Source organism: Rhinoderma darwinii, chromosome 3 (genome assembly GCF_050947455.1).
Source record: "Rhinoderma darwinii isolate aRhiDar2 chromosome 3, aRhiDar2.hap1, whole genome shotgun sequence".
Classification (NCBI taxonomy): Eukaryota; Metazoa; Chordata; class Amphibia; order Anura; family Rhinodermatidae; genus Rhinoderma; species Rhinoderma darwinii.
Window position 1 is genome coordinate 397,363,022 of NC_134689.1, and position 144,179 is coordinate 397,507,200.

The following is a 144,179-nucleotide window of genomic DNA, read 5'->3' on the forward strand; positions in this document are numbered from 1 at the left end:
TATGAGATGATAGATAGATAGATAGATAGATAGATAGATAGATAGATAGATAGATAGATAGATAGATAGATAGATAGATAGATAGATAGATAGATAGATAGATAGATATAGATATTGGGTATCCCCAACTGTAACAATCTGTACAATAAATGTATAACCTAATTTATAATGATCGGTGAACAGTATAAAAATAATAATAAAAACTGTAAGAATTGCTGTTTTTCCTCTTTTTTCCCCAAATAAAAAGGAATATAAATTAAACACTCATGTAAATCTACCAAAAAATGACACCTACTACATAAAGTGCAACTCATCCCGCAAAAAGCAAGATCTCAAAAAATACCACCAAAAAATAAAAAAGTTACGAGGGGCGGAAAGCAATGAGGCAAAAGAAAAACATTGTTTATGTCTTCAAGGGTTAATAAAGTAATATATTGTATGTAGGATTTATCAGATAAATGTGCTGCGGCTCCGCATGGCTGACCAAGTGTTCCCAGAGATTCACACACAAGTATTGGTTGAGGTTTCGGTTCTGACTTCCTGTGCTTTATCAGCATTGACGATAGTATGTGCCCCTCCACCTACACACTTACATTTTCAATGTAAAGCAGTATGGCCTCCGTTGACGTATATTTCAAAATAGGGAACGGGAGAATTATCAAAACCAGTGCAGAAGAAAAGTGGAGCATAGCAACCAATCAGATTGCTTCTTTCATTTTCAAAAGGACATCTGAAAAATGAGAGCTTGAATCTGATTGGTTGCTATGGGCAACTACTCCACTTTTAATTTGCACTAGCTTTGATAAACCTGACACTATGCACCATTGGTCTAGAACCTGTGGCTCTCCAGCTGTTGTGAAACCAAAACTCCCAGCATGCCCTGACAGCCGCAGGCTAGGAGTTGTAGTTTCACAACAGATGGAGAGCCACAGGAAAGAGACCACTGCTAAACACATGCAGGGGAATCATCTGGGCCTGCCAATATATCCATTATAGGCTACAGATGTAGCAGAGCTGAGCTTGATCAGATAAAGCAGAGCTGAGTTTAAGGCCTCATTTACACGAGCGTGTGCGTTTTGCGCGCGCAAAAAACGCAGCGTTTTGCGTGCGCAAAAGGCACTTGACAGCTGCGTGTGTCATCCCTGTATGATGCGCGGCTGCGTGATTTTCGCGCAGCCGCCATCATAGAGATGAGGCTAGTCGACGTCAGTCACTGTCCATGGTGCTGAAAGAGTTAACTGATCGGCAGTAACTCTTTCAGCACCCTCGACAGTGCATTCCGATCACCATATCGAGTAACCTGTTTAAAAAAAAAAGAGGTTCGTACTTACCGAGAACTTCCCGGCCGTTGCCTTGGTGACGCGTCCTTGGTGACGCGCCTCTCTTGACATCTGGCCCCACCTCCCTGGATGACGCGGCAGTCCATGTGACCGCTGCAGCCTGTGCTTGGCTTGTGATTGGCTGCAGCTGTCACTTGGACTGAATTGTCATCCCGGGAGGTCAGACTGGAGGAAGAAGCCGGGAGTTATCGGTAAGTCAGAACTTTTTTTTTTTTTACACGTTCACGTATATTGGAATCGGAAGTCACTGTCCAGGGTGCTGAACCAGTTTAACTCTTTCAGCACCCTGCACAGTGACTGTCTCCTGCCGGGTTCGGTCAAAACGAGTTCGGCCGAACCCGGTAAAGGTCGGTTCGCTCATGTGTAAGACACTCCGTTCGGATGTTTGTAAACAGAAAAGCACATGGTGCTTTTCTGTTTACATTCAGTTTGACAGCTCTTGCGCGAATCACGCAGTTCGCACGGAAGTTATTCCGTGCGACCTTCGTGGTTTTCACGCACCCATTGACTTCAATGGGTGCGTGATGCGCGAAAAACTCCGAATTTTAGAACATGTCGTGAGTTTTACGCAACGCACTCGCGCTGCGCAAAATTCACGCATCGTCTGCACTGCCCCATAGAGTAATATAGGTGTGTACGACACGCGTGAAAAGCATGCGCGTCGCACGCGCGTATATTACGCTCGTGTAAATGAGGCCTAAGGCTGGATTTAGGGTATGTTCACACGCTTAACAAAAAATAAAAGAGCTGTAAAATAAAGAGCTGTTCTTCAAGGGAAAACAGCCTCTGATTTTCAGCCGTTTTTTAAGCATCAAGCTGTTTTTTTACAAACATTTTTGGAGCTGTTTCTCTATTGAGACAATGAAAAACAGCTCCAAAAACGGCTCAATAAGTGACATGCACTTTTTATGGGGCGTTTTTAAAACGCCCCGTGGAAACGGAATACCGTTTTTCTCACTGAAATCAATGGGCAGCTGTTTGGAGGCAGTCCAGCCCCCGTATTTTCAGCCATATTTCGGGGTGTTTACGGCCCAAAAAACGGCTGAAAATAGGCCGTGTGAACATACCCTTAGGGTATGTTCACACGGCCAAATTTCAGACGTATACGAGGCGTATTATGCCTCGTTTTACGTCTGAAAATACGGCTCCAATACGTCGGCAAACATCTGCCCATTCATTTGAATGGGTTTGCCGACGTACTGTGCCGACGACCTGTCATTTACACGTCGTCGTTTGACAGCTGTCAAACGACGACGCGTAAAAATACAGCCTCGTCAAAAGAAGTGCAGGACACTTCTTTGGACGTTTTTGGAGCTGTTTTCTCATAGGCTATGTTCACACGGGGTATTTTGCCGAGTTTTTTGACGCGGAAACCGCGTTGCAAAACTCGGCAGAAATGGGAGGCGTCGGCGTCTTTTTCCCGCGAGCAGTAAAACTGCCTCGCGGAAAAAAGAAGCGACATGCCCTATCTTCGGGCGCTTCCGCCTCCGACCTCCCATTGACTTCAATGGGAGGCAGGAGAAAGCGTATATCTCGCTGTTTTATGCCCGCGGCGCTCAATGGCCGCGGGCGAAAAACAGCGCGATAATTGCCGCGAAAATCGGCGTGCAGGGAGAGGAATATCTGCCTCAAAGTTCCAAACGGAATTTTGAGGCAGATATTCCTCCCCCAAAATACTCCGTGTGAACATAGCCATAGACTCCAATGAAAACAGCTCCAAAAACGGACGTAGAAAACGGCGCGAAAAACGCCGCGAAAAATGCGAGTTGGTAAAAAAACATCTGAAAAGCAGGGTCTGTTTTCCCTTGAAAACAGCTCTGGATTTTCAGACGTTTTTGTTGACTACGTGTGAACATACTCTTACACTCAGCGTTTTGCTGTTGTTTTTTTATTTTCCGTGATTCTTTTTGTGGCGCTTTTGTAGCGTTTTTTTTTAGTGTGGCCAGATGTTACATTAAAGTCTTGGTAAAATATAAAATGCGCTACTCACAACTAAGTTTCGGTTTGTGGCATTTTTGAGGCAATTTTGCGGTCAGTGGCATTTGCTCTGTGTTTTTTTCCATCCGGTTTCCCTATAGGCTTCTCTATAGGACTTCAAAAATGACAGAAAAAAACATTATCAAAATGGCACCCAAAAACGCCTTAAAAAATGCATGTTACATTTTATTAACATTAGTATTTTTAGAAGTGTTTTTGGATGCAGTTTAAATTGACAGAAAAATGTTGTGTGTGATGGAGGCCTAAGAGATATAGCTGAGCTCAGTTGGTCAGATGTAGATGAGGTCACTGTATCAGATGTAACTGAGCATAGTTTGTCATTAGACACAATTTATAGTGGATTTTCAGAGGACTGCAGGTAAATCTACTAAATTATCTCAAATTGAGTTGTCCAAAGAGTTCAATGACAAATTCAGCTCTGCTACATCTGTATGAAGCGCCAGGAGATAAATTGAAATAGTATTGTTCTATTGTATTTTTTTTTACCTATGGGCCATATTCGGTTGAATAAAGCCTCTGCCCTGTGCACGTGGCATTAGATCTGTATGGGTTATCCAGCCTCTGAATGTAAACAATAATTTTTTCCACTCATTGACAGCAAGCAGAGTCAGTGGAAATGGTAACTAATTGATACACAAAGTATATTAGAAAGTTGCAAAATGTAGCATTATATAATGAGTTAAAGTATACACCTTGGGCACAAGGGAACATCAGACAAGAGGCGCTGGAGTAAATGTCGGTCCCTAAAACATCAGGTGTCATTTGAAGGAATATGGTTTGAACCATCAGTAGGTGCGATGTTTTTGAACCACACTGCTATCCGTACCAGCGACAGTTCTGATTCATACATGTTTTGGACCGGGCATCGCAACTACCAAGGGGGCCGTAGACTCAATGGGGCCCGGCATTATCATATGGGTTTGATCCAACAGAAAATGGCCAGTATGATTTACTGCTCCTCGCTCCCTGGTCCTCGTCACCTCCGGACGCGCCACACACAGGATCCTACGCCGGCCAATATCAGGACCTTGTGTCTAGTGGCGACTGCATGCGAAGAGAACCTGGGAGTGGTAAGAAAATGTTGATCTGGTCTGGGGTGTAAATTGATTTTGGGATCTGGTTCCTAGTCTGGATTAATTTTGTGGTTTGGATTAATTTTGGGCCTGGTCACGAGTTTGGATTCATTTTTGGGTCTAGTCGGGGGTCTGGATTAATGTTGGAATCTGGAATGATTTTTGGGCCTGGTCGCGGGTTTGGATTAATTTTTTGGTCTGGATTAATTTTTGGATCTGGGTTGTTTTGGGTCTGGTTGAGATTAATTTTTGGGTCTGGTCAGGGGTTTGGATACATTTTGGTTCTGGTCAGGGCTTTGGATACACTTTTTGGTCTGGTCCCCCCGACTTTTTGGCCTGGATTCATTTTTGGGTCTGGTCGGTGGTCTGGATTCATTTTTGGGTCTGGTCGGTGGTCTGGATTCATTTTTGGGTCTGGTCGGTGGTCTGGATTCATTTTTGGGTCAGGATTCATTTTTGGGTCTGGTCGGTGGTCTGGATTCATTTTTGGGTCTGGTCGGTGGTCTGGATTCATTTTTGGGTCTGGTCGGTGGTCTGGATTCATTTTTGGGTCTGGTCAGGGCTTTGGATACACTTTTTGGTCTGGTCGGGGGTCTGGATTCATTTTTGGGTCTAGTCGGTGGTCTGGATTCATTTTTGGGTCAGGATTCATTTTTGGGTCTGGTCGGTGGTCTGGATTCATTTTTGGGTCTGGTCGGTGGTCTGGATTCATTTTTGGGTCTGGTCAGGGCTTTGGATACACTTTTTGGTCTGGTCGGGGGTCTGGATTCATTTTTGGGTCTAGTCGGTGGTCTGGATTCATTTTTGGGTCTGGATTCATTTTTGGGTCTGGTCAGGGCTTTGGATACACTCTTTGGTCTGGTTGGGGGTCTGGATTCATTTTTGGGTCTGGTTGGGGGTCTGGATTCATTTTTGGGTCTAGTCGGTGGTCTGGATTAATTTTTGGGTCAGGATTCATTTTTGGGTCTGGTCGGTGGTCTGGATTCATTTTTGGGTCTGGTCGGTGGTCTGGATTCATTTTTGGGTCTGGTCAGGGCTTTGGATACACTTTTTGGTCTGGTCGGGGGTCTGGATTCATTTTTGGGTCTGGTCGGGGGTCTGGATTCATTTTTGGGTCTAGTCGGTGGTCTGGATTCATTTTTGGGTCTGGTCAGGGCTTTGGATACACTCTTTGGTCTGGTTGGGGGTCTGGATTCATTTTTGGGTCTGGTTGGGGGTCTGGATTCATTTTTGGGTCTAGTCGGTGGTCTGGATTAATTTTTGGGTCAGGATTCATTTTTGGGTCTGGTCGGTGGTCTGGATTCATTTTTGGGTCTGGTCGGTGGTCTGGATTCATTTTTGGGTCTGGTCAGGGCTTTGGATACACTTTTTGGTCTGGTCGGGGGTCTGGATTCATTTTTGGGTCTGGTCGGGGGTCTGGATTCATTTTTGGGTCTAGTCGGTGGTCTGGATTCATTTTTGGGTCTGGTCAGGGCTTTGGATACACTCTTTGGTCTGGTTGGGGGTCTGGATTCATTTTTGGGTCTGGATTCATTTTTGGGTCTGGTCAGGTCTTTGGATACACTTTTTGGTCTGGTCGGGGGTTTGGATACATTTTAGGGTCTGGATTAATGCTGGGGTCTTCTCTGCACAGTATATTGCCACATATGGCAACATCGTATATCTCTGGGATACAGTGGTCTAATGATGATCGGTTATCAGACCGTGAATGAAAGTTGTACTTTTTTTTTTTTTTCTTTACTGCGTCTTGTCTGGTAAATTTGTACGCCCCGATACCAGGCGTCACAAGACAAGACACCTGCTATATAATAAACCTTATAACATACATATGTGTTTAGGTGTAAAATACATGCAGGCTGCATGGACATTGAGGGGAGTGTCGGCCATTGCTGGGTGGACTATACAATAATCACATTGATAATTAGAAGTCTCATAGAGCTCTAGCTATTCAATTATGTTAATTCCAAGGCTACCAGGCCACACCCACAGCCGGAAAAGATCACGTGCTACGCTTCTCCCTTGCCCTGCACCATGTGACCTATCCCGCAGCCTTCCTCCATTTGCACACACCCTCATCCAACCATCAGACGACTAGTAGGAGGCCCCTGCGTGGTGCTATCTCATTGGCCAACTTCGCATCCAATCAAAAATAGCCATCTGGGTACCTTGAATGGCAGAATACGTTATCCAATGAAAAGCGGACACCGGTACTGGAGCAGCCAATACGGACGCTTCCGAAGGGAGGGAGCTCTGAGGGCATATAAGAGCAGCGTCCGGCGAGGTCCGGGTGCTCAGTGGTTCTTAGACGCGTCTAGTGACAGATCTTTCAGGGCATCAACATGGCCCGAATTTCCCTCCTCGTCCTCACGGTGCTGGCGGCTCTGTGTGCAGCTGACCCCGCTGTCTACTTTAATGAAGAGTTCGGTGACGGAGGTAAAACACTACATTGACTTTATACTAGAGCTGACTCATGGAACTACTATTCCCATCGTGCTCTGCCGTGTATCTGTATGGCAGGGAATTCTGGGGCTTGTAGTGCCTTTTCAATAGAAGTGTTATGGTTAATGACAGGGTGACGCACAGTACTGTGTCCCATGAGGCCGGGGGAGGGCATTGTGGGTAATTAGCAATGTGTAATTTACGGCCAATACTCATTTGCATTGTGTGCTCTTTAGGGATTTATCCAGAGCCTGACTGTCCATGCGCAGGTGGGCCCATGTCTGATCACTGTCACATAGATACCGGTTGTCAGACCTCCGATATACTTGGCCTATTGCTTGGTTGACAACTATTTTCCCATGGCTGATTCCAATTGAATGTTTGCATTTACTTTAAAGGTCAAATTTTAGTTGGGTGTTAGCTGTGATCTATATTCAAATCTATGAGCATAATCCCCTGTTCTGGGAGCTTCCATCTTTTATCTGCATGTTTTCCTGTTATCTGATCCCTATATATTACGGTACATATAGAATATATCCGATCTGCCTGCCTAGGCTATCCTTGTAGCTTGGCATGACTGGTCATGGTTGGCATCACATTGTAGTGAGTCTGGATGGTCTTGCTTTGCTGCTTTGTAGGGTGCTATAGATGTGACGTCTAAAATTCTGTCCATCCATACTATGGTAGATGTGCCCGTACTATCCTATATCCTATATAGCCCACGTATCCCCCTCTGCATCATGATGTGAGCCTAAAACTCTCAGAATATTCTTTCCCACCTAAGTATTTTTGGGGACCCCTGGATGTAGGTGCTCTTGGCTCCCTTGGTTTGTCTTGTCCGGGGTTGTCTCATCCTCGCGCTCCTTCCTTCCTGAGCCATGCAGATGTATGGAGTAGTATTGAATCTTCTGGAAGCAGGAGGGGGAGGGAGGGAGCTGCTGCTGCTCCACCCTCCTCCCCGCCTCGCTCCTGTAGTCATATGGAAAGAAAAAGCATTACCCGGCTAGGACGCGGACGTTTCTAATGCGTAAACCGGGGCGGCCGCTCACCGTGTAATTACTGTAATATGGGAGCAAATGGGCAGTGATGAGTGGGGGGGGGGGTGTGTGGAAGAAACCTTGGCTGGTATCAGAATGGGTGCGACACCCCCAGTTTGTATGTCACCAATCACAGGGGGTGGGCACTTCTTTCATATGTCTGACATGCTTACATGGCGCTCCCCCCTCCACTGTTGCAGAGTTGGGGTTGGTTGTGTATTAGGATGTTGCACCTCAACCGGTTTCTACTCTTTGGGTTAATTTAAAGGGGCAGTCCACATCAGATAACTTTCCAGAGGAAGTTTTACAGTGATGGTCTGTAGTCAGAATTATTCCTTCACTGCACTCATTAGTCAATGGGCGTACATGTAATAAATGCAGCGTGCCCGGTGATGCCCATAAGGCTTGGGCTATACGAAATGATAGCGGAGCTCCCAATGGTCTGCAATCTGAAGTTATTAAACTACAACTCCCAGCATTCCCTGCAGCCTGTGGTATTCGCATACCTAAGCCACAGTACCGTTTTATTGCATCACATGTCTGCATAGGTTTTGTGCCGCTCTCTAGGATCTAGTTATGATTGTTGTCGGCGTGGTTTATGAGCGCTTCTAATACCTCGTGTCTTTCAGATGGCTGGAAACAACGCTGGGTAGAGTCTAAGCACAAATCCGACTACGGCCAGTTCAAGATTAGTGCCGGGAAATTCTACGGAGATGCTGAAAAAGACCAAGGTGAGTGGTGACGCTGTAAAACGTCTATAGATTGATAATGGTGTGACACTACAACTCCCAGCATGCCTTGACAGCTGCAGGCTGTCATGGCATGCTGGGAGTTGTAGTTTCCCCCCTGGTTGGAGTGGTACAACTTGTGGCTTGGAGATTAAATTGGCCCCTGTGAAGCTCCACCTGTCCAATCAGATCACCTTCTCCTGGACCAATCAGAACCTGCCTTGTTCTACTACTTGCTGGATGTGGCTCGTCTTAATGTTACTTTGTGCTTGTTCTATTCAGGTCTGCAGACCAGTCAGGATGCCCGCTTCTATGCCCAGTCTGCCCGCTTCAACTCTTTCTCCAGTAAAGACAAAACGTTGGTAGTCCAGTTTACCGTCAAGCACGAGCAGAACATTGACTGTGGAGGTGGCTACGTGAAGCTCTTCCCTGGCACCCTGGACCAGACAGACATGCATGGAGACTCCAAGTATAACATCATGTTCGGTAGGTAACACACAGGGTGGGAGTATACCAGGCCCTGCCAGCAGGGGGAGCTGTTAATATCGGGCTGTTTTACAGTAGAAACATTGGTGGCATATCTAGGATGTTAAGGTCTTATCCTGAGGGGCACAGCTGTTTGTACCCCACCTTCTGTAAAGTGATGGTTTCTCCTAGAAATGTGCCAGTATTTGAATGGCCTTATTTTCCTCCTGAAAATTTTGTGAACGCCAATTTAATCAGCTGACAGTCCTACATGATTAAATCTTCCTTAGGCCTTATGCACACTAGTTTTTTGTCTGTGTACTATCCGCGATTTTCTGCAGAGCACACGGACCCATTCATTTCTATGGAGCCTTGTACACGACCATAGACTCATAAATCCATGTGGGGGCTGCGAATCCGGGCCGCAAAAACATGACGTTGGTTTACGGTCCAGATTTGCGACCTGACAAACTGGTGATATCCGTGAATACTGATGACGTACGGATGCACTGCAGAAGGTTTTTGCCGACAAAGGTACCGCAATGGGCATGTCCATTAGGCCTTAAAGGGGCACTCCAATTTTAGGTGTTTATTGCACTGACCTGCTCCCATCTCCGGGTCATGATGATGGCACCTTCATAGACACCTGGTGTCACTAAATCCTACAGCTCAGGGACAGGGCATGACTGACTATTTCCGCACGGCGATCCTATAGTGTTTTTGGTAACCCGTCATGATCTGCCCCCTCAGTCCTTACACTAGGCATAATCGTGTATCCCTTTTGACAGGGCTGTTCCTTTAATTCTTTCCCTTTTTGGGATCTATTTAGAATATCCAAATTGTCTTCCAGGTCCTGATATTTGTGGTCCTCCTACAAAGAAGGTGCACGTGATCTTCAACTACAAGGACAAGAACCTGCAGATCAACAAGGACATCCGCTGTAAGGTGAGATGACGTAGTCTCTACTTGTGGCCCTGTGGGCTGACATATGTAAATGTGTCTGGACCAGCACACCCATCATCCCTATCCCTAATTTTATGGTTGTCAACGGGCTTGACATGCCCACATTGACCGTCGAAGTGCCAACCTCTGGTTCTCTCCCCCAGGATGACGTCTACAGTCATCTGTACACATTGATCGTGCGTCCTGATAACTCCTACGAGGTGAAGATTGACAACAGCAAGGTGGAATCTGGCAGCTTGGAGGACGACTGGGACTTCCTTCCCCCCAAGAAGATCAAAGACCCCGAGGCCAAGAAGCCCGATGAGTGGGATGAGCGCCCAAAGATTGATGACCCAGAGGATACGAAACCAGAGGTGAGTGCATAGCGCCACCTATAGGAAGATCGCAGGTGCTATTCAGATTTCCTATGTCTGGACTCTGGTATAGAGTTTACTTCTTCTTTTCCAAACTTTATTGTAGGACTGGGAGAAACCAGAGCATGTTCCTGACCCAGACGCAGTGAAACCAGAAGATTGGGATGAGGAGATGGACGGAGAGTGGGAGCCGCCTGTTATCCAGAACCCGGAGTACAAGGTGAGCTGAAGGGTGACCATCGGCAAGTCACACACTTACACTGGGCATCTCCGGTATCATTCCTGGTGCATAACTGGCATGATCTGGAGTTCTAGTAAATGTTGACATGGGCATGTTGAATGATTGGCTTCCTATACTCACTGCCCAGAAGTTAATCCGCTCTGATCTTTGCAGGCCCTTGAACTTGTATTAAATGCCCTCATGACTAGTGCAACCCTACAGTCATCAGCTTGCGGAAAGTGGGCAACCTACACCCTCTCCGCCAAAAAGTGCTTAGAGGGTTTACTTGAAGGCACCTCTAGGCAGTCATTTCACTTTATAAAGCATGGCTTTGGCTGTGAACAGAGAAGAATAATTGAATGGTGCCTAGTGTTAGAATTAGGAGCTTGCAAGCTTGGCCAGAGCCATAAACAATAGTTGAATGTCACTATGAACGTGAGATATTTGACCTGACAGCCAGCGTTTGTTTTGGCACATGTTCCTACTAAAATATGATCCTTGTCTCAATAGGGAGAATGGAAACCCCGTCAGATCGATAACCCTGACTTCAAAGGAAAGTGGGTACACCCCGAGATCGATAACCCAGAATACACCCCAGATACAGACCTGTATGCCTACGATGACTTTGGTGTGCTCGGCTTTGATCTGTGGCAGGTAAGGACATAAATATGGCCGCCTCGCTTGACTGTTACCGAACCTCTTATCTCTTGATTCATTCGATCGGCTCTTGCAGGTGAAATCTGGAACCATCTTTGACGACATCTTGATTACGGACGACGAGAAATACGCAGAAGACTATGCCACCAAGACATGGGCTGTTAGAAAGGTAGGCTCTTCTAGTGTTAACGTGGCAATCGTGGCATGTTGCGCCATTTTGGTGCCATAGTGCGTTCATCTCAAGTCCACCCAATATATAGCTGCTAAAATGTTTTGAAATGCCAAACGGGCAGGGTGCTTCGTTTGTTATCCCCATGTTTTAGAACACCGACCTTGACCGCAGGTAGCCTACGTGGGATCAGCGTCTTAGAGGGGTTCAGTGGTGTCACTTTGACCTGATAATCAGACATGAGATTCAATACAATTGTTCCCCCCTCAATCCTCAGGATGCCGAGAAAAAGATGAAGGAACAGCAAGATGAGGAAGAACGCAAAAACCAGGAGGAAGAGGATAAGAAGAGGAAAGAGGAAGAGCCCCAAGCGGAAGCGGAGGATGACGACGACGATGAGGATGACGACGATGAGGAAGAAAAGGAGGAAGAGAAGGAAGAAGATGAAGATGAGGAAGAATCGCCTCAGAAAGATGAGCTTTAAAGATGGTTTCTTTCTGTCCTCCCTACCAGCGCTCCCCTACCCTGGGCGTCATGTCTTAGATAGGAGAGGGGGAATGGGATCGTTCTGTCTCTATGAGACTCTAAATTTATATATATTTTTTACAGTTTTTGTTTTAACCCCTTATTTGGACGACGGTCTGTCAATCTCCCCCCCCCCCCCTTCCCCCATCTCCTCTGACCCTCTCGTCTTCAGTTCTTTCACCACCTCCCATTGCCGTAAATCTGTGTCCCTACTGCAGTACTTGGTGGAAGCACTGACTTGTGGTCCATAGGAACCACAACCCCCTCTTTCCTTTTTTTTTTTTTTTTTAACCGTCTGACGGGCTTGTGAGGTGCAGAGACGTCACGTGCGCTCTGCCAAATTCTATGATCATTCCGTAACCCCCCTCCCCCGACCAGAGTCATTCATTGCAGTATCAAGATTATTCAGTGTTCTGCCCTATTTGCTGAATGCTTTATAGGGTTTTAAAGAATTTCAGGCTGAACCAGCACCCGGGAAGCCATTTTATGCCACTGTGATGCCAGTCTATTGACTCACACCTGTTGCACTGGTACCCAAGAAGAGGGACTGGTTTTGGTTTTGGCCACCAGAATAGCTCTGCCCACTAAGGTGACAGATTGGCTCTAATGTTCCTCCTCACCTGCTGCCATCAGTCTGACTGTTTAGGTAAATATCTTGCCCATCCTTGTCTGTATGCCAACACAGCTTGGCATTTGGGTTACCTTCGAATGCCAGTCTGGCCGTAGGGCTTGTACTCTAATCAGCAATGTCGAGTTCTGGCGTTTCGATCTAGACCTACCGCCGTGATATCTGACCACAAGTGTTTAAATTGACTTGCCAACACATGCCCCTCAGTGTCCTGTGGTGTGGTGAAATGGGCCTTGCAGTCCGTCGGAGAAGCCACCCTGCTTCAAGCTGTATGCTTCTAATTTATATTGACGCAGGGCTCTTCGCCAGAATGTATGAATGGGTTATGTTTTGGAATGTACAGATGTCAGGTAAAAATTTCTAATTAAATACATTGTGTCCAAACAGCGTTCTTGTGGTGGTTCTGGTTTTGTTTTAAATAAAGTTTTTTATAAATTCAAACTATGCATTTAAACGAATGAAGTGCAGCAGTTGTGGGCACTAAAACTCCATGGCTGGAGTTGCTACAGCTAACAGATCACAGCAGCCGTAATGTGAGATTACTCTGTTGCTGCTCTTGGCCAGTATTGCGCCCTCTGGTGGCTGATGTGCTAACTTTTAAAAACTTTGACACTGAAATTGTGTTTATAGAAGTGAATGTTTAAAGGGGTTGTCCAGAATTAGAAAAACAAGGCTGCTTTTTTCCAATAACCTGTCCATGGATCGTCTGGTATTGCAGCTCTGTGCAGACCTGCACTACCAGACACAATCCATCTACGGATTAGGAGCTATTTCTAAAAGAAGGCAGCCAGGTTTTCCAAATCCTGTATAACACGCTTCAATGTGGACAAGCTGCTTCACGCAGGTATGTCTCCAGGTAGTTGGACATCCAGAATCTAGATTTGGATTTACTCAGGCGCACCATGCCCCTCGCACCACTTTCAGGAGATCAGCCCCGGGCATTAACACTGACTTGTTGTAATCCTGAGGAATTGGTCCCAGATCCCCATGAGACTATTTAGTCCCGGATTTCAGTAGCGACAGTTGTGAGATCAGACAACGCTGCATATTGTTAAGCATGCTGGATACCATCCCCTACCGTCTTGTCCTCCTGTGCCTAGAAAGGGCCCCTGGTATGCGGGTGGGACATTTTGAAGCAGTGACTGAGATACTCAACAGTGGGGTCTGGGCTGTCATGCCCTCATCTGCAGTTCCTGCCACCCACCAGCATGGCACTGCTTCAGTTGCTTGTATTGGTAGAGAAATGGCATATCTGCGCTTCTACAATTCTCGGCCTGATGAAGAGCAGAAAGCAGTTTTCTGCTGTAGTAAAATAATTGCTTCTCTTGGACGAAAGAAATAAGATGTGCTGATATGGAAGAAAGGGGCTTTTGTCTGCAACTTCTCTTCAAGATGCTGGTTGGAGTGCTAGACCCTCAACAGCTATTACCACTGATGTAATATGTGGAGCAGGCGCCATCTCTGCCAACGTACTTCCTCCGCCTGTATCCTAGTACTGAGGGGCTAGTAGTGCTGTTAGCCATACTGGTACAGCCAGGTCCATATTCACATAAAAATGCTCCCCCCCACCAGCAAACCCATATGGTCCTGCCTTCAGTCCACATGTGACCCTTTCAACACCTCTGTGCTGCTGTGACTCACTGTAGGAAGTTCATATGGCTTGAATCCTTTGAACATCGCATCATACAGTTGGCATGAGATTGCATGGACAAAGTTGCCGTCTGTCAGCATTTTGTTCCCCCGAGTGATTTTTAGTGGTAATGGAGTGGTATTTCACTGTCACACGGGTAGGGTATTCTACGGTCATTAGGTGAAACTAACTTCATGTATAATTTTACTTATGCCCGTATCCAATTTGTATATTTCCCCCAACACACCCAGCGTTGCTAGTAACAGACGCAGAATCTTGCGTTACCACGTCGGGAAAGTCGTCCCGTTCTTCATATGGCGAATTATAAGCACGATTTTAAGAAATGCTAAAATTAACCCTTTAGGCTTGCTTCATACAAAGCGTTTTGCAGCCTATTTTGCAGTGTTTTTTAATGGTGTCGTTTTGCTTTGTCTACTGTGTGCAGCTAAATGTTATATTAACCCTTTCCCAACATATGATGTAACGGTGCCATGGCTTGGAAGGAGGAGTATGGAGCAGCCAGGACCAGAACGTACATTACAGCCATGTAATCATTGTGATGCTGTGGTTAATAGTGACTGTGGCATCTAACCTATTAAAGAGAGGGGGCGATGTGATCCTAATATGGCAATGGTTTCCTGTGGGCCTAATGATGGCCTTTAAGGTCTGCCATTCTGTATGTCTATTAAGCACTGCCAGAGGCATTACTGATAGGAGTCAGGTACCATACAATGAAATACATATAGTTTGCTTGTAGGTGTGTGTGTGTGTGTGTGTATATATATATATTTATATATATATTATATATTATATATATATACATACATATGTAGTCCTTCTCCATGAACTAGAATATCATCAAAAAGTTTAATTTATCTCAGTAATTCAGTTCAAAAAGTGTCTTGTATATTCTATAGATTCATTACACACAGAGTGATCTATTTCCAGCATTTTTTTCTTTTATTGTTGATGATTACGGTAACAGTTAATGAAAACCCAAAATGTAGTCCCTCAGAAAATTAGAATATTATATAATCCCAATTTAAGAAATGATTATTTTTTCTTTTTTCCATATTCAAAGTTTTTATTAAGTTTCAAAACAGACAAAAAGCAAAACACAGAGGACGTACATTCTTCCTTAGGGCAGTTGACTACGCTAGTAATTCAGTCGAAAAAACGGAAACCATTAGCAATGTTTCTGTCACCGTTGATATCAATGGTGATGCAAACGGGAGCTAAGGTTTCCGCTTGACTTTCCGTTGAGGGGTTCCACGACGGAAACCTCGGACGGAATCTCTGAACAGAAAGCCAATGCTGATGTGAACCGGCCCTAAGAAGAAGGAAACCACAATAGGGGCAGAACCCCAACGGGTAGGTGAGAATTACATCCTTTTACAAGTTACAAGGCATAAAACACCACCTAAAAGGGAAGGAAAACAAGAGGGAGATAAAACAAGGGTGGAAAAGGGTACCTGGTGGGTGGGCTTCGTGGTGAGCCTGGACTCCAGAACCAGAATATTATAATGAAGAAAGAAAAAAAATCAAGAGCAGCAATTCACATGGCATTAATATATGAAAATGGGTGAATCTCCCTATCGGCATGTCGGCTACCCCTAAAGGGAAACTACGTGTCACGTCACCAGGTTAAGGTATGTAGGTGACGAGAGGAACGTGATCCAAGGGGACCAGGTGGATATGTATCGTACGGAGGCAGTTAGAAATTGTGCCAACAAGTTTTCCATTCTCTAAATTAAAGCAATTTCTTGGAACCACTCGTCAAGAGTCGGAGGATCTGTTGATTTCCATTCACGTGGGATGACTGTTGGCAGCCTGAAGGAGATGCCTAATTAGGGAGCGTTTATATGTGGAGAACGGCATAGAGAACATACATAGTAGTGTCACCTCAGGAGAGTCTGGGATTAAGACTCCAGTGACCTCTGTTATAGTTTGAATTACTGCTTTCCAAAAAGTCCGTAAGGAGGGACAACTCCACCAAATATGAGACATAGACCCACCTGCGGCGCCAGAGCGACAGCAGTTATCTGGCACAGAGGGATACTATTTATGTAGAAAAGTAGGGACTCTATACCACCTAGATATAATTTTATAACTAGTTTCTTGTGGTGGTAATTATTGTGAGCATTGGGAAAGGAGCAGTTTGTATAATATAGGGACGGTGTGTGTGGGAGGGACACACAAGCGCTCAAAATCCGATGCAGTGCGGTGAAGATGTGCTTGGCGTTTTATCGTATTATAGAAATGTTTCAATTGGTGATATACATAAAGGCTACGTGCAGGAGGAGGGTCAGAAGAAAAAATTGTGGTTCGTGGATGTAAGCCCTAATGCACACGGCCGTGCCTGTAATCATGGCCCGACACCCGCGGGCCGTATTTCTGTGCCATGCTCCCATACAAGTATGGGAGCACAGCCCGCAAAAAACGAAAAGTAGGACATGCTCCATATTTCCCGGCACGGACGCCCTTTCGTAGCGATAAGGAAAGGTGTTCGCGGCTAATAGAACCGAGTGGGTCCGTAATAGCGGACCGTGTTGCGGTCCGCAATTACAGAGCTTTTTTACGGTTGTGTGCATGGGGCCTAAGGAAGAGTCAGAAAGAACATGGGGTTACGGGATGATCTACCGAGGAAGGAGAGGCGAGCCTGGCAGGGCCGGGAAGGCCGGTTTCTCCGTAATGGGAGTTAGGGGACCCAGCAGATCTATCAAAGAGCCCCCCCCCCCCCCCGTCCCTGATGAGCGTAAAGCCAGGAGGGTTTAAGACACAACGAAAGAGACTTGTGTTGGGTTATTTTTGGGGGAGGTCCATGTCCACGGAAGGGTGGACAATACGCGTGTGCTTAGTTGTTGAGCTAGGCGAACCCAAATCTTGTATTGGTTGTTATGGAAAAAGTCAAGGACACGTGTGTGGGTAGCTGCAAGGTAGTAAAGACGACAATCCGGCAGACCAACCCCACCTGCATCCTTGGGTCGAGCAAGAATCTCCCTACTTATCCGAGGATGGCCTGAGCGCCAGATGAAGGATCCAAGGCATTTTTGGATGCGCAGCCAAAAGGAGGATGGAATGGAGATCGTCTGCAGGAGGTACAATAGTCCGGGGAGAAGTGTCATTTTTATAATATTTATATGGCCGAACCATGAGAAGTCTTTATTGTTCCAGGACGCGAGATCTGTACGAAATTTAGATAATAGGGGGACAAAATAATTCGTGAACAGTAGGGAAAGGTCAGTAGTTATTCTAATTCCGAGATAAGTTACGGGCCATGAGAAGGGGAAGTTTATTTTAAGAAGATATACTGTGGAGGGCGGAAGAGACACATTTAGGGCTTCCGATTTAGAGAGATTGATCTTAAAATTGGATCAGGCACCAAAACGGGACAGCTCGGACATCAGCGAAGGGAGGGATATGTGCCGATCTGTGAGGTAAACCAATAAATCATTCGCAAATGCAGAGCATTTATATTCCACTCTGCCAATGCGAATGCCCTTAATATCCGGACTGTTCTGAATGGAGGCCATAAGATGCTCCGCATATAATAGTGGAGACAGGGGGCAGTCTTGTCTGGTACCATTATTAATAGTGAAGGGAGCCATTGATTTTCAGTTGTGCAGAGGGGGATTGGTAAAGGGCTAAGATTTTATTGATAAGGGATGGACCTAGCCCTATGTGTTGAAGGGTAGTGCGGAGTGTGGGCCATGAGATTCTATCAAAAGCCTTCTCGGCATCTAGAGATAAAATCATGAGAGGAATATGCCGAGTTTGGTCATGGTGAATAATATCCAAGGTTTTGAGCGTGTTATCGCGTGCCTCCCGGCCAGGCATGAACCCCACTTGATCTAAACGTACTAGGTCAGGTAAGTGCCTGTTTAGTCTATTGGCTAGTAATTTGGCGCAGACTTTAAGGTCTACGTTAAGTAAAGAGATATGTCAATAACTGGAGCAGAGTTGGGCATCCCTGCCTGGCTTGGGGAGGACAACAACATGTGCTAAGGTGGAACTAGATGGAAATGTGGTGTCAGGTGTAATAGAATTAAATGATAACAGCATAAGGGGCGCTAGATGATCAACTAATATTTTATAGAACTTGGCGGTATAGCCGTCCGGTCCAGGACTCTTTCCCCCATGGGAGATCAGCCATGACTGCAAGAAGTTCTGAAATAGTAAAGTCCTCTTCGAGGTCATCAGAGGCCTCCCTGGATAGACAAGTAAATGGGAACGGGAAAGAGTCCCAAACTTCAGACGGTGGGCGGGCAGGAGGCCCAAGGTTGTAGAGGTCAGAATAATAGATGTGAAAGCACTCCGCTATTTCGGGTGTACTGTGAATTATAGGGTCAGAACGGGATTTAACTCATGGTATATGCGATTGTGCAATCTGGCTTTTCAGGGCTCTGGCTAGCATTTGTCCGCTTTTGTTCCCAAATTCGTAGAATTTACTATGACAGATCTGTAAGGTACGTTTATGTGCCGAGTTCAGAAGACATCTAGCGTCATGACAGGCATTCTGCAGTTCCCGCAGTATTGGGATAGTAAGCACATGTATATGCTATACCGGAGCGTCCAGTAGAATTATCCACGGTCGGATCCAGAGTAAGGTTAAAGTTTCCACACAATACCATAGTACCCGGCACTACATGTAAAGCAGTGTCAATGAGTTTAAGAAGAAAGGGAACTTGGCCTTGGTTGGGGGCAGTATACCGTGCTTCTGGGTCTGCTAAGAAGTTTATAACTTGAGTTAGGGACTTGTGAAGCGCTATGGCAACTCCACAGGTTCTGGAATGTGGTATATTATTAAGGTGCCACTGTGTGTAAAATGTTAAAATGTATGTTTGATAGTGGGGGCATGGCCCTCCTTGAAGTGTGTCTCTTGAAAACAGGCAATGTGTACCTTCCGTTTATGAAGGTGATGTAGAACTTGTGCCCGCTTTTCTGGGGTATTCAGCCCCTTCGCATTGAAAGAGGCTATAGTGATGTCAGCCATGAAGATAGAGAAAACTGTTCGCTGAGGCCTTCCGGTAGAAAGAACAGGAGTCCAAGGTCACCACGGATGGAAGGGGAAAGGGTAGGGATCTAGGTATAGAAAATTCAAATACAGTAACAAAAAAGGCAGTGCAGAAAACCTGCCGTGTAGACTAAACACAAAAGTGTTAGGGACCAAAAGGCATCTAGGATGCCTGCAAGAGGTCCAGTACCTATGGGGGGGGGGGGAGTACATAATTACAGCATCAGAATCAAGCTCAGTACATATTTACAGCATCAGAACTAAGCTCAGTAGATATATACAGCATCATAACAAAGCCCAGTACATATATACAACAACAGAACCAACTTCAGTACATAAATACAGCACTAGAACAAAGCTCAGTACATAAATACAGTACCAGAAGCAACCTCAGTACATAAATACAGCTCTAGAACCAAGCTCAGTGCATATATACAGCACCAGAACAAAGCTCAGTACATATATACAGCTCCAGAACAAAGCTCAGTACATATATACAACACCAGTACCAACTTCAGTACATAAATACAGCACTAGAACCGAGCTCAATACATATATACAGCACCAGAACAAAGCTCAGTACATAAATACAGCTCTAGAACCAAGCTCAGTGCATATATACAGCACCAAAACAAAGCTCAGTACATATATATACAATACCAGAACCAAGCTCAGTACATATATACAATACCAGAACCAAGCTCAGTACATATATACAGCACCAGAACAAAGCTCAGTATATAAATTCAACACCAGAACAAAGCTCAATACATAAATACAACACCAGACCCAAGTTCAGTACATAAATACAGCCCCATAACCAAGCTCAGTACATATATACAACACCAGAACAAAGCTCAGTACATATATACAGCACCAGTACAAACACAGCTCAATTTAGTGCAACCCCTGCCGTATAGGTTTGTACGGCGTAAAACTACAGCTCCCAGCATGACCTGAACAATGGTGAGGATATGCTGGGAGATGCTGTTTCACAAAAAAAAAATCATACCACCCATCATCTCACTGCAGATCATACAGTGACTACATTACTGATTAGAAGCAGAATAAACATTTACATTAAGTGACTCACCGCTGACGTCTCAGATTCTAGTTCTTTTTCTCTTTTCCTCTCCATCTGGTCCAGACCTCTACGATGACTTCTCCTGGCCACAACCCATTTCTGCAGTTTTCCGCTCAGATGTCTTCAGCTTCTCAGTTTTAAAACATTTCTGCACCTATAAATGAAGATAAAATTCTCAACACCTTTATATATAATAGCGCCATACACTGCACCTCTAATTATAATAGCCCCATGCACTGTGTCCCTGATTATAATAGTACCATACACTGTCAAACACACCCCATGCCCCCATAGCCCCCTGTAGATAGTGACCCCCATAGAGCCTCTGTGGATAGTGCCATACATAGAAGCCCCTGTAGATAGTGCCCCACATACATCCCCCTGTAGATAGTGCCCACATATGGACTCTAGAGCTGCAAGATAATAGTGCTAACCACTGAGCTACCGTGCTGACCTACATATAGCTCCCCCTATAGATAGTGCTCCACGTGTAGCCCACCTCTGTAGATAGTGCATCACATATATCACCCCCTCTATATAGTGTCCCACATATAGCTCACCCCTGTAGACAGTGTCCTACATATAGCCCCCCTGTAGATAGTGCCCCACAGGTAACCCACCCCTGTATATAGTGTCCCACATATAGCCCATCCCTGTAGACAATGTCCTATATAAAGCCCCCCTGTAGATAGTGCCCCACACGTAACCCACCCCTGTATATAGTGCCCCACATATAGCCCACCCCTGTAGCTAGTGCCCTACAAATAGCTCCCCCTATAGATAGTGCTTCACGTATAGTCCACCCCTGTATATAGTGTCCCACATATAGCCCACCCCTGTAGTTAGTGCCCTAGATATAGCTCCCCCTCTATATAGTGCTCCACATCCCCACATACAGACCCCCCCTGTAGATAGAGCCTCCCCTGTAGATAATGCCACTCACGGTTTTATTAGAAAAAAACCCAAAACTTTACATACTCATATGATCCCGTTCCCGCGCCGTCCGGTCGAAATGCAGACCTACCCTCTCCTGAGCAAGTCTGCTGGGGCTGAACGACGCAAGCGGCGTGATGACATCATCGCTCCGCTAGTATTACCATGAGGGCAATCTTGGCAAGTGCCTGAGGCTGGAAGGGGGCCCAGTTCGCCCCAGTTCTCCCGTACCGGTTGTTAAAATCACAGCCAGTTCAGAGAAACGGGGTGAAGCGGGACCTCTCACCCAATTGTATGATTACTGTTGCGCTGGCGAAACGAGAACTATCAGTTCCCACCTCGCCATTCGGCGCTTTAACAATGACGCGGTCGGCGTGATGACATCATCATGCCGACTGCGCCGTTACCCCTGGATGATGCTGCCTGGTTACTGACCAGTGTATTGTCGCTGTGGGCAGCGTTGGGGGCTATATCTACAGGGGGCACTATCTGCACTGGGCAAAATCTACAGGGGGCATTGTGACTGGCATTCTCTACAGAGGGAATTGTGACTGGCGCTATATAAATTGGGCAGTGTGACTGTCACTAGCTACAGAGGGCATTGTGACTGGCATTATCTACAGAGGGCATTGTGACTGGCGCGCATTATCTACAGAGGGCATTGTGACTGCCGCTATCTACAGGGGGCAGTGTGACTGGCATTATCTACAAATAGCAGTGTGACTGGCATTATCTACAGAGGGCATTGTGACTGGCGGTATCTACAGGTGGCATTGTGACTGGTGCTATCTACAGGGGGCAGTGAGACTGGCGCTATGTACAGGGGGCAGTGTGAATGGCATTATCTACAGCTGCCATTGTTAGTGTATGTGGTGTTTTACTTTACAGCGTTTGACACAATTTAGTTCATAGGGACAGAGTATGGTGCTATTTTATTCAGGAGCACAGTGTCAGATACTATTATATTCAGGGGCATAGAGTGTGGCACCATGAGAATTTTATCTTCGTTTATAGGTGCAGAAATGTTGGAAAAGTGAGGAGCCGAAGACATCTGAGCAGCAAACTGCAGAAACGGGCTATGGCCGGGAGAAGTCATCATAGAGGGCTGGACCGGATGGAGAAAAAAATATAAAAATAATGAAAAAGAATCTGAGGCGTCACCTGTGAGTCACTCAATGTAAATGTTTATTCCCCTGTGACTGATCAGCACTATAGTAACTGTATGCTCTTCAGCGAGATGATGGGTGTATTGTTTTTTTTTTTTTTTTGAAACAACAACTCCCAGCACATCCTAATCATTGTTCTGGCTATACTGGGAGCTGTCGTTTTATGTCGTACAAACTTATATGGCAGGGGTTAAACTAAATTTGCAAATGATCTCTGTACGGAGCTGTATTTATGTACTGAGTTTGGTTCTGGCGCTGTGTATATATATATATATATATATTTATAATATTCAAAAAATAGGCAGCACTCCGCAATAAATGTGAAAAAAGTGTACTTTTATTGCCCCCTGTGCAACGTTTCAGCTCTGTCCTCTAGAGCCTTTCTCAAGCCTATATATATATACACACCGTGTTCCAAATTATTATGCACATTGGATTCAAGCGTCATAAACATTTAATTATTCGTTTTTCAATTAAACTCATGGATGGTATTGTGTCTTAGGGTATGTTCACACGGCCTATTTACGGACGTAATTCGGGCGTTTTGGCCCCGAATTACGTCTGAAAATAGCGCCTCAATAGCGCTGACAAACATCTGCCCATTGAAAGCAATGGGCAGACGTTTGTCTGTTCACACGAGGCGTATATTTACGCGCCGCTGTCAAATGACGGCGCGTAACTAGACGCCCGCGTCAAAGAAGTGACCTGTCACTTCTTTGGCCGTAATTGGAGCCGCTATTCATTGACTCCAATGAATAGCAGCGCTAATTACGGCCGTAATTGACGCGGCGTTCAAGCGCCTGCACATGCCGGTACGGCTGAATTTACGGGGATGTTTTCAGGCTGAAACATCCCCGTAATTTCAGCCGTTACGGACCCCCGCCGTGTGAACATACCCTTAGGGCTCTTTGGATCATTGTAATCAATCTCAGACACCTGTGATAAATAGTTTGCCAGGTGTGCCCAATCAAAGGAAAACTACTTAAGAAGGACGTTCCACATTATTAAGCAGGCCACAGGTTTCAAGCAATATGGGAAAGAAAAAGGATCTCTCTGCTGCCGAAAAGCGTGAAATAGTGCAATACCTTGGACAAGGTATGAAAACATTGGATATTTCAAGAAAACGTAAGCGTGATCATCGTACTGTGAAAAGATTTGTGGCTGATTCAGAGCACAGACGGGTTCGTTCAGATAAAGGCATAATGAGGAAGGTTTCTGCCAGACAAATTAATAGGATTAGGAGAGCAGCGGCTAAAATGCCATTGCAAAGCAGCAAACAGGTATTTGAAGCCGCTGGTGCCGCTGGTGCCTCTGGAGTCCTGCGAACCTTAAAGAGGCTCTGTCACCAGATTTTGCATCCCCTATCTGCTATTGCAGCAGATCGGCGCTGCAATGTAGATAAGAGTAACGTTTTTATTTTTAAAAAATGAGCATTTTTGGCCAAGTTATGACCATTTTTGTATTTATGCAAATGAGGCTTGCTAAAGTCCAACTGGGCGTGTTTAAAGTAAAAGTAAAACTGGGCGTGTATTATGTGCGTACATCGGGGAGTTTTTACTTCTTTTACTAGCTGGGCGTTGTGTATAGAAGTATCATCCACTTCTCTTCAGAACGCCCAGCTTCTGGCAGTGCAGACACAGCGTGTTCTCGAGAGATCACGCTGTGACGTCACTCACTTCCTGCCCCAGGTCCTGCATCGTGTCGGACGAGCGAGGACACATCGGCACCAGAGGCTACAGTTGATTCTGCAGCAGCATCGGCGTTTGCAGGTAAGTCGATGTAGCTACTTACCTGCAAACGCTGATGCTGCTGCAGAATCAACTGTAGCCTCTGGTGCCGATGTGGCCGACACGATGCAGGACCTGGGGCAGGAAGTGAGTGACGTCACAGCGTGATCTCTCGAGAACACGCTGTGTCTGCACTGCCAGAAGCTGGGCGTTCTGAAGAGAAGTGGATGATACTTCTTGTCAGAACGCCCAGCTAGTAAAAGTAGTAAACACGCCCCGATGTACGCACATAATACACGCCCAGTTGGACTTTTACTGTAAACACGCCCAGTTGTACTTTTGCAAGCCTCATTTGCATAAATACAAAAATGGTCATAACTTGGCCAAAAATGCTCGTTTTTTAAAAATAAAAACGTTACTGTAATCTACATTGCAGCGCCGAACCTGCTGCAATAGCAGATAGGGGTTGCAAAATCTGGTGACAGAGCCTCTTTAAGGTGTAGGATCCTCCATAGGTTTGCAAGTTTGCATAAAGCTATTATTCAGCCACCCCTAAACAATGCTCACAAGCAGAAACGGTTGCAGTGGGCTCAGAAATACATGAAGACTAATTTTCAAACCGTGTTGTTTACTGATGAGTGCCGTGCAACCCTGGATGGTCCAGATGGATGGAGTAGTGGATGGTTGGTGAATGGCCACCATGTCCCAACAAGGCTGTGACGTCAGCAAAGAGGTGGCCGAGTCATGTTTTGGGCTGGAATAATGGGGAGAGAGCTGGTAGGCCCCTTTAGGGTCCCTGACGGTGTGAAAATGACCTCTGCAAAGTACGTAGAGTTTATGACTGACCACTTTCTTCCATTGTACAAAAAGAAGAACCGTGCCTTCCGTAGCAAAATTATCTTCATGCATGACAATGCACCATCTCATGCTGCAAAAAATACCTCTATGTCATTAGCTGCTATGGGCATAAAAGGAGAGAGACTCATGGTGTGGCCCCCATGTTCCCCTGACCTCAACCCTATTGAGAACCTTTGGAGCATCCTCAAGCAAAATATCTATGAGGGTGGGAGGCAGTTCACATCAAAACAGAAGCTCTGGGAGGCTATTCTGACATCCTGCAAAGCAGAAACTGTCCAAATACTCACAAATTCAATGGATGCAAGAATTTTGAAGGTGATATCAGAGAAGGGGTCCTATGTTAACATGTAAATTGGCCTGGTAAGTTTTTTTTGATTGAAAGAGCTTTTGATTTCTGTAAATATGTCCTCCTGATGCTGCAAATTCAACAAATTACCATTTTACTTCTCTTTACAACCTTTAAAATGTTTTGATCTCTGTTGTGCATAATAATGTGAAACAGAGCATTTTGAGTTTTTTACTTCTAAAAAAAAATCTGTTATCATTAGGAGATTTGTTCAATAAAATTTGCATTATACTCCAACGGTTGATGGCTTGAAGATTATACTGACTGTCATTTGCATCGACTAGGAAAATCAGCGAAAAATAACATTTGCATAATAATTTGGAACGCGGTGTATATGAGCTTTGTTCTGGTGCTGTATATTTGTACTGAGCTTTGTTCTGGTGCTGTATATTTGTACTGGGATCTGTTCTGGTGCTGTATATATATATATACACTGAGCTTTGTTCTGGTGCTGTATATTTGTACTGAGCTTTGTTCTGGTGCTGTATATATGTACTGACATTTGTTCTGGTGCTGTATATATGTACTGACATTGTTCTGGTGCTATATATTTATACTGAGCTTGGATCTGCGGCTGTAAATATGTACTGAGCTTCGTTCTGATACTTTATATATGTACTGAGCTTGGTTCTGGGGCTGTATATGTGTACTGAGCTTTGTTCTGGAGCTGTATATGTGTACTGAGCTTGGTTCTGATGCTGTATTTATGTACTGAGCTTGGTTCTGGTGTTGTATTTATGTACTCAGTGGTGGAATAAGTAGACCATAGGCCCTGGGCTGTTCCACAAACTTGGGTCCCCCTTCCCCACCGCCGCTCTGCCGTGTCTATAGTGAACACCACCTTTCTGTGCGAGCATTGACAAATGGTTGTTACGATTCCCCTTGTCAAAGGGCTGTGTCCCTACATACTGACAGTCTCCAACCATCGCTGACAGTATCACACTGTGTAGGGACACTTCCTCTTGACAATGGAAATGGTAACACGCATTTGTCTATTAGTCCTGGGTACATAGAGATATGTAGAATACAAAGATTTCCTACAACAGAGATGTCAGGAGAGGTGACAGATCCCCTATAGATACAGTGACTCACAAATGACGTCTTCTCTGATGGGAGTTGGTTTTTTTTCTTCTCCATCTGACGCAGACCGTTATGGCAACTTCTCCTGATGGGACATCTTTGCCATTCACTTCTGCAGCCATTTTCAGCCTCTATAGAAATACACAAATTTAGACACTAAAGCCCAGACCCATACATTAAAGGAGTTGTCTGGGCACAGTCCGTTTTTTTATACTGATGACCTATCGATGTGCCCAGACAACCCCTTTTACTCAGACTAATAAATCTGGACCCCAGACTAGATCATAGAATACATACAGACCCAGACTTTATAAACTATTGCAGTCCGCAGACCAGACCTCTCTAAACAAATACAGACCCCAGAACAAGCACCCTAAATAAATACAACCCTCAGACCTGACCCCTAAATACAGACCCCAGACCTGACCCCCTAAACTAATAATGACCCCGACCTGACTCCCTTAATACAGACCCCAGACTAGACCCCCTAAACTAATGCAGACCCCTAAATACAGAACCCATAAACTAATACAGACCCCAGACCAGACCCCCTAAATACAGACACCAGACCTCAAACTAATACAGACCCCAGACCTGACCCCTACACTAATGATGACCCCAAACCTGACTCCCTTACGTAATACAGTCCCCAGACCAGACCACCTATTTTAATACAGACCCCAGACCCCTGAATAAAGACCCCTAAACTAATACAGACCCTAGAACAGGCCCCCTAAATAAACCCTATAAACTAATACAGACCCCAGACCAGACTCCCTAAATACAGATCCCGGACCTCAAACTAATACAGACCCCCTAAATACCGACCCCAGACCCCTTAAACTAACACAGACCCCTAAATATACAGACCCTAAACCCCTTAAACTGATACAGACCCCAGACCAGACCCACTAAATACAGGCCCCTTAAACTAATACAGACACCAAACCAGGCCCCCTAAATACAGACCCCCACACGAGACCCCCTAAATACAGTCCCCCTAAATACAGACCCCTTAAAGAGGCTCTGTTACCACATTATAAGTGCCCTATCTCCTATATAAGGAGATCGGCGCTGTAATGTAGGTGACAGTAATGCTTTTTATTTAGAAAAACAATCTATTTTAAACCACTTTATTAGCGATTTTTAGCTTTATGCTAATGAGTTTCTTAATGCCCAAGTGGGCGTGTTTTTACTTTCGACCAAGTGGGCATTGTACAGAGTGTATGATGCTGACCAATCAGTGACCACTCAGCGTCATGCACTCCTCTCCATTCATTTACACAGCAGCATCGCGTTCTTACTAGAACACGATCTGCAGCCACATCAGACATTAACGTTAATCAAGTGTCCTGATAATGAATATACATTACCTCCAGCCTGGACGTCATGTGTATTCAGAATCCTGACACTTCTGAATCTTTTCTGTGAGATTCCAGCAAGCCACGCGTAATCTCGCGAGATTACGAGGTAAAAAAGATTTCGTTTCCCTTGCTGGAAATCTCACAGAAAAGATTCAGAAGTGTCAGGATTCTGAATACACATGACGTCCAGGCTGGAGGTAATGTATATTCATTATCAGGACACTTGATTAACGTTAAGGTCTGTGTATGTGGCTGCACATCGCGTTCTAGTAAGAACGCGATGCTGCTGTGTAAATGAATGGAGAGGAGTGCATGACGCTGATTGGTCAGCGTCATACACTCCTGTACAACGCCCACTTGGTCGAAAGTAAAAACACGCCCACTTGGGGGCAGTAAGAAACTCATTAGCATAAACCAAGTGGTAAAGTGGTAAAAATAGATGTTTTTTTTTAAATAAAAAGCATTACTGTCACCTACATTATAGCGCCCATCTCCTTATGTAGGAGATAGAGCACTTATAATGTGGTGACAGAGCCTCTTTAAATAAATCCATCCCCTTATACTTACATAGCAGCTCTCCTCAGTCTTCTCTGTGGAATTTTGCTGCTGCTGCTCAAGGTCCTGCGGTCATGTGACCAGCAGGTCTCTAAGCGGTAGTAAGTACTTCAGAGATAAGGTCATGTGACGTTATGTCTAAAGGTCCTTTTGCAGGACACACACAATGCAGTTTCGTTGCGGTTTTTGCCACGGTTCGTGGCAAAATCAAGACAAAACTACAATGTACTTTGGGTGGCCATGGGCCCCCCCGGAGCCCCGGGCGGCCGCCCAAAACGCCCTATGATAATCCGCCATTGTATGTACTGAGCTTTGTCCTGGCACTGTATATATGTATGAGCTTGGTTCTGGGGCCGGATATATGTACTGTGCTTTGTTCTGGCACTGTATATATGTACTGAGCTTGGTTCTGGTGCTGTATATTTGTACTGAGCTTGGATCTGGGGCTGTATATATTTACCTTATCTTAAGGTAAAAGTAGATGTTAAATATATACAGTAAAAACTAAACCCAAAAAAACATGGAGGAATCTCACTTTTTCCCAATTCAACCATTTTATGGTACTTTAAATGGTGGCAACAAAAACTACAACTCCTCCCGCAAAAAATAATGCTTCACACACCACTCCATTGGCGGAAAAACAAAAAATTGTTATAGCCCTAGGAAGGTGGCAAGTGAAAAATGGCTTGGACTTTAAGGGGTTAAACAATAGAGACTGTTTCTTTAAGGATATATTCATGCACAGCAGAATATTTTTTCCCGGAAACTATAAACAATTTAAAGCTCCTGACCTCTTTAGGATCTCAAAGTATTCTGCTTTGTCTCTTCTGTATGGCTCTTTCTGCTTTTACATCAAAACCGTGCCATATCTGTGGCATCTGCCCATTGATTTCAATGGGAAAAATGGCGTTCTGTTCCGAGAGGCCGTTTTTTTACGTAAAAAAAACGGCCACGAAAAAGAAGTGCAAGTCACTTCTTCAGCCGTTTATGTCTGAAATAGACAATTAGGTAGTGATAAAGATAAAAACAATGGTAGGACCATTGTTTTTATCTTTATCACTACCTAATTGTCTATTTCAGACATACATTTCATAGTATTGTTTTTCAATTTGTCCACATGAAATGTTCCCCTTTTTTAACCCCTTCCCGACATTTGCCGTACGGGTACGTCATGGAAAGCCATGACTTCCCGCATTTTGCCGTACCCATACGCCAAATGTTTGGCACCGGTTCAGAAGCTGAGCCGGTGCCATCATCGTCGGATCTCAGCTGTATCTTACAGCTGACATCCGACTGTAACGGCGGGGACCGAAATTAGCTTCGATCCCCGCAGTTAACCCCTTAAGTGCAGCGCTCAAACGCGAGTGCTGCACTTAAGGTGTTTGCAGCTCATCGGTACCCCAGGAATGAAATTGCCGGGGTTCCGGTGGCTGCAATGGCAACCGGAGGCCTAGTACTGGCCTCCCGGACTGCCTAGCACGGAAACCGGTCAAGATCCGCCCGGCGGCGGAGCCTGATCGGCTTCTGTAGCAGCCGGCAAGATGGCGCCGGGTCAGGAGCTGATCCGGCATCATCAGCGGTGGAAGTCAGCTGTATGTTACAGCTGACATCCACCTGTAACGGCAGGAACCGGAGCTAGCTCCGATCCCTGCCATTAACCCCTTCGATGCAGCAATCGAAAGCGATTGCTGCATCGTCGCGGTTACTAGCAGATCGCCAGCACTGACAGGCAATCAGGACTGGCGACTGCTACTATGGCAACAGGAGACACAATGGTCTCCTGCTCTGCCATTACGGAAGCCGATCAGGCCCCGCCGGGAGGCGAAGCCTAATCGGCTTGCTGTCAGTGAATAACTGACAGATCTAATACATTGCACTACGTAGGTAGTGCAATGTATTAGAAAAAAATAAATCTGACAGCTGGACCTTCAAGTCCCCTAGGGGGACTTGAGAAAAAGTGTAAAAAAAGTGTAAAAAAAAGTGAAAACAATAAAAGTTTGAAAACAATAAAAGTTTCAAGTAATAAAATAAAACACAATCCCCCTTTTACTCTTATCAAGTCCTTTATTATTGAAAAAAAATAATAAACCATACGTATTTGGTATCGCCTCGACCGTAACGACCTGAGGTATCAAAATATTATATTATTTATTGCACACGGTGAACAGCGTAAAAAAAAAGCGTAAAAAACTATACCGGAGTTTGATTTTTGGTCACTTTGCCCTATGAATATAGGAATAAAAAGTGATCAAAAAGTCGCACGTATTCCAAAAATGGTACCTATAAAAACTATAGCTCATCTCGCAAAAAACAAGCCCTCATATAGCTCCATCGACAAAAAAATTAAAAAGTTATGGTTCTCACAACTTGACAACGCGACAGAAAAAATACATTATTTTTACAAAAGTAGTTTTATTGTGCAAAAAGTTGTAAAACATAAAAAAGTCCTATAAAATAGGTATCGCCGGAATTGTACTGACCCGCAGAATAAAGGTAGCATGGTGAACGCTGTATAAAAAAACCTAAATAAAACTATGCCAGAATTGCGTTTTTTTGTTTACCTGGCCTCCCAAAAAATAGGATAAAAGGTGATCAAAAGTCACATGTACCCCAAAACGGTACCAATAATAACTACAGCTCGTCCCGCAACAAAAAGCCCTCATACCACTACGTTTATGAAAAAATAAAATTACTTATGGCTCCAATAAGTCAGAAAATAAAAAATATGCAGTTGTGCTGCCCGAGGGGAACATTTCTTCTGTTTCAAGAGGCGATTTATCAAGGATCTAAAATTAGGGAACCAGGAAGGGGAGGGCCCAAACATATCTGCTGGAAGCGACGGTGCCCGTATTATATCAGGACAACACTTTCCCAGCAAAATTCCCCAAACTGCAAAGGTGCGGAGTGTGGACCAAAAGGGGGATAAGAAATGACGCCATATATCAGTGCAACACCTGCCTGTGCAGAAAGGATTGCTTCACAGCGTAACACACATCTATGGATTATTTTATTGTTTTTTTACCCCATTATTATACCACCTGACTATGCCCCTTATATACTCCGCCCAGCTTACATGTACCCCCACATTATAAACGGAAACACCAGCAATACTCAAACAAATCTACTACCAAGCAAAATCCGCTCTCCAAAAGCCAAATGGCGCTCCATCCCATCTGAACCCTACAGCGTGCCCAAACAGCAGTTTCCTTCCACATATATGGCACCGCCATACCCGGGAGAACCCTTTTACCAATTTTTGTGATGTGTGTCTTCAGCGTCATAAGCTGGGCATGACATATTTGCCACTGAAATGGCATATCTAGGGAAAAATATAAATTTTTTATTTGCACCATCCGCAGTGCATTCATTTATGGAAAAGAACTGTGGAGTGAAATACTCACTACACCCCTTAACAAATGCCTTGAGGGGTGTAGCTTCGAAATGGGGTCACTTCTCAGGGGTTTCTTTTTATTATTTCACATCTGAGCCTCTGCAGTTGTGAACCAATACTTTGTAAATCGACAAATTAGGCCTCAATTTTACATGGTGCTCTTTCACTCCTGAGCCTGGTCAAATGTCCAGGCAAAAGATTAGTGCCCCATGTAGGGTGTTTCTAAAACCAGGAAACCCAGCATAATAATTGGAGAGCTGTCTTGTTATGGTGGCACAAGCCGGGCACCACATATTGGCATATCTATGGAAAAAAAATCCCATTTTCACTCTGCAACATCGAGTTCACACTAATTTCTACAAAACACCTGCAGGGTTAAAATGCTTACTACACCCCTAGGAAAATGCATTGAGGGGTGTAGTTTCCAAAATTGGGTCACTTCTGAGGGGTTTCCACTGTTTTGGGCCCACAGGCACCCAGAAACCAATCCAGCAACATCTTCACTCCAAATGGCGGTCCTTCCCTTCTGAGCCCTGCCGTTTGCCCAAACAGCAGTTTATGACCACATATGGGGTATTGCCGTACTCGGGAGAAATTGGTTTACAAATGTTGGGTTCTTTTTTTCCTTTATTTGTTGAGAAAATGAAAAAATTTGCGCTAAAGCTACGTCTTATTGAAGAAAAAGGACTGTTTTTATTTTCACTGCCTAATTCTAATAAATTCTATGAAACATCTGTGGGGTCAAAATGCTTACTACACCCCTAGATAAATTCCTCAAGAGGTGTAGTTTCCTAAATGGAGTCCCTTTTTGGGCGTTTTCATTGTTTTATCCCCTCAGGGGCTTTGCAAATGTGACCTGGCCTCCGCAAACCATTCCTGCTAAATGTGATCTCAAAAAGCCAAATAGTGCTCTTTCTCTTCTAAGCCCTGCCGTGTGTCCAAACAGCCGTTTATTACCACATGTGGGGTATTGTTTTACTCGGGAGAAATTGCTTTACAAATTTTGTGGTGCTTTTTCTCCTTCAGTCCTTCTGGAAAAGAGAAAAAATTAGCTAAACCGAAATTTTCTTTGAAAAAATGTAGATTTTTATTTTCAGGGCCTACTTCCAATAATTTCTGCAAAAAACTGTGGGGTCAAATCGCTCACTATACCCCTAGATAATTTCCTCAATGGGTGTAGTCTCCAAAATGGGGTCACTTGTGGGGGGGTTTCCACTGTTTTGTCCCCTCAGGGGCTTCGTAAATGTGACATGGCCTCCGCAAACCATTCCTGCTAAATGTGGACTCCAAAAGCCAAATGGCACTCCATCCCTTCTAAGCCCTGCCGTGTGTCCAAACATCAGTTTATTACCACATGTGGGGCATTGTTTTACTCGGGAGAAATTGCTTTACAAATTTTACGGGGCTTTTTCTCCTTCAGTCCTTGTGGAAATGAGAAAAAATTAGCTAAACCTACATTTTCTTTGAAAAAATTTAGATTGTCATTTTCAGGGCCTACTGCCAATAATTTATGCAAAAAACCTGTGGAGTCAAAACACTCACAATACCCCTAGATCATTTCCTCAATGGGTGTAGTTTCCAAAATGCGGTCACTTGTGGGGGGTTTCCACTGTTTTGTCCCCTCAGGGGCTTTGTAAATGTGACATGGCCTCTCAAAAGATTCCTGCTAAATGTGAACTCTAAAAGCCAAATGGCACTCTTTCACTTCTAAGCCCTGCCGTGTGTCCAAACATCCGTTTATTACCAGATGTGGGGTATTGTTTTACTCGGGAGAAATTGCTTTTCAAATTTGATGGTGCTTTTTCTCCTTCAGTTCTTGTGGAAATGAGAAAAAATTTGCTAAACCTACATTTTCTTTGAAAAATTTTAGATTTTCATTTTCACAGCCTACTTCCAATAATTTCTGTAAAAAACATGTGGGGTCAAAACGATCACTATACCCCTAGATAATTTCCTCAATGGGTGTAGTTTCCGAAATGGGGTCACTTGTGGGGGGTTTCTACTGTTTTGTCCCCTCAGGGGCTTTGTAAATGTGACATGGCCTCCGCAAACCATTCCTGCTAAATTTGAGCTCCAAAAGCCAAATGGCGCTCTTTCCGTTCTAAGCCCTGCCGTGTGTCCAAATATCCATTTATTACCACATGTGGGGTATTGTTTTACTCGGGAGAAATTGCTTTACAAATTTTGCGGTGCTTTTTCTCCTTTAGTCCTTGTGGAAATTAGAAAAAAAAATCGCTAAACCTACATTTTCTTTGAAGAAATGTCGATTTTAATTTTCACGACCTACTTCCAATAATTTCTGTAAAAAACCTGTGCGGTCAAAATGCTCACTACACCCCTAGATAATTTCCTTGAGGTGTCTAGTTTCCCAGATGGGGTCACTTTTGGGGGATTTTTACTGTTTTGGCACTGCAAGAGCCCTTCAAACCTGACATGGTGCCTAAAATATATTGTAATCAAAATAAGGCCCCAAAATCCACTAGGTGCTCCTTTGCTTAATCATGTTTACAGTACGGGACAGTTGTCCTGCAGCGAGGCAGGGACTTCTAGCATCGTACATAAGTATGATGCTATGAGCCCGGCTCCCTGCACTGTGTTCGGTCCGGGACTTGCGGCCGAAATACGTCCGCCAATTACGGACGTAATTAGTGTGTGTGCACATACCCTTAGGGGTTAAGACATTTTCTAAATGCTGTTTTGAATACTTTGAGGGGTGAAGTTTTTAAAATGGGGTGACTTTTTGGCGGTTTCTAATATATAACTCCCTCAAAGCCACTTCACATCTGAACTGGTCCCTGTAAAAATAGCCTTTTGACATTTTCTTGAAAATGTGAGAAATTGCTGCTAAAGTTCTAAGCCTTGTGATGTCATAGAAAAATAAAAGGATGTTCAAAAAACGATGCCAATCTAAAGTAGACATATGGGGGATGTTAATTAGCAACAATTTTGTGTGTTATAACTGCCTGTCTTACAAGCAGATACATTTAAATTGAGAAAAATGCTAATTTTTGCAATTTTTCGCTAATTTTTGGTGTTTTTCACAATTAAATACTGAACATATCGAGCAAATTTTGCCAGTAACTTAAAGTGCAATGTGTCACGAGAAAACAATCTCAGAATCGCTTGGATAGGTGAAAGCATTCCGAAGTTATTACCACATAAAGTGACACATGTCAGATTTGAAAAATGAGGCTCTGTCAGGAAGGTCAAAAGTGGCTAAAGTGGGAAGGGGTTAAGGGCATGTAATTTCACTATTTTACTCTATTGACTTTGTTGTCTTGATTCATGTATCTTGATTCTGAATCTTTTCTGTGAGATTTTCAGCAAGGCAAACTTAATCTCGTTTTAAATGACAGTTTACATCGTAATCTCGCGAGATTACGTTTGCCCTGCTGGAAATCTCACAGAAAAGATTCAGACGTGTCAGGATTCTGAATACACATCACGTCCTGGCTGGAGGTATTGTATATTCACTGTCAGGACACTGCAGTAATGTTATAGTGTGTTTATGTGGCTGCACACAGCGATACAGCTGTATCGCTAGTGCTGTGTAAATGAACGGAGAGAAGGGCATGACACCTCTTTTTTCCCTGCGAGCATTTTTTTTCCCGCTCATGGGGAAAAAACGCCTCCACCACCCATTGCAATCAATAGGAGGCGTTTTTAGCCGCGGTTTCCACATCAAAAAACGCACCAATAAACTCTGTGTGAACAAGGCCTTAGACTCTTTTAGAACCTGCTTCTAGGACCGCAAAAATGGTGTATCCAATATTAAACTTAGGATTCAAGGTCAACTGTGAGTTATCAATTGTTGAAGCCGAGACGCTACATAGTATATGGATTTGTATAATCTGGAAGAGAGTCCACCTCATTTCAGATGCACCCCTAATAATTCCAATTTTATGCATGGTCTTTTCCCACGCCAAAGGATATCTCTGGTAATTGAATCCAACGTATCGAGTATTACATCAGGAAGCATGATTGGACAATTCTGCAAAACATATAAGATCTGAGGCAAGCAGACCATCTTGATCGGGTGAGCGCTGTGCCGCTTCGTTTCTGCTCGGCTTTCCTCGGAAAGCCGAGCGAGCGGTGTATGGGCTTAATAGGAAGTCTATGAGCCTGTACATCACTCACTCGGCTTTCCTAGGAAGAGACAATCAAAAACTAAGCGGCACAGCACTCATTGTCTGACGTCGAACTCCCGGGTAAGAAACCTGCCTGGTCTCTATGGATCAACGTGCGATCCCATACCCCATTACACCTTATAGGCTGTATAGATATAGGTCCATAAGATGCCGGATCTGTTGCTTTCCTATCCTGTTTTAATATAAGTGTAAGGCTACATTCACACGAGTGTGACAGATTTACGCGCGTATTTGTAGCTTCCAATTTTGTGAGAACAGTTTGGGGTTCGGCCCTTTTCTGCTCCAGCATGACTGTGCCCCAGTGCACAAGGTCCATAAAGACATCGCTGGTTGGTTGGTTGGTTGGTTGGCTGGTTGGTTGAGTTTATTCTGGAAGAACTCGACTGGTCGAACAGAGTCCTGACCTCAACCCTATCCCAACCTTTGGGATGAACTAGAACAGAGATTATGATCCAGACCCCGTCCCCCAACGTCAGTGTCTGGCCTCACAAATAATCTTCTGGATGAATGGGCAGATATTGCCACGGACGCTCCAAAATCTTGTAGAAAGTCTTCTCAGAAAAGTGGAAGATGTTTTATCTGCAAAGGGGGAACCAACTCCATATTAATGTCTATGAATTTAGAATGTTTTAGAATATGTCATAAAATCTCCAGTAGGGGTAATGTGTACATGTCCCAATACTTTTCTCCATATAGTGTAAGTATTGCAGTGTATTGTACCAACCGTCTAACGATCGCTTGTTCAAGTCTCCTACGGGAACTAAAAAAATATTTTTGTAAAAAACAGTTGAATCATTTTTTTTTTAGAAAATTAAATAACGTATATGGGAGTTAGGAAAAAAAAGGAGCACGAAGAGCTACACTATTTGGGGAAATTAGGAGCTACAGAAACAGCATTGCTAAGTGAGATAGGCTGTTTCCGTACTCCTGACCACCCCTTCCGTCAGTGGCCGGGGTGCAGCAGGACAAGGTAGGTCGGAGGTCAGGGGGTCATCGTTAAAGATATAGGTGTGGGTCCCAGAGCTGGCACCTGCATCTGTAGGACATTTATGGAATATCCTGTAAATATGTCAGAAATGTCCAAGATGGAAAAACCCCTCTGAAAGGGTGAGATACTGGATACAAATGGCGGCACTGGCAATAATTCCGCCTAGAACTGATGTATAGAATGTATGTGACTGAGTACAACAGTGAGGATGTAAGGAGCGTGAAAAAATTAATGCAGTGAACGGTCTGTCTGGGCCTTGAATCCTGGACAATCCGGTTTGGGAAGTTTTCTGAAAATACAATGATGAGGAGTCGATCAATGTAAGGAGCGCAGCGCGGTGTTTATCACAACATACTCACTATCGCTACACAGCGCAGCGGGTACATATATATCTATAGTCTTCAATCCTCTATCAATAAGACCCCTGACATATGGGAGAGAGGCCTCACATGAGAGGACAACTCCTTTAAGGGCTGGCACTACTGTCTGGCGCTGTCTATAGGGAGGCAGATGTCTGGCAGATGAGGCAGTGTGGCACCACTGTTGGGCATTGGTAAGGTGAGGTTTTGTAAATATGGGACCTCCTTAAATGCAAAATGTTTCACAAATCTCGTTTTCTTGCATATTAGGGTATGTGCACACACACTAATTACGTCCGTAATTGACGGACGTATTTCGGCCGCAAGTCCCGGACCGAACACAGTGCAGGGAGCCGGGCTCCTAGCATCATATTTATGTACGATGCTAGGAGTCCCTGCCTCGCTGCAGGACAACTGTCCCGTACTGTAATCATGTTTTCAGTACGGGACAGCAGTTCCATGGAGTAGCAGGGACTCCTAGCGTCGTACATAAGTATGATGCTAGGAGCCCGGCTCCCTGCACTGTGTTCGGTCCGGGACTTGCGGCCGAAATACGTCCGTACATTACGGACGTAATTAGTGTGTGTGCACATACCCTAATATGCAAGAAAACGAGATTTGTGAAACATTTTGCATTTAAGGAGGTCCCATATTTACAAATACTATACTGGTGCTGCGCAGCCTCAGATTTTAGTAGTATAACACCTGGTAACTTTTTTACCAACTTTTACAGAAATCCATGGAGTCAGCTGTGGCACACCGGGCATGGCCTATAGATACAGAGAGGCCTCAGCGACAGGTACAATGGGGGCATCAGTGACAGATACTAGTGTGGCTTGAGTAGGGCTACATTATGGGGGCACCAGTAGCAGGCACTATGAAGGCATCTGTGGCAGGACATATGGAGGCATCAGTGAAAGACACTAGGTGGGCATCAGTAGCAGGCATTAGGGGGAATCACTGACAGGTACTATAGGGGGTCTTAGTATCAGGCACTATGAGGGGCATCAGTGGCAGGCACTATGGGGGCATCAGTATCAGGCACTACAGGGCATGAGTAGCAAGCACGGTGATTGCATCAGTGGCAGGTACTACAGGGCATCAGGAGCAGGCACTATGGTGGCATCAGGAGCAGGCACTACAGGGCATCAGGAGCAGGCACTATGGGGGCATCAGGAGCAGGCACTACAGGGCATGAGTAGCAAGCACGGTGATTGCATCAGTGGCAGGTACTATGGTGGCATCAGGAGCAGGCACTACAGGGCATCAGTAGCGGGCACTATGGTGGCATCAGAAGCAGGCACTACAGGGCATCAGTAGCAGGCACTATGGTGGCATCAGTAGCAGGCACTATGGGGGGCATCAGGAGCAGGCACTATGGGGGCATTAGGAGCAGGCACTATGGTGGCATCAGGAGCAGGCACTATGGGGGCATTAGGAGCAGGCACTATGGGGGCATCAGGAGCAGGCACTATGGAGGCATTAGGAGCAGGCACTATGGGGGCATTAGGAGCAGGCACTATGGTGGCATCAGGAGCAGGCACTATGGGGGGCATCAGGAGCAGGCACTATGGGGGCATTAGGAGCAGGCACTATGGTGGCATCAGGAGCAGGCACTATGGGGGGCATCAGGAGCAGGCACTATGGGGGCATCAGGAGCAGGCACTATGGGGGGCATCAGGAGCAGGCACTATGGGGGCATTAGGAGCAGGCACTATGGTGGCATCAGGAGCAGGCACTATGGGGGCATTAGGAGCAGGCACTATGGGGGCATCAGGAGCAGGCACTATGGAGGCATTAGGAGCAGGCACTATGGGGGCATTAGGAGCAGGCACTATGGTGGCATCAGGAGCAGGCACTATGGGGGGCATCAGGAGCAGGCACTATGGGGGCATTAGGAGCAGGCACTATGGTGGCATCAGGAGCAGGCACTATGGGGGGCATCAGGAGCAGGCACTATGGGGGCATCAGGAGCAGGCACTATGGGGGGCATCAGGAGCAGGCACTATGGGGGCATTAGGAGCAGGCACTATGGTGGCATCAGGAGCAGGCACTATGGGGGCATTAGGAGCAGGCACTATGGGGGCATCAGGAGCAGGCACTATGGAGGCATTAGGAGCAGGCACTATGGGGGCATTAGGAGCAGGCACTATGGTGGCATCAGGAGCAGGCACTATGGGGGGCATCAGGAGCAGGCACTATGGGGGCATTAGGAGCAGGCACTATGGTGGCATCAGGAGCAGGCACTATGGGGGGCATCAGGAGCAGGCACTATGGGGGCATCAGGAGCAGGCACTATGGGGGCATTAGGAGCAGGCACTATGGTGGCATCAGGAGCAGGCACTATGGGGGCATTAGGAGCAGGCACTAGGGGGGCATTAGGAGCAGGCACTATGGGGGGGCATCAGGAGCAGGCACTATGGAGGCATTAGGAACAGGCACTGGGGTATCAGTAGCAGGCACTATGGGGCATCAGTGGAAGACACTAGGGGGTATTAGTTCTCGAGAGGTGCTGTCGGGGACATCAGTGACTGGCACAATGGAGGCATCTGAAGCATTGATGGTGGCACACTAGTGGCTGGCACATATTGGAATTAATAAAGACGTAACATTTATATATTAACATTTGCCGCGTGTATATCGTCCTCCACTTTGTCCCCAGACCAGATTGGTAGTTACATATTAGTTATAGTAATACACGGCCACTACATACATATTACATACATTCCTGTTTCCTAGCAACACTCGGGTGGGCGTGGCCAGCTCTTACCTGTGCCTTCCACGTGTCAGTGGGCGTGGTTTTCGGGACGCTTCCCGTAGGATGGGCGCGGCAGAGAGTAGTTCCTCCTCCCGGACAGGTGTCAGTGGGCGGAGTCTTGTAATCAGAGCAAAAGCAGCAGCATGAGCAGGGAGCAGGTTCCTCCGGGCAGGTAGTGTATGATATATGTAATGTATGGCACGGCTCTGTATCACTACCTGGGCACGATTACTGCTGGGCAGTGTCAGCATGGTATTCAGCTGTGCCACCCGGTAGTCACTCACTTGGAGCCACTGACTCTTCAGAGGCATCGGGGGCCCCGTAGAATTTCTTAGGTTAGGACTATACCATGACTTGTGTGGCTGAGAAATAATATTGTTCATTTTTTCCATCTGTGACATGGTTGTCATCATTAAATTGTGCTTACATTACAGAATCGACAGAACTCATTGGTGTTTTTTGTTACTTTTAGTCATCTGCTTTCTATGACACTCTGTTAATTTGCAACATTTGTTCTTAAAGGGGTCGTTTACTGTGGATATTAGCCCAGTCCCCCAGTGATTAGCTGTTAGCAGGGGGTCCTGCGGCTTGCACGTCTGGTAACGATCGGCCATTGGCAGGATACTGCTGGGTAAATGCCCACCAACACCAGTGGTCCTCCAGAGTACCAGTAAGGTCACAACTGGCAGATCCGACCCTATTACTCCATATGCCCTTATACCCACATGAACGCTTTAGATATACAGAACCAGTTTTCAGGTGTCCTGTAGAGTAATTATTGGGGTTCTAGATATTTCTGTTCCTTATATACGGGGGAGAGTCCTGTACATCTGGATGAATATGGATTTATGTCGCCAGCAGCTGTGATCACCATTACATCCTGCCACTCCTGTTATTCCTGATAAATCTCATCTACACAACCCGTCCTCACAAAAGTATACACGCCCTGCGCTGTTATTTACACAAGGGTCACACATTGCGGGGAAGTCTTCCATTCACAGACCAGTAATAATGTGCAAAATCTGGTGTTAACATCTCATGTCTTATAATAACCCGACTCCTGAGCCTCTTATTACCCTGTAACATCTTATTACAGTAACCCGGCTCCTGATCCTCTTATTACCCCTGTAACATCTTATTACAGTAACCCGGCTCCTCATCCTCTTATTACCCCTGTAACATCTTATTACAGTAACCCGGCTCCTGATCCTCTTATTACCCTGTAACATCTTATTACAGTAACCCGGCTCCTGATCCTCTTATTACCCTGTAACATCTTATTACAGTAACCCGGCTCCTGAGCCTCTTATTACCCTGTAACATCTTATTACAGTAACCTGACTCCTGATCCTCTTATTACCCTGTAACATCTTATTACAGTAACCCGGCTCCTGAGCCTCTTATTACCCTGTAACATCTTATTACAGTAACCCGGCTCCTGATCCTCTTATTACCCCTGTAACATCTTATTACAGTAACCCGGCTCCTGATCCTCTTATTACCCTGTAACATCTTATTACAGTAACCCGGCTCCTGAGCCTCTTATTACCCTGTAACATCTTATTACAGTAACCCGGCTCCTGAGCCTCTTATTACCCTGTAACATCTTATTACAGTAACCCGGCTCCTGAGCCTCTTATTACCCCTGTAACATCTTATTACAGTAACCCGGCTCCTGATCCTCTTATTACCGTGTAACATCTTATTACAGTAACCCGGCTCCTGATCCTCTTATTACCCTGTAACATCTTATTACTGTAACCCGGCTCCTGATCCTCTTATTACCCTGTAACATCTTATTACAGTAACCCGGCTCCTGATCCTCTTATTACCCCTGTAACATCTTATTACAGTAACCCGGCTCCTGATCCTCTTATTACCCTGTAACATCTTATTACAGTAACCCGGCTCCTGATCCTCTTACTACCCTGTAACATCTTATTACAGTAACCCGGCTCCTGATCCTCTTATTATCCTGTAACATCTTATTACAGTAACCCGGCTCCTGATCCTCTTATTACCCTGTAACATCTTATTACAGTAACCCGGCTCCTGATCATCTTATTACCCTGTAACATCTTATTACAGTAACCCGGCTCCCGATCCTCTTATTACCCTGTAACATCTTATTACAGTAACCCGGCTCCTGATCCTCTTATTACCCCTGTAACATCTTATTACAGTAACCCGGCTCCTGATCCTCTTATTACCCCTGTAACATCTTATTACAGTAACCCGGCTCCTGAGCCTCTTATTACCCTGTAACATCTTATTACAGTAACCCGGCTCCTGATCCTCTTATTACCCTGTAACATCTTATTACAGTAACCCGGCTCCTGAGCCTCTTATTACCCTGTAACATCTTATTACAGTAACCCGACTCCTGATCCCCTTATTACCCTGTAACATCTTATTACAGTAACCCGGCTCCTGATCCTCTTATTACCCTGTAACATCTTATTACAGTAACCCGGCTCCTGATCCCCTTATTACCCTGTAACATCTTATTACAGTAACCCGGCTCCTGATCCTCTTATTACCCTGTAACATCTTATTACAGTAACCCGGCTCCTGATCCTCTTATTACCCTGTAAAATCTTATTACAGTAACCCGGCTCCTGATCCTCTTATTACCCTGTAACATCTTATTACAGTAACCCGGCTCCTGATCCTCTTATTACCATGTAACATCTTATTACAGTAACCCGGCTCCTGATCCTCTTATTACCCCTGTAAAACCTTATTACAGTAACCCGGCTCCTGATCCTCTTATTACCCCTGTAACATCTTATTACAGTAACCCGGCCCCTGCTCCTCTTATTACCATGTAACATCTTATTACAGTAACCCGGCTCCTGATCCTCTTATTACCCTGTAACATCTTATTACAGTAACCCGGCTCCTGATCCTCTTATTACCCTGTAACATCTTATTACAGTAACCCGGCTCCTGAGCCTCTTATTACCCTGTAACATCTTATTACAGTAACCCGGCTACTGATCCTCTTATTACCATGTAACATCTTATTACAGTAACCCGGCTCCTGATCCTCTTATTACAGTAACCCGGCTCCTGAGCCTCTTATTACCATGTAACATCTTATTACAGTAACCCGGCTCCTGATCCTCTTATTACCCTGTAACATCTTATTACAGTAACCCGGCTCCTGATCCTCTTATTACCCTGTAACATCTTATTACAGTAACTCGGCTCCTGATCCTCTTATTACCCTGTAACATCTTATTACAGTAACCCGGCTCCTGATCCTCTTATTAACCTGTAACATCTTATTATAGTAACTCGGCTCCTGATCCTCTTATTACCCTGTAACATCTTATTACAGTAACCCGGCCCCTGATCCTCTTATTACCATGTAACATCTTATTACAGTAACCCGGCTCCTCATCCTCTTATTACCCCTGTAACATCTTATTACAGTAACCCGGCTCCTGAGCCTCTTATTACCTCTGTAACATCTTATTACAGTAACCCGGCTCCTGATCCTCTTATTACCCTGTAACATCTTATTACAGTAACCCGACTCCTGATCCTCTTATTACCCTGTAACATCTTATTACAGTAACCCGGCTCCTGATCTTCTTATTACCCTGTAACATCTTATTACAGTAACCCGGCTCCTGATCCTCTTATTGCCCCTGTAACATCTTATTACAGTAACCCGGCTCCTGATCCTCTTATTATACCTGTAACATCTTATTACAGTAACCCGGCTCCTGATCCTCTTATTACCCTGTAACATCTTATTACAGTCACCCGGCTCCTGATCCTCTTATTACCCTGTAACATCTTATTACAGTAACCCGGCTCCTGATCCTCTTATTACCCCTGTAACACCTTATTACAGTAACCCGACACCTGATCCTCTTATTACCCTGTAACATCTTATTACAGTAACCCGACTCCTGATCCTCTTATTACCCTGTAACATCTTATTACAGTAACCCGGCTCCTGATCCTCTTATTACCCTGTAACATCTTATTACAGTAACCCGGCTCCTGAGCCTCTTATTACCCTGTAACATCTTATTACAGTAACCCGGCTCCTGATCCTCTTATTACCCATGTAACATCTTATTACAGTAACCCGGCTCCTGATCCTCTTATTACCCTGTAACATCTTATTACAGTAACCCGGCTCCTGAGCCACTTATAACATCTTATTACAGTAACCCGGCTCCTGATCCTCTTATTACCCTGTAACATCTTATTACAGTAACCCGGCTCCTGATCCTCTTATTACCCCTGTAACATCTTATTACAGTAACCCGGCTCCTGATCCTCTTATTACCCCTGTAACATCTTATTACAGTAACCCGGCTCCTGATCCTCTTATTACCCTGTAACATCTTATTACAGTAACCCGGCTCCTGATCCTCTTATTACAGTAACCCGGCTCCTGATCCTCTTATTACCCCTGTAGCATCTTATTACAGTAACCCGGCTCCTGATCCTCTTATTACCCCTGTAACATCTTACTACAGTAACCCGGCTCCTGAGCCTCTTATTACCCTGTAACATCTTATTACAGTAACCCGGCTCCTGATCTTCTTATTACCCTGTAACATCTTATTACAGTAACCCCGCTCCTCATCCTCTTATTACCCTGTAACATCTTATTACAGTAACCCGGCTCCTGATCCTCTTATTACCCTGTAACATCTTATTACAGTAACCCGGCTCCTGATCCTCTTATTACCATGTAACATCTTATTACAGTAACCCGGCTCCAGATCCTCTTATTACCCCTGTAACATCTTATTACAGTAACCCGGCTCCTGAGCCTCCTGTAACATCTTATTACAGTAACCCGGCTCCTGATCCTCTTATTACCCTGTAACATCTTATTACAGTAACCCGGCTCCTGATCCTCTTATTACCATGTAACATCTTATTACAGTAACCCGGCTCCTGATCCTCTTATTACCCCTGTAACATCTTATTACAGTAACCCGGCTCCTGATCCTCTTATTACCCCTGTAACATCTTATTACAGTAACCTGGCTCCTGATCCTCTTATTACCCTGTAACATCTTATTACAGTAACCCGGCTCCTGATCCTCTTATTACCCTGTAACATCTTATTACAGTAACCCGGCTCCTGATCTTCTTATTACCCAGTAACATCTTATTACAGTAACCCGGCTCCTGATCCTCTTATTACCCTGTAACATCTTATTACAGTAACCCGGCTCCTGATCCTCTTATTACCCTGTAACATCTTATTACAGTAACCCGGCTCCTGATCCTCTTATTACCCTGTAACATCTTATTACAGTGACCTGGCCCCTGATCCTCTTATTACCCTGTAACATCTTATTACAGTAACCCGGCTCCTGATGTTCTTATTACCCTGTAACATCTTATTACAGTAACCCGGCTCCTGATCCTCTTATTACCCTGTAACATCTTATTACAGTAACCCGGCTCCTGATGTTCTTATTACCCTGTAACATCTTATTACAGTAACCCGGCTCCTGATCCTCTTATTACCCTGTAACATCTTATTACAGTAACCCGGCTCCTGATCCTCTTATTACCCCTGTAACATCTTATTACAGTAACCCGGCTCCTGATCCTCTTATTACCCTGTAACATCTTATTACAGTAACCCGGCTCCTGATCCTCTTATTACCCTGTAACATCTTATTACGGTTACCCGGCTCCTGATCCTCTTATTACCCTGTAACATCTTATTACAGTAACCCGGCTCCTGATCCTCTTATTACCCTGTAACATCTTATTACAGTAACCCGGCTCCTGATCCTCTTATTACCCTGTAACCTCTTATTACAGTAACCCGGCTCCTGAGCCTCTTATTACCCAGTAACATCTTATTACAGTAACCCGGCTCCTGAGCCTCTTATTACCCAGTAACATCTTATTACAGTAACCCGGCTCCTGATCCTCTTATTACCCTGTAACATCTTATTACAGTAACCCGGCTCCTGAGCCTCTTATTACCCCTGTAACATCTTATTACAGTAACCCGGCTCCTGATCCTCTTATTACCCAGTAACATCTTATTACAGTAACCCGGCTCCTGATCATCTTATTACCCTGTAACATCTTATTACAGTAACCCGGCTCCTGATCCTCTTATTACCCTGTAACACCTTATTACAGTAACCCGGCTCCTGATCCTCTTATTACCCCTGTAACATCTTATTACAGTAACCCGGCTCCTGATCCTCTTATTACCCTGTAACATCTTATTACAGTAACCCGGCTCCTGATCCTCTTATTACCCCTGTAACATCTTATTACAGTAACCCGGCTCCTCATCCTCTTATTACCCTGTAATATCTTATTACAGTAACCCGGCTCCTGATCCTCTTATTACCCTGTAACATCTTATTACAGTAACCCGGCTCCTGATCCTCTTATTACAGTAACCCGGCTCCTGATCCTCTTATTACCCTGTAACATCTTATTACAGTAACCCGGCTCCTGATCCTCTTATTACCCTGTAACATCTTATTACAGTAACCCGGCTCCTGATCCTCTTATTACCCTGTAACATCTTATTACAGTAACCCGGCTCCTGATCTTCTTATTACCCTGTAACATCTTATTACAGTAACCCGGCTCCTGATCCTCTTATTACCCTGTAACATCTTATTACAGTAACCCGGCTCCTGATCCTCTTATTACCCTGTAACATCTTATTACAGTAACCCGGCTCCTGATCCTCTTATTACCCTGTAACATCTTATTACAGTAACCCGGCTCCTGATCCTCTTATTACCCTGTAACATCTTATTACAGTAACCCGGCTCCTGATCCTCTTATTACCCTGTAACATCTTATTACAGTAACCCGGCTCCTGATCCTCTTATTACAGTAACCCGGCTCCTGATCCTCTTATTACCCTGTAACATCTTATTACAGTAACCCGGCTCCTGATCCTCTTATTACCCTGTAACATCTTATTACAGTAACCCGGCTCCTGATCCTCTTATGACCCTGTAACATCTTATTACAGTAACCCGGCTCCTGATCCTCTTATTACCCTGTAACATCTTATTACAGTAACCCGGCTCCTGAACATCTTATTACAGTAACCCGGCTCCTGATCCTCTTATTACCCTGTAACATCTTATTATAGTAACCCGGATCCTGAGCCTGTTATTACCCTGTAACATCTTATTACAGTAACCCGGCTCCTGATCCTCTTATTACCCTGTAACATCTTATTACAGTAACCCGGCTCCTGATCCTCTTATTACCCTGTAACATCTTATTACAGTAACCCGGCTCCTGATCCTCTTATTACCCTGTAACATCTTATTACAGTAACCCGGATCCTGAGCCTGTTATTACCCTGTAACATCTTATTACAGTAACCCGGCTCCTGATCCTCTTATTACCCTGTAACATCTTATTACAGTAACCCGGCTCCTGATCCTCTTATTACCCTGTAACATCTTATAACAGTAACCCGGCCCCTGATCCTCTTATTACCCTGTAACATCTTATTACAGTATCCCGGCTCCTGATCCTCTTATTACCCTGTAACATCTTATTACAGTAACCCGGCTCCTGAGCCTCTTATTACAGTAACCCGGCTCCTGATCCTCTTATTACCCTGTAACATCTTATTACAGTAACCCGGCTCCTGATCCTCTTATTACCCTGTAACATCTTATTACAGTAACCCGGCTCCTGATCCTCTTATTACCCTGTAACATCTTATTACAGTAACCCGGCTCCTGATCCTCTTATTACCCTGTAACATCTTATTACAGTAACCCGGCTCCTGATCCTCTTATTACCCCTGTAACATCTTATTATAGTAACCCGGCTCCTGATCCTCTTATTACCGTGTAACCTCTTATTACAGTAACCCGGCTCCTGATCCTCTTATTACCCTGTAACATCTTATTACAGTAACCCGGCTCCTCATCCTCTTATTACCTCTGTAACATCTTATTACAGTAACCCGACTCCTAATCCTCTTATTACCCTGTAACATCTTATTACAGTAACCCGGCTCCTGATCCTCTTATTACCCCTGTAACATCTTATTACAGTAACCCGGCTCCTGATCCTCTTATTACCCAGTAACATCTTATTACAGTAACCCGGCTCCTGATCCTCTAATTACCCTGTAACATCTTATTACAGTAACCCGGCTCCTGATCCTCTTATTACCCTGTAACATCTTATTACAGTAACCCGGCTCCTGAGCCTCTTATTACCCCTGTAACATCTTATTACAGTAACCCGGCTCCTGATCCTCTTATTACCCAGTAACATCTTATTACAGTAACCCGGCTCCTGATCATCTTATTACCCTGTAACATCTTATTACAGTAACCCGGCTCCTGATCCTCTTATTACCCTGTAACATCTTATTACAGTAACCCGGCTCCTGATCCTCTAATTACCCTGTAACATCTTATTACAGTAACCCGGCTCCTGATCCTCTTATTACCCTGTAACATCTTATTACAGTAACCCGGCTCCTGAGCCTCTTATTACCCCTGTAACATCTTATTACAGTAACCCGGCTCCTGATCCTCTTATTACCCAGTAACATCTTATTACAGTAACCCGGCTCCTGATCATCTTATTACCCTGTAACATCTTATTACAGTAACCCGGCTCCTGATCCTCTTATTACCCTGTAACATCTTATTACAGTAACCCGGCTCCTGATCCTCTTATTACCCCTGTAACATCTTATTATAGTAACCCGGCTCCTGATCCTCTTATTACCGTGTAACCTCTTATTACAGTAACCCGTCTCCTGATCCTCTTATTACCCCTGTAACATCTTATTACAGTAACCCGGCTCCTGATCCTCTTATTACCCTGTAACATCTTATTACAGTAACCCGGCTCCTGATCCTCTTATTACCCCTGTAACATCTTATTACAGTAACCCGGCTCCTCATCCTCTTATTACCCTGTAACATCTTATTACAGTAACCCGACTCCTGATCCTCTTATTACCCTGTAACATCTTATTACAGTAACCCGGCTCCTGATCCTCTTATTACCCTGTAACATCTTATTACAGTAACCCGGCCCCTGATCCTCTTATTACCCTGTAACATCTTATTACAGTAACCCGGCTCCTGATCCTCTTATTACCCTGTAACATCTTATTACAGTAACCTGGCTCCTGATCTTCTTATTACCCTGTAACATCTTATTACAGTAACCCGGCTCCTGATCCTCTTATTACCCTGTAACATCTTATTACAGTAACCCGGCTCCTGATCTTCTTATTACCCTGTAACATCTTATTACAGTAACCCGGCTCCTGATCCTCTTATTACCCTGTAACATCTTATTACAGTAACCCGGCTCCTGATCCTCTTATTACCCTGTAACATCTTATTACAGTAACCCGGCTCCTGTTCCTCTTATTACCCTGTAACATCTTATTACAGTAACCCGGCTCCTGATCCTCTTATTACCCTGTAACATCTTATTACAGTAACCCGGCTCCTGATCCTCTTATTACAGTAACCCGGCTCCTGATCCTCTTATTACCCTGTAACATCTTATTACAGTAACCCGGCTCCTGATCCTCTTATTACCCTGTAACATCTTATTACAGTAACCCGGCTCCTGATCCTCTTATTACCCTGTAACATCTTATTACAGTAACCCGGCTCCTGATCCTCTTATTACCCTGTAACATCTTATTACAGTAACCCGGCTCCTGATCCTCTTATTACCCTGTAACATCTTATTACAGTAACCCGGCTCCTGAACATCTTATTACAGTAACCCGGCTCCTGAGCCTCTTATTACACTGTAACATCTTATTACAGTAACCCGGCTCCTGATCCTCTTATTACCCTGTAACATCTTATTACAGTAACCCGGCTCCTGAGCCTCTTATTACCCCTGTAACATCTTATTACAGTAACCCGGCTCCTGATCCTCTTATTACCCAGTAACATCTTATTACAGTAACCCGGCTCCTGATCATCTTATTACCCTGTAACATCTTATTACAGTAACCCGGCTCCTGATCCTCTTATTACCCTGTAACATCTTATTACAGTAACCCGGCTCCTGATCCTCTTATTACCCCTGTAACATCTTATTATAGTAACCCGGCTCCTGATCCTCTTATTACCGTGTAACCTCTTATTACAGTAACCCGGCTCCTGATCCTCTTATTACCCCTGTAACATCTTATTACAGTAACCCGGCTCCTGATCCTCTTATTACCCTGTAACATCTTATTACAGTAACCCGGCTCCTCATCCTCTTATTACCCCTGTAACATCTTATTACAGTAACCCGGCTCCTCATCCTCTTATTACCCTGTAACATCTTATTACAGTAACCCGACTCCTGATCCTCTTATTACCCTGTAACATCTTATTACAGTAACCCGGCTCCTGATCCTCTTATTACCCTGTAACATCTTATTACAGTAACCCGGCCCCTGATCCTCTTATTACCCTGTAACATCTTATTACAGTAACCCGGCTCCTGATCCTCTTATTACCCTGTAACATCTTATTACAGTAACCTGGCTCCTGATCTTCTTATTACCCTGTAACATCTTATTACAGTAACCCGGCTCCTGATCCTCTTATTACCCTGTAACATCTTATTACAGTAACCCGGCTCCTGATCTTCTTATTACCCTGTAACATCTTATTACAGTAACCCGGCTCCTGATCCTCTTATTACCCTGTAACATCTTATTACAGTAACCCGGCTCCTGATCCTCTTATTACCCTGTAACATCTTATTACAGTAACCCGGCTCCTGATCCTCTTATTACCCTGTAACATCTTATTACAGTAACCCGGCTCCTGATCCTCTTATTACCCTGTAACATCTTATTACAGTAACCCGGCTCCTGATCCTCTTATTACAGTAACCCGGCTCCTGATCCTCTTATTACCCTGTAACATCTTATTACAGTAACCCGGCTCCTGATCCTCTTATTACCCTGTAACATCTTATTACAGTAACCCGGCTCCTGATCCTCTTATTACCCTGTAACATCTTATTACAGTAACCCGGCTCCTGATCCTCTTATTACCCTGTAACATCTTATTACAGTAACCCGGCTCCTGAACATCTTATTACAGTAACCCGGCTCCTGATCCTCTTATTACCCTGTAACATCTTATTACAGTAACCCGGCTCCTGAGCCTATTATTACCCCTGTAACATCTTATTACAGTAACCCGGCTCCTGATCCTCTTATTACCCTGTAACATCTTATTAGATTAACCCGGCTCCTGATCCTCTTATTACCATGTAACATCTTATTACAGTAACCCGGCTCCTGATCCTCTTATTACCATGTAACATCTTATTACAGTAACCCGGCTCCTGATCCTCTTATTACCCTGTAACATCTTATTACAGTAACCCGGCTCCTGATCTTCTTATTACCCTGTAACATCTTATTACAGTAACCCGGCTCCTGATCCTCTTATTACCCTGTAACATCTTATTACAGTAACCCGGCTCCTGAGCCTCTTATTACCCAGTAACATCTTATTACAGTAACCCGGCTCCTGATCCTCTTATTACCCTGTAACATCTTATTACAGTAACCCGGCTCCTGATCCTCTTATTACCCCTGTAACATCTTATTACAGTAACCCGGCTCCTGATCCTCTTATTACCCTGTAACATCTTATTACAGTAACCCGGCTCCTGATCCTCTTATTACCCTGTAACATCTTATTACAGTAACCCGGCTCCTGATCCTCTTATTACCCTGTAACATCTTATTACAGTAACCCGGCTCCTGATCCTCTTATTACCCTGTAACATCTTATTACAGTAACCCGGATCCTGAGCCTGTTATTACCCTGTAACATCTTATTACAGTAACCCGGCTCCTGATCCTCTTATTACCCTGTAACATCTTATTACAGTAACCCGGCTCCTGATCCTCTTATTACCCTGTAACATCTTATTACAGTAACCCGGCTCCTGATCCTCTTATTACCCTGTAACATCTTATTACAGTAACCCGGCTCCTGATCATCTTATTACCCTGTAACATCTTATTACAGTAACCCGGCTCCTGATCCTCTTATTACCCTGTAACATCTTATTACAGTAACCCGGCTCCTGATCCTCTTATTACCCCTGTAACATCTTATTATAGTAACCCGGCTCCTGATCCTCTTATTACCGTGTAACCTCTTATTACAGTAACCCGGCTCCTGATCCTCTTATTACCCCTGTAACATCTTATTACAGTAACCCGGCTCCTCATCCTCTTATTACCTCTGTAACATCTTATTACAGTAACCCGACTCCTAATCCTCTTATTACCCTGTAACATCTTATTACAGTAACCCGGCTCCTGATCCTCTTATTACCCCTGTAACATCTTATTACAGTAACCCGGCTCCTGATCCTCTTATTACCCTGTAACATCTTATTACAGTAACCCGGCTCCTGATCCCCTTATTACCCTGTAACATCTTATTACAGTAACCTGGCTCCTGATCTTCTTATTACCCTGTAACATCTTATTACAGTAACCCGGCTCCTGATCCTCTTATTACCCTGTAACATCTTATTACAGTAACCCGGCTCCTGATCCTCTTATTACCCTGTAACATCTTATTACAGTAACCCGGCTCCTGATCCTCTTATTACCCTGTAACATCTTATTACAGTAACCCGGCTCCTGATCCTCTTATTACAGTAACCCGGCTCCTGATCCTCTTATTACCCTGTAACATCTTATTACAGTAACCCGGCTCCTGATCCTCTTATTACCCCTGTAACATCTTATTACAGTAACCCGGCTCCTCATCCTCTTATTACCTCTGTAACATCTTATTACAGTAACCCGACTCCTAATCCTCTTATTACCCTGTAACATCTTATTACAGTAACCCGGCCCCTGATCCTCTTATTACCCTGTAACATCTTATTACAGTAACCCGGCTCCTGATCCCCTTATTACCCTGTAACATCTTATTACAGTAACCCGGCTCCTGATCTTCTTATTACCCTGTAACATCTTATTACAGTAACCCGGCTCCTGATCCTCTTATTACCCTGTAACATCTTATTACAGTAACCCGGCTCCTGATCCTCTTATTACCCTGTAACATCTTATTACAGTAACCCGGCTCCTGATCCTCTTATTACCCTGTAACATCTTATTACAGTAACCCCGCTCCTGATCCTCTTATTACCCTGTAACATCTTATTACAGTAACCCGGCTCCTGATCCTCTTATTACAGTAACCCGGCTCCTGATCCTCTTATTACCCTGTAACATCTTATTACAGTAACCTGGCTCCTGATCCTCTTATTACCCTGTAGCATCTTATTACAGTAACCCGGCTCCTGATCCTCTTATTACCCTGTAACATCTTATTACAGTAACCCGGCTCCTGATCCTCTTATTACCCTGTAACATCTTATTACAGTAACCCGGCTCCTGATCCTCTTATTACCCTGTAACATCTTATTACAGTAACCCGGCTCCTGATCCTCTTATTACCCTGTAACATCTTATTACAGTAACCCGGCTCCTGAACATCTTATTACAGTAACCCGGCTCCTGATCCTCTTATTACCCTGTAACATCTTATTACAGTAACCCGGCTCCTGATCCTCTTATTACCCTGTAACATCTTATTACAGTAACCCGGCTCCTGAGCCTCTTATTACCCCTGTAACATCTTATTACAGTAACCCGGCTCCTGATCCTCTTATTACCCTGTAACATCTTATTACAGTAACCCGGCTCCTGATCCTCTTATTACCCTGTAACATCTTATTACAGTAACCCGGCTCCTGATCCTCTTATTACCCTGTAACATCTTATTACAGTAACCCGGCTCCTGAGCCTCTTATTACCCCTGTAACATCTTATTACAGTAACCCGGCTCCTGATTCTCTTATTACCCTGTAACATCTTATTATAGTAACCCGGATCCTGAGCCTGTTATTACCCTGTAACATCTTATTAGAGTAACCCGGCTCCTGATTCTCTTATTACCCTGTAACATCTTATTACAGTAACCCGGATCCTGAGCCTGTTATTACCCTGTAACATCTTATTAGAGTAACCCGGCCCCTGATCCTCTTATTACCCTGTAACATCTTATTACAGTAACCCGGCTCCTGAGCCTCTTATTACCCTGTAACATCTTATTACAATAACCCGGCTCCTGATCCTCTTATTACCCTGTAACATCTTATTACAGTAACCCGGCTCCTGATCCTCTTATTGCCCTGTAACATCTTATTACAGTAACCCGGCTCCTGAGCCTCTTATTACCCAGTAACATCTTATTACAGTAACCCGGCTCCTGATCCTCTTATTACCCTGTAACATCTTATTACAGTAACCCGGCTCCTGAGCCTCTTATTACCCAGTAACATCTTATTACAGTAACCCGGCTCCTGATCCTCTTATTACCCTGTAACATCTTATTACAGTAACCCGGCTCCTGATCCTCTTATTACCCTGTAACATCTTATTACAGTAACCCGGCTCCTGAGCCTCTTATTACCCAGTAACATCTTATTACAGTAACCCGGCTCCTGATCCTCTTATTACCCTGTAACATCTTATTACAGTAACCCGGCTCCTGATCCTCTTATTACCCCTGTAACATCTTATTACAGTAACCCGGCTCCTGATCCTCTTATTACCCTGTAACCTCTTATTACAGTAACCCGGCTCCTGATCCTCTTATTACCCTGTAACATCTTATTACAGTAACCCGGCTCCTGATCCTCTTATTACCCTGTAACATCTTATTACAGTAACCCGGCTCCTGATCCTCTTATTACCCCTGTAACATCTTATTACGGTAACCCGGCTCCTGATCCTCTTATTACCCCTGTAACATCTTATTACGGTAACCCGGCTCCTGATCCTCTTATTACCCTGTAACATCTTATTACGGTAACCCGGCTCCTGAGCCTCTTATTACCCTGTAACATCTTATTACAGTAACCCGGCTCCTGATCCTCTTATTACCCTGTAACATCTTATTACAGTAACCCGGCTCCTGATCCTCTTATTACCCTGTAACATCTTATTACAGTAACCCGGCTCCTGATCCTCTTATTACCCTGTAACATCTTATTACAGTAACCCGGCTCCTGAGCCTCTTATTACCCAGTAACATCTTATTACAGTAACCCGGCTCCTGATCCTCTTATTACCCTGTAACATCTTATTACAGTAACCCGGCTCCTGATCCTCTTATTACCCTGTAACATCTTATTACAGTAACCCGGCTCCTGAGCCTCTTATTACCCCTGTAACATCTTATTACAGTAACCCGGCTCCTGATCCTCTTATTACCCTGTAACATCTTATTACAGTAACCCGGCTCCTGAGCCACTTATTACCCAGTAACATCTTATTACAGTAACCCGGCTCCTGATCCTCTTATTACCCCTGTAACATCTTATTACAGTAACCCGGCTCCTGATCCTCTTATTACCCTGTAACATCTTATTACAGTAACCCGGCTCCTGATCCTCTTATTACCCCTGTAACATCTTATTATAGTAACCCGGCTCCTGATCCTCTTATTACCCTGTAACCTCTTATTACAGTAACCTGGCTCCTGATCCTCTTATTACCCTGTAACCTCTTATTACAGTAACCCGGCTCCTGATCCTCTTATTACCCTGTAACATCTTATTACAGTAACCCGGCTCCTGATCCTCTTATTACCCTGTAACATCTTATTACAGTAACCCGGCTCCTGATCCTCTTATTACCCCTGTAACATCTTATTACAGTAACCCGGCTCCTGATCCTCTTATTACCCTGTAACATCTTATTACAGTAACCCGGCTCCTGAGCCTCTTATTACCCTGTAACATCTTATTACAGTAACCCGGCTCCTGATCCTCTTATTACCCTGTAACATCTTATTACAGTAACCCGGCTCCTGATCCTCTTATTTCCCCTGTAACATCTTATTACAGTAACCCGGCTCCTGATCCTCTTATTACCCTGTAACATCTTATTACAGTAACCCGGCTCCTGATCCTCTTATTACCCCAGTAACATCTTATTACAGTAACCCGGCTCCTGATCCTCTTATTACCCCTGTAACATCTTATTACAGTAACCCGGCTCCTGATCCTCTTATTACCCTGTAACATCTTATTACAGTAACCCGGCTCCTGATCCTCTTATTACCCTGTAACATCTTATTACAGTAACCCGGCTCCTGATCCTCTTATTACCCCTGTAACATCTTATTACAGTAACCCGGCTCCTGATCCTCTTATTACCCCAGTAACATCTTATTACAGTAACCCGGCTCCTGAGCCTCTTATTACCCAGTAACATCTTATTACAGTAACCCGGCTCCTGATCCTCTTATTACCCTGTTGCTTCCTATAACACTCTTTACCACAGTAATATGATATCTTAATTCGGTCAGTTTTTCAGTCTGTATTGTATTGCTGATTTAATGACTCTACATTAATGATTATGAATGTTTCTCATACTCCACCAACAGTAAACATTCTGCAGGGTGGCACCCTTCGCAGTTCTATTATGTCCAGGGATGTAGAGGGGTGGAAACATTAAGATAAACATTTTTATACCATTTAGAGTTCTGTACAGGGAATAGGATATTATCTTTTTTCCTAAACTTTTTTTTTTTTTCATCCCCACACTATTTTTATAAGTTATTTAATTATAAGGTAAAATAACACAAATTATATACTTACCTTTTATATGACATAGCTTCATTGGAAGTTATATATTGATCGGCATGATGTCCCCGTAGATGGTAAGGATCTGGTAGGCGTGTTCGTTGAGGTTTATCCACCGCATAGTTTGCTTGTAGGCTCACAAATAGTTCAAGTGACAGTTGTCACACTAAGCCCCGCCCCCGGTATTGCCTTTGGTTCTTCCAAGGCTCAGTGGAGGCTCTAATAATATTTATTTTGGTTTAATTTGTGTATATCCCATATAAATATAATTTTTGTGCAGTAAGAGATTTTAGGTATTTCTCTATAAAATAAATTTTTATTAGTAAGTGGAGTTCCCTTTTAAGGAAAGTCTTAGGAAGGTGATTTGTGTTTGCAGGTCTAGTCTGGACCTGTCCCGGGATCTCAGCGATTGTATGGATGCTCTGAATCTGTTTCTGAACAACCGCTTCGATGAAAGCCTGGGACTTCTACAACCAAGGTGACAGACATCCCGGGGTCCTAAAGGTCCCCTCGTGTACTAAATTTATCATGTAATTTTGTTTCCTTTTCCCTTGATCACAGGGCTAAAGACAGTATGTACCACAGTCTTGTTTTTGGCACTATCCTGGAGATGCAGGCTATGATGACATTTGAACATGATGACATCATCAATGCTGGGCAGGTGATGAAGCAGGCACAAGAAATATGCCAAAGGTAAAATTTGCAGATTTAAAGGGCAAATCCACTTAAGGGTTTCTTTGCAGATATGGATAGTAAATCACGTAAATAACATATTACTAATATACTTTAATTACCAGAAATGCTTTATTTGGCATCTGGACTGTTTAAAAGAAGTTATATGACCACATGTAAAATAGAAAAACACTTTTTTGTGTGACTACAAGGCTAGTAAAGTCACAATATTGTGTAGTCGACAATTATGTTAATACTTAGAATCTCTCTGATATCGTGGTATGAACGTCATGTGTTATGTTTTATTTAGGTTCCGGAAAAAAACTTCCCTCATTAATAAATCCGGAGTTGAAACGTTTACTGAAGGTGAAAATTGTACTTTATTACCTACAACAGAGGATCGTTTAGATAGGATACAATTGTAGCAAATTCTCAGCTGTGAAAAGTATTTGGTCTGTACAGGTTTTCATCTTCTTGATGGAAACAAGAATATTTCTTTTCACTAATAAAAAAGAGAGATCTTAAATATGGTGAAGAATTGAAACAAAATCTATTAGAAAGTTGCAGCACTTTTCATTTGGCCATGATTAAGCTTCATTTACAAAATACTGGAAAACCCCTTTAACCCCTTCCCGACCACCCCACGTAGATTAACGGGCTTTAGCACTGGTCCTTGTGCCTGCAGCCCGTTAATCTACGTGTGCTCCTAAAAGAGCGCACAAGCGGTCCCCGCAGCCCGGCATCTCCCAGTACGGGCTGCAGCATTAGTACTGGGGGAAAACATCTGGTTGGATCACAGCGGTGATCCCCGCTGATTAACCCCTTAAATGCAGCGGTCAATAGCGACCACTGCATTTAAGTTGTTATAACAACATCGGCACCACGCGGTGCGATTGCAGGGGGCCGATGGTTGCGATGGCAACTGGAGGCCTAACAAAGGCCTCCGGTCTGCCATCTATGGAAGGTGATTAGGTCCTGCCACAGGAGGGCCTAAAATGCCCCTTGTCAGTGTCACACTGACAGGTATAATACCGGGTATTATAACAACAATCCAACAATTTGATCTTCAAGTCACTAAAAAAAAAAAAAGTTACAAAAAATGTACAAATATAAAAAAGTTCAAAACAATAAAATTAAAAGTCGCCCTTTTTCCCTTATAAAGTCCTTTATTATTAGAAAAAATAAAATAAACTATGCATAATTGGTATCGCCGCATCCGTAACGGCCTGAACTATAAAAATATAATGTAATTTATTCTTCACGGTGACCAACATAAAAAAAAATAATTAAAAAACGATCCCAGAATCGCTATTTTTAGTCACTTCAGCTCCCAAAAAATGTACTAAATGGGGATCAAAAATGTACCCAAAAATTATACCAATAAAAACTACAGTTTGTTCCACAAAAAACAAGCCCTCACACAGCTTTCCTGATAGAAAAATAAACAAGTTGTGGCTCTTAGAATATGGCGACACAAAAACGAAATAATTGTTTTTTAAAACCGTGATTTTATTGTACAAACACCGTAAAACATAAAAAAACCTATGTACATATGGTATCGCCGTAATCGCATCAACCCACAGAATAAAAGAAATGTAATTTATAGCGCACGGTGAACGCCGTAAAAAAAAAAGAATAAAAAACAATAGAAGTTTTCACAAGCTAATTACACTAGATTTAGCAAAAAACCTGTGGGATCAAATTGCTCAGTATACCCCTAGACAATTTTTTTTTTTAGGGCTTTAGTTTCACAAATGGCATCACTGATTTGGTCCCGCAGTGGCTTTGCAAATGCGACATGACACCCGAAACCCAATCCAGCAAACTTGAGCTCCAAAAGCCAAATAGCGCTCCTTCGCTTCTGAGCCCTGCCGTGGGTCCAAACAGCCGTTTATTACCACGTATTGCCGTAATGGGGAGAAATTGCTTCACAAACCTTGGGGCGCTTTTTCTTCTTTATTCCTTGTAAAAATTTATAATTCCACTGAATTCAGCAAAAAATCTGTGGGGTTAAAATGCTCACTATACCCCTTGATGAATTCCTTGAGGGGTGTAGTTTGTCAAATGGTGTATTTTTGGGGGGTTTCCACTGTTTTGACACCACAAGACCTCTTCAAACTTGACATGGTGCCTAAAATATATTCTAATAAAAAGAAGGCCCCAAAATCCACTAGGTGCTCCGCTGCTTCTGAGGCCGGTGTTTCCGTCTATTACCACACTAGGACCACATGAGTTACATTTCCTCTCTACTTTGCTTTAATTCCTGTGAAACACCTAAAGGGTTAATAAACTTTCTAAATGCTGTTTTGAAAGCTTTGAGGGGTGCAGTTTTTAAATTGGGGTGGTTTATGGGGACTTTCTAATATATAAGGCCCTCAAAGCCACTTCAGAAGTGAACTGGCCCCTGTAAAAATAGGTTTTGGAAATTTTCTTGAAAATGTGAGAAATTGCTGCTAAACTTATAAGCCTTGCAATGTCCTAGAAAAATAAAAGGATGTTCAAAAAATGATGCAAACATAAAGTAGACATATGGGGGATGTTAACTAGTAACTATTTTGTGTGGTATTACTATCTGTTTTACAAGCAGATCCATTTAAATTTAGAAAAATGCTAATTTTTGCAAATTTTCTCTAAAGTTTGGTGTTTTTTACAAACACTGAATTTATTGATCAAATTTTTCAACTAACATAAAGTCCAATGTGTCACGAGAAAACAGTCTCCAAATTGCTTGGATAGGTAAAAGCATTGTCAAGTTATTACCACATAAAGTGTCACATGTCAGATTTGAAAAAATCGGCTGCGTCCACAAGGCCAAAACAGGCTGTGTCCTGAAAGGGTTAAAGACTTACCCTGGTGCTCTCTGGGGTTCCCAGGTCCTAAAAGGATCCCTGATTCCGAGTCAACGCTCTTGCACTTAATACTTTTGTGCCAGACTATATATTTAGTAATGCCTTTAGTAAGAGTACTGGGGTCCGGAGTGAAGGATTTGTACTATATGTGAATTGTCCCATTAGCAGCGATATTAGGTTACCGTTACTAAGAAACAACCGTAATTTTGATCTGCAATTATGGACAGTAGTTGTGAATCAAAATACTGATCCATTCATTTCTATGGCCAACAGACACCTTCCCGTATGTTTACGGGAAGGTATCCGGGTTGTAGAAAGCATCCATAAAAGATAGGACATGTCCTAGTTTTTTATTTTACGGACCGTCCTCCCATACTTAATAATGGGAGCATGGTCCAAAAATGGGTGTGGAGGGGGCCTAACAGAAGCTGTTGGAGAAATCTTTACGCCTTGACATTGGAGGTGAACACTGGTATTAGGAGCTGACCCACTGGTTACACTGGTGTCTTTGATGTTGCAGTGGAGTCACATGCAGAGGTTTGCTTCGCGGAGTGTCTGCTACAACGTGCGGCTCTGATCTTCCTGCAGGTACGTCCGTCCTATTCATCTACAACCAACTCTAGGAGTCGTGTAGAAGAGACCGACCCGGAGCTGCCATAGGAAATTAATCCACATATATTACATCATGAGTAATATTCATTAAAGGGGCAGTATGTAGTCCTTAGTAATATGGTGAAAACGTCTTATTAAATAGGTTATTCTATATTGAATGCACTGGGTGTGACCTGCCAAAAAGAGTGGGGTAAGGGAAGAGAGAACTGCTCTGACACATTACTGTGCATATAATATACAATATACTTCCTCCTGTGGATAATAATATAACTACTATAATCCTGCCTCCTATGTACAAGAATATAACTACTATAATACTGCCCCCTATATACAAGAATATAACTACTATAATACTGCTCCTATATACAAGAATATAACTACTATAATACTGCTCCTATATACAAGAATATAACTACTATAATACTGCTCCTATATACAAGAATATAACTACTATAATACTACCCCTATATACAAGAATATAACTACTATAATACTGCCCCTATGTACAAGAATATAACTACTATAATACTGCCTTCTATGTACAAGAATATAACTACTATAATACTGATCCCTATATACAAGAATATAACTACTATAATACTACCCTATATACAAGAATATAACTACTATAATACTGCTCCTATGTACAAGAATATAACTACTATAATACTGCCCCTATGTATAAGAATATAACTACTATAATACTGCCTCCTATATACAAGAATATAACTACTATAATACTGCCTCCTATATACAAGAATATAACTGCTATAATACTGCCCCCTATATACAAGAATATAACTACTATAATACTACCTCCTATATAACTACTATAATACTGCCCCTACATACAAGAATATAACTATTATAATACTGCCTCCTATATACAAGAATATAACTAATATAACACTGCCTCCTATGTACAAGAATATAACTACTATAATACTGCCTCCTATATACAAGAATATAACTACTATAATACTGCCCCTATGTATAAGAATATAACTACTATAATACTGCCATCTATATACAAGAATATAACTAATATAATACTGCCCCCTATATACAAGAATATAACTACTATAATACTGCCCCCTATATACAAGAATATAACTACTATAATACTGCCCCTATATACAAGAATATAACTAATATAATACTGCCCCTATATACAAGAATATAACTAATATAATACTGCACCTATATACAAGAATATAACTACTATAATACTGCTCATATGTACAAGAATATAACTACTATAATACTGCTCCCTATGTACAAGAATATAACCACTATAATACTGCCGCCTATATACAAGAATATAACTACTATAATACTGCTCCGTATATACAAGAATATAACTACTATAATACTGCCCCAATGTACAAGAATATAACTACTATAAAACTACCTCTATATACAAGGATATAACTACTATAATACTGCTCCTATGTACAAGAATATAACTACTATAATACTGCCCCCTATGTACAAGAATAGAACTACTATAATACTGCCCCCTATGTACAAGAATATAACTACTATAATACTACCCCTATATACAAGAATATAACTACTATAATACTGCCCCCTATATACAAGAATATAACTACTATAATACTGCCCCTATATACAAGAATATAACTAATATAATACTGCCCCTATATACAAGAATATAACCACTATAATACTGCCGCCTATATACAAGAATATAACTACTATAATACTGCACCGTATATACAAGAATATAACTACTATAATACTGCCCCAATGTACAAGAATATAACTACTATAATACTACCTCTATATACAAGAATATAACTACTATAATACTACACCCAATGTACAAGAATATAACTACTATAATACTGCCCCCTATATACAAGAATATAACTACTATAATACTGCTCCTATGTACAAGAATATAACTACTATAATACTGCTCCTATGTACAAGAATATAACTACTATAATACTGCCCCCTATATACAAGAATATAACTACTATAATACTGCCCCCTATGTACAAGAATATAACTACTATAATACTGCCCCCTATGTACAAGAATATAACTACTATAATACTGCCCCCTATATACAAGACTATAACTACTATAATACTGCCTCCTATGTACAAGAATATAACTACTATAATACTGCCCCTATGTATAAGAATATAACTACTATAATACTGCCATCTATATACAAGAATATAACTACTATAACACTGCCTCCTATGTACAAGAATATAACTACTATAATACTGCCCCTATATACAAGAATATAACTACTATAATACTGCCCCTATATACAAGAATATAACTACTATAATACTGCCCCCTATATACAAGAATATAACTACTATAATACTGCCTCCTATGTACAAGAATATAACTACTATAATACTGCCCCTATGTATAAGAATATAACTACTATAATACTGCCCCCTATGTACAAGAATATAACTACTATACTACTGCCCCTGTATAGAAGAATATAACTACTATACTACTGCACCAGATATACAAGAATATAACTACTATAATACTGCTCCGTATATACAAGAATATAACTACTATAATACTGCCCCAATGTACAAGAATATAACTACTATAATACTACCTCTATATACAAGGATATAACTACTATAATACTGCTCATATGTACAAGAATATAACTACTATAATACTGCCCCCTATGTACAAGAATAGAACTACTATAATACTGCCCCCTATGTACAAGAATATAACTACTATAATACTACCCCTATATACAAGAATATAACTACTATAATACTGCCCCCTATATACAAGAATATAACTACTATAATACTGCCCCTATATACAAGAATATAACTAATATAATACTGCCCCTATATACAAGAATATAACGAATATAATACTGCACCTATATACAAGAATATAACTACTATAATACTGCCCCCTATATACAAGAATATAACTACTATAATACTGCCCCTATATACAAGAATATAACTAATATAATACTGCACCTATATACAAGAATATAACTACTATAATACTGCCCCCTATGTACAAGAATATAACCACTATAATACTGCCGCCTATATACAAGAATATAACTACTATAATACTGCACCGTATATACAAGAATATAACTACTATAATACTGCCCCAATGTACAAGAATATAACTACTATAATACTACCTCTATATACAAGAATATAACTACTATAATACTGCCCCCAATGTACAAGAATCTAACTACTATAATACTGCCCCCTATATACAAGAATATAACTACTATAATACTGCTCCTATGTTCAAGAATATAACTACTATAATACTGCTCCTATGTACAAGAATATAACTACTATAATACTGCTCCTATGTACAAGAATATAACTACTATAATACTGCCCCCTATATACAAGAATATAACTACTATAATACTGCCCCCTATGTACAAGAATATAACTACTATAATACTGCCCCCTATGTACAAGAATATAACTACTATAATACTGCCCCCTATATACAAGACTATAACTACTATAATACTGCCTCCTATGTACAAGAATATAACTACTATAATACTGCCCCTATGTATAAGAATATAACTACTATAATACTGCCATCTATATACAAGAATATAACTACTATAACACTGCCTCCTATGTACAAGAATATAACTACTATAATACTGCCCCTATATACAAGAATATAACTACTATAATACTGCCCCCTATATACTAGAATATAACTACTATAATACTGCCCCCTATATACAAGAATATAACTACTATACTACTGTCATCTATATACAAGAATATAACACTGCCTCCTATGTAAAAGAATATAACTACTATAATACTGCCTCCTATGTACAAGAATATAACTACTATAATACTGCCTCCTATGTACAAGCATATAACTACTATAATACTGCCCCTAGGTATAAGAATATAACTACTATAATACTGCCATCTATATACAAGAATATAACTAATATAATACTGCCCCCTATATACAAGAATATAACTACTATAATACTGCCCCTATATACAAGAATATAACTAATATAATACTGCCCCTATATACAAGAATATAACTAATATAATACTGCACCTATATACAAGAATATAACTACTATAATACTGCCATCTATATACAAGAATATAGCTACTATAACACTGCCTCCTATGTACAAGAATATAACTACTATAATACTGCCCCTATATACAAGAATATAACTACTATAATACTGCCCCCTATATACAAGAATATAACTACTATAATACTGCCTCCTATGTACAAGAATATAACTACTATAATACTGCCCCTATATACAAGAATATAACTACTATAATACTGCCCCCTATATACAAGAATATAACTACTATAATACTGCCTCCTATGTACAAGAATATAACTACTATAATACTGCTCCCTATGTACAAGACTATAACTACTATAATACTGCCCCCTATATACAAGAATATAACTACTATAATACTGCTCCCTATATACAAGAATATCTTATAATACTGCCCCTATATACAAGAATATAACTACTATAATACTGCCCCTATATACAAGAATATAACTACTATAATACTGCCTCCTATATACAAGAATATAACTACTATAATACTGCTCCCTATGTACAAGAATATAACTACTATAATACTGCCCCCTATATGCAAGAATATAACTACTATAATACTGCCTCCTATATACAAGAATATAACTACTCTAATACTGCCCCCTATGTACAAGAATATAACTACTATAATATTGCCCCCTATGTACAAGAATATAACTACTATAACACTGGTCATATATACAAGAATATAACTACTATAATACTGCCCCCTATGTACAAGAATATAACTATTATAATACTGTCCCCTATATACAAGAATATAACTACTATAATACTGCCCCCTATGTACAATAATATAACTACTATAATACTGCCCCCTATGTACAAGAATATAACTACTATAATACTGCCCCCTATGTACAAGAATATAACTACTATAATACTACCCCTATATACAAGAATATAACTACTATAATACTGCCCCCTATATACAAGAATATAACTACTATAATACTGCCCCTATATACAAGAATATAACTAATATAATACTGCCCCTATATACAAGAATATAACTACTATAATACTGCCCCTATATACAAGAATATAACTACTATAATACTGCCCCTATATACAAGAATATAACTAATATAATACTGCCCCTATATACAAGAATATAACTAATATAATACTGCACCTATATACAAGAATATAACTACTATAATACTGCCCCCTATGTACAAGAATATAACCACTATAATACTGCCGCCTATATACAAGAATATAACTACTATAATACTGCACCGTATATACAAGAATATAACTACTATAATACTGCCCCAATGTACAAGAATATAACTACTATAATACTACCTCTATATACAAGAATATAACTACTATAATACTGCCCCCAATGTACAAGAATATAACTACTATAATACTGCCCCCTATATACAAGAATATAACTACTATAATACTGCTCCTATGTTCAAGAATATAACTACTATAATACTGCTCCTATGTACAAGAATATAACTACTATAACACTGCCTCCTATGTACAAGAATATAACTACTATAATACTGCCCCTATATACAAGAATATAACTACTATAATACTGCCCCCTATATACTAGAATATAACTACTATAATACTGCCCCCTATATACAAGAATATAACTACTATAATACTGCCTCCTATGTATAAGAATATAACTACTATAATACTGCCCCTATGTATAAGAATATAACTACTATAATACTGCCCCCTATGTACAAGAATATAACTACTATACTACTGCCCCTGTATACAAGAATATAACTACTATACTACTGTCCCCTATGTACAAGAATATAACTACTATAATACTGCTCCCTATATACAAGAATATAACTACTATAATACTGTCATCTATATACAAGAATATAACACTGCCTCCTATGTAAAAGAATATAACTACTATAATACTGCCTCCTATGTACAAGAATAGAACTACTATAATACTGCCCCCTATGTACAAGAATATAACTACTATAATACTACCCCTATATACAAGAATATAACTACTATAATACTGCCCCCTATATACAAGAATATAACTACTATAATACTGCCCCTATATACAAGAATATAACTAATATAATACTGCCCCTATATACAAGAATATAACTAATATAATACTGCACCTATATACAAGCATATAACTACTATAATACTGCCCCTAGGTATAAGAATATAACTACTATAATACTGCCATCTATATACAAGAATATAACTAATATAATACTTCCCCCTATATACAAGAATATAACTACTCTAATACTGCCCCTATATACAAGAATATAACTAATATAATACTGCCCCTATATACAAGAATATAACTAATATAATACTGCACCTATATACAAGAATATAACTACTATAATACTGCCATCTATATACAAGAATATAGCTACTATAACACTGCCTCCTATGTACAAGAATATAACTACTATAATACTGCCCCTATATACAAGAATATAACTACTATAATACTGCCCCCTATATACAAGAATATAACTACTATAATACTGCCTCCTATGTACAAGAATATAACTACTATAATACTGCCCCTATATACAAGAATATAACTACTATAATACTGCCCCCTATATACAAGAATATCTTATAATACTGCCCCTATATACAAGAATATAACTACTATAATACTGCCCCTATATACAAGAATATAACTACTATAATACTGCCTCCTATATACAAGAATATAACTACTATAATACTGCTCCCTATGTACAAGAATATAACTACTATAATACTGCCCCCTATATGCAAGAATATAACTACTATAATACTGCCTCCTATATACAAGAATATAACTACTCTAATACTGCCCCCTATGTACAATAATATAACTACTATAATACTGTCCCCTATATACAAGAATATAACTACTATAATACTGCCCCCTATGTACAAGAATATAACTACTATAATACTGCCCCCTATGTACAAGAATATAACTACTATAATACTGCCTCCTATGTACAAGAATATAACTACTATAATACTGCCCCTATATACAAGAATATAACTACTATAATACTGCCTCCTATGTACAAGAATATAACTACTATAATACTGCCCCTATGGATAAGAATATAACTACTATAATACTGCCATCTATATACAAGAATATAACTACTATAACACTGCCTCCTATGTACAAAAATATAACTACTATAATACTGCCCCCTATATACAAGAATATAACTACTTTAATACTGCCCCCTATATACAAGAATATAACTACTATAATACTGCCCCCTATATACAAGAATATAACTACTATAATACTGCTCCTATATACAAGAATATAACTACTATAATACTGCTCCTTTATACAAGAATATAGCTACTATAATACTGCCCCTATATACAAGAATATAACTACTATAATACTGCCCCCTATATACAAGAATATAACTACTATAATACTGCCTCCTATGTACAACAATATAACTACTATAATACTGCCCCCTATGTACAATAATATAACTACTATACTACTGTCCCCTATGTACAAGAATATAACTAATATAATACTGCCCCCTATATACAAGAATATAACTACTATAATACTGCCCCTGTATACAAGAATATAACTACTATAATACTGCTCCTATATACAAGAATATAACTACTATAATAATGCTTCCTATATACAAGAATATAACTACTATAATACTGCCCCCTTTGTACAAGAGTATAACTACTATAATACTGCTCCTATATACAAGAATATATAAATGCTATAATACTGCCCTATATACAAGAATATAACTACTATAATACTGCCCCCTTTGTACAAGAATATAACTACTATAATACTGCTCCTATATACAAGAATATAAATACTATAATACTGCCCTATATACAAGAATATAACTACTATAATACTGCTCCTATATACAAGAATATAACTACTATAATACTGCTCCTTTATACAAGAATATAGCTACTATAATACTGCCCCTATATACAAGAATATAACTACTATAATACTGCCCCCTATATACAAGAATATAACTACTATAATACTGCCCCTATGTACAATAATATAACTACTATACTACTGTCCCCTATGTACAAGAATATAACTACTATAATACTGCTCCCTATGTACAAGACTATAACTAATATAATACTGCCCCCTATATACAAGAATATAACTACTATAATACTTCCCCCATATACAAGAATATAACTACTATAATACTGCCTCCTATATACAAGACTATAACTACTATAATACTACCCCTATATACAAGAATATAACTACTATAATACTGCCTCCTATATACAAGACTATAACTACTATAATACTGCCCCCTATGTACAAGAATGTAACTACTATAATACTGCTCCTATATACAAGAATATAACTACTATAATAATGCTCCCTATATACAAGAATATAACTACTATAATACTGCCCCCTTTGTACAAGAGTATAACTACTATAATACTGCTCCTATATACAAGAATATAAATGCTATAATACTGCCCTATATACAAGAATATAACTACTATAATACTGCCCCCTTTGTACAAGAATATAACTACTATAATACTGCTCCTATATACAAGAATATAAATACTATAATACTGCCCTATATACAAGAATATAACTACTATAATACTGCTCCTTTATACAAGAATATAGCTACTATAATACTGCCCCTATATACAAGAATATAACTACTATAATACTGCCCCCTATATACAAGAATATAACTACTATAATACTGCCCCCTATGTACAATAATATAACTACTATACTACTGTCCCCTATGTACAAGAATATAACTACTATAATACTGCCCCCTATGTACAATAATATAACTACTATACTACTGTCCCCTATGTACAAGAATATAACTACTATAATACTGCTCCCTATGTACAAGACTATAACTAATATAATACTGCCCCCTATATACAAGAATATAACTACTATAATACTGCCCCCTATATACAAGAATATAACTACTATAATACTGCCTCCTATATACAAGACTATAACTACTATAATACTACCCCTATATACAAGAATATAACTACTATAATACTGCCTCCTATATAAAAGACTATAACTACTATAATACTGCCCCCTATGTACAAGAATGTAATTGGTATAAGTTTAACCCTATAAATCTATTTCTTTATGCAGGATGAGAACATGATCAATTTTATTAAAGGTGGGATGAAGGTTAGGAACAGTTACATCATCTACAGGTGAGACGTGTGAAATAGAGGTTGAGCGAACAAATTTGGATTTCTTATTCTGCAGATCAGTGGTCTCCATCTGTTGTAAAACTACAACTCCCAGTATACCCTGACAGCCTGTGCTGGTGGGACTATGTTTTGCCCTCGGGAGTAATTTTTATATAAATTTGCTTTCCTCTATTTCCAGAGATCTGAATAACTTTATGCAGTCTAATGGCTTCCAAAAGGGCGAGTCACATGTTCACCTCCAGGGCGGCGTCTCATTGGGTATTGGAGCTTTTAACGTGGTAAGTAATGTCCATTATATAAATAGTATGTGGGTGTCGTGGATTGTGGGGATCTTCTGATGCGGGGGGATTTTCAGGATGGTCTTCCAGTTTCCTAGGTTTTGCGCTTTTACGTTTCTTCTTTTTCTTCATTATACTTTTGTTTCTCTTTTGCTGCCAGTGGAGTTTTATTCCAAGGTAAATGTATAGATTTTACTATTTGCTTTACATTAAAATTGGCATTTGATAGGTCAGTGGGAGGGGGATTGAAAAGTGCAGCCATGATTTAAAGGGAGTCTGTCACCAGAACTTCGTTTTGAACTAGCAGTATGCTAATATAGTTCATGCTAATCCTGATTTTAAATGTGTTTTCCTTATTCCTCAGGGTACCTGCTCTGCATTAAAAACATCATGCAAATTAGCATTTTGGTGCAACGAGGCCGTCACTGTAATATGTCCGCCGCTGCAATCGTCACTACTGCGCATGCACCGATCAGCGCATGCGCAGTAGTGCCGATTTCAGCGGCAGACATATTGTTTAAACTGGGCATGCGCCGACTAAGATGCAGGAACGGGGCCAGGCGTGAAGTCAACGAGTACGCTGCCTGGCCCATGTCAATCCCATCCAGCAGGGAGGGACAGGGGTTGAACAGGGCAATGCTAGGGCTAGCATTTTGGTGCAACGGAGACGCCCTTGTTGTACTGAAATGCTAATTTGCATAAACTTGATAGGAGTGTTTTTAATGCAAAGCAGGCACCCTGGGGAACAAGGAAAACACATTTCAAATCAGGTTAGCATGAATTATATTAGCATACTGCTAGTTCAAAATGAAGTTCTGGTGACAGACTCCAGAGCTGCACTCACTATTCTTCTGGTGGAGTCACGGTGTACATATATTACATTACTTATCCTGAGTTACATCCTGTATTATACTCCAGAGCTGCACTCACTATTCTGCTGGTGGAGTCACTGTGTACATATATTACATTACTTCTCCTGTACTGATCCTGAGTTACATCCTGTATTATACTCCAGAGCGGCACTCACTATTCTGCTGGTGGAGTCACTGTGTACATATATTACATTACTTCTCCTGTACTGATCCTGAGTTACATCCTGTATTATACTCCAGAGCTGCACTCACTATTCTGCTGGTGGAGTCACTGTGTACATATATTACATTACTTATCCTGTACTGATCCTGAGTTACAGCCTGTATAATACTCCAGAGCTGCACTCGCTATTCTGCTGTAGTCATTGTGTACATACATGACATTTCTTACCCTGTACAGATCCTGAGTTATAGCTTGTATTTATACTCCAGAGCTGCACTCCCTATTCTACTGGTTGTTCTTGGAAACCATCAACAAACTTGTCATCAAGCACTCCCTTAGCAACATATCTGCTCTCCTATAATGCAAATGGGCAGTTAGTTTTCCCTACCTCGGATGACTTTACAGTTCCTGGTGTAAAGATGTAATTTTCCAGAAAGCTATGTGCAGACATTCAACATGAAGGAGATGGCAGAAGATTTCAGCTCTGAAGAATTGTGAATACAGCTCTGGAGCATAAGGCAGGCTACATAAGTGATGTAATGTATATACATTGTGATGGCACTTTTTAGGCAGATGAATATTATGTGCGCAGCAGTATCAGGGTACAGGAGTTGCCATGCCTTAGTCCCTGTTTTGCTTTCTGCAGTCGGGTCACTGACTTCTCTCTCTTCCCCTTAGACGTTGTCTCTCTTCCCTCCACGGATTCTGAAGATACTGGAGTTTGCTGGCTTCTCAGGAGATAAGGTCTCTTCGTACATTTTTTCTTCCTGTGGCTTTTTATATAGGTTTATATAGTATTTTATATACTCTCTATAGCTAGCTGTACGTGGGCAGACTCCTTGCCAACACACAGGAAGCCATTGTGACCCCATAGGAGCCACCAGTGAGGTCTAACATTTGGTCCAGCATGCCTCTGTTCTTCTTACCTTGTCCTATTGCTCCTCAGGACTATGGTCTGACCCAGCTTCATGACGGTGCCACATCTTATAACCTGCGTTCCTTATTATGTACCATGCTCTTACTGTGTTACTACACCTTCCTGAGCTTCATCCTGGGTAAGTCTCAAGTGTGCCGCCCCCACGTCTCCTCCTTGTGGCACTGTTATATCGCTTCTTCTCTGGATGAAATCTAAAGATGGCCATAGACATAGCCAGAGCAAATTTTGGCCTTTTCACCCCCCCAGCACCATACCCAAACACCTTCCGCATTAACATTTTTGGAAGTTGTGACGCAGTGTAGACCGAACAGTATATCCCCAACTTATTCAGACTCCAGACTCGGACCCCCAAATTTCCGACCCCAGACAGGCAATCACACCCTGTTTAGTGGCACCTCCTTGGCGGGTCAGCCTGGGGTTATTGTGAGAGGATGGGGTAGGCACAGATGGGCAGCTCAGCTGCACCATCATACTCCTGCCAATGCAGGCAAACCTCAGGGAGGTAACAGGGCCCGGGGAGACATAGTCGGCCTGCATTGGCATCAGTAGACGCTGAACCACCAATGCGTGCGGACAGAGTAAAGTTGTCGGAGGGAATTTGGAAGGTCCCCCTTTTTTTTTTTGCATAAGTCTACTAGACCCTCTTGCACCTTGGGCCTGGTCGCGTTCGCACCCCCTACAGCCGTGATCATTATGCTCGTTCATTGGCTTGAAAATTCAAGAATAGCCAATTTTCATTAGTAAACGGACCTAATATGGTCACGATATTTTCTCGTTTTTGCATAAAAAGTTGACCCAACTGTTTTGAGATCTTTTAGGAAGTATAATCGTCTATGGCCAGCTTCAGTACACACTTCATGAATGTGATGGAGCACAGTCCTATGGTGCCATGTTTTCTCTTATTCTCATATTATACAGGAAACGGTGAGGAAGGCGTCGCAGAAGCAGACTCCCTCCTTCAACCCTACCTCAGCCGATATCCTCAGGTGAGAATAAATCTCCATCTATAGAATTTCGAGTGTCACATTTTTTTCTATTGGTCAATGTAAAAACTGCAATAATTTACAATTTCATCTTTTACACATTCAAGAAACTAGACAATATATATATATATTTTTACACAAAAGTCACTTCCAGATGTTAGTGTCCCTTTAATAGGTGAAAATGTGGAATATCCAGCCTCATTCTGATTTATACCAGTGCATACAATTGTCTTCAATCAAAAAGATCATGGTAGTTTTTGTGACCGTGTCCATTTGGCTCAGATGTAGCAGAGCTGAGTTTGTCAAAGGAACAACACTGTATTCTATCATGTTGTGTTATTCGTGATCTAAGGCTGGATTCACATGAGTGTGCAACCCGTGGTATACGGATCATATGCTGGCAGTATTTCCCGGACCAAACACAGTGCAGGGAGCCGGCCTCCTATCGTCTTAGTTATCTACGACGCTAGGAGTCCCTGCCTTTCTGCAGAAAACTGTCCCGTACTGAAAACATGTTTTCAGTACGGGACAGTTTTCCCGCAGCGAGGCAGTGACTCCTAGCGTCATAGATAACTAAGACGATAGGAGGCCGGCTCCCTGCACTGTGTTTTGTCCGGGAAATACTGCTAGCATGCGGTCCATATATCACAGATCAAACACGCTCGTGTGAATCCGGCATTAGGCCCCATGCCGTGATTTTGATCCCCAATTAAGGATCGTAATTTCGGATCAAAGTACAGACCCATTCTTTTCTATTTCCCATGGACACCTTCCCATATATTTACGGGAAGGCGTCCGGGCTGTAGAAATGACCTGCAAAAAATAGGACATTTCCAATTTTTTTTCTTTTTACAGACCGTGCTCCCATACTTTATAATGGGAACACGGCCCACAAATGCACCCGGGTGACTGTCCGCGGCAGTCCGTGCCTGTAATCACCGGTCGTGCGCAGGGGGCCTTATATTGGACTGGAAACCTACTGCATTACCATCAATAAAGTCTCATGGTGTACAAAAGCAGCTCTGCTACATCTGTATGACATTCGCTGCCACTGTTATTACAGACTGTATTGCTACATTGTTAACTGAATGACATTTTCTTTCATTGAAGAGCGCCATCTTCCTCTTTTTCGCTGGAAGGATCGAGGAAATTAAAGGCAATATTGATAAAGTAAGAGCGTGGTGGGGAAACCCCAGCAATATACCTAATGTGGTCATACAGATACTGATGACTATGTACAGGTCATGCTGCAAGATATGATGGAAGCGGGAGATGGTGGGATAATGGAGGGGGCATGTATAAAATGTCAATGTAAAATGGGACAAGACAAATTGAAGGCTCCAGAGGCGTAACTTGGCGTTCTTATGCTAAATCTGTAACAGGACACCCCAACTTAACATGTAATTTCTAGTACTGATATCATCATAGCAAAGGAATCATTGGGCCACCTTAGGCACCAGTGCAAAAGTTCCCAAATGTAACCCCTGTACCTCGTATGCTTATTCCCCTGAACATGAACATTGTGATGTCACAGTACAGGGACAATAAACATAATGATGTCACAGTACAGAGATAATAAACCCAGTGATGTCACAGTACAGGGATAATAATCACAGTGATGTCACAGTACAAACACAATAAACATAATGTCACAGTATAGGGATAATAAACACAGTGATGTCACTACAGGGATAATAAACAGTGATGTCACAGTACAGAGACCATAAACATATAATGAACACAGTGATGTTGCAGTACAGGCATAATATATACAGTGATGTCAATATACAGGAGATAATAAACACAGTGATGTCACAGTACAGAGATAATAAACCTAATGATGTCACAGTATAGAGATAATAAACAGTGATGTCACATTATAGGTATAATATATACAGTGATGTCAATCTAAAGGAGGTAATAATACGGTGATATCACAATACAGAGATAAGAACCACCGTAATGTCACAATACCAGGATAATAATTACAGTAATGTCACAATACAGGGATAATAATCACAGTGATGTCGATATACATGAGGTAATAAGCACAGTGATGTCACAGTACAGAGACCATAAACACTGATGTCACAGTACAGAGATGATAAACTCTGTGATGTCACTGAAAAGTATATCCATAAAATTTGCCATTAATGTCTGATCATCAGCTTTCTAGCCGCTGGACCCACGCTGGTTGACAGAACAGCCTTATGGCCTCATTTGCCACCCTAAAGATAGGCCAGAGTAGGAAGAAAGCTGGGGCACTTAATCCATGCATGTGCACCTATTTCCATAGATTTTCTATAGAGAATGGTGAAAACCGTTGTATGAGCGGGCTTGACTGTTTATATATATCTCCCATTCAACTCTGAGGGAGACATGGAAACAACTGAGTGTTTCTGTCACTTCCCATAGACTGTTATGTATTTTACCAATTGGTGTAGGTCCTAAACCACTCACTGATCAGATATTTATGGCATATCTTATAGAAATGCCATAAATGTTTGTGGCTGCAATACACCTTTAAATGATAAACTTCTTTGTGCCAGCAGCTGACACCAGGAGGCGCTCTTTACATGAGGATTTCTAGAGCTAGTACAATAGAAGCTGTATAAGTAGGTATGCAGTAGCTCCCTCTAGTGGTGGCTGCAGGCAACCAGAATTTTATCATGCAACTCAATGTCTATGCAGAGGATTTAGAGCTCTGTACCAGAAAAACTTAGTTCTGGCCACTATAAAGATATATTAAGAAATGACTTGGCCTTTTACTGCCCTACCCCACCACAGATAAAACCGTTAACCCTTCACCATCCTAGACCACCAGGAAAATAAGTCATTACCTGTATCCCACCATAGCCCTCCAGGGATATTAAAGTTAACCCCTTCACCACCTTAGACTATTTCTCTAGACCACCAGGGATATTATACTTTATTTAAAATTTGCATAAGGGCATTTTTTGGCTGGAATCCTTGTCACTTCTCCATCTTTTAATCTCACCCCAATGTAAATGTGCTTAATTTTATTTATTTCTTCCACCCCTCAGGCCATTCAATGGTTTGAGGTTGGATGTTCGGCCCAGCAGTCCTGGAAGCAGTTTCACCATATGTGTTACTGGGAGCTGATGTGGTGCTTTGCCTACAAGGGGATGTGGAAGGTGGCATACTTCTATGCGGATCTCCTGAGCAAAGAAAACCGTTGGTCAAAGGTGCCCAGGATACCCCCTCTTCCTCCTCTCTCATATGTTTCACCTGTCTTTTAATAATGTCGTTTTCTATCTTCTTCTAAGTTAAATACTACAATTTGTGTATAGAAAACCCACAAAGAAGAACGAAGAGCTTATAGCCAATATTATGTAAAAGATATAATTTTATTAACACATATGACAAAACAAGTTTTAAAAGTTAATGAAAGGATAAGACCCTAGTATAAAAATAGGAGCGATTACTGACACTCTCAGTGCAGTGTAGTGGGTATCTGCATCACCGAATAATGGTCATATATACACTCTAATAGAGTAGATTCCCATATTAAGACGTTCGTAAACCATACAACAGTGTAGTACGTCAAGTAATAAGGTAGAGGAGTGAGATAGACCAATGATTAAAGTATAGTGCTAATGCATAGATATGGTGTTTATAGCAGATGGCAATAGCTTACCCATAGATGTAAAGACAGTGTTCAGACCCCAACACGCGTTTCGCAAGAAGGTGCTTCCTCAGGGGGGGTGTGTCAGTAATCGCTCCTATTTTTATACTAGGGTCTTGTCCTTTCATTAACTTTTAAAACTTGTTTTGTCATATGTGTTAATAAAATTATATCTTTTACATAATATTGGCTATAAGCTCTTCTTTCATCTTTGAGGTTGTTCATATATTATGGAGCTGCCTTTGTGGTAAATTATGGGGGGACGCTTCTGTTTGGAACCGTGCCCAGCCCACAGTACTAATGCTCTTGGAGTGCATATATTGATTATAACTTGTGTATAGAATAAAATAGACCTGATGATTAACTGTAATAGACAATGATTTTCACCTTTTCACACCATGTTACAGTTTACATTTTATACTAATAAATTATAGCCCAGAGCTGCATTCACAATTCTGCCGGCTGAAATCTCCCATTACCTCCTGCTGGTTCAGTGTCTGCAGAATGCAAATCACTAGAATTAGCTCTGTGCAAATCTAATGTAGGAGCAACTAAGTGCACCCTGCATTATAGGAGCTGTGCTAAGCTGTTAGGGGCATGTCTGACAACAAATGTGTTGACTGTTTCGAGGAGCAAACATCAGAATTGTGAATGCTGCTTTGAACTAGAATACAGGTTTGCTCATTGACTTCAATTGGCGACTGTATTACTACATTTCCCCTAAAGTGCTGGCTAGCCTGGTAATCAGCTCATCGATGCGGCAGGGTGTGTTTGGGGTAATGTGTTGTCTCAGGGAACTTGGGACATCACAAATAGAAGTGCCCCCCCCCCCCTAATAGCTAGACTGGAGTAGCTCTGGTCACCCGTTAATTTGAGTGGACTATGTAGTTGCTCACAGCTTCTTCTGGAGAGATCTGCTGATCACAGCTTCTTCTGGAGAGATCTGCTGATCACAGCTTCTTCTGGAGAGATCTGATGATCACAGCCGCTTCTGGAGAGATCTGATGATCACAGCTTCTTCTGGAGAGATCTGCTGATCACAGCTTCTTCTGGAGAGATCTGCTGATCACAGCTTCTCCTGGAGAGATCTGCTGATCACCGCTTCTTCTGGAGAGATCTGCTGATCACCGCTTCTTCTGGAGAGATCTGCTGATCACAGCTTCTTCTGGAGAGATCTGCTGATCACAGCTTCTTCTGGAGAGATCTGCTGATCACAGCTTCTCCTGGAGAGATCTGCTGATCACAGCTTCTCCTGGAGAGATCTGCTGATCACAGCTTCTCCTGGAGAGATCTGCTGATCACAGCTTCTCCTGGAGAGATCTGCTGATCACAGCTTCTCCTGGAGAGATCTGCTGATCACAGCTTCTCCTGGAGAGATCTGCTGATCACAGCTTCTCCTGGAGAGATCTGCTGATCACAGCTTCTCCTGGAGAGATCTGCTGATCACAGCTTCTCCTGGAGAGATCTGCTGATCACTGCTTCTCCTGGAGAGATCTGCTGATCACTGCTTCTCCTGGAGAGATCTGCTGATCACAGCTTCTCCTGGAGAGATCTGCTGATCACAGCTTCTCCTGGAGAGATCTGCTGATCACAGCTTCTTCTGGAGAGATCTGCTGATCACAGCTTCTTCTGGAGAGATCTGCTGATCACAGCTTCTTCTGGAGAGATCTGCTGATCACAGCTTCTTCTGGAGAGATCTGCTGATCACAGCTTCTTCTGGAGAGATCTGCTGATCACAGCTTCTTCTGGAGAGATCTGCTGATCACAGCTTCTTCTGGAGAGATCTGCTGATCACAGCTTCTTCTGGAGAGATCTGCTGATCACAGCTTCTTCTGGAGAGATCTGCTGATCACAGCTTCTTCTGGAGAGATCTGCTGATCACCGCTTCTTCTGGACAGATCCGCTGATCATGGTGGCTTTGACAGCCATACCGGCGTTGATCAGCTGGTCGCCGGGCAGCCTCTTTCGGAGGAGTTGTACAGTTGGGGCAACACTTTTAAGGCCATAGTTACACACACAATGTCTGCTCTATGAAAATGGTTTCATGGAACATATACCTAAATTGTCTTTTTATGTAGAGGTGATGGAATGGTATCTGGAAAAAGACATCCCCCATCTTTTTTCTCTTCCAATTTCTACTCTTTTCTGGACACTGACCCTATCACGACTGTGTCTCTTCGGCTCTGCTACCATCTGTCAGTCATATTTTTCCGCTCTTGCCACCAGGCTATGTACGTGTACATGAAGGCGGCCTTTCTCAGCATGCTACCTGCCGATGAGCCTCGCCCTTTTGGAGAGAGTGAGATGGAATTATTCAGGTATGGGCACTATAGCAATGTCTCCACCAGAGATCTGAACACGCAGGAACCATTAACCACTCACTCTCTGTTACCCGCAGACTTGTGCCCTCATTAAAGCAAAAAATAGCTGGAAAATCTCAACCCACTGAAAAATACGCCATCCGGAAGGCTAGGAGATACCAGGCCAAGCATCCTGCCAGCTTACCCGTTCCTGCACTGGTGGGTCATTCTATGATCGGAGACCAGATAGAAGGGATCACTATTGTCTATCTTTGAGTAGAAAAAGTTATCATTTTGCAATTCCTGGCATGTTTTATGGTAATATTTTCTAACATGTGGCCAAAGCACCTTGAAAAAAGGAAGGTGCCATTCATCATAGACACGAGCCCGACCTGTCCCCTTGTGAAGAGTGGAACGGCAGTTGAGCAGATTGGGTTTTAACTTGTCTAATCCTATAGGTTTTCCCTAGATAATTAGTGTCACGGGTGTCTGGCGGCCACTTATCTCTCCCTACATAAAAATAACAAGTCCTTTCGGCGAACAAGTGGGCAAGATCGACCGCTATCCTATGTGTATTATTTAAGACATTTGAGAATGGGCCTAAATGTTAAAAGGGTTGTCCCATCTGGGCAACTGATTTTCTATACACCCTATTAGAGCATATGAATGTCATAACCGGGGGTAAGGAGTATTTCTAAAGTAGGGACTTTTTATTTATATTTTACAAAAATTAATGTTTGAAAACTGTGACCCCATTTACTGGAATACCCCTTCAAGGCTAAGGTTAAAATGACAATATGGTTGGACTAACACCGTTAACCATGCAAAAGTATGGAATAACCCTCTCGTCTTTCTTCTACGACCGCTCAGCCAAGAAGACACCCTAATGAATAATTACAATGGGTTTTATCAGAGTGCCCCTTTAAGCAGTGGCGTTTAGTTTTATATCTTCTTCTGTCCTGCAGGAGATGATGTACTTGTGGAACGGATTCTCTGTGCTCGGTAAGGATGTCCAGTTGACAGAAGACACCTTGAATACCCTTTGTCTGGCAGAGAACCGACTGCTGCAAGAGCCAGGTAAGTAATGTGCCAGCTGTGTTTCCATCACAAGAAGTGGTGACCAATGAAGGTGCCAGTAAGACAGTACAAGTGGAAATGATGATCTGTATGGCGATCAGTTTGCCCGACGCATCTACACATAGATGACTCTTTTTCTTCTACAGCCAACGAATACTTGGACGATGACCACTGCTCTATTTTACTTCTGAAGGGTCTATGTCTGAAGCATCGGGGGAGGCTGGCACAAGCTGAAAACTGCTTCACCCATATCTACCAAAGGTAGATAGTAGACAAGAACATGTAGTCTTATTTTAGCGGAGTTGTCCATCTTTGACAATTAACCTTCAAGGTGTCCTGCTGCTGGGACTCCCAGCGGTCAGCTGTGATCTGTATGGGAATTCAGCAGTAAGTGTTCAATTCTCCTGCAGCGCCACCACAGGGCAAATGAAGCATTACATAGTGCGATTGAAATCAATAGGCTGTCCATGTAAAGCACAGAAGTGTCCAGGTCCTCCAAATCGAGAGCTGCCCTTTGTAGCTGCTCTTTTCTCTGGCTAATAGATAAGGATCCTGAACAGGGGAACCCCCTCTATGATCTCCGAATTCCCCAATGTGGTATGTGAAAATGGGTTTTCAAAAACAAGACGACTACTTTTACTTTAACAAATAAAATCCACTTCTAACAATATTTCAGCTTAAATTTGCATAAATAGTTGTGTAACTTTCCTATTTTTGTAAAGATTTTGCGTTACTACAAGTTTTCTTTATTAGAGTCCAATTTAGAAAACCCATTTTTATATACCATATTAGGTCATTTAGTTAATAGAGGGGGTCCGCTGTTCAAGATCCTCATCTCTTGGGCAAAGTGGAGAGTGGTTACAAAGAGTGTTTCATGCTCTGCAGGACCTGTCCTGTATTAGGCTGAATGCACACGATGTGTATTACGTGCGGCAAAACCGCAGCGTAAGGGTATCTTCACACGGCTTATTTTTCGTATTAAACGGCCGAAAAATCAGAAGCAGAACGCCTCCAAACATCTGCCCATTGATTTCAATGGGAGAAACGGTGTTCTGTTCTGACAGGCAGTGTTTTTACGCGGACGTTTTTGGAGCTGATTTTAATTGACTCTAAAGGAAAAACAGCTCCAAAAACCGCCGTAAAAAATGCAGCGAAAAACGCGAGTGGCTTAAAAAACTCCTGAAAATCAAGGGCTGGTTTCCCTTGAAAACGGCTCCGCATTTTCAGACGTTTTTTGCGAAGCGTGTGAACATACCCTAATATAGCACCAGCATAATCAATGAGATTCCAGGGAATCCCCCCTCCATGCTGCGGTATTTTTCGGGACGGAAATTTACCCAAAGTGTGTATTTTCAAAACCGAGGCATGTCAATTTATTCCGCATGCGAATTCTATCCCTCTAGTTGTACAAAAACACGCAGCATGAAAACACTGATTTACGCAGCAAAAATTAAAAACCCAGGTGCCTTTTTTTGCTGCAAATTTCTTGTCGTTTCCTGCGGTTTTGCTGCATATTATCCGCAGCAAAATACACAACGTGTGCATTCAGCCTTACACAGACAAGGCATTGATTTTGAATGGGCACTGGGTAATGCTTAGTTTTCCCTGTGGTGGCGCTGCAGGGAAATTGAAGACTTACTGACAGGTTTGCTCAGAGATTACAGCTGATCCCAGCAAGGGGCACTAGGATCATCTTTTTATCGAGAACTTTGTCACAAGGGATTGTCCAAAGTAGAGAACCCCTTTTAGGGTGCGAACACACACGGCGTAAATACTGCAGATTTTCCGCTACGGATTAATTGCGATAAATCTGCAGTGTTTTACAGTAGCAGTGTGGGTGAGATTTCAACGGATCTCGTCCCCACACTGCGGAAAAATGCTGCAGAAAAATTGATAAATTGACCTGCGGTGCGGTTTCTTCCAGCATGTCAATTAATGCAGCGGGATCGCAGCTCTTCTTTTGCTGGTTTTCCCATCGTATTCAATGGGGTGCTTAAACCCGCAACAAAGCGGTGTGTGTTGCGAGATTTGCGGCGGAATCCCCGCAAGTAAGAAAAAATAAAGTTATGCTTACCCTGCTTCTTCTCCAGTACGGCCTCCCTGGATGAAGTAGCAGACCATGTGACCGCTGCAGCCAATCACATGGCCTGCAACGTCATCAAGGGAGGCCGGAGCGGACGTCAGAGGAGGGAGCAAGTATGTGTGATAATTTACGCAGCGTAATCCTCTGAGCTCCCACAATGCACTGCTCGCTTTGGACATGAATAGAGAAGAAAACGTGACTCGAAATCAGTACAAGGGAAGTAAATGATTTATGAAAGGTACTCCACATTTTTTGCAGGCTTTAGCTGTTGAATGTTCTTCAAAAGTGGAGCATTCCTTGAAATGTTGTCTCCTGTGGGCTCATAATCTTGTTTCTCTACCCGCAGCGAGAAGAAGATAAAGTATGATCACCATTTAGTACCCAACTCACTGCTGGAGCTGAGTCTCCTCTACATGCAGCAACGCAGAGGAGAAGATGCCATCCCACTCCTACGACGTGCCAAGTATGTAGCTTTGCATGTGTATTCTCTGCTTCTACCACTAGGGGGAGCCTAATTCACACACGCTAGTGACCACCAATATGCCTTTTCACGGGGGCCTAGTCTAAGAGTATGTTCACACTCCGTTTTCAGGTGTATTTCGGGGCTGTAAACGCCTCGAAATACGCCTGAAAAAACGGTAGCTACACACATCTGCCCATTGAAATTAGTGGGCAAAATGGTATCCTGTTCAGACGGGGTTTTTTTTTTTTACACCACTGTTTTAAAAACGGCGCGTAACAAAACGCTCTTTAAAAATTTGCATGTCACTTCTTTAGCCGTTATTTCGAGCTTTTTTTCATTGTGTCAATAGAAAAACAGCTCCAAAAAAACTTTTTCAGCTTAAAAAACAGCTGAAAATCAGAGGCTGTTTTCTCTGAAAACAGCTCCGTAATTTTCAGCCGTTTTTTACTTGTGCATGTGAATATACCCGGAGTCCTGCACGGTTATCCAGTGTGGGCTGGAGCAGGTGCTTGACTGTCTTATGACAGCTGGGCTCTTGCTCTAACGGTCGCAATCGGTTTACTTTGACTGCGACAGTTTAACCCCTTAGATGCCGTGGTCAAATGCGACCATGGCCTCTAATTGGTTTACAGCGGAAGGGGGCACCCTTGGTCATCGCTATTGCAGCCGGGGGCCTAGTAAAGGAACCCAGGCCTGCCATGGCTATATTCCTAAAAGGTTGTGGCAGATTCATGGTCTAATAGATTTCCTGTCAATTTTACACTGAGAGGCAATAATGCTTTGGTATACTAAGCGTACCAAAGCATCATGTAAGCGATCAAAAGATCACATAGTGGGGTCCCCTAGTGGGACTAAAAAAAATGGCAAACTGATAAAAAAAAAACAAAAAACTGCACAGTAAAAAAATAAAATAGAACCATCTTTTTTTTCTAGAAAAAGTGGTTTTAGTTTGTAAAAGTGCAAAAAAACAAAACACACCTATACGGTTTTGCTGCAATTTTAATGACCTGAACAAAAGTTAACATGTTATTTAGACCGCACGCCTCTTAAAAAATGTCGCATTTTCTGAAGTCTATTCCCCAGCATGGCATTCTTGGTCTTCTTTCGGAGAAATGGGGTAGGGCTCCTGCTGCAGCCAGTTGCCTTACAGCAGTTGTGATTACAATATAAGACATGATCTTTTCCTTGTGTTTACGATGACTAAATATAGTGGAAATTTCTCTTCCGCTAATCCTTTTTTTTTCTTCCATTTTTCTATAGAAATAGTTACAAGAATTACTCCATGGAATCACGCACCCTCTTCAGGATTCACGCTGCACTCTCAAAGCTCAAAGCCCCAGACTCAGAGGAAAATAGCACAGATGGCGCCAGCCCCTCTTGACCGCCATTGTACCCATACTCCAGGTTTCATAAATGCCACAGTTACAACCAATAGGAAACATCGCCCATAGCAACCTATACATTTACTAAGGAGATTTTATAAAATTAAAGTTGGCCCCGTATTGGCTGCTTTTGGTAACAGCGCCAATCTACTCCCATGTAGCCTATAATATGAGGTGTAATATGTTTTATATTAATAAATTGCTGAGCTAATAATAAAAGCGAATGTCAAGGATATTTTCATGTGTTGCAATGTTCTCGATTACACAGAGGCCGACGTGGAGGAAAATTTTTACTAAAAACTACACAGGCTGTACGACCGAAGATCACCGTGTCGCCCTGCCTGCCTCGCAGCTAAAGAAAGTCAATGTCGCCGCGCTGCGACCGCATCACTAGTCGCAACAAATCTGAACCTGCTGGTTTTTATGTGACTGTTGTGTCCCGGCAAGTCGCACAACGCGCCCACATTAATTTTCATTACCGGCAGGGCGACATAGTGATATTTGTTCGTGCGACCTGTGTTGCGGCCAAAGTTACCGTGTAGTCCCAGCCTAACGGTTCTATTTCATGACGTTGTTTTATTTGCTGTAAATGTAATAAACTGTATAGTTATTGTAATTTTGTACTGTGTTCATTTTATAATGGTATGTAGTCAGGAGGGAGGAGCTAAGGGGCACGGAGTCTGCTCCTCCCACCTGAGTGACCTGAGAGCTATGTGTCTTCTCCCACAACAAGGCTATAAGAGGGATGTGCTATATGACAGTTTGCTCCTCCCACCACAAGCTGACAGGAGGGAGGATCTACGTGGCATGGAGACTGCCACAGGGTCCCACTTCTCATTTTCAGGGGACTCCTCTTACAAAAGGGGGTTGTATAAAGAAGGAAAAGACGAGACAAAGCAACAGATTTTTCTGGGACTTGGACTATTTGAAAGTAGTGAAACCTATAGAAGAGACTAACTTTAAGGCCTAGTTCACACCGTTTTTTGCAGGCAGAAAATTCTGCCTGGAAAAGTCCGCTCCCGTTTTTTGCACCACACGTTTTTTTTGTTGCTTTTTTTGAGGCTCTTTCTTCAACAAGCAAAGGAGAAAACCGCAAGTGTTTTTTTTTTTTCTAAAAAAGCATCAAACGCTATAGCCGTTCGCGGTGGAAAACACCAATATAGGTCATGTCACTTTTCCGACAGTTTTTTTTTTCGCTCGTGGGAAAAAATCACCTCCAGCGTTTTCTGGCACTGTTTTCGACGCGGTTTCCACATCAAACGTGCCAAAAAACTGTGTGAACAGGGTCTGAGACATCACTGTCCCCCAGTGCTGTAGTATGTTACATTACTATGGACACAACGGTGATCTATTTATTATAGAGGGAGGGAGATTTTTTTTTTCTAATTACCTTTTAAAAAAAAACAAAAAACGCTTTATTTAAAGAGGCTCTGTCACCACATTATAAGTGCCCTGTCTCCTACATAAGGAGATGGGCGCTATAATGTAGGTGACAGTAATGCTTTTTATTTTTAAAAAACAATCTGTTTTCACCACTTTATTAGAGATTTTAGATTTATGCTAATGAGTTGCTTAATGCCCAAGTGGGCGTGTTTTTACTTTAGACCAACTGGCCGTGTTTTACTATATGACCAATTGGGCGTTGTACAGGGGAGTGTATGACGCTGACCAATCGGTGACCAATCAGCGTCATGCACTCCTCCATTCATTTACTCAGCGCATAGGGATCCTGCTAGATCCTTGTGTGCTGTCTTATACTAGCACATTAACAATACTGGAGTGTTTAGACAGTGAATAGACATCCCACGGGATGTCTATTCACAATCTCTGCACTTCGTTACTCTGTCTATGGTACTTACAGCAGAGGAAGCGTGCTCTCGAGATCTCGCTGTAAATGACAGGTTATAACGAGATTACGCTTCCTCTGCTGTAACTACCACAGAAACAGTAACGAAGTGCAGAGATTGTGAATAGACATCCCGTGGGATGTCTATTCACGGTCTAAACACTTCAGTATCGTTTATGTGTTAGTATAAGACAGCACATAAGGATCTAACAGGATCCCTATGTGCTGAGGAAATGAATGGAGAGGAGTGCATGACGCTGATTGGTCAGCGTCATACGCTCCGCTGTACAACGCCCACTTGGTCTAAATTAAAAACACGCCCACTTGGGCATTAAGCAACTCATTAGCAGACATCTAAAATCGCTAATAAAGTGGTGAAAATAGATTGTTTTATTAAATAAAAAGCATCACTGTCACCTACATTATAGCGCCGATCTCCTTATGTAGGAGACAGGACACTTATAATGTGGTGACAGCCTCTTTAACCGCTTCCCGACCGCCCACTGTATATTCACGTCGGCGCTTGCTGGGCTCTGTGCAGCGCTGACGTGAATTCACGGTGGGTGTTAAAAGCACGATCCGGGTGTCTCAGAGTAGCGCTGACACCCGGATCGCGCTGTTATCACCTGCCTCTGGTCCCGGAGATATGATCGGGACCTGATTAGTTCAGGTCCCGGTCATGTGATCGCAGGGAAAGTGTGTTGTAGCAACGAACTGGAAAGTTTGTTGCTACAACACACTTTCCTGGGGACCGATTGCAGGTGCTGCAGTCGGTTATAAGGCAGAACCGGAGGCTATACAACAGCCCCCGGGTCTGCCATGCACAGCAGCCTATGAGAACCAGCCGGAGGCCGGTCCTCATAAGCTTCCTGTCAGTGTGACTCTCAGCGTCACACTGACAGTTTATAATACGTTACACTACCTAGTAGGTAGTGTAATGTATTACAGCAGCGATCAGTGCTGCAGGTCTTCAAGTAAAAAGTAAAAAATAAAGTAATATGTTTTATAAAAGTGTAAAAACAAGTTATAAAAGTTACAAAAACAAAAAAAAAGCTTTTTTTCCTATAATAAGTCTTTTATTATAGGAAAAAAATGAAAATCTTAAAAAAAAAATTCCCACACGGTGAACACCGCAAAAAAAATAATTAAAAAACAATGTCAGAATCACTATTTTTTGGTCATCAACCCTCCCAAAATATAGAATAAAAAGTGATCAAAAAGTCGCTTGTACCCCAAAATAGTACCAATACAAACTACAACCCGTCCCGCAAAAAACAAGCCCTTACACCGCTCTTTTTGACTGAAAAATAAAAAAATCATGGCTCTCAGAATACGGTGACACAAAAAAGAAATAATTTTATCGAAAAGTGATTTTATTGCGCAATCGCCACAAAACATAAAAAAACTATATGCATCTGGTATCACCGTAATCGTATCGACCCGCAGAATAAAGTAAAATGTCATTTATAGCGCACTGTGAACACTGTAAAAAAAAAAAAATAAATACAAAAAACATTGTCAGAATTTATGTTTCTTTGTCACTTTGCTTGCCCAAAAAATCTAATAAAAAGTGATAAAAAAAAATCACCACTTTTACCTGGTTTCGTAGGTGTGCAATTCTTAGGGTATGTGCACACACACTAATTACGTCCGTAATTGACGGACGTATTTCGGCCGCAAGTCCCGGACCGAACACAGTGCAGGGAGCCGGGCTCCTAGCATCATAGTTATGTACGATGCTAGGAGTCCCTGCCTCTCCGTGGAACTGCTGTCCCGTACTGAAAACATGATTACAGTACGGGACAGTTGTCCTGCAGCGAGGCAGGTACTCCTAGCATCGTATATAACTATGATGGTAGGAGCCCGGCTCCCTGCACTGTGTTCGGTCCGGTACTTGCGGCCGAAATACGTCCGTCAATTACGGACGTAATTAGTGTGTGTGCACATACCCTTAAAATGAACATTTTACCACGGATTCTGTATCTCCTACAGGCCCTACCGATACATATCCCGCGCCCGTTCTTTCAATCCTTGCTGTCCCTTGTGAACAAATTCATATGGGCAGGGAAACCAGCGCGCATCGCCCGATCCTTGCTTTTTCGTGTAAAGAGGGAGGGGGGCATTGGTCTACCGGACTTTGTCTCCTATCATCACGCCTCCCACTTGGCACGAATTTTAGGCTGCTTCCGACACGGCGGGATAAAAGAATGGGTATCTATGGAACAGGCTTTTATGACTGTCCCTATACAGGCACTACCGTGGTTGGGTGGACATGTTCCCCTGGTCGCACGGACACACCCGACAATAGGTCCCACCCTTGCAGTCGCGGCATGGGTGTTTCCTCGGGCGGAGTTCTCGCCGTCCCCCTCCCCGTTATTCCAGATTTTGGGCAATCCTGCTTTTCCACCGGGACTGGATAGCGGCCCATTTCAATTATGGTTGAGGGCGGGTAAGGGACAGGCAGTACATTTTCTGCAGGATGGGAGGTGGATGTCGAGCGCTCAACTACGGTCTTTGTCGGATCCGGTCCCTTTCTCGGCATGGCAGGTTACCCAGTTGCGACATTTCCTGGCGTCATTAGAGCATCCTGGGGCGCAACCGCAAGACTGCTCCCCGTTTGAACTCCTATGTGCAGGTACGGGCACGATCCATCACTCGTTGTCCAGACTCTATATTCTCTTGATCTCACCCTCCAATTTGCCTCCACCCCCTTACCTGCTTAGCTGGGAGAGGGACTTGGGCGAGACATTCACCCCTGAACAAAAGGACCGCCTGTTCACCAAGACGCATAAGTCCTCTATGGCCAGTAGATTTCAGGAGGCAGGGTTCAAGATTCTGTCCCGTTGGTATAGGGTGCCTTCCAGATTGCATTCAATGATCCCGGCGGCCTCGCCATTATGCTGGAGATGTGGGGACCATGTGGGTACAATCATGCATATTTTTTGGGACTGCCCACTCCTGACTGGGTTCTGGTCCGAGGTGTGGCGCATTTCCTAAAAATTTACGGATTTCCCCCTCCCGCGATCCCCGGGCCTTTTCCTGCTCCATTTGTGTGAGGTCCCCCTGTCTACGTATAGACGCTCGGTAGTTCGCCACCTGGTGAATGCGGCTAGGGCGTGTGTTCCTGCACTGTGGAGACAGTCCTGTCCCCCGTCAGTGGGCATGTGGTTCGGCAAGATTCAGGAGATCATGAGAATGGAGGCCCTCACGGCATCAATGAAGGGGACCCATGCCTCCTTCCTCAAAACACGGCGTGAATGGATCCGATTTCAAACAACTGCGGAATATAAGACCATCATGGCCTTGTGAATTCACACCTAGATCCGGTGTGTCAGGTCAGCTTCCCCCCCCCCCTCCTCCCCGTTTTTCCTCTCCCTCTTACTGTCTCTGCTTTTCTTTCCTCCTCTTACTGTTCTCATGCTCGCTTCTGGAATACCATGCACGGCTGCGGGTTCAGGGTGCATATCGGAGATTCTTTAAAAATTGGCTTCCAGCGACATGGTACTTTCAGGTGACTCCATACACTTATGTGATGCTGATAGCTGACCTGTGGCCTGTTGACTGTTTTGCACTGCCATTTCCTAACTGTGTTGTGTATACTTTGAATACTTTGTGATACAAAATAACAAAATGAAAATAAAAGAATTTATAAAAAAAAATAAAAAATCACATGTACCCTAAAATAGTACCAATGAAAAGTACAGATTGTCCCGCAACAAATAAGCCCTCACACGGCTCCGTTGGAGAAAAAATAAAAAAGTTCTGGCTCTCAGAATATGGCGATGCAAAATGTGCAGAGCGTTCCAATAGCGGATAAGATTGGGCGCCATTTATCAGTGCGACACCGGCCACATATCTGCGAATTATTATTTAGTTACCCCATTATTATACCCTCTTATTATGCCCTGATGTACTCTGCCCAATTTACACCCACATTATAAATTGAAATACCACCAAAACCCCAAACAGAACAGTGAGGCTTCATGCACACGAACGTATTTTTTCCCACCCGTAAATACTGGCGTAAATACGGCTCCGGTGTCACACGTATTCGACCCGTTTTGCACCAGTATTTACGGACCCGTGCCCGTAAATACGATTCCGGTGTCACCAGTATTCCACCCGTATTTACGGGCACGTTTTCAATGCAAAATTGCACTGCACTAATCGGCAGCCCCTTCTCTCTATCAGTGCAGGATAGAGAGAAGGGGCAGCCCTTTCCGAGGTAAAAGTTTAAGAAATTCATACTTACCCGGCCGTTGCCTTGGTGACGCGTCCCTCTCTTGACATCCAGCCCGACATCCCTGGATGACGCGGCAGTCCATGTGACCGCTGCAGCCTGTGATCCTTAGGCTATGTTCACACAGGCAAACCTGACCTATATTTACTGCAGGATACAGTGCAGAAATCTGAGGCTTCTCAGATTTCTGCGTTGGATTTCCAATGGATCTACACACGGAAAAATGTATATGTCTGCAGAGATGCAGACTCCCCATTGAAGTCAATGGCAGGCGTAATTTGGTGTGAAACGCGTGAGAGAGGCCTTCTACCGTGGTATGATAAACCTGCACCTCGTACAAGAATTGTTAATCAGCTGCTAGCACCCCTCCCCCATACTAGCAGAAAGTGATGGCGAAGGCCGGGTTCACACACCACATAAATATTACGCTATTAACCAGCCTAGAAATTTGTGCCGAACCTAAAGTTAAAAGTACCACGAAAAACTTGAGGTTCTCATTTTATTAGAAATCATATTATGGTCGTCCAACGCTATAAACTGTTCTGAATGATGGATATACCACCCTGATATAGGGAACCCCACCTTCGTGTTAGCGCTGTGTTTTCAGTCATGTGTCTATACGATCAGTTGGTACACCGGGGGGGCCACAGAATGACATCACTGAAACGCGTCTTCTATTAAGCAGGAACAGCAACGCGTTCAATACAAGTTGCATGACGGTGTCTAATCGTTGTTAAAGCAGAGCAATCCGGCATCACACCGGGGTATCAGGGGTGGGAGGTGCGGGCTTCGCGGCTGCAGGGATTGCACTCAAGACCGCCGCCACTGCTGCCCGCTCTTCCTCCCTTTGCTTCTTCTTCAAGGCTTTCATTTTCTTCTTCTCCTCCTTGTCCAGCTCCTTCATCAACTCCTGGAACTTGGGGCTACGGGAATCTACATGGACGCCAAATTTCTCCCGGGCGAAAGCCAAGAGACGTTCTTTTCTGGCTTTCTCATCTCGTTCTTTCTGTTTCGCCTCCTTCTTCGATCTGCGCCACTCCTCCACCATCTTGGGCATTTTAGCCAAGTTGGCTGCTATCAGCCGCTTCCTTAAAGAAACAGAATAAAATGTTTAATGAAGGTGCGGTAAAGTACTCTGGGACGTGTCGGGAAAGAACATTGGTGGGACTGGGACCCCCTAGTCAAGGCGCTGTCTGAGCTGGTCTCTGACATTGTATTACACCTAGTGCAGGGCACGATACAGGGATTTTCTTTAGTGTCCTTGTATCCGTGTGTCATGCTCCGCCCCCTATGCCTGGCACTAGGTATAACCCAGTATCCGTTTACCCAGGATGGATGAGCCCATATGTCAACGTTTCTCAAACTGTGGGTCGCGACCCCCTGGGGGGGGGGGGTCGTGTGAAGACCTCCGGGGGTTGCGAGCCACTCACTGATGTTCCAGTCCCAAATGTATCTGCGTCCTCAGGATGCAGATACAATTGAATTCAATGCTAGAGCAAGGCGCTGACGGCTCTTTGCTCCATCAATCAGCCATGGGCGGCTCAGGGCAGTCAGGCACGATGTAGTGACATCATCGCACCTGCGTCACTCCTAGCTACGCCTCTGATGGAAAAGTCGGGTCACATGACCAACCATCAACGGCCATAGTCGGGCCTCAGTGACGCCCTTCAGCAGGTTTCTTGAGCCTCCCCCTCCACGGCACACACGATTTTCATTGTTTTCTATGTTGCAGGGACTTATTTTTCTAATGGAGCCAAGTACCGGAATCTAACTACGAAATAATGTTGAGATACGTCGGAAGAAATGGGGCTAAGTACGGTAGGGGGGCAGGCTCCCAAACAAAAATCTGGGCCAAAAGTGGGTCCCGGTCTCAAAAAGTTGGGGAACATTGATGTGGATTGGGGGTGGAGGGGGCACTCTGGTGACCGCTGCCAGTGTTTGACTTTCTAGAGCTTCTCCATAGAAGACTGAAGTGAAGCCAAGGAACAGATGTGGAGCCTGGCAGGACACTCATCACCTGCAATCCGCGCAGGAAATTGGGACCTCTGTGCTTAGGCACATCAGCTGTTGTCAATCCGCGCAGGGGACCCAAAAGTGCAGGAAGATTCCGGCATCAATGGACCCGATAGGTGGTGGGTTGTGTAGATAGATGAATAAAACTCTCTTTTAACTATACAGACGACACTTCGTAGCAGAGCTCCGGCCTCAAAGGGGTATTCCCATCTTAGGGTATGTGCACACGATGAGAGGCTTTTACGTCTGAAAAGACAGACTGTTTTCAGGAGAAAACAGCTGCCTCCTTTCAGCCGTAATTGCTCCTCCTCGCATTTTGCGAGGCTTCTCTGACAGCCGTAAACTTTGAGCTGCTCTTCATTGAGTTCAATGAAGAACGGCTCAAATTACGTCTGAAAGAAGTGTCCTGCATATAATGTATATAAGGGTCCCGCATATAATGTATATAAGTGTCCCGCATATAATGTATATAAGTGTCCCGCATATAATGTATATAAGTGTCCTGCATATAATGTATATAAGTGTCCTGCATATAATGTATATAAGTGTCCCGCATATAATGTTTATAAGTGTCCCGCATATAATGTTTATAAGTGTCCCGCATATAATGTATATAAGTGTCCCGCATATAATGTATATAAGTGTCCCGCATATAATGTATATAAGTGTCCTGCATATAATGTATATAAGTGTCCCGCATATAATGTATATAAGTGTCCCGCATATAATGTATATAAGTGTCCCGCATATAATGTATATAAGTGTCCCGCATATAATGTATATAAGTGTCCCGCATATAATGTATATAAGTGTCCCGCATATAATGTATATAAGTGTCCCGCATATAATGTATAGAAGTGTCCCGCATATAATGTATAGAAGTGTCCCGCATATAATGTATAGAAGTGTCCCGCATATAATGTATAGAAGTGTCCCGCATATAATGTATAGAAGTGTCCCGCATATAATGTATATAAGTGTCCCGCATATAATGTATATAAGTGTCCCGCATATAATGTATATAAGTGTCCCGCATATAATGTATATAAGTGTCCCGCATATAATGTATAGAAGTGTCCCGCATATAATGTATATAAGTGTCCCGCATATAATGTATATAAGTGTCCTGCATATAATGTATATAAGTGCCCCGCATATAATGTATATAAGTGTCCCGCATATAATGTATATAAGTGTCCCGCATATAATGTATAGAAGTGTCCCGCATATAATGTATAGAAGTGTCCCGCATATAATGTATAGAAGTGTCCCGCATATAATGTATAGAAGTGTCCCGCATATAATGTATATAAGTGTCCCGCATATAATGTATATAAGTGTCCCGCATATAATGTATATAAGTGTCCCGCATATAATGTATAGAAGTGTCCCGCATATAATGTATAGAAGTGTCCCGCATATAATGTATAGAAGTGTCCCGCATATAATGTATAGAAGTGTCCCGCATATAATGTATATAAGGGTCCCGCATATAATGTATATAAGTGTCCCGCATATAATGTATATAAGTGTCCCGCATATAATGTATATAAGTGTCCCGCATATAATGTATATAAGTGTCCTGCATATAATGTTTATAAGTGTCCCGCATATAATGTATATAAGTGTCCCGCATATAATGTATATAAGTGTCCCGCATATAATGTATAGAAGTGTCCCGCATATAATGTATAGAAGTGTCCCGCATATAATGTATAGAAGTGTCCCGCATATAATGTATAGAAGTGTCCCGCATATAATGTATAGAAGTGTCCCGCATATAATGTATATAAGTGTCCCGCATATAATGTATATAAGTGTCCTGCATATAATGTATATAAGTGTCCTGCATATAATGTATATAAGTGTCCTGCATATAATGTATATAAGTGTCCCGCATATAATGTATATAAGTGTCCCGCATATAATGTATAGAAGTGCCCTGCATATAATGTATAGAAGTGTCCCGCATATAATGTATAGAAGTGTCCCGCATATAATATATATAAGTGTCCTGCATATAATGTATATAAGTGTCCCGCATATAATGTATATAAGTGTCCCGCATATAATGTATAGAAGTGTCCCGCATATAATGTATATAAGTGCCCTGCATATAATGTATATAAGTGCCCTGCATATAATGTATATAAGTGTCCCGCATATAATGTATAGAAGTGTCCCGCATATAATGTATAGAAGTGTCCTGCATATAATGTATAGAAGTGTCCCGCATATAATGTATATAAGTGTCCCGCATATAATGTATAGAAGTGTCCCGCATATAATGTATATAAATGTCCTGCATATAATGTATATAAGTGTCCCGCATATAATGTATAGAAGTGTCCTGCATATAATGTATATAGGTGTCCCGCATATAATGTATATAAGTGTCCCGCATATAATGTATATAAGTGTCCCGCATATAATGTATATAAGTGTCCCGCATATAATGTATAGAAGTGTCCTGCATATAATGTATATAAGTGTCCCGCATATAATGTATATAAGTGTCCCGCATATAATGTATATAAGTGTCCCGCATATAATGTATAGAAGTGTCCCGCATATAATGTATATAAATGTCCTGCACTTCTTTTGACGAGGCTGTATTTTTATGCGTCGTCGTTTGACAGCTGTCAAACGACGACGCGTAAATGACAGGTCGTCGGCAAACCCATTCAAATGAATGGGCAGATGTTTGCCGACGTATTGTAGCCTTATTTTCACCCTTATTGTGTATGAGGCTGCACATAGTGATATATCTATATCGCTAGTGCAGTGTAAATGAATGGAGAGAAGTGCATGATGCCGATTGGTCAGGGTCATGCACTCCTCTGTACAACGCCCACTTGGTCGAAAGTAAAAGTGCGCCCCCTTGGGCATTAAGAAAGCTCATTAGCATAAACTAAAATCGCTCCTAACGTTGTGAAAAAAAGATAGTTTTTTTAAATAAAAAGCATTACTGTCACCTACATTACAGCACCGATCTCCTTATGTAGGAGACAGGGCACTTATAATGTGGTGACAGAGCCTTTTAAACCAGTCAAGTCTTATAATGGATTACCACTTCCAAGTCTGGTTAAACATATCCTGAATTTGGATTATTGGGTGCCGGATTAGTGGAATTTGTAAGGTACCTGAGGGAAAAGTATGTTTACACCTAGTCCATATGTGCAACATAGTTTGGCGCCATCTAGTGTTCACTACTGTATGTACAATAGGGCCCAGCTGTGCCTTCAGAACCCTACCCTCCTCTTCTGGGAATAGCAGTTGGTCAAGCTTCCCACCAAACTCAGGCAGGGCATGCTGGGACTTATAGTTCTGCGGTTGCTATGGTGACTGAGCGCTGACCTTTCCGTCTGTTTCCGCAGTTCCTCCTTCTCCGTGGCCTCCAGCCGGTCCAACATCTCTCTCAGGCTCGGGCACCATTCCTTCTCTTCTTCCTCTATGTCCTGGAGCTGCTGTGGGCTCGGCCACAGATTCTCGGGGTTAACCCCAGAGGCGCTGCCAAAGCGGCCATACAACTTGGCCTCATACGGCGGCCCTTTATGCCAGCACTTGGTCGCTGGGTCATTAGGGTCAGGTTTATAGATGTTGTCCAGCCCCCAAATCCTCGGCCTGGCATGGTAACCCGCAGCCGGCCAGGGTAAGGTCAATGCCCGCAGCCGTGCCCAGCACCTCTGCATGGGCAGCGCCATCTTTACACACCCTTTCCTGACAGGACCGGCGCCTGGGAGGGTGGCGGAAGTACATTAACCACTCTATGTCTATGTGGGTCCTTCCTGAGCTGCCTTCCCTTTGCCTGCATAAAATGCTTTTGACAGACAGAGGGCGCCCGCCGCGATGCCTGACTGATTGTTTCTAATTGGATCTTGTAGCGCTAATTATCTATAATAAAGCAGACATGATGGGGGGAGGGGTCGGTCACAGGTGTGATAAGGAGGCTATGTGTGTGTACCGGGCCATGCTTCATGTATGTCAGTCTTGATTGGAAACTTCTAAAGAGGTGACTTAATTTCTATTTGTTATAAATGTTACAGGTTATGGGGTGTCCTATGCACTGCTGGCTTATTTACAACTTATGAAATAGTTTATAAAGTATAAATTGCTCTTAAAAGCACAAAGTGTGACCGTAGTAGTCGATGGAATATGTTGTATATGTCGCCCACCATAGTAGAGAGCGTTCAAATGTCTCATGCGGTGTGCGCCATTTTAATAAATTTGGTGCAGTTGCTTGCAAAATGATGCATTATGACTAATACCTCACAGGAGTTCAGGAAGTTGAGGAGCTCTATGGTGGGGGTCCTCATACCAGCAAACAGCACCCCATGTCTCAGCTTCCTGGACACCATGTCGTTTTTTTTTTGTGAGATTTTAGTGGGGTTTGGCTTTAGTGTTCTATGTTTACCTAGAGGAAGGCCGCATGGCTCCTTAGTATGAACTGCCCGGACTCCATGTGCTGCTGGACACTGTGGGGTGATGTATCAAAGGAAAAGTGGAGCAGTTACCCATGGCAACCAATCAGATTCCACTTCTCAGTTTACAGATGCCCTTTGGAAAATGAAAGCAGCGACCTGATTGGTTGCCATGGGTAACTGCTCTACGTTTTGAGACCTCTTCCCCCTGTGGTAAGCAATGCTCCATTATGCCTCCATACATACGTCATGCCACGCGTCTCCACGTGAAGACGTACGATACAGGCCTAATGGAGCCCTCCAACACCTCAGCCATGTGCATGACCCGTATTGTCAGATGTATCTACAGTATGGTCTCGGCCATGGCAGAACTGGGGGCCTTCATTAGGCTTAACCCCTTCCTGCTGCTACCACTTTTGACCTCCCTGACAGTCTCATTTTTCAAATCTGACATGTCACTTTATGTGGTAATAACTTTGGAATTCTTTTACCTATCCAGGCGCTTCTGAGATTGTTTTCTCGTGAAACATTGTACTTTAAGTTAGTGGTAAAATTCGGTCGATCCATTCTGTATTTAATTGTGAAAAACACCAAAATTTAGCAACAAAAATTAGCATTTTTGCTTGTAAGTCCATTAGTAATACTACACAATGTCTACTTTGTTTGCGTCGATTTCTGAACATCCTTTTATTTTTCTAGGACGTTACGAGGCTTAGAACTTTAGTAGCAATTTCTCAGATTTTCAATAAAATGTCAAAAGGCCATTTTTACAGGGGCCAGTTCAGTGGCTTTGAGGGGTCCATACAATACAAACCCCCAGAAGTCGCCCCATTTTAAAAACTGCACCCCTCAAAGTATTCAAAATAGGGTTGCACAATGCATCGCAACTTCGATACTGTTTCGATACCGTGCACCCTCCAACTGTTCAATGCCGTTAATTCGTGTATTTCGATACGAAGCCGTGCGGCCACAGAGCTTAGTATAGTAACACATGAATGTAGTCAGAGCGGGGCTGCGGTTGTGTAATACAGACATTGCCCCGTTCCTGACAACACGTGTGCGCTCGCGGTCAGCATGAGGTGATGCGACCAGTGCTGCACTAATGATTGCCGGCCCTGATGACGGAGAACATGGCGGGCGTGCTACAAAACACCCGCGTGTTCTGTATTCAGTGTCTCTGCCGCCGCTCAATAGTGCAGCGCCGGCCGCGTCACCTCATGCTAACCGCGAGCGCACACGTGTTGTCAGGAGCGGGGCAATGTCTGTATTACAAAGCCGCAGCCCCGCTCTAAAGGCGGAGATCAGAGAAACCTCTCATCTCTGCCGCTATTCCCTTGAATGCTGCGATAAAAGCTGACCCTGGCATTCAAGGGATAAATGAGAAGGGGGGGATGCCCTTTGGATCACGTCACAGAGAATCCCCGTGAGCGATCGAGGGACATACCATATATGGGCAGACAGCCCAGGGTCCATTGAAGGACCCCAGGGCTGGTTTTCCATATTTCCTGTTAGGCCATACTTCGGTATGTCCTAACAACTGCCTGTGTACACCTGGGCTGGCAGTGGCGTAACTATAGGGGTCTTAACGGTTGCAATTCTGACCAGGCCCCTAAGCCTGGGGGGTCAGCAGGGCCCCCGTTGCCACACAGCACTGACTGCGCTGGTCTCGTTTCCAACTGAATCTGCATCCGCAGGACACACTCAGTTGGTTTCAATGCTGGCAGGCGCGATGTAGTGACGTCATTACGCCTGTCTGCGCTGAGTCACTCACAGTGCAGAGGAGGATGAAGGATCCACCTGTCGTGGGAACTGGGATAGGTAAGTAGTTATGTTATTATTTTTCTATTATGTACATGCCTATGGGGGGCATTATACTGGGTATGGGAGGGGGGAGCTCATATGGTAGCTGCTGAGGGGACATTATACTGGGTATTCGACAGCTTCGGGGGGCATTATACTGTATGGGCAGCTACGGGGGGCATTATACTGTACGGGGCAGCTATGGGGGGCATTATAGTGTATGGGGGGCAGCTATGGGGGACATTATACTGTGTGTGGGGCATTATATTGTGTGGGGGGCAGCAATTGGGGCATTATACTTTGTGGAGGGCAGCTATGGGGGGGCATTATTTAGTTGTTGATTATGTACGGCCCGCGAATGATGTTATAAATATCCAAATGGCCCTTTGCAGAGAAACGTTCCCCACCCCTGGACTAGTCTATGGAGGGATCCGTGACACGCAGTCAAATATGACCTGTCCTATTTTTGTACTGACCCTTTACATGCTCCGTTGGAACAACCATCGTGTGAATGGTCCCATTGCAATACATGAGTCTGTGGGACGGCCATTGTATTAACGGCTGCCCTGCGGGCTACATATACGCTGGTCTGAATGAGCCCTAACTGCATTACTGTTCTCTGTTCTCCCACAATGCACTTCTCTCTGGTGACCAGCGACCAACAGAAATCTAAATTTAAGCTTTAGATGTGAATGAAGAAGACATCATGTGACACAAAATATACGTACCAGGGAAGTAAAGCAGTCACAAAGCTACTTCTTGTGAGGCTTAAAGGCGATGTACACCTTTTGAAATTGTGGATAGTTATTTAAAAAATAGAACTAAAAAAATCTGTGTATTTGGTGCAACTTTCTAAATACTTTTTAAGATACAGCTGCTTCGTATCCTGTATACAGAGCAGCTGTATCGTGCACTGAATCAGTCAGGTCAGCGGCACTGACGGGTTCAGTGTCAGCGGGTCTGTGATCAATCACATCTAAGCTCATAACCCGCTGTCACTGAACCAGTCAGTCCCGACAGATACAGGTTTAAGCGCTAGATACAGCTTCTCTGTATACAGAATACAAAGCAGCTATATCTCAAATTATTTTTAATAAAGTGTTTAGAAAGTTGCACCAAACACACTGATATACATTTTTATTTTTTTTAAAACTAACCACGATTTCAAAGGTGTACGTGGCTTTTAACACGGCTCATACATGCTCTGCGTGAACTTGATAAATAAGTGCCTGCCTGCAGCCACCACCATGGGGCGCTAACTTCATTTATACAGCTAGTATTGAACTCCATGGGAGCTGCATAGATATGCAGTAAGCTCCCCCTAGTGGCAGTTGCAGGTAACCTCTATGATGGCATGGAAAAGCAGATATTGTGCCACGAGCCGCATAGCAGTTGTGCCCTACCTGGAAATTATGTAAAGTGATTTCTGTGCCTCCTGACTGCCAACTGCTTCTATTCCAGATCAGGTAATATGTTCATATGCATTTTTGGTCTGATTCCAAACAATCGGGTGTCAGATAAATCTCCATGTAGAGATGTCGCTGGATCAGTATTGAGCAGCGACGGTTGAGGGGACAGCTGAGTCTTCATAGTGAGCCCGGGGATAACACAAAGGTGGACGGCCACTTTACACCTGTCCCTGTGTACCCAGCCTCACACAAGTAGGTGACAGTTTCATCCTGTATCTCGGTGCCCAGTATCGGACCTCAACCACGACTCCTCCATTCCTAAAAGGTCTTATAATTCTTTATTCCCAGAGCGTTTACCCTATAGATTGCGGCTTTACGCTCGTGTCATGGGACCGCTTCAACTACGTGACTTTTCTTCTTCCACTTGACTTTCCCATTGATATATTTATTGTGTATGGTCGTTGCATAAAAATCAAATGTACGCGCTTATGGACAACTTAAAGGGGGGGAGGGGTGCTGTGGCGTTTCAGGGCACCTTTAAAGTGAATGAGCGTCTAAGTAAGGCCTCGTTCACATCTGCGTTGGAGGCTTCGTTAGGGGCCTCTGTCTCCGATCCGGCCGAGGTTACCGGAGACCATAGCGTTGTGCATTGGAACCGTTGCTTCCGTTATTCCCTGAGCAGAACAAGGAAACGCCGCCGCAGGTGTGAACATGGGCTGAGACATGGTGGCGATGAGGCCTAGACATAGCCCTTTTGCTGCCGGAACAAGTTTAACTTTTATGACATACAGCCTGGATTTGAAGTAAAAAAAAAAAAAATCATAATCTACTCCCATACCCAAATATTAGACACCCGGCACACTGTGAGAATGCCGCCCAGCACTTTATACTCATAGGCACCTTAGTGCAATTTTGCATAAATTCCTAATGTTTTGTGGTAGCGCTTGATACACACACACCATAGAAAAATCGAAGTACAAGATGTGCCGAGTTCACGCGTGTCCCTTATGTCGGCATCCATATATCTTCACATAATCGCCAGAACTGAAGAGACCAAGAATCTTCCACCCGGTGTCGGTAAGTGACCGGGGGGGGGGGGGGGGTAGTTGTGCTCCTCCTCTTACCCTTGTAGGGGAGCATACATTTTTCACTAAAAATTGCAAGTTGTGTTGCGGTTTGTATGGTGATTCCGCAGCAGAATCGCAGTAAAAAAACAAAATCCACAGGTCCACAAAGCTTGCTATAAGTCCCAAGAAGTGTCCTGCACATTTTTGCGGCCGTTTTTCTTTTTACGCGGCCGTTTAAAAAAAACAAAAAAAAACAACAAAACGGCCCATCGGAACAGAATGCAGTTTTTCCCATTACAATCAATGCGCAGATGTTTGGAGGCTTCTGCTTCCGATTTTTCAGGCGTTTGCGGCCCAAATACGGCCGAAAATAGGCCGTGTGAACATACCCTAAAACCTCTGCAGAAAATCCACCGCAATGTGCGCAACAAAAACACAGTATTTGCTGCTGAATTTTATGATTAATAGAACGTTTTTTTTTTTTTTTTCGATTCCGCTGCCAGTTTTCCATGGCAGAAAATCTGCACTGGGTCCTGCCTATGGGTACATCCCCTTCCAGGCTGTGATCAATCTTCCTGCTCTCACTTGCAGCTCCCCCCTCCTCCCTCCCTTACACAGACACAGAACCAAGAAGTGAGTTTTCATCCTGCTCCCTGACTTCAAATGAGTGTAGCACCCCGAATGTTGCACCTACAGCATTGACCCTGGCCCACAATCTTCGCTTTCAAATGTACCAGATACCAGATCTAAGCTCTAGCCAGGGATGCCAGCCAGATTTTTTTAACATTTAATTTACATCCGGACAATCTATCCAAAAATCAGACCGCCAACATTTTTTACGGACAAATTTGAAAATCATAATGAATTCTAATTATTAGGGTATGTTCACACGCTTGACAAAATACGGCTGAAAATTCTGAGCTGTTTTCAAGCGAAAACGGCCTCTGATTTTCATCCATTTTTTTGCGGTTCTTTTTACAGCCGTTTTTTTAGCTGTTTTTCTGATGAGTCAATGAGAAACTGCTCCAAAAACAGCTCAAGAAGTGACATGCACTTCTTTTTATTGGGCGTCTTTTTACTCGCCGTTATTTAAACATGGGGCGTAACAGAACGCCCCGTTGGAACAGAACTCTGTATTTCCCATTGAAATCAATTGGCAGATGTTTGTAGGCGTTCTGCTTCCGATTTTTCATGACGTTTACAGCCCGAAAAACGGCTGAAGATAGCCTGTGTGAACATACCCTTGTAATGCCCTTCAGGCCAGGTTCCCACGTGTCCGATATGCTGCGTAAAACTACGTAACAATATCCGACCTAGAACTCGCAGCGAATTGCGCCTGAAAAACCCCACCAAATTGTGGTGCAGGTTTTCAGGTGGAGACCTACGCTATTGTCATGGCAACACGTTCCTCTGTTGTCTGTAAACCGGCCTCCTGGGATGAGGCTGCAGCAGTCACATGGGATGACACTTCAAATCCAGTGGTTTTATTTAGTTGAAGTGTAAATAAAAGTGCGCCTATATGGTATCTCCGCGTGAGCACCGTAAAAAAACGCAAAAAAAATGGCGAAATTGCTATTTTTTTCCATTGCCCCCCCAAAAAGTCATAATAAAACTTAATCAATAAGTCACATGTACCCCAAAACAGTACCAATCAAAATTACGTCTCGTCCCGCGAAAAGAAGCCCTCGTATCACTACATTGATGGAAAAATAAAAAAATAACGGCTCTTGGAAAGCGACGATGCAAAAACAAATAATTTTGGTGCAAAAGTCGTAAAACCTAAAAAACCCCTACATATGTGGTATCGCCGTAATCGTACCGACCCAGAGAATGAAAGGTAAATTGTTATTTATGCCGCACGGCGTCAATGTGAACGGCGTTTTCTATTTCTCCCCACCCCCCCCCCCCCCAAAAAAAAAAAGTTTATCAAAAAATATGTACCACAAAATGGGGCCATTAAAAAGTACAACTAATCCCACAAAAAACAAGTCCTCCTACAGCGATGTTGATGGAAAAATAAAAGTTATAGCTCTTTGAATGGGACTACAGAAAAACGAAAGTAATAGCTTCGTCATTAGGGCCTAAAATAGGCTGGTCACTAAGGGGTTAAAGATGAAAATACGACCTGTCCAAATACGACCTGTCCCAGTGACTGCTCTGTCCGGCCATCTCCGCAGCTTTATTTATAACATGGCGGACAGTCCATAGGTGCCATGTGCTAACGTGCATATCTGGAACAATGTCCGCTCTTATGATGTAAATGGGCCCCGCAATCGGCACAGCGGCTATATGAGCGGAGACGTTGCAGTAAATCGTCAGGTGTGAATTAATCCGAATAAATAATTTTAAAACGGAATGAATTCCTCGTCTATTCCATTGATGTTCAAATGTGCGGAGAGCGAGCCGTTCTCTCTCCAGTAACAGAAGATACAATGGCGAATGATCGGTTCTGGCTACAGATTCGCCACTTCCCTAACGAAAGGTATCCTGTTTATGAGATTAGTGTGAGCGCTGCTCTGGAGAACTCTATTGTCCTCATCTGACGGTGACTGGAGGCTGTGCGCTAATTTTACAAACAGCAGGAGACTCTTTCACGGAGACCATGTTTTATAGTACATAGCGCTGTTATATTCTTTTAATCCGACCATTAAAGGGCCCTGTTAGGTGTTGGATAATTTGAGATTATTGGACAGTCCTAGAAAAGTATATAACATTCCCATTAATAATATAAAAACTTCCTACAGGCATAGTTGCATGATAAAGTTTTCGCAGCCTGCAGCCACCACTAGGGGGAGCTAACTCTATGCTGATTTATACAGTTGCCTTTGAATACATTTATAATTTGAATCCCTATGCAGTGAGCTCCCCCTAGTGGTTGCTTCAGAAATAAATAATTTTAGCATTCAACCCTATAGCTGAGTTGTTGCCTTGGCGACAGCTAGACGGTTGATGCCGGATACTTGGGTAATATCCTATCAGGCGGGGTGACGATGGACAGTACAGTGGAAGTGACTAATATATTTTATTGTAATCCGCCGACTACAATCCATTGAATTCGATCTTCTCATTTTTATATAAGAGGTGCAGATCTGTGAACATTAGGGTTTGTTACATTTGTATCCAGTCTAGACAATCCTCTGTGACCTAAACAGCCTGGACTCCAGGTTCATACACTGTGACAAACTATCGGAACAAGAGAGGCTTGTGCTGCTGATGTAGTCATTCTAGACCAACTTCAGTGAGATAAATGCTAATGTAACAACCACTCAGCTGTGGGACCGCTTTTAGGCCTCTAAATGTAAACCACCTTTATTCCATCCGGAGTATAAAAACCAATCTCAATCATGTCCTGCTCAAACAGCTGAGGATTTGTTACAATGTGTCTGTCTAGAAAATGTTCTTTGAGCTCAACAGCACTAATACAAATCTGTCTCCGGTTCTGATAGCGATTGCCTTCATTGATATGTTGTAAAATCCCTATCCGCTGTATGAGTAGGATTTGGTAGGACAAGCTTACCAGCTTCTGAATGTAAACAGTGCTCTTTCACTGACAGCAAACAGAGTTCTTGGTGGTGAGGAACTGAAACAGAATGTAGATTTCAAAGTTCAATAGTTTTTATTTTTAATGCACAATGATTAAAGGGGTATTCCAGCGGATAAATGATCACCGGTCTTCGGTATATGATAACTAGGTGGGACAACCTCTAGGACCCCCCCCCCCACTGATTTCTAGATCCATGGTGATGAAGCGTTTCCATACCTCCAAGCCGTCCTGTCGAGGGATTGTCCTGCAAAACTGACCTGGAGACGCAGGGTTTATGCAAATGAACTTGAAAATGGGCCCTCTAAGGAGGTGCTTTAGACCAGGGGTGGAGCTTAACATGCCCCACCCATGAAGAACAATATATTAAGAGATGCATTTGTATGACGCAGCGGTCAAGCATGAACACTGCCACCCAATGCAACTCCGAGAGCGGCCTCAGATTGGCTGCTTGTGAGATTCTCATTATGTGTATCTGCGCTGTGTGCACATGGCTTAGGGTCTTGTTGCATTTTTTTTTTTTTTTTTTTTAATTCTGCGTCCTGACCTGGTAATATGTGGTTTGCACCAACCCATAGCCCAAGGTCTGAACTTGACAAGGGTACACAGGGCGAGGTTGGCACTGCTGAACCTGCAGATACACAGCCTCTGGTATTAGAAGTTTGTTTTTCTCGTTGTTTCAGAGCACAATATTTCTACTATTCTACCAGCGTCGTTCATACCGACTCCTTTATCAAGTGGAAAGGCGAAACTTGATTTCATGTGGTCGTAATGGCCGACTCCGGCAAATGATAGACGACCTGTGCCCTATGAAGCCTTTCCTCAGTAGAGCCCAGATAAAGGCCATACATAAGTATTGCATAAGTGATCCATAGATCGCATGGTAAAGTCCCCTAGGGGGGAGTAAAAAAAAGAAATGTAAAAATACTATTTTTAAAAATATAAAAAAATGTAAATGGTTAAAACCTTTTCCCACTTTTCACAATACTGTAAGCAATAAAGTCAACCTAATCGGCATCGCCGCACCTGTAATAGTCTGAACTATTAAAATACCACGTTATTTAACGTGTCGGGCGTACGCCATAGGAAAAAAATTCACAATGCAAGCACTTAGTTTTTTGGTCACATTTTAAATAAAGTCATATGTACTCCTCCGAAATGGTAAAATGAGTGCATCATAAAAACACTATATACATTTGGTATTGCTGTAATCCTGTCCATCTACAGAATAAAGCGTCCATTTAATTTTGACAGCACGGTGAACGCCATAAAAACGAAATCCAAAAAACAATGGGGAAATTGCTGTTTTTTTGTATTTTCCCCATTAAAACCAATATTTGTAATTTTTTTTTTTGCACTTTCCCGGTACGTTACAAGGTACATGAAATGGTGCTATTAAAAACGACAACTCGTCCCACAAAAAAACAAGTCCTCGTACAGTTATGTGGAACGAAAAATAAGTTGTGGCTCTTGGAACGCAACGATGGAAAAATAGTCTGTCTCCGAGGGGTTAATGTGCGTGTATAATATGTTTTGTATATTATACAGAAAATGTTAAAACAGATGCCAGTGGTTTTTATGGTGGCGTTTTTGGATCGTGGTCTGGTCGGTGGGTACCACAGATTACGATGCACTGGATTATGTAAAAAAAAAATGGGGAGATTTATCAAACCGTGGTAAGAAAGCGGAGGAGTTGCCTCTGGGGGGGGGAAGTTGGAATGTGTTTGCTATGAGCACCATTTTTGATAAATCTCTCCCAATGTCCCTTCAATTTTGGGGCAATGTATGTGAGCGATCACACCTGATCTTCTAGATCAAACCTTTTTTTTATTTTTCTTTTTTTGGACCATTAGTGTTGCGTGACGGATTTACTCTTTGGATAAATTGCTGTTTTCAGAAGTGATATATTTTTGTTTTCACGGGTGAGGTCCAGACCTGCTGTGTCGACCTCTTCTGTACGCTGAGCTGTCTGGTGGCAATATCTTGTGTACAGACGCCTTTCACCTGCCTTCTATGAAACTCAAACAGGTCTGATTGACCGAAACCAGACCCCAGATCTGTTCTTCACCAGAAACAAACCCATTTTTTTTTTGTTTTTGTTCCAACAGGTGTGACGAGTGTGGAACGTTTCAATCTCCATCCAAGTTTCCTAATCTTCAGCCCATAAGTCCTTCTCCCTCTTCCGGGTATATAAGGCATTACGGTGCCTAGAGTGTTTTGAGAAGGTAAATCTTATGACTCTGGGGTCTCCCGAGACCCTTCAAGCTTGACGAAAGGGGACCGATCCCCAGACTGTACAGCCTTAGCCCTGCCTTATTACTGAAGAGAATGCTCCTACTCTTCATTCTCCTGGCTGCCTCCTTGGTGAGTTCGGCTCCTTTCCTTGAAGAAGGATCTGCCTTCAAGGACCTGGACACCAATCATGGAGGACCTCAAGTGACTTCTTTTTTCGGGACTCAAAGAGTTCAACCTTTGTCCTTCCTCAACAACCCTTTTATCAGAAGGGGCAAAATTGATTCCTTCAAGGCTGTTTCCCAAGGAATGCCTAGAGTTCCTCCAAACAACCCCATGGAAGAAGGTGCCCTCCAAAGGAAACTGGTTTGGGAGAATACCATCCAGAGGGAGAAAACTAGGTCTCGCCCTGACCAGGTGCTGCCAATCGGACAAGATGCCTTGAAAAGATCGAGATGCAATGCTCTGCCGTTTATGCAGGTAAGCAAGTTTGCTTCATGGTCTTGCCGTTCTAGAATATTGACACCCCCTGATGCCGGCACCCTACAACAACTTTGTGTGTTTTGCATTGCCCTTGAAACCTTTTGGTTCCCATTACCACAAATCCCAATACCACCACAGCCGCCATCGTTCTCGTAAAAAGTTGTAATTAAGTTGTGTTGGAGCGGTCAGGGTCTTTGGGCCAGGTCCAGCGGAATTCTGTTCGGATATTCTGCAGCATTTACAGTAGCGGCGAAGTGGATGAGATTTAGTAAATCTTAGTACGTTTTTTTTTATTAGGTGCAGGTCGGATACACTGCGCAGTTTCTACGCAGCATATGCGACCCGTGGGAACCCGGCCTTAAAGTTTAGGGTAGTCTCAAAGTAAAATCTTTGGGGGAGGGGTAACCGGGCCCATAATACCACTATATATGGCCGAATGGAGAGCAGAAAATTTACTATGACTCAGGGGTAAATTATCTGGAATGTGCGTTTTTATAATTGCTTTTTCAGCTGTTTTGTTTTTTTTTTTTTTTATTTTTTTTTTTTAAATCAATAATATAGGGAACGGCACCTTAAAATATTTTTTTTACTTCTTTCTTCCAGAACGTCTTCAGGAAAAACTGTGCTCCACTGCGGGTTCCCAATAAATTTTGCTTTGGCCAGTGCCATTCATTTTATGTTCCGGGTTGGCCCTTTGGACTTCCTCAGCCCTGTACGTCATGCGCCCCCGCCCGGTCCAGGCGCATCCATGTCCCCCTACTCTGTCGCGGTGGATGGCTGTCGTGGGAAGAGGTGGTTCTCGTAGAAGAATGTGACTGTGAGACCCGATATGATCGGGAGTTCAGTCAGGTTGGCAGTGGCGAGGGTTTGCTGCCGGTGTCCTAGGGCTCCTAGAACGGCCTCTGACCTTCTATAGTCCTGTTACCAAAGGAAAAGTGGAACCACTCAATGACCCTCAACCATGTGTCTGACGCAGCCAGAGGATGGTTTTGAATTTATTTTGAGAGATTTTTTTTTTTAAATTTTATGTTTAATTTTTTTGACGCCGCTCCCTTTAGAGTGGGGTGCAAAACTAGTTTCAACATTGGAATTTTTTATATTCTGTATCTTTTTTTATTTTTATTATTTTTTTTAGAATATATATTTTATTTTACTCTTGTACATTCCTTGAATCACTTGTAATTGTAAAGCGTTCCGTTTTATGCTTAATCATTGTAAAAAATATCTGCAACTTTCCAATATACTTTGTTTCATCTGCTCACAGTTTTCAAGATCTATGCTTGCAGTCAGTGAATAATACCAGTCCCTCTCACAAGGCTGACCGGCTTTTTACAATGTAGAAGTGTAGATAGTACTGGAGTTGTAACAAAGCCTCAGCTATATGAGTTATCAGGAAGGGTTTTCAGGTTCTGAATGTAAACCAGGGTGCTTACATTCATTGACCGCAAGCACAGATCTTGGAAAGTGTGCGGAAGTGTAACACAATGCGTATTACAAAGATGCACATATTTCCATTGTACGATGATTACGTTTTTTTTTTCTTTACATAAAACTAGAAAACATGCTTTAAAAACTGGCACCGAGCCCACTTGTGCCACGTATGGGTAATGCACTTTGCACAGGGCATGTTTTTCATACAGATTATTTATTTTGTAGGCTTGTTGATTTTGCTTCACAAGGTTTCATTTATCTTGTAGATTTTCTGATGTCGACATTTTAATCTAGAGACTGGTCATATTTGATCTCTTCCATTCCCCCCCCCCCCCCTGTCATTTGTAATGCAAGTTTGGGGGATGGGGTGCCCACATATTGCGTTTTGTTTCTGGACTTCTTCTATGAACCACCTGGAGGACTTGTATGATGCCCATCAGAACAAGACTGAGGGTCTTGCTCGGTCAGTCACATAATGTACATATCTGGTCTGCATGGAAGGTCCCAGTAGAGGTGGCAAGCACACTACCAGCCTAGCCCCTGACTGCCAAAGGCATAGTACCAGCATAGCCCCTGACTGCCATCTGTGGCTATGCCATACCATTTGTATGCCGATTTTTAGAGGTGCTAATTCTTCATAGGATTTTCATGTTCCAGCCCCCATATCTGAATGTCCAGATCTGATTTTCACAGCTATGGGTATGTCTATACCTGGACTGTAGCGGTCACCACCCTGTGCCATGGTACCCGCTCACAGCCCATTCTGTTCTTGGACCACTGTTAACTAGGTTTAGTTTTGCTCACAGCTCTGAGTTGTAAACGGTCCTATAGAAACAATTAGGGTAACGTGTTGGCCGTGTTCTTTGGCTGGGGGAGGGATTTTGCTGCGCACACCCCATTTCCTGAGCATCACCTGGGCAGCCTGTTGTAAGGGAAGTGATCTGTACAGGGGATTTCCTCCTACGTTATTGCTTGAGCTGTTTTATTTTCATTGAACTGAACCTGTTTGTGTATTTGATCTTTGTAACTTTATTGATTGGGGGAAGGGTCAATATTGTCTTCCCTGCCGTTTGTAATCGGCAACTGAACGACCAAATGTGGGTGTTACGACCTGACACGGAAAAGCTGATCAGGAATAAACACATTTTATTTATATTTCCGGCTTGCGTTGTGTGTAAAATTCCTATAATCCAGAAATTCTGATAATCCGCTAAAACAAAACTATGAATTTATCTAATCTCACGTGACCGATGGAAGAATAACCATACTCTATTCCTCTAATGAAAATGATAGTTGCATTTGCATTATTTTATGTTTACAGGTCCATCATTTACTTCTCTGTATGATTATCCGGTTCTTGCTGGATTAATAGAAGGAAGTCTGTACAGATCTGGTATAACGGTGGCTGCCACTGGGGAAGGGCGGTTTACCTGCAGTTCCACTATGTGAAACTGGTTTTACGGTGTAATGTAATTTTAAAGGCGTATCTCCCAACTTTCAAGTAACACAAAGAGGGACAACCGATGCAGCGCGCCAAGTTTTTTTTTTTTTCCTTTTAAGCCACGCCTCTGATCTCGCCCATACACCCCCAGTTCAGCCCCCACACTATCATGATCCCATAGTGCCTCCCACACAGTATAATTCCAAATAGCTGCCCCATGCAGAATTATGCCCACGCAGATGCCCCATACACTATAATGCTGCCTTAGCTGCCCCTAGTGCCCATGTAGATAGCGCTACACCCCCCTGTAGCCATTGGGACTTCCTCTAGGGGCGGAATTCCCATCCAGAGCATCGGCTACGCTGTGGCCGGGGATTCTGCTCCAGGATTAGCCTCTGTCATCCCTCTCCATATATAGACAGTGACGTCAAGGGCTTCCCCGGGCTCTGCGCTTAAAAGTAGCGCTGTGCCCTGGGAGTCCTCTGTACTAATGCTGAAGCGGGAAGCTGACCGGTTTCCTGCTTCAGCATTTGGTTCAACTGTATCTGCGTCCCACAGTTGACTCCAGGAGTCTGGGAAATTCCACAGGCTGCCAGGACAGCGGGGCACCGCCTGAAATCCAGGACTGTTCCAGACTGTTGGGAGGTGTGAGTAAAGGTTAAATATACATGGCTGCTTTCTCGTAGGAACAGCACCACGCCTGTTCATGGTTGTCTGGTATTACAACTAAACTTTATTGAAAAGAATGGGATTGAGCTGCAATACCAGACATGACCTGTGGGCAGATGTGGTTTTCACATGTTTAATCTGCTTTTATACTACTCCTGGTAGGTCTTTAAAGAGGCTCTGTCACCAGATTTTGCAACCCCTATCTGCTATTGCAGCAGATAGGCGCTGCAATGTAGATTACAGTAACGTTTTTATTTTTAAAAAACGAGCATTTTTGGCCAAGTTATGACCATTTTTGTATTTATGCAAATGAGGCTTGCAAAAGTCCAACTGGGCGTGTATTATGTGCGTACATCGGGGCGTGTTTACTACTTTTACTAGCTGGGCGTTCTGATGAGAAGTATCATCCACTTCTCTTCAGAACGCCCAGCTTCTGCCAGATCACGCTGTGACGTCACTCACAGGTCCTGCATCGTGTCAGACGAGCGAGGACACATCGGCACCTGAGGCTACAGTTGATTCTGCAGCAGCATCGGCTTTTGCAGGTAAGTAGCTACATCGACTTACCTGCAAACGCCGATGCTGCTGCAGAATCATCTGTAGCCTCTGGTGCCGATGTGTCCTCGCTCGTCTGACACGATGCAGGACCTGTGAGTGACGTCACAGCGTGATCTGGCAGAAGCTGGGCGTTCTGAAGAGAAGTGGATGTTACTTCTCATCAGAACGCCCAGCTAGTAAAAGTAGTAAACACGCCCCGATGTACGCACATAATACACGCCCAGTTGGACTTTTACTGTAAACACGCCCAGTTGTACTTTTGCAAGCCTCATTTGCATAAATATGAAAATGGTCATAACTTGGCCAAAAATGCTCGTTTTTAAAAAATAAAAACGTTACTGTAATCTACATTGCAGCGCCAATCTGCTGCAATAGCAGATAGGGGCTGCAAAATCTGGTGACCGAGCCTCTTTAAAGAGGCTCTGTCACCACATTATAATTGCCCTGTCTCCTACATAGTCTGATTGGCGCTGTAATGTAGATGACCGCAGTGTTTTTTATTTAGAAAAACGATCTATTTTTTATCACGTTATGAGTGATTTTTAGCTTTATGCTAATTCGTTTCTTAATGCCCAACTGGGCGTGTTTTTACGATTGACCAAGTGGGCGTTGTACAGAGGAGTGTATGACTCAGTGGGGCAGTGACACATTCTCATAGCTTGCATAGATTTGCACTTCTGTTGCACGCAGAGCCAAAGATGCACCAAATATTAGAGGTGTTGCACCTGTTAATATTTGGCACATTTTTCGCCCATTAAATTAGTTTAAGATTGGATTTTGAAACGCCAGCCTTAATAATTTTTTTTTCCCCTAGTATGTTTTTCAAAATCACATGATTTCTAATGTCCTATGTTTTTTGTATTTTTTTTGGTTAACTTCAAATTGCAGGACATCCATTGACCACATGGTGGTGCTGCAGCACTGCACTTTATGTCTGCAGTAATGCAGTCGCCCCCCCCCCCCCCAGCTGTCCTGACCTCCTATGTCTAACAATACATAGTGCTGCATCCCCTACCTGCAGTGCTATATAGTGTACATATACTAAATAGAGAGCAAGAAGGAGCTGCACAGCAAGAGGTAATGGGTGCTGAACCTCAGGAGATCTGGACCATGGATCTCATCAGACTGAGTCAAACAAAGTTCCCCAGGAGTCACCCCAAAGGAAAGGAGGCCGCACACCAGCATGGATTCAAAGGTGTTTATTCACCCAGTGTAAGGGCATGTTCACACGCACTGGTTTCAGACGTAATTCGGCCTCGAATTACGCCTGAAAAAACGGCTCCATTACGCCTACAAACATCTGCCCATTGCTTTCAATGGGTTTTATGATGATCTGTTCCCACGAGGTGTCATTTTATGCGTCGCTGTCAAAAGACGGTGCGTAAAAAGACGCCCACGACAAAGAAGTGCAGGTCACATCTTGGGACGTTTTTGGAGCCGTTTGTCATTGACTCCATTGAAAAACAGCTCCAATAACGTAAAATACGCCGCGAAAAACGCGAGTAGTTACAAAAACATCTGAAAAGCAGGAGCTGTTTTCAGCTTTGTAATTTCAGATGTATTTTGCTACTGCGTGTGAACACACCTTAAGGGCTGACACCTTCGTGTGCCCTGTTCATATGGCTGCGTGCTTTTCGCGCAGTCACCGTCTTTATGACACTCCGTTTTGGATGTTTGTAAACCGAAAAGCACGTGGTGCTTTTCTGTTTACATTCATTCCTTTACGGTTATTGCGCGAATAACGCTTGTCCCACGGAAGTGCTTCCGTGGGGCATGCGTGATTTTCACGCACCCATTGACTTCAATGGGTGCATGATGTGCAAAAAACGCAGAAACATAGAACATGTCGTGAGTTTTACGCAGCGGACTAACGCTGCGCAAAACTCACGGACTGTGTGCATTGCCCCATAAACTTGTATTGGTCCGCGCGAGCCGCGTGAAAACCATGCGGCCGGCACGGATGCAAAACACGTACGTCTGAATCAGCCCTAAATGTTTCACCTTATACGCTGGGTGAATGAACACCTTTGAATCCCTGCTGGTGTGCGGCCTCCTTTCCTTTGGGGTGACTCCTGGGGAACATTGTTTGGGTACGTATACTATACACTATGCAGACCACAGAGACCATTCTTTTTAGTTCAGACCCAAAGTGATGGCTGGGACAATAAGGAAGAAGCGTGAATTTTTTAATTTTTTTTAATTTTTTATATAGCATATTAGAAGTGATCCTTGCCTCTTTGGAATGGATCGGACTCCTCTTCTGACAGCGTGGCGCTGGGTTTGAAGATGGGCAGATAGAGCACCCGGCAATCAATGGACAAGTTGGATCCTGGCAATATTGACTGTCAACATTGTATCGTCCTATTGGTGACCCATGTGACACCATTGCGGGGGTGTTAATGGATTTTTATGGGAGATGCCTAACAAAGGCCCCCAGAGCTACCATCACAAAGTCCCTAATATATGGCTGTCCGCTTTATGCTGAAAGGCGATAAGGTACTGGAATAAATTGTCTACACTACTGTGTGCACTGCGTCAGGCCATTATAAGGCTGGAGCGTTGGAGGCCATGTGGGGCACTTGCCCCTTCTGCCCAGCATATGACACTGCTATTATTTTATAGAAATTGTACTTGGCTGTTTTCATCACTCCCATAGTTTGAATGGAGTGACCGCGCACCTTCTCTACGCTGCCCCTTCTAGAGATCGGTTGAGGCTCCAGTGGTCTAATGTGATCAATGGTTTTATCCAGAATGCCCTTTTAATCTTTGACCTTTTCTTCAAATAGTTTTTTTTTTTATTAGGCTGGGTTCACACGACCTATTTTCAGGCGTAAACGAGGCGTATTATGCCTCGATTTACGCCTGAAAATACGGCTCCAATACGTCGGCAAACATCTGCCCATTCATTTGAATGGGTTTGCCGACGTACTGTGCAGACGACCTGTAATTTACGCGTCGTCGTTTGACAGCTGTCAAAAGACTACGCGTAAAATTACAGCCTCGTCAAAAGTAGTGCAGGACACTTGGGACGTTTTTGGAGCCGTTTTCTCATAGACTCTATTAAAAACGGCGCGAAAAACGTGAGTTGCTCAAAAAACTTCTGAAAATCAGGTGCTGTTTTCCCTTGAAAACAGCTCCGTATTTTCAGACGTTTTTGGCTCAGCGTGTGAACATACCCTAACTAAGACCTTACAAAATAACCTCCTATGAACAACAGGTACACTGTCCAATTCCAAAAAGAATAGAATCAACTGTGGGTTAGGCAAAACCTCCATAGAAAACATGTCAGACAGTAGAGTAATCACCTCAGGCCAATATTTCTCAATAAAAGGACATTCCCATAAAACATGTATGAGCGGACCCTCCCTCCCACAATTACGGCAGCATAACGGGGAGACGTTTGGAAACATTGAGTGTAGACGATCTGGCGTATAATACCAAAGAACATATGTCTTGGTAGCAGCTTCTACATGTGAGACGCATCTATGTATCCATTTAAAGGCTGAGGTCCATTGGTGGTCTGAAAACGTTTTAATCTTGAACTTTTCTTAATGCATTGATCTTGAATTACATTGTCTCTAGTCACATCTGGAGCTGCATCCACCATTTGGCTGTCCTTTTTTTTTTGTTTCAGTTTTTTTCAGGCAACCTACGAAAATCTTGTGAATTTCGCGAAAACCTCATGAAAGGGACGCAAAAGCAGCGAAGCCTCATATAAGGGTCTTGGATTTGTGTGCGTGTAACTGTGTAAGGCCGATCCCAGAGCCCGTTCTCATTGCAAAACTAGTTTTATTTTTTATATGAACACGATACGAATGAAGGGGGAAAAAAGTTCTACACTTACCACGGGTAGGCAGGAGGGGTAGCCGCTAGGACACCACTGCCTTCCATAGCACCCCAAGTTCACTACTAGTGTTCATACAGCAAGTTAGGGTTGTCTAATGACATCTGCTGCCTCCTGGTCACTGATCAGTGTTCTCTGTGAGTTATTTCTGTCGCTGGAGAACTGTTACATGGTATTGTTATGGGGGCACTGTGGCATGGTTGCCAGCAGTAATGTGCATAGAGGTTCCACAGCACATCTCAGAATAGGGCACCGTACTGGATCATGCCATCACAACCCAATCTTGGAAGGGCAAACTGATGCTTGCTGCCTTCTCATCAGTTTTAGGAGAGAGAGGCTGCATTACCCCCTGCATGTTTCCCCAACACTTTTTTTGTTAAATTTGCTGTGATTATGCCTAGGGAAAGCCCAGTGCAGGTCCCCACTGCTAATAGGAACGGAGGATAATGCTGCTCTAAGCTGAGCTTCCTTCCTATTGGCCCCATAACAGTTGCATGGACTGTCTTTATGGTATGTACAACCTTGTTATGGGGGCACAGTGACTAGAACGCTACAGGGGCTCCCAATAATTCTCGTATGGGTGTACTGTAGCTTATACTTGCTAACGCTCTCATGAGGGCAATGTTATGGGCTACCATGGCTAGAACTATAATGGGGGAAGGTGGCTGACATTTTGGGTGGGAGTGGGTGCATTTTGCCCATTTCCCTTTGGAGCTGTCACAACTTATAATGTTTACGTCTTATCGTATTTTACAGCAGTTTTTGACTTGGCTTCACCTTCCATGAAAATTAACAACAATCCTAAGGCCACACTTCAGACTTGGTCAGTATTTTGCATCCATAACCAGGACTGGATCCTAAAGACGGAGGAAATATAATGTAGACTTCTTGCATCACTCCTACGGAGGGAGAGGGAGTCGTTGCAGCAGTTGGGAGGAGAACTGCCATTGTCCAGGCCTGAAGCATCGTCTGTGCCGTGGACTTTGTAAAAGCTAAGAGAGCTGTGGTCCGAACGGTGGCAAAGAAAAGAGCAGAAGCAAGGGTGGCAGGAGATGGCATTGGTCAAGTCTGGGAAAGAGGCGCCAGTGGTGACTGCAGTATTAGCAGAGCATCAGTGATAGAAACCCCGAGGGCAACTAGGCCTCAGGTGTGATTGAAGGATCACCTGATAAATCGATAAAGAATAAGCAACGTGATATGAGGGGGCATTAGTACAATAGCGGAGTGCTACCTTAGCAAAGGCCTTAATTCCCAGTGCGGGCGGTCCTACCCAATCTTGGCATGAGACTCCATGTTTATGACAGATGCCACTGTTTACTGTATCGGAGAGAAATTTGCTTTGCTCTGCGGAGCTGGTGTTGGGTGAAAGAAACTGGAAAAATTCTGTAAGACTCTTCTGCTTCGTAAAGTTATGTGCCTCGAACACGAGAGGAAGCCCCTTGCTTCCTCTAAGAAAATAAATCCTCCTTCCGTTAAGTTAATATTGTGTGCGACCATTCCTGATGGGGACTGCACTATGTGCCCCTTTATACTCCTGCTCCACCTTAGATATCAATTTTAGGCCTAGTTCACACAGAGTATTTTGCAGTGCTTTTACTAGTGGCTTTTCTCGAATGTGACCATTGAGGACCGCGGGCAAAAAACGCTGTAAAAAGCTTTTGCTGCCTCCCGTTGATTTCAATGTGAGGTCAGAGGCGGAACCATGGCAAGAAAGGACATGCCGCTTTTTTTTTTTTTTTTCCCCCGCAAGCGGCTAAAAGTCTCCTGGGAAAAAAAACATCTCCGCCTCCTATTGAAATCAATGGGAGGCAATTTGGGCAGTTTTTTGGTGCTGATTCCGACGCGGTTTCTGTGGCAAAATCAGTGTGAAATGATTTCCATTTGTTTACTAATCCAAACCTGCAAATGGGCTTGATTTACAAGACTGACAGACATGCAGAGAGGAGAGGGGAAGAAGAGAGTAGCAAGTGTTTATGTGTACACAATGGGGGAATATATCAAAAGAGTTACACCAGTGGCACCTGTCATAGTTGCACTAAAATTTGCGACGTTTTACTCATAGGTGGGGTTTAGCCAAAGGGGAAGGGTCTCCACCGAATTACCGTTTTTTTCATAATTTATGACTGAAACTGGCATAAGTTATTGCGCAAATCTACAGCTGCTCATAGCAGGTGTAGAGTTTCAATTCTATCGCACGGATAGCCGAAGATACGCCAAATATAATTAGAGGTCTGCACTTGTAATATATTTACTGCGGAAGTAAATTAGTTTGACTGGCATTTGAAACACCAGTTTTAGGCCTTATTCACACCAACGTGTTATACGTCCGTGCTACGTGCGTGATTTTCACCCGCGTCGCACGGACCTATGTTAGTGAATGGGGTCGTTCAGACTGTCAGTGAATTTCACGCAGCGTAAGAGCGCTGCGTAAAACTCACGACATGTGGTGCGTAAAACTCACGACAAGTCCTATACTTGCCTGTGTTTCGCGCAGCACGCACCCATTGAAGTCAATGGGTGCATGCAAATCGCGCACGGCACACGGAAGCACTTCCAGGTGCCGCGCGTGATGCGCGCTACCGTAGTAAAATAAGTAAATGAAAACAGAAAACCAGAGTGTCATAAATCACGCAGCCACGCACCATATGCTGATGCCACACGGACCTTTTGCAGGTGCAAAACGCAGCATTTTTTGCACGCGCAAAACAGACACATCCGTGTGAATAAGGCCTTAATCTATTCCCTCCATAATTTGTATCCATGATGAATGACTATGTGACTAAAGACCGCTCTCCATAACCTTAAAATGGCTTACAATGGTTCCAGCTTCCTGTCAGGAGAGCAGCTCTGAAGCACATACTTCTGCTCTACCAAGTGAAATACTGAGAAGACTGAACAGAATAATGTATGCACACGTGTAAGGCTGTGTTCAACAGTGATATGGGGAAAACAAGAGACACAGAACGCTCCTCTGGGGTAATGCTGCGGAAAAGAGGGTGGTCAGTGATAGAACTGATGTGTATGTGATAAATACACTCACCTGTTTGGCGTTGTGCTAGGTGGTCGTCACAACTCCATCATCAAGCGTGTGGAGCCTTGATGCTCCATATATAGGCAGTCTGCTGGCCCTCGGAGTGAACACCGGCGACTGAAGAATCAGAAGGAGTCGATGTGGAGAAGAGGTTCTAAATGACTTCAAAAAACGATCACACTTTGTAGAAGGTGCTCCTGCGCTTATGTGGAAGATTGAGCCAAATCCCCAGTCTAGGCAGAATATCTCAGGGGGTAGGAAATATGAACTTTATTTCTTAAAAAAGACTTGTGTAATAAACAGCATATGTCTCAATGGCGGGGCAACAAGCTACGCGTTTCGACCTCGGACTAAGGTCTTCATAAGGCTTGGTGCACCGACATTGAGACATATGCTGTTTATTACACAAGTCTTTTTTAAGAAATAAAGTTCATATTTCCTACCCACTGAGATATTCTGCCTCGACTGGGGATTCGGCTCAATCTTCCACATAACCGCAGGAGCGCCTTCTACTAAGGCCGTGTTCACAACTGCGTCTGAGGATCTGTTGATTTTAACTGACAAAATAGCTATTCTGTCTGGTAAAATGATGGACACTGTGATGGAGGCATGACAGAACCCATTAAAGTCAATGGGCTCCGTTAGCCAATGATGGTTTCAGTCATTCAACGGATCCAGCAGCTCAGTTTTTTTTGTTGTTCTGCTCCTATGCTGAGCAAAACAACGGAAAACCCAAATGCAGATGTGAACAGAGTCTAAGCTGTTCTTAAGTTGAGCTTTGACAGTTTGTAATAGATTGGTAATGTAACAGAAAGAATGAACTAACCAAGAGGGCATTCTTCCCATGTGATGTGGACTACAAGTCCTAGTATGCCCTGTTGTGTTCCGTATTATTGCCTCCCCCTTATATCACCTTATTTTACTGCTTGCTGACGATCTCCACTTGGATACTGAGATTATTTGCTATCAGTCACTGAACCACCAGGACCAGAAGGTGCTGAAAACAAAATATGGGTGATGGCATTTTTGTCACGCTTTTGAACGCTCCATCCAATGGACCAATATTGATGAAAAGTGGAGCTTCTCTGTAAATATTCTGTCGCATTGTGTCTACATACTGGAGAAAAGACTACGGCATACAATAATGGACAAAAGCCCAGAAACGGCAGTGCCAGCCACTCCATTACAGACACTGCAATGAAAAAGAACCCTAGACGTAGCCATGCCAGTCTACTGCCCATACAAGTACCTATACAAAGCTGCCTTGCATGCCGTTTTACTACACCCTGACCTGCATATACATCTTAGGTATACTGTGGGCAATGCCACTGCCAGCCTCCCCCTGTTTTCATTTCTGAAGATGCTTCGGGGAGTCCTGACAGCCATTAAATATTTACCGAACCAAATGGAAGTTTTGGCAGGATAGTAGAGAGCACTCTTCCCCCTAACTCCATCGAGGCGGAGAGCCCGCAGAGCGTCGCTAAGCAGGGACTTCGTGAGCCAGAGAAAATTAACCCTTTCATATGTGCTAAAATGCCTCATTCACTTCTCAAACAGACGTACAAAGAGGGGCATTTTTCATACGGGCACAGCTTACATGGTTTATGACCACCTTCTTCACCCTGTTCAGGTATAGGAAAGGAGGTAAACCCCGTCCTCCTATAATGGGTAAGATATTACAGGAAAAGTCGCAAATTCGACACAAAGCGTTTACAGAAAATATTTTCAAATTTTTTAATTTGAACTCTGAATTCATCAAAATCCACAGAAATGTAAAATTCCTCTTTAAATCTCATTTTTGAAGCTTTTTCCCCTCTGGTTGTATGGTGTAATTAGTCTTTCCCATTGGGCGCAGAACGTTTGCATAAATCGTCTGTCTTCATCACCGTCTCTATATATAATTGTTCTGCGCTCTGCACATAATCCCAGATGTCTATTATTGTATCGTGTATGACGGATAACAGAGATGCTGAGACATGTTGGTACAAGAAGGACGGGGCATTGAGGAGACCAGGAGAAATGATGGAATTAGGGATGAGCAAAGGGATGAAGGCAGGTGTGGAAATGGCTTTCCAGTGCGATGCATTTAGTTAGTGAGGATGGAAAGAAATTGGTGTTGTTCTGCTTGTAGGAAGTAATCTGCAACGTGCCACCTGCCTTCTTGTGAATACCCTCCCGAGAGGCTGGCTGGTGGCTTGACATTTGCAGCTGGTACAATACAGGTGCCAGGTCTTTTTGGGGGTGAGAGGGTTAAGTGCTGGCTCCGTAATAACCACTTTATGGAAAAAGAGGAGAAAGGAGAGGGGGGGGGGGTGGGTGCAGGTGGCATGAAGGCTGGCATGAAGGCAGTGAGTAGGGAATGCCAACACCATCTGTTAGAAATAGCGCATCTGGGTCTTGCTGTGCCCCCGTCACCCTGCCTTACAATTAGAGCCTGGCATCTCTATTATGGCGGCAAGAGGGGAACCCTGACGCAGACACTGGCGCAGACTCGGAGGAGCAATGCACAGAGCATGTGCCAAACTTATTACCGTGGCATTCAAAGCCAAACATATCACCTTGTGCAGAGCAAGATACTCTGCTTGCTAATGTTATCACTTTGTGAAGCCTGTTCTGTAGCTGTGTGCCAGGCCTTGTGCGTAGAGCAGAGTACAGGCCATTGAGGGGTCTTACCGAATGCACATTAGGCTCCCACTATCTCCAGAAAATAACATGGAGCAGCAGCTGCTGGGGCACTGGCTGACTGGTGTGTCACCTTTACCAAGAACACAGCACTTTGTGGAAGTTAATGAGATTGGCAGGCTGGGCAGCGAGCACTGCACAAGGTAATGTTTTTGGCAGAAGGGAACCTCCACGTAATTTGCAAACCATATTACCTTATGCAGGGCTGTGTGTCCCTGCAGCGTGCCAGCTTTGTGCAAAGTATGCCAGTCCTGTCTGAAATGTGTGCACAATGTGCCATTTCTACAGACACAGACTAAGACCAATCACACCACTTTCTAATGTCCCTGCACTTCTTAGTACTGACCACTGTGTGTCAGTATCTATCTATCTATCTATCTATCTATCTATCTATCTATCTATCTATCTATCTATCTATCTATCTATCTATCTATCTATCTGTCAATTTATTATCTATCTTACATTCACGAGCGAGAGGCCGAGTTACTGTAATAAGATGTTACAGGGTAATAAGAGGATCAGGAGCCGGGTTACTGTAATAAGATGTTACAGGGTAATAAGAGGATCAGGAGCCGGGTTACTGTAATAACATGTTACAGGGGTAATAAAAGGATAAGGAGTCGGGTTACTGTAATAAGATGTTACAGGGTAATAAGAGGATCAGGAACCGGGTTACTGTAATAAGAGGTTACAGGGGTAATAAGAGCATCAGGAACCGGGTTACTGTAATAAGATGTTACAGGGTAATAAGAGGCTCAGGAGCCGGGTTACTGTAATAAGAGGTTACAGGGGTAATAAGAAGATCAGGAGCCGGGTTACTGTAATAAGATGTTACAGGGTAATAAGAGGATCAGGAGTCGGGTTACTGGAATAAGATGTTACATGGTAATAAGAGGATCAGGAGTCTGGTTACTGTAATAAGATGTTACAGGGTAATAAGAGGATCAGGAGTCGGGTTACTGTAATAAGATGTTACAGGGGTAATAAGAAGATCAGGAGCCGGGTTACTGTAATAAGATGTTACATGGTAATAAGATGATCCGGAGTCGGGTTACTGTAATAAGATGTTACAGGGGTAATAAGAAGATAAGGAGCCGGGTTACTGTAATAAGATGTTACAGGGATAATAAGAGGATCAGGAGTCAGGTTACTGTAATAAGATGTTACATGGTAATAAGAGGATCAGGAGTCAGGTTACTGTAATAAGATGTTACAGGGATAATATGAGGATCAGGAGCCGGGTCACTGTAATAAGATGTTACAGGGGTAATAAGAGGATCAGGAGCCGGGTTACTGTAATAAGATGTTACAGGGGTAATAAGAGGATCAGGAGCCTGGTTACTGTAATAAGATGTTACAGGGGTAATAAGAGGATCAGGAGCCGGGTTAAAGGAATAAGATGTTACAGGGTATTAAGAGGATCAGGAGCCGGGTTACTGTAGTAAGATGTTACAGGGTAATAAGAGGATCAGGGGCCGGGTTACTGTAATAAGATGTTACAGGGTAATAAGAGGATCAGGAGTCGGGTTACTGTAATAAGATGTTACAGGGGTAATAAGAGGATCAGGAGCCGGGTTACTGTAATAAGATGTTACAGGGGTAATAAGAGGATCAGGAGCCGGGTTACTGTAATAAGATGTTACAGGGTAATAAGAGGATCAGGAGCCGGGTTACTGTAATAAGACGCTACAGGGGTAATAAGAGGATCAGGAGCCGGGTTACTGTAATAAGATGTTACCGGGGTAATAAGAGGAACAGGAGCCGGGTTACTGTAATAAGATGTTACAGGGGTAATAAGAGGATCAGGAGCCGGGTTAAATAAGATGTTACAGGGTATTAAGAGGATCAGGAGCCGGGTTACTGGAATAAGATGTTACATGGTAATAAGAGGATCAGGAGTCAGGTTACTGTAATAAGATGTTACAGGGATAATAAGAGGATCAGGAGCCGGGTTACTGTAATAAGATGTTACAGGGATAATAAGAGGATCAGGAGCCGGGTTACTGTAATAAGATGTTACAGGGGTAATAAGAGGATCAGGAGTCGGGTTACTGGAATAAGATGTTACGTGGTAATAAGAGGATCAGGAGTCAGGTTACTGTAATAAGATGTTACAGGGGTAATAAGAGGATCAGGAGCCGGGTTACTGTGATAAGATGTTACAGGGTATTAAGAGGATCAGGAGCCGGGTTACTGGAATAAGATGTTACAGGGATAATAAGAGGATCAGGAGCCGGGTTACTGTAATAAAATGTTACAGGGATAATAAGAGGATCAGGAGCCGGGTTACTGTAATAAGATGTTACAGGGGTAATAAGAGGATCAGGAGCCGGGTTACTGTAATAAGATGATACAGGGGTAATAAGAGGATCAGGAGTCGGGTTACTGGAATAAGATGTTACATGGTAATAAGAGGATCAGGAGTCGGGTTACTGTAATAAGATGTTACAGGGATAATAAGAGGATCAGGAGCCGGGTCACTGTAATAAGATGTTACAGGGGTAATAAGAGGATCAGGAGCTGGGTTACTGTAATAAGATGATACAGGGGTAATAAGAGGATCAGGAGCCGGGTTACTGTAATAAGATGTTACAGGGTAATAAGAGGATCAGGAGCCAGGTTACTGTAATAAGATGTTACAGGGGTAATAAGAGGATCAGGAGCTGGGTTACTGTAATAAGATGATACAGGGGTAATAAGAGGATCAGGAGCCGGGTTACTGTAATAAGATGTTACAGGGTAATAAGAGGATCAGGAGCCAGGTTACTGTAATAAGATGTTACAGGGTAATAAGAGGATCAGGAGCCGGGTTACTGTAATAAGAGGTTACAGGGGTAATAAGAAGATCAGGAGCCGGGTTACTGTAATAAGATGTTACAGGGTAATAAGAGGATCAGGAGTCGGGTTACTGGAATAAGATGTTACATGGTAATAAGAGGATCAGGAGTCAGGTTACTGTAATAAGATGTTACAGGGGTAATAAGAAGATAAGGAGCCGGGTTACTGTAATAAGATGTTACAGGGTAATAAGAGGCTCAGGAGCCGGGTTACTGTAATAAGAGGTTACAGGGGTAATAAGAAGATCAGGAGCCGGGTTACTGTAATAAGATGTTACAGGGGTAATAAGAGGATCAGGAGCCGGGTTAAAGGAATAAGATGTTACAGGGTATTAAGAGGATCAGGAGCCGGGTTACTGTAGTAAGATGTTACAGGGTAATAAGAGGATCAGGGGCCGGGTTACTGTAATAAGATGTTACAGGGTAATAAGGGGATCAGGAGTCGGGTTACTGTAATAAGATGTTACAGGGGTAATAAGAGGATCAGGAGCCGGGTTACTGTAATAAGATGTTACAGGGGTAATAAGAGGATCAGGAGCCGGGTTACTGTAATAAGATGTTACAGGGTAATAAGAGGATCAGGAGTCAGGTTACTGTAATAAGATGTTACAGGGATAATAAGAGGATCAGGAGCCGGGTCACTGTAATAAGATGTTACAGGGGTAATAAGAGGATCAGGAGCTGGGTTACTGTAATAAGATGATACAGGGGTAATAAGAGGATCAGGAGCCGGGTTACTGTAATAAGATGTTACAGGGTAATAAGAGGATCAGGAGCCAGGTTACTGTAATAAGATGTTACAGGGTAATAAGAGGATCAGGAGCCGGGTTACTGTAATAAGAGGTTACAGGGGTAATAAGAGGATCAGGAGCCGGGTTACTGTAATAAGATGTTACAGGGTAATAAGAGGATCAGGAGTCGGGTTACTGGAATAAGATGTTACATGGTAATAAGAGGATCAGGAGTCAGGTTACTGTAATAAGATGTTACAGGGGTAATAAGAAGATAAGGAGCCGGGTTACTGTAATAAGATGTTACAGGGTAATAAGAGGCTCAGGAGCCGGGTTACTGTAATAAGAGGTTACAGGGGTAATAAGAAGATCAGGAGCCGGGTTACTGTAATAAGATGTTACATGGTAATAAGAGGATCAGGAGTCAGGTTACTGTAATAAGATGTTACAGGGGTAATAAGAGGATCAGGAGTCGGGTTACTGTAATAAGATGTTACAGGGGTAATAAGAAGATCAGGAGCCGGGTTACTGTAATAAGATGTTACATGGTAATAAGAAGATCAGGAGCCGGGTTACTGTAATAAGATGTTACAGGGTAATAAGAGGATCAGGAGTCTGGTTACTGTAATAAGATGTTACAGGGTAATAAGAGGATCAGGAGTCGGGTTACTGTAATAAGATGTTACAGGGGTAATAAGAAGATCAGGAGCCGGGTTACTGTAATAAGATGTTACATGGTAATAAGATGATCAGGAGTCGGGTTACTGTAATAAGATGTTACAGGGGTAATAAGAAGATAAGGAGCCGGGTTACTGTAATAAGATGTTACAGGGATAATAAGAGGATCAGGAGTCGGGTTACTGGAATAAGATGTTACATGGTAATAAGAGGATCAGGAGTCAGGTTACTGTAATAAGATGTTACAGGGATAATATGAGGATCAGGAGCCGGGTCACTGTAATAAGATGTTACAGGGGTAATAAGAGGATCAGGAGCCGGGTTACTGTAATAAGATGATACAGGGGTAATAAGAGGATCAGGAGCCGGGTTACTGTAATAAGATGTTACAGGGGTAATAAGAGGATCAGGAGCCGTGTTACTGTAATAAGATGTTACAGGGGTAATAAGAGGATCAGGAGCCGGGTTAAAGGAATAAGATGTTACAGGGTATTAAGAGGATCAGGAGCCGGGTTACTGTAGTAAGATGTTACAGGGTAATAAGAGGATCAGGGGCCGGGTTACTGTAATAAGATGTTACAGGGTAATAAGGGGATCAGGAGTCGGGTTACTGTAATAAGATGTTACAGGGGTAATAAGAGGATCAGGAGCCGGGTTACTGTAATAAGATGTTACAGGGGTAATAAGAGGATCAGGAGCCGGGTTACTGTAATAAGATGTTACAGGGTAATAAGAGGATCAGGAGCCGGGTTACTGTAATAAGATGCTACAGGGGTAATAAGAAGATAAGGAGCCGGGTTACTGTAATAAGATGTTACAGGGATAATAAGAGGATCAGGAGCCGGGTTACTGTAATAAGATGATACAGGGGTAATAAGAGGATCAGGAGCCGGGTTACTGTAATAAGATGTTACCGGGGTAATAAGAGGAACAGGAGCCGGGTTACTGTAATAAGATGTTACAGGGGTAATAAGAGGATCAGGAGCCGGGTTAAATAAGATGTTACAGGGTATTAAGAGGATCAGGAGCCGGGTTACTGGAATAAGATGTTACATGGTAATAAGAGGATCAGGAGTCAGGTTACTGTAATAAGATGTTACAGGGATAATAAGAGGATCAGGAGCCGGGTTACTGTAATAAGATGTTACAGGGATAATAAGAGGATCAGGAGCCGGGTTACTGTAATAAGATGTTACAGGGGTAATAAGAGGATCAGGAGCCGGGTTACTGTAATAAGATGATACAGGGGTAATAAGAGGATTAGGAGTCGGGTTACTGGAATAAGATGTTACATGGTAATAAGAGGATCAGGAGTCAGGTTACTGTAATAAGATGTTACAGGGATAATAAGAGGATCAGGAGCCGGGTTACTGTAATAAGATGTTACAGGGATAATAAGAGGATCAGGAGCCGGGTTACTGTAATAAGGTGTTACAGGGGTAATAAGAGGATCAGGAGCCGGGTTACTGTAATAAGATGATACAGGGGTAATAAGAGGATCAGGAGTCGGGTTACTGGAATAAGATGTTACATGGTAATAAGAGGATCAGGAGTCAGGTTACTGTAATAAGATGTTACAGGGATAATAAGAGGATCAGGAGCGGGGTCACTGTAATAAGATGTTACAGGGGTAATAAGAGGATCAGGAGCCGGGTTACTGTAATAAGATGATACAGGGGTAATAAGAGGATCAGGAGCCGGGTTACTGTAATAAGATGTTACAGGGGTAATAAGAGGATCAGGAGCCGGGTTAAAGGAATAAGATGTTACAGGGTATTAAGAGGATCAGGAGCCGGGTTACTGTAGTAAGATGTTACAGGGTAATAAGAGGATCAGGGGCCGGGTTACTGTAATAAGATGTTACAGGGTAATAAGGGGATCAGGAGTCGGGTTACTGTAATAAGATGTTACAGGGGTAATAAGAGGATGAGGAGCCGGGTTACTGTAATAAGATGTTACAGGGGTAATAAGAGGATCAGGAGCCGGGTTACTGTAATAAGATGTTACAGGGTATTAAGAGGATCAGGAGCCGGGTTACTGTAATAAGATGTTACAGGGGTAATAAGAAGATAAGGAGCCGTGTTACTGTAATAAGATGTTACAGGGATAATAAGAGGATCAGGAGCCGGGTTACTGTAATAAGATGATACAGGGGTAATAAGAGGATCAGGAGCCGGGTTACTGTAATAAGATGTTACCGGAGTAATAAGAGGATCAGGAGCCGGGTTACTGTAATAAGATGTTACAGGGGTAATAAGAGGATCAGGAGCCGGGTTAAATAAGATGTTACAGGGTATTAAGAGGATCAGGAGCCGGGTTACTGGAATAAGATGTTACATGGTAATAAGAGGATCAGGAGTCAGGTTACTGTAATAAGATGTTACAGGGGTAATAAGAGGATCAGGAGCCGGGTTACTGTAATAAGATGTTACAGGGGTAATAAGAGGATCAGGAGCCGGGTTACTGTAATAAGATGTTACAGGGTATTAAGAGGATCAGGAGCCGGGTTACTGTAATAAGATGTTACAGGGTAATAAGAGGATCAGGAGTCGGGTTACTGGAATAAGATGTTACATGGTAATAAGAGGATCAGGAGTCAGGTTACTGTAATAAGATGTTACAGGGGTAATAAGAAGATAAGGAGCCGGGTTTGTGTAATAAGATGTTACAGGGATAATAAGAGGATCAGGAGCCGGGTTACTGTAATAAGATGTTACAGGGGTAATAAGAGGATCAGGAGTCGGGTTACTGGAATAAGATGTTACGTGGTAATAAGAGGATCAGGAGTCAGGTTACTGTAATAAGATGTTACAGGGGTAATAAGAGGATCAGGAGCCGGGTTACTGTAATAAGATGTTACAGGGGTAATAAGAGGATCAGGAGCCGGGTTACTGTAATAAGATGATACAGGGGTAATAAGAGGATCAGGAGCCGGGTTACTGTAATAAGATGTTACAGGGTAAGAAGAGGATCAGGAGCCGGGTTACTGTAATAAGATGTTACAGGGTAATAAGAGGATCAGGAGCCGGGTTACTGTGATAAGATGTTACAGGGTATTAAGAGGATCAGGAGCCGGGTTACTGGAATAAGATGTTACAGGGATAATAAGAGGATCAGGAGCCGGGTTACTGTAATAAAATGTTACAGGGATAATAAGAGGATCAGGAGCCGGGTTACTGTAATAAGATGTTACAGGGGTAATAAGAGGATCAGGAGCCGGGTTACTGTAATAAGATGATACAGGGGTAATAAGAGGATCAGGAGTCGGGTTACTGGAATAAGATGATACAGGGGTAATAAGAGGATCAGGAGTCAGGTTACTGTAATAAGATGTTACAGGGATAATAAGAGGATCAGGAGCCGGGTCACTGTAATAAGATGTTACAGGGGTAATAAGAGGATCAGGAGCTGGGTTACTGTAATAAGATGATACAGGGGTAATAAGAGGATCAGGAGCCGGGTTACTGTAATAAGATGTTACAGGGTAATAAGAGGATCAGGAGCCAGGTTACTGTAGTAAGATGTTACAGGGGTAATAAGAGGATCAGGAGCCGGGTTACTGTAATAAGATGTTACAGGGTAATAAGAGGATCAGGAGCCGGGTTACTGTAATAAGATGTTACAGGGTAATAAGAGGATCAGGAGCCGGGTTACTGTAATAAGATGTTACAGGGTAATAAGAGGATCAGGAGCCGGGTTACTGTAATAAGATGTTACACGGTAATAAGAGGATCAGGAGCCGGGTTACTGTAATAAGATGTTACAGGGTAATAAGAGGATCAGGAGCTGGGTTACTGTAATAAGATGTTACAGGGGTAATAAGAGGATCAGGAGCCGGGTTACTGTAATAAGATGTTACAAGGGTAATATGAGGATCAGGAGCCGGGTTACTGTAATAAGATGTAACAGGGGTTATAAGTGGCTCAGGAGCCGGGTTACTGTAATAAGATGTTACAGGGGTAATAAGTGGCTCAGGAGCCGGGTTACTGTAATAAGATGTTACAGGGTAATAAGAGGATCCGGAGCCGGGTTACTGTAATAAGATGTTACATGGTAATAAGAGGCTCAGGAGCCGGGTTATTGTAATAAGACGTTACAGGGTAATAAGAGGATCAGGAGCCGGGTTACTCTAATAAGATGTTACAGGGCAATAAGAGGATCAGGAGCCGGGTTACTGTAATAAGATGTTACAGGGGTAATAAGAGGATCAGGAGCCGGGTTACTGTAATGAGAGGTTACAGGGGTAATAAGAGGATCAGGAGTCGGGTTACTGTAATAAGATGTTATAGGGGTAATAAGAGGATCAGGAGTCGGGTTGCTGTAATAATATGTTACAGGGGTAATAAGAGACTCAGGAGCCGGATTATTGTAATAAAATGTTACAGGGCAATAAGAGGATCAGGAGTCGGGTTACTGTAATAAGATGTTATAAGAGGCTCAGGAGCCGGGTTACTGTAATAAGATGTTACAGGGTAATAAGAGGATCAGGAGCCGGGTTACTGTAATAAGATGTTACAGGGTAATAAGAGGATCAGGAGCCGGGTTACTGTAATAAGATGTTACAGGGTAATAAGAGGATCCGGAGCTGGGTTACTGTAATAAGCTGTTACAGGGTAATAAGAGGATCAGGAGCCGGGTTACTGTAATAAGATGTTACAGGGATAATAAGAGGATCAGGAGCCGGGTTACTGTAATAAGCTGTTACAGGGTAATAAGAGGCTCAGGAGTCGGGTTACTGTAATAAGATGTTACAGGGGTAATAAGAGGATCAGGAGCCGGGTTACTGTAATAAATTATTACAGGGGTAATAAGAGGATCAGGATCCAGGTTACTGTAATAAGATGTTACAGGGTAATAAGAAGAACAGGAGCCTGGTTACTGTAATAAGATGTTACAGGGTAATAAGAGGATCAGGAGCCGGGTCACTGTAATAAGATGTTACAGGGTAATAAGAGGATCAGGAGCCGGGTTACTGTAATAAGATGTTACAGGGGTAATAAGAGGCTCAGGAGCCGGGTTACTGTAATAAGATGTTACAGGGGTAATAAGAGGATCAGGAGCCGGGTTACTGTAATAAGACGTTACAGGGTAATAAGAGGATCAGGAGCTGGGTTACTGTAATAAGATGTTACAGGGTAATAAGAGGATCAGGAGCCGGGTTACTGTAATAAGATGTTACAGGGTAATAAGAGGATCAGGAGCCGGGTTACTGTAATAAGATGTTACTGGGGTAGTAAGGATCAGGAGCCGGGTTACTGTAATAAGATGTTACAGGGTAATAAGAGGATCAGGAGCCGGGTTACTGTAATAAGATGTTACAGGGTAATAAGAGGATCAGGAGCCGGGTTACTGTAATAAGATGTTACAGGGGTAATAAGAGGATCAGGAGCCGGGTTACTGTAATAAGATGTTACAGGGTAATAAGAGGATCAGGAGCCGGGTTACTGTAATAAGATGTTACAGGGTAATAAGTGGATCAGGAGCTGGGTTACTGTAATAAGCTGTTACAGGGTAATAAGAGGCTCAGGAGTCGGGTTACTGTAATAAGATGTTATAGGGGTAATAAGACGATCAGGAGCCGGGTTACTGTAATAAAATATTACAGGGTAATAAGAGGATCAGGGGCCAGGTTACTGTAATAAGATGTTAGAGGGTAATAAGAGGATGAGGAGCCGGGTTACTGTAATAAGATTTTAGAAGGTAATAAGAGGATCAGTAGCTGGGTTACTGTAATAATATTTTAGAAGGTAATAAGAGGATCAGGAGCTGGGTTACTGTAATAAGCTGTTACAGGGTAATAAGAGGATCAGGAGCCGGGTTACTGTAATAAGATGTTACAGGGTAATAAGAGGATCAGAAGCCGGGTTACTGTAATAAGATGTTACAGGGATAATAAGAGGATCAGGAGCCGGGTTACTGTAATAAGCTGTTACACGGTAATAAGAGGCTCAGGAGTCGGGTTACTGTAATAAGATGTTACAGGGGTAATAAGAGGATCAGGAGCCGGGTTACTGTAATAAATTATTACAGGGGTAATAAGAGGATCAGGATCCAGGTTACTGTAATAAGATGTTACAGGGTAATAAGAAGAACAGGAGCCTGGTTACTGTAATAAGATGTTACAGGGTAATAAGAGGATCAGGAGCCGGGTCACTGTAATAAGATGTTACAGGGTAATAAGAGGATCAGGAGCCGGGTTACTGTAATAAGATGTTACAGGGTAATAAGAGGCTCAGGAGCCGGGTTACTGTAATAAGAGGTTACAGTGGTAATAAGAGGATCAGGAGCCGGGTTACTGTAATAAGATGTTACAGGGTAATAAGAGGATCAGGAGCCGGGTTACTGTAATAAGATGTTACAGGGGTAATAAGAGGATCAGGAGCCGGGTTACTGTAATAAGATGTTACAGGGTAATAAGAGGATCAGGAGCCGGGTTACTGTAATAAGAGGTTACAGGGGTAATAAGAGGATCAGGAGCCGGGTTACTGTAATAAGATGTTACAGGGGTAATAAGAGGATCAGGAGCCGGGTTACTGTAATAAGATGTTACAGGGGTAATAAGAGGCTCAGGAGCCGGGTTACTGTAATAAGATGTTACAGGGTAATAAGAGGATCAGGAGCCGGGTTACTGTAATAAGACATTACAGGGTAATAAGAGGATCAGGAGCCAGGTTACTGTAATAAGATGTTACAGGGTAATAAGAGGCTCAGGAGCCGGGTTACTGTAATAAGATGTTACAGGGTAATAAGAGGATCAGGAGCCCGGTTACTGTAATAAGAGGTTACAGTGGTAATAAGAGGATCAGGAGCCGGGTTACTGTAATAAGATGTTACAGGGGTAATAAGAGGATCAGGAGCCGGGTTACTGTAATAAGATGTTACAGGGTAATAAGAGGATCAGGAGCCGGGTTACTGTAATAAGATGTTACAGGGTAATAAGAGGATCAGGAGCCGGGTTACTGTAATAAGATGTTACTGGGGTAGTAAGGATCAGGAGCCGGGTTACTGTAATAAGATGTTACAGGGTAATAAGAGGATCAGGAGCCGGGTTACTGTAATAAGATGTTACAGGGTAATAAGAGGATCAGGAGCCGGGTTACTGTAATAAGATGTTACAGGGTAATAAGAGGATCAGGAGCCGGGTTACTGTAATAAGATGTTACAGGGGTAATAAGAGGATCAGGAGCCGGGTTACTGTAATAAGATGTTACAGGGTAATAAGAGGATCAGGAGCTGGGTTACTGTAATAAGATGTTACAGGGTAATAAGAGGATCAGGAGCCGGGTTACTGTAATAAGATGTTACTGGGGTAGTAAGGATCAGGAGCCGGGTTACTGTAATAAGATGTTACAGGGTAATAAGAGGATCAGGAGCCGGGTTACTGTAATAAGATGTTACAGGGTAATAAGAGGATCAGGAGCCGGGTTACTGTAATAAGATGTTACAGGGGTAATAAGAGGATCAGGAGCCGGGTTACTGTAATAAGATGTTACAGGGGTAATAATAGGATCAGGAGTCGGGTTACTGTAATAAGATGTTACAGGGTAATAAGAGGATCAGGAGCCGGGTTACTGTAATAAGATGTTACAGGGTAATAAGTGGATCAGGAGCTGGGTTACTGTAATAAGCTGTTACAGGGTAATAAGAGGCTCAGGAGTCGGGTTACTGTAATAAGATGTTATAGGGGTAATAAGACGATCAGGAGCCGGGTTACTGTAATAAAATATTACAGGGTAATAAGAGGATCAGGGGCCAGGTTACTGTAATAAGATGCTAGAGGGTAATAAGAGGATCAGGAGCTGGGTTACTGTAATAATATTTTAGAAGGTAATAAGAGGATCAGGAGCTGGGTTACTGTAATAAGCTGTTACAGGGTAATAAGAGGATCAGGAGCCGGGTTACTGTAATAAGATGTTACAGGGTAATAAGAGGATCAGAAGCCGGGTTACTGTAATAAGATGTTACAGGGATAATAAGAGGATCAGGAGCCGGGTTACTGTAATAAGCTGTTACAGGGTAATAAGAGGCTCAGGAGTCGGGTTACTGTAATAAGATGTTACAGGGGTAATAAGAGGATCAGGAGCCGGGTTACTGTAATAAATTATTACAGGGGTAATAAGAGGATCAGGATCCAGGTTACTGTAATAAGATGTTACAGGGTAATAAGAAGAACAGGAGCCTGGTTACTGTAATAAGATGTTACAGGGTAATAAGAGGATCAGGAGCCGGGTCACTGTAATAAGATGTTACAGGGTAATAAGAGGATCAGGAGCCGGGTTACTGTAATAAGATGTTACAGGGTAATAAGAGGCTCAGGAGCCGGGTTACTGTAATAAGAGGTTACAGTGGTAATAAGAGGATCAGGAGCCGGGTTACTGTAATAAGATGTTACAGGGTAATAAGAGGATCAGGAGCCGGGTTACTGTAATAAGATGTTACAGGGGTAATAAGAGGATCAGGAGCCGGGTTACTGTAATAAGATGTTACAGGGTAATAAGAGGATCAGGAGCCGGGTTACTGTAATAAGAGGTTACAGGGGTAATAAGAGGATCAGGAGCCGGGTTACTGTAATAAGATGTTACAGGGTAATAAGAGGATCAGGAGCCGGGTTACTGTAATAAGAGGTTACAGGGGTAATAAGAGGATCAGGAGCCGGGTTACTGTAATAAGATGTTACAGGGGTAATAAGAGGATCAGGAGCCGGGTTACTGTAATAAGATGTTACAGGGGTAATAAGAGGCTCAGGAGCCGGGTTACTGTAATAAGATGTTACAGGGTAATAAGAGGATCAGGAGCCGGGTTACTGTAATAAGATGTTACAGGGGTAATAAGAGGATCAGGAGCCGGGTTACTGTAATAAGATGTTACTGGGGTAATAAGAGGCTCAGGAGCCGGGTTACTGTAATAAGATGTTACAGGGTAATAAGAGGATCAGGAGCCGGGTTACTGTAATAAGACATTACAGGGTAATAAGAGGATCAGGAGCCAGGTTACTGTAATAAGATGTTACAGGGTAATAAGAGGCTCAGGAGCCGGGTTACTGTAATAAGATGTTACAGGGTAATAAGAGGATCAGGAGCCCGGTTACTGTAATAAGAGGTTACAGTGGTAATAAGAGGATCAGGAGCCGGGTTACTGTAATAAGATGTTACAGGGTAATAAGAGGATCAGGAGCCGGGTTACTGTAATAAGATGTTACAGGGTAATAAGAGGATCAGGAGCCGGGTTACTGTAATAAGATGTTACAGGGTAATAAGAGGATCAGGAGCCGGGTTACTGTAATAAGATGTTACAGGGGTAATAAGAGGATCAGGAGCCGGGTTACTGTAATAAGATGTTACAGGGTAATAAGAGGATCAGGAGCCGGGTTACTGTAATAAGATGTTACAGGGTAATAAGAAGATCAGGAGCCGGGTTACTGTAATAAGATGTTACTGGGGTAGTAAGGATCAGGAGCCGGGTTACTGTAATAAGATGTTACAGGGTAATAAGAGGATCAGGAGCCGGGTTACTGTAATAAGATGTTACAGGGTAATAAGAGGATCAGGAGCCGGGTTACTGTAATAAGATGTTACAGGGGTAATAAGAGGATCAGGAGCCGGGTTACTGTAATAAGATGTTACAGGGGTAATAATAGGATCAGGAGTCGGGTTACTGTAATAAGATGTTACAGGGTAATAAGAGGATCAGGAGCCGGGTTACTGTAATAAGATGTTACAGGGTAATAAGTGGATCAGGAGCTGGGTTACTGTAATAAGCTGTTACAGGGTAATAAGAGGCTCAGGAGTCGGGTTACTGTAATAAGATGTTATAGGGGTAATAAGACGATCAGGAGCCGGGTTACTGTAATAAAATATTACAGGGTAATAAGAGGATCAGGGGCCAGGTTACTGTAATAAGATGTTAGAGGGTAATAAGAGGATTAGGAGCTGGGTTACTGTAATAATATTTTAGAAGGTAATAAGAGGATCAGGAGCTGGGTTACTGTAATAAGCTGTTACAGGGTAATAAGAGGATCAGGAGCCGGGTTACTGTAATAAGATGTTACAGGGTAATAAGAGGATCAGAAGCCGGGTTACTGTAATAAGATGTTACAGGGATAATAAGAGGATCAGGAGCCGGGTTACTGTAATAAGCTGTTACAGGGTAATAAGAGGCTCAGGAGTCGGGTTACTGTAATAAGATGTTACAGGGGTAATAAGAGGATCAGGAGCCGGGTTACTGTAATAAATTATTACAGGGGTAATAAGAGGATCAGGATCCAGGTTACTGTAATAAGATGTTACAGGGTAATAAGAAGAACAGGAGCCTGGTTACTGTAATAAGATGTTACAGGGTAATAAGAGGATCAGGAGCCGGGTCACTGTAATAAGATGTTACAGGGTAATAAGAGGATCAGGAGCCGGGTTTACTGTAATAAGATGTTACAGGGTAATAAGAGGCTCAGGAGCCGGGTTACTGTAATAAGAGGTTACAGTGGTAATAAGAGGATCAGGAGCCGGGTTACTGTAATAAGATGTTACAGGGTAATAAGAGGATCAGGAGCCGGGTTACTGTAATAAGATGTTACAGGGGTAATAAGAGGATCAGGAGCCGGGTTACTGTAATAAGATGTTACAGGGTAATAAGAGGATCAGGAGCCGGGTTACTGTAATAAGAGGTTACAGGGGTAATAAGAGGATCAGGAGCCGGGTTACTGTAATAAGATGTTACAGGGGTAATAAGAGGATCAGGAGCCGGGTTACTGTAATAAGATGTTACAGGGTAATAAGAGGATCAGGAGCCGGGTTACTGTAATAAGACATTACAGGGTAATAAGAGGATCAGGAGCCAGGTTACTGTAATAAGATGTTACAGGGTAATAAGAGGCTCAGGAGCCGGGTTACTGTAATAAGATGTTACAGGGTAATAAGAGGATCAGGAGCCCGGTTACTGTAATAAGAGGTTACAGTGGTAATAAGAGGATCAGGAGCCGGGTTACTGTAATAAGATGTTACAGGGTAATAAGAGGATCAGGAGCCGGGTTACTGTAATAAGATGTTACAGGGTAATAAGAGGATCAGGAGCCGGGTTACTGTAATAAGATGTTACAGGGTAATAAGAGGATCAGGAGCCGGGTTACTGTAATAAGATGTTACAGGGGTAATAAGAGGATCAGGAGCCGGGTTACTGTAATAAGATGTTACAGGGTAATAAGAGGATCAGGAGCCGGGTTACTGTAATAAGATGTTACAGGGTAATAAGAGGATCAGGAGCCGGGTTACTGTAATAAGCTGTTACAGGGTAATAAGAGGCTCAGGAGTCGGGTTACTGTAATAAGATGTTACAGGGTAATAAGACGATCAGGAGCCGGGTTACTGTAATAAAATATTACAGGGTAATAAGAGGATCAGGGGCCAGGTTACTGTAATAAGATGTTAGAGGGTAATAAGAGGATGAGGAGCCGGGTTACTGTAATAAGATTTTAGAAGGTAATAAGAGGATCAGGAGCTGGGTTACTGTAATAATATTTTAGAAGGTAATAAGAGGATCAGGAGCCGGGTTACTGTAATAAGATGTTACAGGGTAATAAGAGGATCAGGAGCCGGGTTACTGTAATAAGATGTTACAGAGGTAATACGAGGCTCAGGAGACGGGTTACTGTAATAAGATGTTACAGGGTAATAAGGAGGATCAGGAGCCGGGTTACTGTAATAAGATGTTACAGGGTAATAAGAGGATCAGGAGCCGGGTTACTGTAATAAGATGTTACAAGGTAATAAGAGACTCAGGAGCCGGGTGACTGTAATAAGATGTTACAGGGTGATAAGAGGATCAGGAGCCGGGTTACTGTAATAAGATGTTTAGGAGCCGGGTTACTGTAATAAAATATTACAGGGTAATAAGAGGATCAGGAGCCGGGTTACTGTAATAAGATGTTACAGGGGTAATAAGAGGATCAGGAGCCGGGTTACTGTAATAAAATGTTACAGGGTAATAGGAGGATCAGGAGCCGGGTTACTGTAATAAGATGTTACAGGGTAATAAGAGGATCAGGAGCCGGGTTACTGTAATAAGATGTTACAGGGTAATAAGAGGACCAGGAGCCGGGTTACTGTAATAAGATGTTACAGGGTAATAAGAGGATCAGGAGCCGGGTTACTGTAATAAGATGTTACAGGGTAATAAGAGGATCAGGAGCCGGGTTACTGTAATAAGCTGTTACAGGGTAATAAGAGGATCAGAAGCCGGGTTACTGCACAACACGGAAGCATGCACGCATAGATGTCAGCGGCATGCTTCCGTGTTGTGCAGTAGAATACCTGCTGCTGAAGATATATCGCTGGCATCCTGGCCAGACTGACAGACCCCTGATGATAAGTATAGAAACGCGTAGGGTCGGGTGAAGTGAGGGAATTTTGCGTAGGGGGCAGTGGCATTGTTGTGCATCTGTACATTGGGAGAATCTGGTGCGGTTAACGCAGGCTCCTGTGTGAACGAGGGTCCAAACCACTGCTTTACCAATGTTATACGCTGATTCCATATTTTGATATCTCTGTTTATATACCCAGTCATTAACCCTTTCCCGCACCTGGACGTAACTGTACGTCCAGGTGAGCAGTAACTTCGCGCACCTGGGCGTACAGTTACGTCCGCGCTTTAACAGTTAACCGCCGCGCGGCGCTACACCGCAGCGGAGGTTAACTGTGCAGGGTATCAGCCCTGCTCTCCCCGTTGCCGATCAGCGGCCTGTCGCCGCTGAAATCGGCAATTAACCCCTTCGATGCGGTGGTCGATTGCGATCACCACATCGAAGAGGTTTACAGCGGATCGGCAGCCCCCCACATGTATTTGCGGGGGCTGGCGATCCTTATCATGGCAACCAGAGGCCAGACAATGACCTCCGGGTTGCCATGTACGGAAGCCTCGGAGGATCAGCCTCCGGCCGTTCCTCCTCTGCTTCCTGTCAGTGTGACAGTTACGTCACAATGACAGTTAGAACACATTACACTACGTGTGTAGTGTAATGTGTTCCAGCAGCGATCAGAGCTGTAGGTCTAAGTGTCCCCTAGTGGGACAAGTAAAAAAAGTAATAAAAAGATAATAAAAATGTTTTTAAAAAGTGTAAAAATAAAAGTTATAAGTGACATAAACAAAGAATGCTTTTTTTCCTATAATAAGTCTTTTATTATAGGAAAAAAATTAACACGTTAAAAAAAGTACACATATTTGGTATCGCTGCGTTCGTAACGACCCCAACTATAAAACTGTATCATTATTTTTCCCGCACGGTGAACACCGCAAAAAAAATAAACAAAAAACAGTGCCCGAATCACAATTTTTTGGTTAACAACCCTCCCAAAATATACAATAAAAAGTGATCAAAAAGTCGCATGTACGCCAAAATGGTACCAATACAAACTACATCCCGTCCTGCAAAAAACAAGCCCTTACAGCGCTTTTTTGACTGAAAAATAAAAACGTTATGGCTCTCAGAATATGGTGACACAAAAATTTTTTTATTTTATAAATAAGAGATTTTATTGCACAAACGCTGCAAAACATAAAAAAATTATATACATCTGGTATCGCTGTAATCGTATCGACCCGCAGAATAAAGTATAATGGTCATTTATAGCCCAGGGTGAAGGCCATAAAAAAACGAATAAAAAACATTGTCAGAATTGATGGTTTTTGGTCACCTTGCTTGCCAAAAAATGGAATAAAACGTGATCCCAAAAATTTCTGGTACCCTAAAATGGTACCAATGAAAAGTACAGATTGTCCCGCAAAGAATAAACCCTCACACAGCTCCGGTGGAGAAAAAATAAAAAAGTTCTGGCTCCCAGAATATGGCGATGCAAAATGTGCAGAGTGTTCCAAAAGCAGATAAGATTGGGCGCCATTTATCAGTGCGACACCGGCCACATATCTGCAGATTATTATTTATTTACTGCATTATTATACCCTCTTATTATACCCTGATGTCTGATGTACCCCGCACAGATAACATATGCCCCCACATTACAAACTGAAACACCAGTAAAACCCCAAACAGAACAACTACCAAGCTACATCTGCGCCCCAAAAGCCAAATGGCGTCCCTCCCTTCTGAGCCCTACAGTGTGCCCAAACACCAGTTTACGTCCACAGATATGGCATCGCCATACCCGGGAGAACCCTGTTAATATTTTATGAGGTATTTGTCTTCAGTGGCACAAACTGGGCATAACATGTAGTGCACTAAAATGGCATATGAGTGGAAAATTGTAATTTTCACTCCGCACCATGCGCTGCGCATTAACCCCTTCGCGCACCACAACATAGCATGTCTTAGTGTGGGGGGTGATGTATGGAGCGTCTCACGTGAAAAATAAAGAATTTAAAACGGCAAAATCGCTGTTTTTTTGGTCACCTTGGCTCTAGCTAAAAATGTAATAAAAAGTGCTCAAAAAGTTGTATGTACCAAAAAATGGTACCAATAAAAACGACCGCTTGTCCCTCAATAAATAAGCCCTCACACCGCTCTATTGACTGAAAAATAAAAAAGTTGTGGCTCTTGGAACGCGGGGAGGAAAAAACTAAAAAGGAAAAGAAAAAAATGGATCAGTCCAGAAAGGGTTAATTACTTTCTAATGAAAAACCATTTATGACCACACGTGGGGTATTGCCGCACTCGGGAGAAATTGCTTTACAAATGTTGGGCAGCTTTTACCCCCTTTATCCTTTGTAAAATTGAAAAAAATGCAACATTTTAGTGGAAGAAATGTTGATATTCATTTTCATGGCCCAATTCTAATAAATCCTGCAAAAGACTTGTGGGGTCTAAATGCCCACTATATCCCTAGATAGATTCTTTAAGTGGTGTAATTTCCACTGTTTTGGCCTCTCAGGGGCTTTGCAAATGCGACATGGCACCCAAAAACTATTTCAGCTAAATTTGAGCTCCAAAAGCCAAATAGCGCTCCTTGCCTTCTAAGCCCCGCTGTGGGTCCAAACAGCACTTTATTACCACATATGGCGTATTTATGTAATCGGGAGAAATGGTTTTACAAATGTTGGGGTGCTTTTTCGCCTTTATTCCTTGTAAAAATTAAAAATGGCTACCTTTTTTCTGAAAAAAAGTTGATTTTTACCTTTACAGAATAATTCCAATGAATTCAGCAAAACAACCGTGGGGTCAAAATGCTAACTTTACCCCTAGAAAATTCCTTGATGAGTGTAGTTTCCAAAATGGGGTCACTTTCCGGGGGATTCCACTATTTTGTTCCCTCCAGTGCAATTCAAACGCGACATGGCACTGAAAACTATACCAGCAAAATCAGAATTTCAAAATCCAAATGGCGCTCCTTCCCTTCTGAGCTTTGCTGTGGGTCCAAACAGCAGTTTATTACCACATATGGGGTATTGCTATAATCAGGAGAAATTGCTTTACATATGTTGGGGTGTTTTTTCTCTTTTATTCCTTGAAAAAATTACAAATTTCTACGTTTTTTCAGAAAAAAAGTAGATTTTCACCTTCACAAACTAATTCAAATAAATTTAGCAAAAAAACTGTGGGTTCAAAATGCTAATTATACCCCTAGATAAATTCCCTGAGGGGTGTAGTTTCCAAAATGAGGTCACTTTTGGGGGTCTTTATTGTTTTGGCCCCACAAGACCTCTTCAAACCTGACATGGTACCTAAAATATATGCTAAAAAAAAGGAGGCCCCAAAATCCCATTAGGTGCTCCTTTGCTTCTGAGGCCAGTGTTTCAGTCCATGACCGCACATGTGGGGTATTTCTAAAAACTGCAGAATCTGGGCAATAAATAATAAGTTACATTTCTCGGGTAAAACCTCCTGTGGTATAGAAAAAAATGTATTACAAATGAATTTTGTAAAAAAAAAATGAAATTTGTAACTTTCACCTCTACTTTGCTTTAATTCCTGTGAAACGCATAAAGGGTTAATACACTTTCTGAATGCTGTTTTGAATACTTTGAGGGGTGCAGTTTTCAAAATGGGGTGATTTATGGGGACTTTCTAATATATAAGGCCCTCAAAGCCACTTCAGAACTGAACTGGTCCCTGTAAAAATCGCCTTTTGAAATTTTCTTGAAAATATGAGAAATCGCTGCTAAAGTTCTAAGCCTTGTAACGTCCTAGAAAAATAAAAGAATGTTCAAAAAACGATGCAAACATAAAGTAGACATATGGGAAATGTTAACTAGTAACTATTTTGTGTGGTATTACTATCTGTTTTACAAGCAGATACATTTAAATTGAGAAAAATGCTAATTTTTGCAAATTTTCTCCAAATCTTGGTGTTTTTTACAAATAAATATTGAATTTATCAACCAAATTTTTTCACTAACATAAAGTACAATATGTCACGAGAAAACAATCTCAGAATCGCTTGGATAGGTAAAAGCATTCCGGAGTTATTACCACATAAAGTGACACATGTCAGATTTGAAAAATCGGCTTCGTCCTGAAGGCCAAAACAGGCTCAGTCCTGAAGGGGTTAAGGGTTCGCAAACGAACTAGGACTGGGAGTATTCTGTTTAATACGTTTTTAAATACACGGTTGGGCTTTTCACAGTGGTGATTGTACCCCTGTTTTTAGATAGCTATGAAATAAAAATTATACATTTTACTCATTTATCACTTCAGTGAATTTTTAGGAGCCGGATTACTGTAATAAGATGTTACAGGGCAATAAGAGGATCAGGAGTCGGGTTACTGTAATAAGATGTTACTGGGGTAATAAGAGGATCAGGAGCCAGGTTACTGTAATAATATGTTACAGGGGTAATAAGAGGATCAGGAGCCGGGTTGCTGTAATAATATGTTACAGGGGTAATAAGAGACTCAGGAGCCGGGTTACTGTAATAAGATGTTATAAGAGGCTCAGGAGCCGGGTTACTGTAATAAGATGTTACAGGGTAATAAGAGGATAAGGAGTCGGGTTACTGTAATAAGATGTTACAGGGTAATAAGAGGATCAGGAGCCGGGTTACTGTAATAAGATGTTACAAGGTAATAAGAGGATCAGGAGCCGGGTTACTGTAATAAGATGTTACAGGTAATAAGCGGATCAGGAGCCGGATTACTGTAATAAGATGTTACAGAGTAATAAGAGGATCAGGAGTCGGGTTACTGTAATAAGATGTTACAGGGGTAATAAGAGGATCAGGAGCCGGGTTACTGTAATAAAATGTTACAGGATAATAAGAGGATCAGGAGCCGGGTTATTGTAATAAGATGTTACAGGGTAATAAGAAGCTCAGGAGTCGGGTTACTGTAATAAGATGTTACAGGGTAATAAGAAGTTCAGGAGTCGGGTTACTGTAATAAGATGTTACATGGGTAATAGGATGATCAGGAGCCGGGTTACTGTAATAAGATGTTACTGGGGTAATAAGAGGATCAGGAGCCGGGTTACTGTAATAAGATGTTACAGAGGTAATAAGAAGCTCAGGAGTCGGGTTACTGTAATAAGATGTTACAGGGTAATAAGAGGCTCAGGAGTCGGGTTAATGTAATAAGATGTTACAGGGTAATAAGAGGATCAGGAGCCGGGTTACTGTAATAAGATGTTACAGGGGAAATAAGAGGATCAGGAGCCGGGTTACTGTAATAAGATGTTACAGGGGTAATAAGGGGATCAGGAGCCGGGTTACTGTAATAAGATGTTACAGGGTAATAAGAGGATCAGGAGCCGGGTTACTGTAATAAGATGTTACAGGGTAATAAGAGGATCAGGAGGCTGGTTACTGTAATAAGATGTTACAGGGGTAATAAGGGGATCAGGAGCCGGGTTACTGTAATAAGATGTTACAGGGTAATAAGAGGATAAGGAGTCGGGTTACTGTAATAAGATGTTACAGGGTAATAAGAGGATCAGGAGCCGGGTTACTGTAATAAGATGTTACAAGGTAATAAGAGGATCAGGAGCCGGGTTACTGTAATAAGATGTTACAGGTAATAAGCGGATCAGGAGCCGGATTACTGTAATAAGATGTTACAGAGTAATAAGAGGATCAGGAGTCGGGTTACTGTAATAAGATGTTACAGGGGTAATAAGAGGATCAGGAGCCGGGTTACTGTAATAAAATGTTACAGGATAATAAGAGGATCAGGAGCCGGGTTATTGTAATAAGATGTTACAGGGTAATAAGAAGCTCAGGAGTCGGGTTACTGTAATAAGATGTTACAGGGTAATAAGAAGTTCAGGAGTCGGGTTACTGTAATAAGATGTTACATGGGTAATAGGATGATCAGGAGCCGGGTTACTGTAATAAGATGTTACTGGGGTAATAAGAGGATCAGGAGCCGGGTTACTGTAATAAGATGTTACAGAGGTAATAAGAAGCTCAGGAGTCGGGTTACTGTAATAAGATGTTACAGGGTAATAAGAGGCTCAGGAGTCGGGTTAATGTAATAAGATGTTACAGGGTAATAAGAGGATCAGGAGCCGGGTTACTGTAATAAGATGTTACAGGGGAAATAAGAGGATCAGGAGCCGGGTTACTGTAATAAGATGTTACAGGGGTAATAAGGGGATCAGGAGCCGGGTTACTGTAATAAGATGTTACAGGGTAATAAGAGGATCAGGAGCCGGGTTACTGTAATAAGATGTTACAGGGTAATAAGAGGATCAGGAGGCTGGTTACTGTAATAAGATGTTACAGGGGTAATAAGGGGATCAGGAGCCGGGTTACTGTAGTAAGATGTTACAGGGTAATAAGAGGATCAGGAGCCGGGTTACTGTAATAAGATGTTACAGGGTAATAAGAGGATCAGGAGTCGGGTTACTGTAATAAGATGTTACAGGGTAATAAGAGGATCAGGAGCCGGGTTACTGTAATAAGATGTTACAGGGTAATA

The 144,179-nt window shown here is 42.9% G+C and overlaps 4 protein-coding genes across 5 annotated transcripts; 3 read left to right on the forward strand and 1 right to left on the reverse strand.

The window, feature by feature from the left end:
- Positions 1–6,690: 6,690 nt before the first annotated feature.
- On the forward strand, positions 6,691–12,982 carry CALR (calreticulin). The gene is made up of 9 exons (XM_075859030.1): positions 6,691–6,844; positions 8,517–8,618; positions 8,898–9,101; positions 9,931–10,025; positions 10,187–10,396; positions 10,503–10,616; positions 11,127–11,270; positions 11,350–11,442; positions 11,720–12,982. The coding sequence occupies exons 1-9, from the start codon at positions 6,751–6,753 to the stop codon at positions 11,924–11,926; spliced, it is 1,263 nt and encodes a 420-aa protein (XP_075715145.1). The 5' UTR covers positions 6,691–6,750; the 3' UTR covers positions 11,927–12,982.
- A 27,066-nt stretch (positions 12,983–40,048) lies between these two features.
- Positions 40,049–84,953, forward strand: LOC142748368 (tetratricopeptide repeat protein 39A-like). The gene is made up of 18 exons (XM_075855462.1): positions 40,049–40,168; positions 57,056–57,157; positions 57,241–57,372; positions 57,662–57,717; positions 60,721–60,788; positions 70,124–70,188; positions 70,367–70,466; positions 72,180–72,245; positions 72,448–72,556; positions 73,357–73,424; positions 74,532–74,591; positions 76,466–76,627; positions 79,294–79,385; positions 79,466–79,586; positions 80,333–80,444; positions 80,591–80,705; positions 82,874–82,990; positions 84,251–84,953. The coding sequence occupies exons 1-18, from the start codon at positions 40,140–40,142 to the stop codon at positions 84,369–84,371; spliced, it is 1,695 nt and encodes a 564-aa protein (XP_075711577.1). The 5' UTR covers positions 40,049–40,139; the 3' UTR covers positions 84,372–84,953.
- A 5,990-nt stretch (positions 84,954–90,943) lies between these two features.
- GADD45GIP1 (GADD45G interacting protein 1) lies at positions 90,944–96,244 on the reverse strand. The gene is made up of 2 exons (XM_075859031.1): positions 95,829–96,244; positions 90,944–91,546 (listed from the first exon to the last, which is right to left on the reverse strand). Exons 1-2 carry the CDS (start codon positions 96,173–96,175, stop codon positions 91,213–91,215), a joined length of 681 nt encoding a protein of 226 aa, XP_075715146.1. The 5' UTR covers positions 96,176–96,244; the 3' UTR covers positions 90,944–91,212.
- LOC142750177 (DAN domain family member 5-like) lies at positions 95,834–110,010 on the forward strand. 2 transcript variants are annotated; one of them, XM_075859033.1, is made up of 3 exons: positions 95,834–96,483; positions 106,818–107,421; positions 108,028–110,010. In XM_075859033.1, the coding sequence occupies exons 2-3, from the start codon at positions 107,038–107,040 to the stop codon at positions 108,307–108,309; spliced, it is 666 nt and encodes a 221-aa protein (XP_075715148.1). In that variant the 5' UTR covers positions 95,834–96,483; positions 106,818–107,037; the 3' UTR covers positions 108,310–110,010. The 2 variants fall into 2 exon arrangements, with proteins under 2 accessions (XP_075715148.1, XP_075715149.1); XM_075859034.1 differs by lacking the exon at positions 95,834–96,483 and adding an exon at positions 98,632–98,710.
- The last annotated feature ends 34,169 nt before the right edge of the window (positions 110,011–144,179 follow it).

Coding starts and splice junctions, on each gene's coding strand:
- CALR (XM_075859030.1), top strand. CDS start 6,751: ATGGCCCGAATTTCCCTCCTCGTCCTCACGGTGCTGGCGGCTCTGTGT. Junction 8,619..8,897: donor AGATGCTGAAAAAGACCAAG/GTGAGTGGTGAC, acceptor TGTTCTATTCAG/GTCTGCAGACCAGTCAGGAT. Junction 10,397..10,502: donor CAGAGGATACGAAACCAGAG/GTGAGTGCATAG, acceptor ACTTTATTGTAG/GACTGGGAGAAACCAGAGCA.
- LOC142748368 (XM_075855462.1), top strand. CDS start 40,140: ATGAGCAGGGAGCAGGTTCCTCCGGGCAG. Junction 70,189..70,366: donor AACAGTTACATCATCTACAG/GTGAGACGTGTG, acceptor CTCTATTTCCAG/AGATCTGAATAACTTTATGC. Junction 80,706..82,873: donor TTCACCCATATCTACCAAAG/GTAGATAGTAGA, acceptor CTCTACCCGCAG/CGAGAAGAAGATAAAGTATG.
- GADD45GIP1 (XM_075859031.1), bottom strand. CDS start 96,175: ATGGCGCTGCCCATGCAGAGGTGCTGGGCACGGCTGCGGGCATTGACC. Junction 91,547..95,828: donor CTGCGGAAACAGACGGAAAG/GTCAGCGCTCAG, acceptor TGTTTCTTTAAG/GAAGCGGCTGATAGCAGCCA.
- LOC142750177 (XM_075859033.1), top strand. CDS start 107,038: ATGCTCCTACTCTTCATTCTCCTGGCTGCCTCCTTGGTGAGTTCGGCT. Junction 107,422..108,027: donor ATGCTCTGCCGTTTATGCAG/GTAAGCAAGTTT, acceptor TCTTTCTTCCAG/AACGTCTTCAGGAAAAACTG.